Below are 126,491 nucleotides of genomic sequence, written 5' to 3' on the forward strand. Positions count from 1 at the left end.
CCTCTAAAAATAGCCTGCCACATTGCTATTGATTGTGCAGAAACTGGTAGGTATGGTTTACCATGTTTACTGTGTTTTACAACTAAACATTTGTGACAAGCATGTCTCTCTCCAGAGCAGAAATGAGTGATCCTCTCCTTAACCCACTGACCGTCATATGTGCGGGATCCTGCTTTGCCTTCTCTGGATTGTTTTATAAACTGTATTGCGAAAAAAGACAAGAAATACAGAAGCTGAAGGTAATGATTTCCCTATCACTGCTTGCAAAGTATTACAACAATTAAACACTGTTGTTATGTAGCCTAGATCTAAGGAGGTTGTAGATTCAAACCCAGAAGCGCTTATTAACAAAGTATCGTCATTGTGTCTTTGAATACACTTATCCTCAGTTTCCTTTAGGGAGGATATATGAAAGTTTACACCAAGTCACTTTGGAAGAAACCGAATGAGTCAGCTAAATTTGAATAGTTTTATAAAAGCTTGCACATCCAAACATTGGCTTGTTTCCTCCACTTTGCAGGAGATACCCAACTTTCAAGCAGACCATCACCTGCTCAGGATTCTGAATGCATCATCCAACAAGAGACTTAATTATGTTGCTGTAGAAGGTAGATAAAATAGTAAATAACATCTCATACTTTGAAATGTCTTCATTTATGCATCTTTATATTGCCTCCATTGCAGGATTGGTGCAGGCCATTGGAGAGCCCATTTCCAGCCAGTACGTTCCACGGTGTTATGGTGTCATCCAAAAGATTACCGTGAACGAGCACTGGAAATACTGGAACTCTGTTCTGAAGTCATGGTAAATGCTTCACTGCCAATAATTTTGCTTGTTTAAGCAATTGGGTATGATTAACTAAGGCTGAATGGATGTTATGAAGTGAATAAATAGCAGATATTGTCCCTGGCATTTAGTATCTTCATACTGTAACTGTTACTTAGTACATCTGAAACACAGTATTGCTTCATTATCTCTGTGTGTAAGATTGATAAAGCATAAAAAAAACATCTTCCGCACAGGGTCTCCAAAAAAGTGAACAAGAAGCAGACCACCAACACAGTGCCCTTCAGCTTGATCCAGCCTGGATCATACATCAGTGAGGTTTCTGTCCGTGTGGACTCGCCTCTGGAGGCGTCCGGTGATTACCTCGAGCAGGTGCACAAGCGCCTCAGGCATGCTAAAGAGGGGCTTGTAGATGTTGTTTTGCAAGAATTGAGTGGGGAGAAGCCTGTGGCCCAAGAAGAGCGAGAGGAGCTGCTGCGTGTGGGGGTGTCCCTCACAGGATTTGGGGAGCTTGTGCTGGAGCAGGATAAGATCATGAGATTACAACCACCCAAAGATGGCCGCAGCTATGTCCTGATCCCCAGTGATTATAAGAGCTTCATGCAGCGACATGAGAACAGCGCTAGCATGTGGAAAGGGCTGACGGCTCTGTTTGGAATAACAGGGTCTACACTCTTAGCGGCTTTTATCCATAGTAGTCTTAAGGATAAAAAAACTAATTGACTGTATTATGAAACAAAATCATGCACAGAATTATGAAACAAAATAATGCTACTGTCTTTGATTTTATTGTAGAGTTTTGCTAGTGAAAATATTTTTCAAGCCTAGTACACACCAAGTGATCCAAACTATCCTTATATCAGTGATTCTCTTTTTTTTTTTAATGAATCTAATATTTCAGATATCTTCTGTTTGACTATGTCACCAATATTAAAAGCCATTCACAACTCGGGTGATCATGTTGACTTTAATCAATATAATTCTGTTGTGGACAATGGGGTCCAATGAGTTTGTTCTTCAAAATAACTTATTTTGTGTCCCGTAGAAGAAAGAAATTCATAACAACGTGAGGGTAAATAACAGTATGTAAATTTTCATTTTTGGCTGCAAAACAATTCAGATACCATGACGTGTGTTTTTTAGGTTTGTAAAGTATATGGATGACCGTCCAAAGTGTCTGAGTCACACTCGTGATGTTCACGTTCATTCATCTCCCTCTGAAGACTCCTCAGCTTCTTCTAACCACTGAATGAACTTCAAGAGCTGTGGAGACACAAGACATAAGAACTCCAAGTTAACACAGTCCTCTTTCACACAGAGATTCCAGTCAATTCCCACAAAAGTTTTTCTGGTAACTCTTCTGGCATTGTGTTATTTTGATCATTCACACTGTGTTCACAACTTTCCCATGTTCCCAGCTTGCATTCACACATCATTGACATTCCTATAAAGAGAACAATGTGACATCTAATGAAGAACTTGTCAAGAAGCTACACAGCCCCAGCTCTGTTCACACATGGGATTAATCCCAGTAATATTACTAGGGCCTGATCCTGGGATTGTATTTTCCGGCATTCTGTCTCTGGCTTGTGTACATGCAGAGAGCCCTCTGGCAATTTGAAAGCAATTTTTTAGAAATCAAAGTACAGTGTAAATGTGCAGTAGCTATAGGTTTCATTTTATAGCAAATAAACTTTAAAGAATCCCACCCCTTGATTACGGCGGAGTTGTTGGCTCTTGTCTGTAGTGACACCCTGAGTGAACCAGCGCATGATGACATCCTCCTCCAAAATCTCCAGCTGGTACATACTCATCAGCACCTAAAGTGGACAGACATTACATACAATCAGCCAGCAACAGACATGGAAATTGTGGTTGACTACAGAAAAAGAGGCAGCTCACTTTGACCATAGCTGCCCAATGGGTGTCAAGTTCAAGGAAAACCTCCTCCATGGAAGTCAGACAGTCCATTTGGTCTTGAGCTCTCTTCACGTAGTTCTTGAAGACTGGCGCCCACTTCTTTAACAACTGTGAGGAAAAAATACAAGGACTGTTTTCAGTATCTTCGGCTATAGTCAAATAACTGAATATACAGGAGAAGCATCCGACTTAGAAATATACACATCCAGAGATTAAAGTTTTCCATTAATTAGATTGCAGAGAGGTCATGTATGAGATCAATGCAGATCTAGATTGGAAATTAAGGGGGGCTTGTTGGCAAAAATGCCACCAAAATCAACAAAAGTGCCCCCCAAAAAAACTAATTCTCACCTTGTCTGTGTATGAATGACAAGAATATGAAATACCTTTTTCCCCACACACAAACTTTTTAAATTTATTATATTATTCAACATTATTAAAACATCAAGGGCAATAATCAACAATAATTATTGAAACATGTCAGGTGTAGCCAAGCATATCAGGCATATAGCTTCACTGCCAAAAAGCATAAAAAAATGCCAAGTATTGCACTTTTTGTTCTTTGTTACGTTAAAGGGATAGTTCACCCAAAAATGAAAATTCTGTCATTAATTACTCAACCTCATGTCGTTCCAAACCTGTAAGACTTTCGTTGATCTTCCGAACACAAATGAAGATCTTTTTGATGAAATCTGAGAGCTTTCCGTCCCTCTATAGACAGCTACTGTACACAACTGACACTTTGACACTTCAAAAAGTTCATGAAGAGATCGTAAAACTAAATTGAGTGGTTTAGTCCAAATTTTCTGAATAGACTTGATCGCTTTATATGATGAACAGATTTAATTTAGGCTTTTATTCACATATAAACATTGATAAGCAAACATAAGCAGAAGCTCAACAGAACCTGATTGATGCGCGGGAACAAACCTCTTGCGGAAACTCAAATGTGTTGCATAACACACGAGAATGAACCTCATTGGTTCTCGCACGTCAAGCAAGCATGCTTGAGCTTCCGTTTACCACAACTGATGTGTGAGTTGATGAATGTTTATATGTGAACAAAAGCCTAAATTCAATTTGTTATATATATAAAGCGATCATGTCTCTTCAGAAAATTGGGTCTAAACCGCTCAATTCATATGGATTAGTTTTATGATCTTTTTATGAACTTTTTGAAGCGTCAAAACGTCAGTTGCGTTTATAAGTTTTCATCAAAAAGATTAATTTGTGTTCTGAAGATGAACGGAAGTCTTATGGCTTTGAAATGACATGAGGGTAAGTAATTAATGACAGAATTGTCATTTTTGGGTGAACTATCCCTTTAACTTAAAAATAGCTTTGAAATTATGCAATTGAAAAGCTGTTTTAAAACATCATCTTTCTTAAAATTTTATTGGTCACAAGTATTTAATGGGGCAGTAAGCGATTTCTGGTAAATGCTGTTGATATTTGAAATCACCAAAACAAACACACCCCTAGCCAAAACACATCTTGATAGCTCCGCCCCCAAACTCACGAACACGCTATGCAACACAGGCACCTCCCCTCTCATGAGTGAACATGCTCCTTAGTGCTGATTGGCTACAAGTGTGTTGTGGTACTCAGTCCAATCCACTTTCAACAGCGTTTCTCAGAAATCCCTTACTGCACCTTTAGAGTGATGATTAAGGAATGTGATGCAGTCTGAAAAAGTTTTCAGTAAGAAGAATTTTTTTTTTTTTAGCCCCTATACATATGAGACATACTCACAGGGAGCAGGTGTGATGAATACTGAGCTGTGGTTATCTGTGCCCCCTGCTGGTGGAAAGGAAACTCAAGCACAACTCTCATCAAGATCTGCATTACTTCCTTCAAAGTAATGTTGTAGGCATACCTGAGAAGTGACAATGACATTTACCTGCATTAGAATCAATATCTAAAATTATATCTAAATATCTAAAATGAGTATGACCGTTTCAAGTTTTCTAAAGCCCTACACTAGTTTAGTGTGAGGAACAGATTAAAAAAAGCCTCAAAAAAAAAAAAAAAACATGTTGAATGATGAACATGTCTCCATTTCCTTTAACTATAGAAAAATTAAGCCAAAATATCCCAGAAATAACCGTTTACATTGTAATCGGCAAGTTGCTTGGAGCCCGAGTCTGCGCAATAGTGATCCTGAGGTGGAGCCGCAGCATCAATGTCCCACCCACACTCCCACAGACTCAGCCGCAAGCACAGCTGTCAATAACGAAATGACACCCCGTTTGTTTTATAGCATAAAAATACCCTAACTAAAACCAAACTTATTGGAAAAATTATTACTTGAACATACGTCTGTGTGATAAGAAGGTCCTAAAATACAGAAATCATCTTTAGGAAAAATTTATTTAAAGCGTAATTGGATTATTTAGTTTTGCTCGCATCCCATCCGATTACATGGAAAGGGGAGGGTTTATGACCTATACTGCTGGCAGACACCAGGGGGCAATTGAAATACTTTGGCTTCACTTTTCAGAACATGTGCAGCACACTTGCGCCGCCCTAACTCTCAAATTTAATTCTCCATTTTTCAGAATCGAATATTGCACTGACATATAGCCAAAGCCATAGTCATTAAAATCCATACAATCTTCCATATGAGTTTTGGTCTGTTCCTCTCACAATGGCTTCAGAAAACCTGGAATCTTTTAGTTTACTTTTATATGACCTACTTTTATAATACTTTCATACTGTTTTTTCTTTTTCTTTTGTAACTTTATAGCTGAAGTCACTATTTTTGAACCTGCTGCAAAGCATCTCCTCTTGTGTGCCATGAAGAAAATAACAGCATATGAATTTGTAACATGAGGACAGTAATTTATCCAAAGTGTTTAAACAACTGGATCTTTGTAACTTTAACTTACTTGAGTGAGTTAATCTCAAGGACCAGATTGTCACAACCTATGTTCTCATCCAATCCTCTCTGTAACGTACCATGAACCTCGTTCTGAAACACTGAGGGCAAAAGAAAAATTGGTATAAAACCTTGAGTTCTAAGTGAACTTAGAAAGGTAAAATAGAGCTCTGGAAAATATGGATGTAACATATGGATTCAACAGTGTAGTATTTCATGTTTACAAATCTCACCTTTGACATCGTCCAGTTCAGGTGATGCAGTGTGGCTTCCTGGGTCATGTGATCCCTCACTGACCTCACTTTCACTGTCACTCTCTGGGTCAGGATTCAACACTAGGCCTGGAAACACGACATCACCATTAATGTCAGTTTAATTCCCTTTTTTAAATAAAAACATTACTTCACCCAAAATTTAAAGCAGTCATTATTCATCCTTATGTTGTTCCCGACTCTCACCCCAAATGCCATCAGCAAGCTCATCTTCCTCTGTGTCATCAAGACTGCTGCTTTTCCATCTGTATCCTTTACCCTCTGAACCCACCTCTGCTGGGTTAAACACTGACAAAACACAATGATAAAGTGACACTTTGCTCAAGCAATGAACATTTTAATAAATGTTTTTAAATTTTTAGTGGCAATAACATTCCTTGTCAACATAGAATGACATATTTTTTTCCCCAAGAATATAAGAACACTTTATTTTAATGTGTCTTTGTTACAGTGTAATTCTACAAGTAAGTAATTTTAACAAGTAATATTAACAAAATGCACTTACTACAAGTTTAAGGTTAGTTGCTTGTAATTATGCATAGTTTACTGTTATTACTATAATAAACACATATAACATACGACAAGGAAGTTACCAAATATAATCCCATCAGATTTTCAAAATCTACGGCCCCACAAATTACGATCATCCCAGTGACCTCCAGAGTTTAAAATCACTGTCAATGTGACAGCACAGTCACAGTCATTTGCATTTCATAGAACTTGTAAATAAAAATTGCACAAACCTTTCTGTTTGATTTTGTCTTTATTGTAGCCAACATCATTGTCATCACTCAAGAACTCATCATCATCTTCATCATCCTCTTCATCTGGATGGTGCATGGACAGAACTGTGCCTTCTTGAAGAGTAATATCTGGACCCACCACAACCTGCATATTAACATTTGGTTGGAAAACAAGGCAACTAGCTGATTGATTTGTACATACAAGATAGAGAATTTTCAGCCTCTGTAAGATGAACTAGGATCAAGTCAGGTGTAGAGACCAAATACGCATTTAAAAAATGTGGACACCTTTATGTTTAACTTTCATGTCTTCAATATTTATATTTAAAATATATGAGGTGTATATATTATATACTGTATATATATAATGCATCAAATGAGTGGTTTCTTACATTGTAGGCGAGCACACACTGATCATTTAAAACAACTCCGTGTTTCACCTCCACACAATCACAGATAACTGACTGCTTCACCTTCACATTGTTGGCTATGTGGACTCTATTCCATATGTAAGCTCTTTCCAGAGTCACATTGTCTCCTAAGTAGACAAAACAGCAGTTAGCAGGGTGTCAATCAAATAGATTTTAACATCATGACATGGCATTTTCAAAAATGCCAACATATAAACAATGATAACTGAACTGACTTTTGGCAAGCATGAATCGAAACTAATTCAGTTACTATAAAGACAGTACCGATGACACAGTTTGCTCCAATGACAGTATTTGATATGGTGCAGTTTGCTCCAATCACTGTATTTCGGCCAATAAGCACATTTTCCTCCATCTGGCTGCCGTGACCCAGACTGACCCCTGGCTCACGGTACACATTATGTCGAGAGTGTGTACAGCTCTGGCCTTCTTGGTCTGCAAAGTTGGCCTCAGGCGTGATCGGATAGATCCAGCGTCGGATCATGTCGGAAGAGACTGTGTCGTACATCAGGAGGTTAGACACACGAGCCCCATATCCATCTTTAGTGACATGCATGTGGATCTGGTTTCCCAGGATCTATGGAAAAAGAAACCCTTTATTAGATCATATACGAATTCATAAATAAGCAAGTCACTTGATTCTGTTTTTCATACCTCCTCATTGACTAGAATCCCACGGACAAAGTCATTTTTTGTCTGGTAGTCAAAGTTGTCTGTGAAAAGCTCAGCAACCTGCATTACACAATATTCATCAAGCAATATGTTTATAAGTTAATCAAAACAAACACAGCTATAATAAATAAGACACACTCACCTGTGGAGAACAGATGCTAATATGGCAATCCAAAAGATCAAACCTAATTTCAAATTCGTCACTTCCACTATGGAAAATATTCTGTGTGAAAAGAAGGAACAACTATAATCACTGCAATGATTTTTATTTGCTTTTATGATTTTTATTTGCTTTGTCAAGCTGACTGAGAATGTATTCATACATTATAGTATTATTTGTTGGACCGCCTGATTTTCATGACTGTTGAACATCACTGAGAATGAGTACTACAAGCTCAAAAGCAAAACAGGAGTAGTGCTACTATTTCTCGATGCTAACAGACTTGTAGCTAGTCATATAGGCTTTATGTAGCCCCACCCCTTTTTCAGCACTGCACTCGTTGTGTTATATCTTCCGGTTTGTATTTCCAAGGCATGAAGGTAAGACCTTACGGATTTATAAATGAACCGCTCGTTTTTAATTCTTCCCCGTCTACTGACATTTGTTTAAACATTACAATGCTCATGATAACTTTCGTTAACTCTACAATAAATAAATCCACCAGCTAATTACTCTTGGACAGCAATGCCATAGAAATATAGAGAGCTATCGCTAAAATGAAAGTTCAAACACAAAATTCTAAAGATGGCTGCACACTTGTTTCATTGCCACATAAGGTCTGTAACACCATGCCAACAACCATTAAGAACCCCTCAGCAACTATTTGACAACACCCTAGAAACCAACCAGAACACTCAAGCAAAAGAGTAACAATGCCTTGGCAAACACCCATAACACCCATCATGTTGGCGAGTTCTGCACACAATTTCTTCATAAAATGTAAAAATCTATTTTGATATGATTTTTGGGTGAAATACAAGCCGAAAATGTTCTTCAAAGACTTCAGGAGATTCACCCACAGCACTAAGTGAGAAATATCTCACCATAGGGAACTGAAGTCTCTTTAACGCCTGTGCTTTCTGGTAATGAAGAATGCGCTTGCTTTTACTGTCCATAGCTACTATGATGTCATCATCTTCACAGCGAGTCTTGTGGCCGGGCGAGGACTCTTTGAAGATCATGGTCATCACAGAGACATTCTTCTCCATTTTGCGCCGCTGTCTTTCAAGAAAGAAAAAAAAATTGGTTTAATGATATACAGTATAAATGCCAAACAATCCAGTTTACAGGCAGGGTTGACCATGTTTCCTGTAGAGAGATGACACTCACCTGTGTTCCTGTAAAGCCTGGGAAACATCAATGTTGGACACCACGTCCCCATATACCAGCAGAAAGTCAGAGCGGACTAGAGTTTTTGCGTCCACGTCCCTTAATACATCTCCGAGGGAACGGTATAGATCAGAGGTGATGATGTGGACCATATTGGGAGATGTGGGGCGGCACCATTTCGACTTTCTGTAAAATAAGACAGCAAATACTGAGTCATCAGGATCACAGTCACTCCCTGATATCAACATAAAATGTCACAGTGTCTCACTGTAAGTGTTCCTTTATTTTGCTGGACATCCAGCAACAGAAGACAAAGGTCTCTTGCACTCCAGTAGATGTCAGAAACTCTAGTGTGTAGTCAATCATGGAGACATTAGCCAGAGGCAGAAGGGCCTGATGGGAGAAAGCAAAAGTGAAACGATAGTCTATAAATGGTCTAGAAATCTGAATTAAACAGGCAACAAGTGATGCACTCTGATACAAAAGTCATCTGGTGATACCATGGTACTTTTATACATTCAACGTAACTGAATGATAACCATATTCACAGCAGGCAAAAATAATTCACTATTTATTTTACTCATCTTTTTTTAGATTGACAATCGCATTCTATAACCGAACTCACACCCGTAAATTTTCAAGACTCACCGCGCAATGTAAACGGAACCGGAATGGACAACCTAATTGTCTGTCACATCACACAGAGACGCTCTGTGCTGCACAAATGCGTGTCTACCATGTGTTGTGGGTTTTTGTATGTGGTTTCGGTAACTTACAGCGACAGAGATATGAGCTTTGTGTCATCTGAAGGTTTTAGATCCAGCCACTGATCTCCACCGAAGCTGCTCCGGTCAGTTTTGTGTCCTACTACACGCGACTCAAATGCTCTGCTCTCCACCCAGCTATAAAAGCTGCTGTCGGTTAATGAAGATTTAACAGGTGAACTTGTTGATTGATTGGACTCTTGTGTTTAAAATGATAGAAAAAAGTTTTGATAGAAAGAACTTTGCAGTTTTATGGACGTCGACATCTTTGATATTCCTTTGGTCGTTGTTATGGTTACTGTTAAGGGAATATGGGCTTGAATCCTATTGCATGTTCGTAAAGACATATTTTGAGACACTACTTTAAGTTGTTGTTTGAACGGGTCATTTCGAGACTCTCACCTGTAAGTAAATATGGCTGTCAATCCCAAAAACTGACAGTGTAAACGTAGCCATAGTCAACCACGGTTTATACCGTGATACACCTTGTTGGGTAGTATATGGAAGATCAACGCACATACATAGAGCTCATCAAATTTGGTAAAGAGGAGCTCAACAGTGCATAATTGATACGCGAGAGCAAACCTCATTGGTTCTTGCAGATGCTCAAACCTGCTTGCATGACACACGAGAACAAACCTAATTGGATATATATTTGATGAGCTCTATGTATGTGCGTTGATCTATATGAATAAAAGCGTAAATTAAATCCATCACATAGAGCGATTGTGCCTCTTCAAAAGACTTGGATTAAAAAGCTTGATTTATATGGTCTACATTTACAATTTATATACCTTTTGAAACTCTCAATGGATGAACAAAAATGATGACAGAATAGTAAAAAATACCTTTAATTTGAATTCTGAAGATGAATGAAAGTCTTGTAGTTTGGAATGACATAGGGGTAAGTAAGGGATGATATAATAGTTATATTTGGGTGAACTAACCCTTTAAATTCTCAAACAAAACAATTAGAAATATGTTTGATAACATCTAGTACTCTCTATAAAATCTTGACTTGACAAATTTTCTCAAAAAAAAAAGAAAAAAAAAGAGATAATCACATGATGATAATTAAATGTTTAAAATGTGCTATAACTCCCAAAGCAATCTATTTTAAATTGGTTCTTGCAGATTATTGGTTCTTTCATGGATTATTTTAAAGGCAAATATTTGGACGTCTATGGACGTTATGAACAATAACAAAGATGACTTGAAGGTGAAACCTAAGTTTTGTCTATATCACAGTTTGTTTATTTATTATACGTGATGAAAAATAAAAATGCAATTCTTTTTTTACAACCCCCCATCCTACTGTTCTAATGCAAAGATGCATCTTGTTAGTACAAGACAAGTTGTTCAATAAACAATTAAATCTGAAGTAAATATTGCATGCTTTATATCAGAGCCCCTTCTATTATCATAGTACATGTCCACAAACATTGTTATTAACATGGCAACATGCTTATTTACACAAGTTAACTAATATTTGTACAATATTTTTTTACAACATTATACGGATTAGGTAGGAGGACTGTGAGTATGGATCCAGAGCCACACATGTGCTCGCAGTGATGTTGACTTCACTCACCCGCGGCTGGTCTTTGGTAACGGGGAAGAACCTGCGGTTGAAGCTGTCGGCAATGAGAACAGCCTGCAGTGGCTGCTCCTCTTCATCCTTATCCGATACTGCCTTTCTAGGGCGACTCTGTTTCCCTGTTTTGCCTGCCATGTTTGCCAACTGGGTCTGCAATGGGTTAAGGAAACGCAATACAACGGCAATAAGCGTTGTATTTAGTGACCCGGAAGTTGTCTCTAGTAAGTCGGTATAATGTTTATAATATTAATTCTTCAGTTTTAACTCTTAACTGCGAAACGTCAGTTTAATATCATAGTTACAGTTTGTCAGTGTTATTATTCAGTTATAAATTATTGTCCAGGCTGCAGCTGAAGAATAACGTAAACGGCGTTGTCACATGAAAAAAGTTACTTTTCTCAGCGCTGGTAGAGAATGGACCAATCACAAGCTAGGATTTTTATTTAAGAAATACTTGCATTTATCAAGGATGCATTAAATTGATAAAAAAAAAAAAAAAAAAAAAAAGACAGTAAAGTATTTGAGAATAAATATGCAACAAATTGATTTACAAAGTTTTTACGCATATATAGACTACTATTTATGATTTTCAGTGCTAAAGCCGTTGGTGATGTTGAGGTTTCAGTACGGGACAAAAATTCTGTCTGCCATATCCTGTTGCCCTACTTTTTTTGCTGACAATTAAATTAGAAAATGAATCGTCATCCTGCACGTTACAATGTAAAAGTAAATATACATCGTTCTTAAAGGGGGCATCTTCCCCAATATTTGTATTTCTAATATATATTTAAGCGTATTATTATATTAGTGCAATTATTATTAGCCTATGTCAGTGATGTGTAGTCATGGAAATGAACCAAATTACAGCTATTTATTGAAGAATGCAGAGCAAATAAACAGGTGAGTACGTTGACACAAGAAATAGTAACACTATAATTGATAAATGCTCAGTTCACAGAGGATAGCTCTATTCACAGACAATGAAGTAACCAAATGAGAAGACAATTTTCCAGGGATCGAAGGAATCACAGGAAAAACAAGAAAATTTTTGAAGAAACAGGTAAGCAATCCAAAAACATTGAATAGGGTCTATAGTCCTAGTTCAAGGCCAGAAACCAACTGAGGGACTGTAGAGAATATGGGTGCTTCTCAAACAGAAGGCTGCATCCTAGTGATGTTGTGTCCTTCCTAGTCCAGTCCTTTGGAGGCTTGTCAGCTAGAGTCCTCCTCGGCATGACCACTATATGTTGTAAAGATTATTGTACAAATATTAGTTTCATGCCTCCTCCCCTCCATTTGAGAAGCACCCTATATGCAGTCGCTGACTGAGAAGGGAATAAGCACCAGGTGTGGGTGATTAGTAGTCTGTAAAGTGGCAGTGGGGGAGGGCCTGGTGTGGGTGTAACCACAGGGATGAAGGACTAGGATGGAGCAGGGGAACACCAAGGTGGAGTAGGAGACCAAGAGGGAGCCAGAGGGGCAGAAAACCTCTGGAGTGCCGGTGTTGTGCCAAATTTTTTATGCTTAGCTAACTAGGAGAAGACACTAGCCAATGTATGTACTTGCATTAGGTTATTACCTTCTAAGGACCTTGAGTCTGGACTCAAAATCAGGTCACCCTTGGTTCTGCTACACACAAGGCTATGAATCTGACATCTGTACATACTTTTTGGGCTAATATTACCCACATGCCCTCATGTTGAGCTCTGTTTTTTGACCACTGTCCAGCAATTTTAATACATGCTAGCACAAATTTTGAATTTAAAGTCAAGCTACATCGACCAAACAACTGAATTCCTTGTTACAGTAGCCCCTAGGGCCAAGTTTGATCAAATTTGGTGTGTCCTCAGATTCTAAGTGTTCCAAGTTGTCGAAGTTGTTAACACTGCATTTAGAAGATATACATTAGCACAAAAACATGACTAACTTTTAGCAAATGTAATCAACAGGAAATAATGGAAATTATACAACAATCAAACTCAAAAGTACAAGATACAAAAAGTGCAAACCCACTCAGGTGATAGTCTTAGGTGATAGATAAAGATATGTTTATTGACACATATCCATCAGTGCGGCCTCCAATGCAGTTTAACATGCAATACATCCACATCAAAACAGATCATTGTTCCAGTGCTTATTTTACTGAACACATATGTAAAAACCATGTTGTATTATTGAGGAGGTATTCATCATCTTGATTCATTTGAGTATGTACGCTGACAGAAACTGTTTTGAGGGGAAGCTGGGGATGTCAACGGTCTTTATTTATATTATATATATAAAAAAAAAAAAAAGCAGGACATGTTGCCTTCATCATGGTTGTTCATGCAGAACTTTTGAACTTTGGTTGACAACAATGAAGACACTGAATAGATGGTCCGCTCTGTTTCAAACCCTTTAGGTTCTGGTAAAAATCACACTGTAATAGATACATTTGTTTTCATTTGTTATGATAATAGTAAAGATTTGTTTGGAGAGGAACGCAAACAGATATGGCAGTAAAATTGTTATCCAAAAGGCACTAGGTGAGCCAAACACTACTGATGTTTAGTCTTCTACAAATAAATTACAATTCAAACAGTGCAGTTACATTTGTTAACTTAATGTTTTCCTTTTTGAAACATTTATCTATGAATCAAATGTAAGGCAACACATTACAAAAAAAAAAAGATAAACAAAAAGAATATTACAGAAACAATGTACCCAATGAACACACACACAGACACAAAAAAAATGTCAATGGTTTCTGTGACATTTTATGTCTCCTGATGCCATTATGATGGTATCATATGGCTTGGAGCCTCCAAAAACAATAATGATGATAATGACAATGATAATATGCATAGACTGTAATGATCTTCCATGCTCCATAAAAACCCTTCAAAATCTCCCCTTAAAAACTCTCAGTACCCAAAACAACCAAACCCAATTCATTTTCCATTTAGATTTTGAGGGATAGAATAAGGCAACCAGAGTCCATCAGAAGGCGGCATCAAAGTGGATCGAAGAGGAAATAGTTTGCAAATGTCAAAAGACCGTCCCAAAGACCCTTTTATGGTTAATTCCCAAAATTTCCCCCTTTACCATGGTGCCAAGCTATAGTCCCAATCCCAGAGGTTTCAGAGTTCAAACAGAAATAGGCATAGGCAGGAGAACAGCCTATAGTTTCCTTCCCAAGTTGTGAAAAGATGTCAAAGCTTTCCTCTGGACAGTAGGAGGCATGGTGTGGAATAAATGAAATCTAAGAAAATCCCGTGTTATGGGGAGAAGAGGGCTAAAAAAAGATGATGCCAAAAAATGTCCATGATGCCTTGCGGTAGGTAAATTCTGAATTTCAGCACCAATTACTGTCTGTTTTTTAATTCATTTGTGAAATGCAACTTTAAAAGGTTAATTACATGTTTGTTACAGATTTTTTTTTTTTTTTTTTATATATATACTTTTTTGTTGAGTTTTTTAGAGAGGAAAGTACAAAAATCCCAATTTAATCCAGAGGTTCAGATGGTTAGCTGAAAGAAAGAAGAAAAGAAAATATCCAGTGTTTGAAAGAAAGTATAAATTTAGGATCATTCTCACTGAAATTCCATGTTAAACAGAACTTTTCATAGTCATCATAACATGATTCACACACATCTCAATGTAAGTGTATCTAACAAAAATGTCACATTTAACTACAGAAAACAGAAAACAACAACAAAGCAGTAGTAACTTTTAAAAGTTATATTTTACATGAAGGAAATGAAGCCTGTAGGAAAACTAAGATATTTGTATGCATTATGACATTATTTTCATGACAATTAAGGACATCTAACCTTAAAATTACAGCAAAACATCTGGATGTTATTTTTTTTTTTTAAATCTCAATGCTAATTCTTATTGTCTATTTTAAATGAATTTCAATTCACATTTATTTGTATAGCGCTTTTCACAATACATATTGTTTCAAAGCAGCTTTACAGAAAATGCATGTCAACATTACAATTTAGAGTGATCTGTTATCAGAGGTGACTGCAAGGTAAGTAATTTCAGTAATGTAATCAAATCACACAGTTAGCTAAATTACAGTAATAAGAATAGCCAATTGTCATCATGATACAGTGGCCAGATATGTATTGCAATATAGGTCAGATTAGTATAACAGCTGGTTATTGAACAATGTATAACAGTGCAGGTAGTGGTGTAGGGTACCCACCACCGCCACCGCCACCACCAATAATCTGCAATAGTGTCAAAAATATCGTTATTTCGATACGTATCGATACTGAAATATCTGAAATAAATAGTGTTGATAGTTGTGTTGGCGTGACAGGGTCTGAATTTCGGCGCGGGATTGCGCATAATTCTACTCGTGCCCGCAGATTTCTCGCTTGCATCCGAAGTGCACACACATAATAAAACCGCCTCTGACATACAGCTCACGAGTGCCGAATGTGTAACTTTATGTCTTAAAGGGACAACAGCCTAATAAACATGCCGCTGTCTGTTGTTAATATTAGTCAAACAAAAGTCAAAGAGAAAATCACAATTATAACTTTAATTGTTTAATTTGGATTTAATTTTTACAATGAAGATGTTATTTTAAATTTGATCAGTTTCTTACCTGAATACTGCTGTTAGACCCGAAAAGAAAGCAGTTTATTTCATTTGTATCTTTATTCTATTGTATTTGTGCTGTTGTGCACAAATACATTGAGTGAGCAAATATTTACGTGACATAATTGTAATGGTAATTGATCAATGTTTATATATGAATAAAATCTTAAATTAAAATCTGTCATCATATAAAGTGATCTCTTCAGAAGAAATTATTGATTGCCTAGATTTTCAATGGATGGATGAACAGTATATGCAGTACTTTTTTTCCCAGTGGTATCGAAAACGGTATCAAATATCGATACTTTTTAAGGTATCGTATTGAATTTAGAAATTCCAGTATCATGACAAAACTATTCTTCTATGTTTGGCCTCTTTTATACCCAGAGATAGTGGTGTACTTATTCTAATAAATTTTTAATAAATCATCACAACTTTTCTAGTAAGTTTATAACTATACAAAATGAACACCCACTCTACATTTACTGAAACTGCTCCAAGATTTTTGTCTTGAGATTTTTTTCTATGCATTCGAAACTTTGCACTTTTCCACTCAGTTTAAACACTCTTCTTGTATTCAAATGAGGTGTGGTCCATGTACTGTCTAATCGATACAGAAGCAGTTATATTGATACTCGCTGTCAATAATGCGACAATACTAAAAAATCCTTAAAAAAGCTTCATTTTCTTCAAGCAAAATATAAGTACTTCCTTTGTCAGGTTTTGTCTGATCATAGAAATTTGAAGGCAGAAAAATGACATCTATTTCCCTCTCTCTAGACATAATGGGTGGAGTTATGTTTAGTGATAGGGTTATGAGTAGGGTTAGGGTATGGTTGGACCGTTTAGCTCAGGGGTGTCCAAACTCTGTCCTGGAGGGCCACTGTCCTGCAGAGTTTAGCTCCAGCTTGCATCAACACATCTGCCTGTAACTTTCTAGTATGCCTAGTAACACCTTGATTACCTGGTTCAGGTGTGTTTAATTGGGGTTGTGGTGCACTAAACGGTGCAGGACAATGGCCCTTCAGGAGCAGGACTTGACAGCTGGATGTCAAGCTCCACCCATTGGCTCTGCAGTGAGCAGCCTCTCGAAAAGTGGCTGGTGATATTATTTTACTCTCAATTAAAAATTATTCCAATGCAAATATAAACTCCATAATGCCACAATGATAAAAATGGCAGAATAGAGGGGGAAATTTGAAGTTTTAAAGCCAAAACCGTACAGAGCCACTGTCCAGATAAAGAAAACTCCCTTTTAGTTGGTTAATTATGTAAAGGAAAGAATTTGCCATTCTAGTAAACAAAAACCCACAGTAAACAGAAAAGAACAGGCCTCCAGAGAGCAACTGACAGTTAACCTCGACCTTAAAAACTGTGAATGAATGTACTAAACAAACACAGGAGTAGTTGACTACACCATTAGACATTTAAGGTGTGGAGGAGCTGTATGATGTTGTCAGCATGTACTGGATGTTGTGTCCGCATGGAGACTGGACTGCGCCCTGCTATAAGACAACAGCAAATAAACAGCCCGTCACGAGACTACCCTGCCTCTACAGCCTGGAACTTATGGCCTTCATTATCAATAATTATAGCTCTTTATATCTCAATCTCATAATAACATGTATTATTCACATTTCACCCCAAATTATATATATATATTATTTTCATGACAATCAAGCACTTCCCTCACCCCCATTTCTCAATACCATACTGTGCCTCAAGTCAAGTTTATTTATATAATGCTTTCTGAGTGAGTGGGTATGTATGTATGTAATAGGGGTGGGAGGAAAAAGAAAAAAAGTCTATGCATCGCGATTCTCTCTCCAACGATTCTGGAAAGTTTCTGAGAATTTCAAAATCGATTCTGAGCTTATTTTTAACCGCAGTTGCGAGATGACGTTGCGTGTGCTTTAGGGTCCACCAGCGTGGAGCAGAGTGTGCGTTTTCAATTCATTCATACAGAAGTTGAGCTTCTTCAGGCTCGCGAGTGAGATTGAAGCTCAACTTCCATAGGAATGAACTGAATATGCTCAATCCGCACCAGTGGACACGCACCATCAGAAACACCCGTATTCTGCTTGTTTGCATTTCCTCTCATACACACCACTCGGAACTTCTATAAATTAATCTTTCATACAGTTCGGAAAGGCTAGAGTGAATTACATGTGTGGACATTTGCATGGTTCATTGCACAGGATGTGTGCTGTGAGAGAAATGTGTGCTCTGAGAGAAATGTGCACTTTTCTTGATGTGACGCTTGCAGTTTGCGTTCTCTGCCTTTTTTCCTTACAAATGCGCATCATTTATGTTGTTTGAAATGCTGTGGGCTTATATTTTATAAATACGAAACTCACTGACAGAAGGCTGCTTTCAATTTCAAATGCCCACGTGTGCTTTGTGAAGAGCGCTCGAGCAAGTAGCTGTGTGGTTAAATGTACTTGCATCTCAAAATGCTTTTATGACACAAAATTAATGTAAACACAGTCAGTTAGGCTAGATGTCTTAAGGGATTAAACAGACTTTTTTCAGTAAAATCATTCTAATTAAAAAATATTTACGATTATTTTTTATTTTGCATTTTGAGGGTTTTGTGGTAATAATTAACATTTATGCAGTAATTAATTTTTCCCATAGAAAATAATAGAAAAAAAATTATTAATTTTTTTAAATTGTTTTTCAATTTATGCAGCATTTCAGGTTGAAATAGAGTCTAGGCCTTTAAAATCCAATTTTTTAAAAGGTTTGAATAGTTTTAAATCAACCCTTGTCCTATTTGATTCCCATAATAGAACTAATTAAGTGTCATCCCTATATGAAGTGTCTTTAATGATGAATTTAATTTAATAAATGTGATGGTTTTTACTCCTGGCGCCCGAACCCAAACTTTTAAGGCCAAATGCCGTCACAACATAACAGCTATTAATGCACAAATTAGATGTTACATAAATACTTGATATGTAGTTAAAAAAATAAGAGACAAACTCACGGAGTCACCTAATCCATAAAGTCCTGTCCCAATAAATATATAACTTTACATGGATTAAATAAAACAGCCATGAATGAGTGCATGTTGGAAATAAAAGCACTGAATTGAATTCTCTCTCTGCTGTCTATGCTCATCATTAGCCTTGTGAAGTTGCGTTCATAGTGCCGTTCACACACCGGGTTGATGCTCAGGAATGCTTCAGCATGGCCACAGTATGCAGCTTTTAACACAATCTGCTCATTTAAAACTCATTAAATTATATTAACATCTACTATATGACCTTTATTTTGATAATAAACATCTAAATAATTACAGCTCTGTGGAAATTAATTATTTTCTCTGCGAGAGAAGTTCTGTTTAAATGCACAGATAAAAACAGCCCTCTGTCAGCAGCTATTTCATAATCTAGACCGACAAAACCACTATTAATAATTCTGATAACATGCCAGATGAGATGGACTCAGTAATTGTGATGTATTCGCTGTTTTGTTTATTTTTCTGACAATGTTTGCATATTCCAGCAAATGCATGCGTAATTTATGCATATTCCAGCAAATATTCCAGTGTGTTCCATTCTCTTCACTGTTTTTTCTATTAAACCATATAAACCTTGTAAAACTGTAGTTTAAATGAATGCTTATATTTATGGGGAGTTGATAGACTTCCCCTGTCATTTATTTATGTTCTCCATTTGAAAACATTAGACTTTGTAAATTTATTTTGCCTGTTGTTAATATTAATGCTGTTATAAATAAGAAGGGATTGTTAAAAAAAACGGACTATTAAAGTAGTAATATTTTTTCATTCAGGTGGTTTAGGTTTTATGTTTCATGCTTTTTCATGCTATTTTCGTTACCCATTTGTTTACCTGACCAAAGATTTTATTTAAAAAAAAAAAAAAGACAGTGACTGCACTATATATGTTTATATTTTGCAGTTTTTTTAGACTTTTTCGGAGTGAAATTGCAGAAATTACAGTATTTAAAAAGTGTTAAAACAGATTGTTCAGTTCAGTGCTGTTATTATTGTCAAAACAGAAATAAACCATTAAATAAATATCGATTCTGCATATCGGTTATCGGCACATTAACATACAAATAATTAGTACTGAACTGGTTATAAAAAAAATCTATATTGGTCGATCTTTATAATAGACAGATATATTTTGACATATTAGTTGGTTTGTCCCGTTTGTTTACAATCTTTTAACAGATAACTGACCTTGTTTACATAATCCAAGCATTCTGAAAAACAATGTTTTTTAAACATTTACTTGGAGTCAGGCATATGACACGGGTGTTCTTCATTCAGCGAGTTTTGTGTATCTAATATAAAAATGGCATAAATTATAGCTCTGAAGGGCATTTAGAAGTGAAAATATGTAAAGTCAACAAAGAGAACAGGACATAGGAATGATCACTACAAAATGGAACACCAGAGTCTGTCAGTCCTGCAGAAAGACGGTACTGTTGCATCATACTGTTTTGTGTTTTTTTCTTTTTCTATGTTTTTTTTTTTTGCCATCACTACATTACAGTAATGAGAAATGGGGAAAATTGTGCTTAAATTGTCTTTATTGTCTAAAAGACAAACATTTTATTATTTCTTTTTTTGGTGTGAAATATGACCTGACATCAAATCTAGAGAGAATGCTTCCTGGTTAAAACACTATACTGCACTGAAAATCCTATTCTCTGCTCCAAATGCATAATGTGATTTAAGATTAGTGTGACACCGTATGGTTGTAGTTACCTTGGCTTGCCCGGCAAGTTTTTGGGGTTCTTGCGGAAGGACTGGTTTGCTACGGAGCGAGTGGACATTGTGCGTGGGGATGCCCTTGAGAAGGTAGAAGGAGGAGTCTTGGGAATCTTCTTGCCGAGATGACCAATCCATTTCTTCTGCTCATCTTGGGACAAGGCCAGAAGCAGCATGTCTCTAGCTGATGTCACATCATAATTAACTGAGGAACAAGAACAAAATGAGTGTTGCTGTGAGATGCTTTGTCATTAGCTATTTTCACACATACAGTCTTTGCTGTAGATTTTTTGTAACTTTCTGATTACAGGTCATGTGCAAACCGGACCCGTTACCTACATTTTTTAAAATCAGCATTTACCGGTAAAATTCACTGTCAATCAAACAATCAAACGTGGTGGAACAAAGAAGTGCAACAGGCAGAAGGGGCAAACAACTTCAACCGCCTCGCGAAGTTCAATCCAAGATATTGGCCACATCTTGAAAATCATGAAAAACATCACCGCTATCACACCCAATCAGTGTGGCTTCATCAAAGGATGTGGCACTATTGACCCCATTCATGCCACCTGGTTGCTGACGGAGAAGCACCAGGAGAAAAACAAGATGGTGCACATGGCATTCCTGGACCTGGATAAGGCATTTGATTGAGATCCACGCAACCTTATCTGGCGAGGACTGCAATTTCATGACGTTCCCTGAGGTGTATGTGAGTGTGGTCCAATTTCTTTACCGTAATGTCACAAGCATGGTTTGGGATGCCCAGTTCACCACCTTTCAACATCAACCGACAGTGGGTCAACCAAGGCTCAGCACTCTCGCCCCTTCTGTTCATCCTTTGAATAGACATGGTGACAACTGACCTGCAATTACCACACCCCTGGACACTCTTGTACGCAGACAATGCTTTTGCAGGAGATCTGCTCTGCGCTTTAACATTAAATGGCTTAGCGTAAATAGAATGCGGCTAAACGTTCAAAAGATTGAGTACCTGGAGTTCAGCCTCCAAACTGATGGCACCATCAACATCGATGGACTGGATTTGAAGAAGATCACTTAGTTTAAATACCTCGGATCCTTGGTCGCATAAGATGGCAACACCATCCTCAACGCCCGGGGAAGAATCGTTGAAGCATTGCTCAAGTGGAGACAGGTGAAAATCTATAAGACCGTAGTGCATTCAGTGGCCCTTTATGGGGCAGAGTGCTGGCCCACAACTAAGAAGCACGAGCAAGTCCTTCACACCAAGGATATGAATATGCTCCAGGGGAACACTTGACCTGACCCATCTCAAAGGCTTGGAATCACTTCAATCATGGAGAATATGAGGGAAACATGCCTCCGATTGTATGGCTATATTATGAGCAGTAACAAGAGCTCTGAGGCAAGAACAGCCCACTGTTTTAACCCAGGGGGCCACAGACCACATGAATAACCAAAGAAACGGTGGATGGACAGTGTTCTAGAATGTATCAAACCTTCTAAATGTAAATAATAATATTAATAGCAGTAATAACAGTAAACACAAAGAGGCATTTTCTGCTTCTGGCTCACCTTTGCAAGGGGCGATAACATCCTCCTTCTTGTCCAGATGGTCCTTGTGGCACTTGACGTGGCAACGGCGGCATTCCAGGGCTGGTGGAGGCTTGAACACATGCCACAGTGGTTTGGAGCAAGCCTCACAGTTAGAAGGGAAATGGTAGAGGGTGGGGATGAACTCATGGCCTTTGTGGGGCAAGCAGTTGGCCTTATCACCCTGAGGGACACTCTCCACATCCGCTTCCTTCCTACACTCACCTTCATTAGCATAAAGGATCTAAAGAACAAAAACATATTTTTCAATATGTAAATTTAAGTAAAGGTTTAAAGGGTAACGAAACATTTTTGAGACATTAACATACATGCATATTACACATATCGCAATTTTTTTTTTTTTTTATATAAAAGCAAAAATTGTTACTGCAGTTTTACATAGAATCATGGCAAATGCAACAATTTATGATTTGGACTTTGTACATGAAACATGAGGACAAAATTTTTTATTTCCGTGTAAACTGTAAACATCTCTGGTTACTTATGTAACCTCAGTTCCTTGAGATGAGGGTACAAGACATTGTGTCAGTAGCTGATACTATGGGGAAACACCTTTATCCAAAAATACTGAAGCTTTTTTGAAAAATGCCAGTGTAAAACACTGTCGCTGCCAGTGTTTTTTTTTTTTGGCATTTATTTTTGGCCATATGACAGAGATCTGATATTCTATTTGTCGTATTTCTGTTTTGCATAAAACTGAAGAATATTCGGTACATCCTATACTGTATTCTAAAATGATTTGATATTAACTTTTGCATGGATTTTATTGAAAAGAGCTTAGGCTCATGTAACCAGAAGTTTTAAGATATATGAATATGCTTTTAAGTTTTTCTTGCCTCATGGGTTTATAACTGTGAAACGTTGAGGTACCATCATAGTAGTTTTATGCGCGCGTGAACATCATGGCAACGTACAACACAAAGGACGCGGGAAACACTTAAAGGGTTAGTTCACCCAAAAATGAAATTTCTGTCATTAATTACTCACCCTCATGTTGCTCCAAACCCTTAAGACCTGCATTCATCTCCGGAACACAAATTAAGATATTTTTCATAAAATCCAATGGGAATACTTTTTGTGCAGCAAAAAACAACCACTGATTCGAAACAAAAGATTCGTAAAGCTTTGAAGCTTCATGAAGCAGTGTTTTGAAATCGCCCATCACTAGATATTGTTGAATAAAGTCGTTATTTGGTTTTTTGGTGCACAAAAAGTATTCTCGTCGCTTCGTAACATTAAGATTGAACCACTGTAGTCACATGAACTGTTTCAATTATGTCTTTAGTACCTTTATGGGCATTTGAAAGTGTTAATTATCTTGCTGTCGGATTTTTATAAAAAATATCTTAATTTGTGTTCCGAAGATGAACGAAGGGCTTACGGGTGTGGAACGACATGAGGGTGAGTAATTAATGACAGAATTTTCATTTTTGGGTGAACTAACACTTTAACGTAACGCGTAAATGCGCACAACTAGCGTAAATCAAGCAAGCTAGTATGCATAGGCCACGAAGTGTTGGCGAAATAACACATTAGCGGACCGGAGGGAATAATATGGAATTTTTTTCCAGAAAACTTCTTGCACAAAATAAATTCAAGCACTTTCAAGGACCTGTATCTATGTATGTTTATTTTCAAAAACTTTCCAGGGCCTTGAAATTTTTTTTTTCAGATTCACAAACTTTCAAGGATTTCAAGGACCCGTGGGAACCCTGGAAAGTACAGTGTGAAACGTCAGCTTATGAATACCTTGTAACAAACTTGGAATGATTTCAGCTTCCCTACAGTAGTTTCCCAAACATGATCAAGCACAGTTGTTGAACTATGTGTATTTATGCTAACAGCACTGATACTGTGACACGTCATTACAGGGAATTACATGACTATTTTTTTTAAATAGAATCGCTGTGAAAAAAATGAAAATAACTGACCTGGAATATTCTTGGAATTTCATCCGTTTCAGCTCGATAAACGTCACCTTGTGTGACAGGACGTACATGGAAAAGTTTGCTGTTTTGAAATAATACATTTTTAAAGTGGCAGAAAGGGAAATCATTCAATTTTACATAAAAGAATGAATCAAGTAACCAGTTAACATGGATAATTCGATCCATGGATAGTTATTCATCAGAATACTTACTCAATATCTAGTACCATAGAGGGGTTTGACTGCTCCTTGTCTTGCTCATCATTGTAAAAGAGAATTTTTTTACTGCTCACCACAACATACTGAGGGAAACAAAAACAAATATTGAAAAAGTGGAAAAAGAGTTGGTCATGTATGTCTAAATGCATGGACAATAATAGCTTAATACATAATTCTTCATGCAAGTCTTACCTGCTTTTTCCAGCCATATCTTTTTATATTAGCCCTATTAGGTATTGCGAGCCAGCCTTCAAGCCGTGATTCTGCAAACAAATAAAATCCATTATATCCAAGTCAGAATTTGAACAAGCAATAAAATAGACATGCAGTAAAACAACTGGAAACACAAACCAAGGTTGTGACACAATCTACAAAAACTAAATAGCTTTTACTAACATGCGTAAACCAGGTACACTTTAAAACAACTGCCTCAAATTACAGGGTTGTAGTTGTAAAATCCCATGCTGTTTTGTTAAGTGAAACTAGCAAGGAAAAAAGGGCAGAACTTTATTTTATCGATAAAGAATTAATTAAATGGTGAAAGTGAGATGCTGATGAGAATGTGAGAAAACAATGGCTAAATAGCTATTTGACTGATTACACAATAAATTTTGACTATAATAGCTCACAACATGGACCACAGCCTTAGTGATGTCAGTGGAAAAAGGAAGTTATTTCAGAGGAGCACCAAGTTATTTGACTTTCATTAACAATTATAAAGAATTGTATTTTTATTTGGAATAACGGGCATGATTGCTCAAAACAACACAACAGCAGCTACTAGCTATTTGGCTTGATTAACATGAACAAATAGGCCAATAGGTGATGTCAATTTATTACAGTACATTTAAATGTTTTTCTTTGTAATGACGTAGACTGAAATTTTGCATAATAAACCCAGGAATGTGTATCACGTTTATAGCAGTATTAGTAACTGGCTCAATACAGCAGTTTGTTACAAAGTATATTTTATCATCAAATTAAAGTGACAAGACAAGCCTGCAATTTTGCCCCTTTTCTGTAAATGTCAACCAAACTATGATGCAATTAAATTAAAATGTTACTGGTTTGAAAGCATATGTGGTTGTGAGAAAGACATGTAGGTCACACAAGAATTGTTAAAAAATAAATAAATAAATAAAAAATCAAGCATAAACTGTGTTACCACAACTGAGTGTGAATGTTAATGTCATTCATTCTGTATTGAGCATGCTGCTGGTGCAATAAATAAACCAACCGTACATACATACAGTCAACTTACAGAAACACGTGTGCTTCATAGGGCTGGGTATTGACACTGATTTCCCAATGTGATTAGATATTTATTCTTTTGGGAATATTTTATTTTAAATGTCAACATTTCTGACTTATGACAAATTTAAAAATGTCACAAAGTCACACTGGATAAATGTTAGGGTTGGATAAATTAAATAATTTGGATAAATTAAAGGGGTCATGACATGAGAAATCAAATTTGCCTTGATCTTTTGACATATAAGAGGTCTTTGTACCATAAAAACATCCTGCAAGTTTCAGAGCTTAAAACATCCTCATTATAAACAAAGCATTTATTTAATCAAGCTCCAAATAGGCTTGTTTTGATATTGCGGGATCTGTGACGTCACATCAGCAAATACATCTGCCTCTAGAACAAGACATTGACGAATAGTTATACATCATTACACCATAGGCCCTGCCCACTGGCAATCAGTTACTTAACCGCTGACACTTGCCTACACTGGATGTAAGCGTTGCATCAAAAGCAAATAGAACCCATTAAGCTGCATTTCCACTGCATGCGACAAATGACAGGAAGTCATTCATTTGCTATGGAGTAGGTTTGCATGGTATACTGGTACTACAGTAGTATCGTGATACTAAAGCTTCAAAATACTGGCGCCTTAACGGGAAGATTTCCGAGACAGCGGAGACAACGAGAGCTTCTTTCCCATGTTGCCGTGCACAATCATAATGAAAGTTAATTGAGACTACCACTCAGTGGCGAATTCCAACAGTCATGTCTGAATGCTGTGTGTGCAGTGGAAAGGCGGTATTGTAATAACTGGCGCAGTCTACACAGGATACAGTATGCAAATGCGCATTCAGTTTCTGACATACTCTACACACTTAAGTCTGTCAACAACAGGACAAATGGAAGAGTGAAAGAAAGTTTGAGTTTAAACAACTCATTTGCATCTCTGTACAGACCTCAGAAGGATCCCAGCTCCGAAAACAAGTGGATGGTTCATTTTAATGGCATCCCAGATCGCACTGAAGGATAATATGTTTGTTTGGAGCATTTTTGTTTTGTCAACAAGGCACAGTGTAATATGGAGTTTGCAAAGAAACTTTTGTTGACAGACGAAGCAGTCAACTCTACTGGATCTGACAGCAGCTGCATTATAAACCGCAAGTCAATGATTTCATAATGCTTTGTCTATAAATGGTGTTTTTATATGGATAATGTTTTCAAAACACTTATTCAAGTGAGTGGGATTTCAGACTTTCCTAGGTAATGAAATTAGCCAATTATAACAGTGGCCGTTTACTACAAGCCTTTAAAGAGTCACCCCTTAAAAACCGATAATTTCAGACGGGGGTCAGAATGAGGGTTGAAAATAATTGTTTTAAATATATCTGCATATATATTTGTGCAAAAAACTTTATTAACATTATAAGTGACCCCCGAAGGAACATTAAAATAATAAAGAAAAAAACATGTCATGACCATTTTAAGGGTTTTAAACCTTTACAGAGCCAGGGACAAGCCATGCTAAATTAATAAACTTTTGGGTCATTCCTTGTAGAAATCAACCAAATTTCAGAAACTTCCCCAGCTCAAATTTTTGATTTTGTTAATATTTTTTTCTGAAAAAAGACAAACATAAATAGTGATGAAAGCCAAAATATTAAATGTCATAAATGTGTATTTACTAAGCAATTTACTGTTTTGTAGAGGAGGTTTTGTAAGATCTCCATATCACTGAGATTGAACCATATAGGGCCTTTAAAATGAAGATACCAAAATAAAAGTTTGTTAACTTTGTTATATTAAGATGTCTTTAATACTTCTTGAGTTACAGGCATGCAAACTTGGGGCAAAAAACACAAGAAGTGCTTTTTCTCATTTTTGAACTGTCACTGTTGACATATAAGTAAACATTAAACAGATTTTAATAATAGACCTACCAAACTCTGTGTAAAAAAGTAAAATAATGATGCTGTCATCTTTCTAAAGTCATTTTTACCCCCTGTAATTTAGCTCCAAATCTCAGATGAAAATTGTCATTTTGACCCCCCACTACAAAACAGTGAATTACTCAGTAAATATACATTCATGACATTTAATATTTTGGTTTTCTTCATTTATTTTTCTTTCACCAGAAAAAAAAAAAAAAAAAAGGATAAAAATCAAACTTTTTAGCTGGGGACCTGTGTTTGAGTTGATATGGAATGACCCTTTTACTTTTACTATATGATCCTCTGTGCATAAACTGCAATTTGAAGGCAATGCCAAGTTCTTTATCACATGCACATATCAAAATTTTAACCCAGGGCAATAGAAATACAAAGAGTAAAGCTACACACACAAATATTAAAAGAGTGTGACTTGACTTAAAACACCTCTGAAAGGTGCTCAGAGTAGGGGTTAGTCTAAAAAGATTTGTATAAGTAAATATTTTTCACTAATTTCAGCAATTTATTAAAAATTAGTCTAATAAAAATAAGTCTAAACTCTATCATTATAATCACTCTGAGTAGCTTATTTCTGAGGTTTCACCAAAACACATTTGACATTCAGATGCATTCATTAAAATAAAAAAGTAATGAGAAGAAACAAAATGCCACCCAAGAGCACAATCCAGGCATAATGGGATCCCAATCTTAAAGTTTACTCACAGAAGAAAAAGAATAGAAGATACACAGATAAGGAGAGCAAGAAGAACTGACTATATATGAGGGAGAACAAAAGATGAGAGAGGACTTTAAACACAATGGCAGTCGATGACTATGTTCACCACCTGGCAACATGAAACATCCTATCAATCACAGCATTATCATTGTAAGTCATAAGAACAATTTGTGTGCTAAATCTAATTAACATTATAAATACAGTCCTGATAAATATACCCTAACAAAATGGCATTCATAAGCACAAATATTTAGGAGAGCCCTCGACTAAAGATTTTTCTGGTCGATTACTAGTCCTTCATTTTAAGCTATTAGTCGACTAATCACACGTTTATTAATAAACCATATAAATCATAATAAAGAGCCTTTAATGTCTACTTGGCCTAATCAGCGTTCAAGTGCACGCATAAAGCTTTCCACAGTGCACTGGCAGAAGTAATGATTATGAATGTGACTAACAAAATTTTGGCAAAGTATTCCTTCTCACAAAGTCTGAATTTTTTCCCCCACTTTTTTTCTGAAATGGAAAATTGATTTCCAGTGGAAATCAATTAAAATTTAAAATCATCTACAGTCTATTTTACTTTCATAATTTCATAAGAGTTACAACATATAACATTATACCAGTGGCTTTCATATTAATTTCGCATTATTGCATGCAAATTCTGTATAGCAATGGAACAATATGAATGCCTTTTGCCTATAGGTGTCAAACTTCTTTTAGAGAGAGTTTGATGTAGTTCTAGATGAGAAAATATGTTTGGGATTAAGGGTGTGTTCACACTTGTACAAAACAGCACTGGTAAGATCATTTAGTCTGCGACTTACTTTCAGTATTATTTTGCGGCAGTTTGCGCATCAGCTTGCTGAAGAGATCCTCAGCTGCCCATCTGTGGTGATGTGTGTTGTAGTAGCGCAGACAAATATGTCTATAACATGTCATATAGCCTATAACACGCTCTCAAGTGTCTATTTTTTAACATTTTGGAAAGGGGTAAAATTTACATATGTGGTTTCAATAACCAGATGCATTAACACTTTACACCAGATTCGTCTGGAATGTGTATCAGACCACCTCCTAAGTGGTTTGAGTGATCGGATTTAAATCCATCTCGAAAGCGTTTGAGAGGGCATTTACACCTGATCTTTTACGATCGGATAGCTATTCGATCAGAGAAAACGCGTGAATGGACGATTTTCTGCCACTGTTTTGACTCCTTTACAGTTTTTATAAGCTCTTCACAAGTTCTCCACTGGTAAAAATACCGTCATATGTATGCACATACAACGAGAGCATTTAGCCCAGCACACATCATTGTTTTGGATGTTCAGTTTAAAAATATACATCACAAAAGCAGTTTTGTTTTGTATCTTTAGATTCAGTCTTAAATATTCCAACTCCAAGTGAATTAGGACTAAATGTATCTGGGCCAAAAGAACTGAGAGAATGGAATTACAGTTGTGAACATACCCTTAGTCACACCAAACTTGATGTATTATGATAACAAAGGCAAGTTTGCTTACTGTTAGTTACCAATTCTTGTTTTGCATTTTGACGGTGTTGCATGCTGATTAGATAAATCAGCTAAAATACAAACGATGAGCAATGTGAAATATGGGTAAATTGTTTAAACAAAATTAAAGCTTCTTATTTTTTGCATTTCTTCTGCTCTGCATGTTTTTTTGTTTTAATAAAACAATTTTAAATCCATTCCCAGCACACATGTACTTTCTTTCAAATACAGATAGGGATGATAGCAAGACATATGTGACTCATGTTGACAAAATTTTGGTCGAATTTGAGGTTTTTACAAAAAATGAGTTCATTAAGCCCTCATCTAGTGATCCCAATGCTCCAAATAGCAATTAAACATCTAAAAGTATCTTTATTTGTATGTTTTCTGATGTGAGTACCTTTCCCTTGTCCATGAAAATACCATTTTTCTCTGTTCACTTCTCGACAACTGCCACTTCCCCTCTGCACAAGTTTGGATTCCAAAATTTGAATCAGCATTCCAACTTTGTGAATATTCATAGCGAAGTCTGAACCAATGAAATGTGATTTTCAAACTCATGCTGATGTAAACAAAACTTGCTCGCACTGACTGACACATCCGAATCGTGCGCACAAAGATGCCTCTCAGACAGCGCACGATCCCGATATACAAATTACAGTATTTCAAAATATCTGTCTTGGTGTATATTAGTTTATCTGATATGTAACATTATATTAGATCCGTGCGGTACAGTAGACCTTAATAAATAGGCTGTCTGTTTCGTTAATATTAATCAAACAATTGTGGTATCATGGAAAAAAAAGTTGAATATATATATTTCCTATAGATATTTGGTTTTGACTTTGTGTGCCAAATTTGGTGTTGTTATCAGGGATTTTAGGGGATGGTTGCTAGGTGATTTTGATTTGGAACCTTCAGAAAACTCAATTTTTCTCAAAAATCACTTCTATCGACTTCAAACAGATGTAGCTCATTCATTTTTTTGTCTATTTTCAATAAATCATACATCATTTTGAAAGTTTTTTTTTGTAGAGAATGTGAAAATAACAATAACTTATTTTTGAAAATTTGCTCATTGCGACTCATTTTGCCAGCACGAGTCACATGTAATCAAAGCTTCAGAATTAGCTGGCTAATGTGGGCCTTCCAATAACTACAAATGCTAACCAATAACGATTCAAACTAAACTGACTAGCAAACTAATTCATCAAAACTCTCTGTTCCTTAACATTTATATAACAGAAATATTCATACTTTTTGAATGTTCCCTTACCAGCAATGTTACTGTCCATCTCGTCCGTCTGCAGGCTGGTGACGCTGGAGTTGTCCACGCGGAGCTGCAAGTCGTTCAGTTTCTCTCTAAGTTGCTCAATGTCACTTTCCTTACTATCTAGTTGCATCTGCAGCTCATTGCGATACGTGGACTCCTCTGCCAATTGCTGCAAATACAAACATCACCATTAACTAGGCCAAAATAACAAACCATACTACTGCAACGTTTGGCTCATGAATATTGATGTCATGCTGATGTGGCTTCCTGGAGTGTCCAGTTATAAAACTTACATTTACAAAATACATTTTCATGAGGCAATCCTTCACCACAGCAGGACTAGAAATACTACTTGTTGAAATTGATTTTGAGAATCATCAGATTCCACTGATATTGTCATTGTGAAAACTAATAAACATTAACTTGCCGCTTGCATCTCGTTGAGCTCCTTCTGGTACTTGATGGCCATGTGGTTGAACTTCTCCTTCTCCTGGTTCAGCTCAAGCTGCAGTTTGCGATTCTCCTTCTCTTTCTTGCGCAGGTCAGTGGTGCTGCCTCTCTTCTTCTGGTCCAACTTCATGTCCTTACGGTTCATAATCTCAGCCAGCTTATTCACCGCCTGCAGTGACATGTTGAAGCGTCAAGATGGTAGAATGACCAAAAAGTAAAATGACCAAAGAACAAAAGATACATGTCATATCAACAAGTCTGGAAGGCAGCTGACAACAAAGCAGCTGTCTTCCAGACTTGTTGATATGACATGTATCTTTTGTTCTTTGGTCATTAACTAAAAAAGATCCTCATACTTGAATGATATGGAAAGCTCATGGGCACCACGCAAATAGTGCTACTCACAAGTTTTCCGTATCAGGACCTTATAAAAAAATCATCTGGTCCTTGGCAGGTCTTAAAATTTGGAAAATAAAACCTCAGATGAACAACAACACATCACATATTACACCGTGTCATTATTTACTTAACAAAAACTAGGCCAAAATGGAAAAGCCATGTGTGACAAACTAAGGACACCCTTACTGTTAACATAGAATTTAAGAGATTAAGTAGCAGTCAGGCACTGCTAATCAAATGTCTTTGATTAATTGATCATCAGCAAGTGTGAAGACCTCTATAAAAAAGTAGAAGTTTTGGCAGTTTGCTGGTCTGTAGGCTTCAGTTGTGTGTTAACACAATGCCAAGAAGGAAAGACATCAGCAATGATCTTAGAGAAGCAATTGTTGCTTCAATCAGTCTGGGCAGGGCTATACAGCCATTTCCAAACAATTTGAAGTCTATTTTTCTACAGATAATTCACAAGTGGAAGACATTCAAAATAGTTGCCAATCTTCCCAGGAGTGGACGTCCCAGCAAATTCACCTCAAGATCAGATTGTGTAATGCTCAGAGTAACTGTAGACAACCCAAGAACTACACCTCAGACTCTACAGGCCTCAGTTAACATGTACAATTAGAAAAAGACCAGACAAGTATGGCATGTTTGGAAGGGTTGCCAGGAGAAAGTTTCTTCTCTCTAAAAGAACATGGCAGCATGGCTTAGGTTTGCAAAGTTGCATCTGAACAAACCACAAGACTTCTGGAACAAAGTTCTTTGGACAGACAAGAGCAAAGTCGAGATGTTTGGCCATAATGCATAGCACCAAGTTTGGTGAAAACTAAAAACAGCATATCAGAACAAACACCTCATACCAAAAGTAAAGCATGCTGGTGGAGGGTTGATGATTCTGGGCTTATTTTGTAGCCACAGGCCCTTGGCATCTCACAGTCATTGAGTTGACCATGAACTCCTGTATACCAAAGTATTCTACAGTCAATGTGAGGCCATCCGTCCAACAGCTAAAGCTTGGCCAAAAAGTTGAATATATATATTTGGGTCATGCAACTGGATAATGATCTGAAGATTACCAGCAAATCTACACAAGAATGGCTGAAAAAAGAAAAGAATAAAGGTGTTGCAATGGCCCAGTCAAGTCCAGACCTCATCCTGACTGAAAAGCTGTGGCGAGAGCTGTGCATAGACAAATGCCCACAAATCTCGATAAACTGGAGCAACGGTGTTAAGAAAAGTGTGCCAAAATTCCTCCAGAATGATGTGAGAGACGGATAGTCATACAGTGACTATCATAGGGTGTCCTTAGTTTGTCACCCATGGCTTTTCCATCTTGGCTTTATTTTTGTTAAATATGTAATGTTTTATTGTTCATTTGAGGTTTTATTTTCCAAATTTTAACACCTGCCAAGGACCAGATGATTTTTTATTGTGTCCTGATACAGAAAACCATGAAATTCAATAGGGTGTCCTAACTTTTGCACATGACATAAAGCGTTAATCATTGAAGCCAATCACAGACATGTGTGATGAGCGTGTGAACACAATGGCCAATCAGAGGTGTTTATGAATCCGCTCAACAGCACTCAAAGCGTCACATTTTTAAAATTTCAGTACCGACATGGTACTGATTTTGGTACTTTTGACAACTCTAATATATATATGATAGGTAAAATTGCATTTATTAATTAGATAAAATTTAAAAAGATTGTAATTTCTAATAATGACTTTTCCACCATCTTAGATGATTTTCTTTCACTGAGCTTGTCACAGTCCAAAATACCAAAACATGGTATCTTAGAAGGCATAAAGTTGCAGTTTTTCAATAAACCTTTGCATCAGATACATTTTAAGATGCCTTAATTTCTCTGTTTATATTTTATTCTCAAAATACTCCTGTTTCTCTTATTTTGTTCACTTTCACACATTCAAATCTATGGCAATGATGACATTGGCCTTTTCACTTTTAGTAATATAAACATACATTATTTATACAGAGTTGCTGTATGGTGGTTATACCTGGGTCTTCAGAGTTCTTTCTATATTAAGGGCCTTCTCGTAATTCGCCTTTACTGAGTTTGCTACCTCCTCCTTCTCTGCTGCAAACTCTACAGGAAGACATTAGAAAAGTTATGAAAATGCATAAAGATAAACTGTAGTTAACCACTTGGAATTAAGATTACCTCCTTCTTGAGCTTGGAGCCTCTCATTCAATTCTGTCTTCTCCTTACTGAGGATCTCCACATCTTTGGTGAGGGTTTTATTGGATTCCTCAAGCTAAATGAAAACGTATTATACTCTAATTAAAAGCCACTGATATAACCACAAAGGTGACAATAATGACAGACTAAAACTGCAGGCCTGGTTTCACAAACAGGTCTTAGATTAAGCCAGAATTAGGCCTTAGTTCAATTAGGATATTCAAGTTGCTTTTATAAACATGCCTTAGAAAAAAACATTACTGGTGAGCATCTTGAGACATAATAATGGCACTGACATATTTTAAGATATGTCAGTGCAAGTTGAAAACAGTTTTCAGTTAAAACAGCTCAAACATGCATTTTGGTCTGGGACTAGGCTTAAGCCTTGTCTGTGAAACCAAGCGATAGATACTGAAAATGTGATGGAAGACAAATGGACTATATAAATGAAATCAGATTTACAGACAGATGCCTGTCCTTCACTAATAACAGTGCGTGTGTTGCACAGACCTGTGTGATGGTCGAGTCTTTCTCTGAGATCTCCTGTTTGTAACGTGACACTGCCTTCTTGTTCTCCTGAGAGAGTTCAAAATACTGCTCTTCCTGTAGCGCACGGGCCAATTGCTCCGACTCTGCTTTCGTCATGGTGAGGTCCAACTGAGCAGAGAGTGACTCCCTACAAAAAAGATTTATGGTAAAGCAGTTTACAAGAAAGTTCACTAGCAATTCTGAACAGTATTTCAAAGTCACAATATACTCTTCAAAGGCAGCACTTCTGCAAAAGCTACTAATTCATGAAGAGGATTTTTACTTCTCTGAGTACAGGTCCTGGACTTTTTTAAGAGCCTCTTGAGTTTGTCGATTCTTCTCCTCTATCTCCTCCTTTAGCTCCTTCACCTGAGTTTTATAGAGTGTCTGAAAACAAGAAAGAATGGCTTGAGAATATATAAACAATGCAGATTTCCTCTCATGATATGACTACACACAAGAACATAACTCCCTAACACGGTCATAACTCAGTCAGCTGAGCATTATACCATGGCATTGTCAATAATTATTTGTTGATTGATGTTTAAAAATGTTGGTTCATTTACATACAACTGCACAAATATTACAGTTCAAATATTATCACTTTGACAAAATTCCATCAATTCCTTCCTAAGTTTTGTCTAGGGCTGTTTAATCAAAGGTGTAACAAAACAGTTCTGAACAAAAGAGTGGTTTAAGGCCAAAAACCTGAAAAAAGTATTGAGAGAAAAGTAGTATATTAGACATGCTCATGTGGGAATTGCAGTAAAAGTGGAATAATTAACTCTGTACCACTTAATTACAGCAGGTGGACCTTTTTGTGTTAGGAGTTAGGTTTTTTTAATTAAGGAGATGAGATTGGAAGTGACATTATCATAGTCATTTAGTCTGGTTACTGACAATTTTTTTCTTTAAGAAAACTAAATTCTTTAAGGCACATCAAAAAATGTCATGTAACCTTGCATAAACAAGTCTCATGACTGAATAATTTGCTCAGAGAAGAAAATATCTGCGGATAGCACGTCAAATATCAATCTGGTCATTATGAAATGCTGAAGCCAAAGACTGTCATCAAAAGATTTGCTACAATTACCTCCCAGAACTGCCAGGCACGCTATCATTCTCAAACAGAAGGCATCTGCCTCTGACTGCTTGTGAATTGTGTGGTTTGTCTGCTTGCTCTAAGCTGCCATTAATTTATTACACTAAAAAAAGAAGCCACCGTAGGTTCTCCTGTATCTACAATTTCATTTCCGTTGATATACTGCAGCATTTCTTTCTCTTAAACATAGTAATGGAAATGCAGCTTTTTTGCAAACAGTTTTTCAAGATTCCAGTTTTCACATACATTAGATCTGCAACTTAGATGGAAATCTGGCTACTATGAACCATGCCTTGATCCTAATAAGTTTTATAGGACTTTAGAAGATACCTGGAACGTAGGTAAATACTGTAGCGAGCATGTTATGGATGATGATTATATCATATACAAAAGTAAAAGGCAAGCACCTAAAAGGCCTTATTATGCAAAGCACTTGATGCGTTTTCACCTTGTTAAGAAACAGGAAAAATGAAATTATGTTCAGCAGTCTGTCATACTCACTGAGAAATACTGCTCAGCCTCCAGCTGGTCCTGAAGTTCCCTCATCTGACCCTCATTTCCTCTGTACTGCCTGAGGAGATACACTTCAATCAATCACTTCAGCTTCACAAACAATATTTATTCAAACTCCACACCTCAAGCATGATGTATAAATGAACATTTCCAGAAAGTTAAAAAATTTGTGTAAAACCACACCCTAGGTCCATTGTAACAGCATAGCAAGTTGTTTCAAGCAAATGTCATTTGAAAGATGTCAATTATATTTTGATGAAAGATTACAAACAGTTGGAATAATGTCAAATGATGCATACCTCACAATAAGGTCAGGAATCTGTATGATATAAATCGGTTAATGATTTCACGCAGACTTTAAAGTATGGAAAATGACAAAGCTGTGCAATCTGTCGAAATGCCTGAGTGTTCGACAGAGTCTGACGGAGTCCGACAGAGGGGAAGGTTTAAGATTAACTGGCAGTGGATGTGGTCAGACGGAGGGCTATCCTTAATCCACCCATGTAAATACTGGCCAATACTAGCCCGTAGTTTTGGCCAAGTTTAAACATAATCTGCAACAATAGCCTTTTCTATGACAGAAAAGCCATCCCATTATTCAGTAATGTAATACAGTAGCTGTTGGGAGTAAGGCTCAGAGCCAAAGGAATGACATTATATGGACAGAACAGTGTTACAATTAGGGTCCAACAGAACCAACAGAAATGCTTGTACTAAAAGAATTCAAAAATAAATAAGTTAAAAGGTTGGTTCCCCCCAAAATGAAAATTCTGTCATCATATACGCACTTTCATGCCATTCAAACCCATAAGACTTTGGTTAATCTTCGAAACATAAATTAAGTTATTTTTAATGAAACTGAGATTTCAAGTCTAGGTAATCAAAACTCAGAAGACCCAAAAAGGTCATGAAGGCACAATAAAAAGAATCCATATGAATCGAGTGGTTTAATCCAAGTCTTGTGAAGAGATATGATCGCTTTATATAATGAACAGAATAATTTAGGCTTTTATTTATATAATGTGGAACCTGTTTAGAAACTAGCTAAATTTACTATTAATGGCTAACAGTTCAGACTCCAAAGAACATGAGTTGTGTGTCTTTTATTAAAAAAGGGAGACATGTACGTATATATTCATGACCCTTTGAGGGCAGGAGAGAGCAAAGGAGCATACTTGGTGAGCTGCGCCAACTGGAACTCAACGGAGCGTTTGTTCTCGAGGGCCGCGTTGATCTCCTGTTTGAGTTGCTTCTCTGATCCTTTCAGGCGTTCGGCCTCCATCGTCCAGCTTTTCAGCTCGTTTTGGGCCAGCACACGCTTCCCAGACTCCTGCTCCAACTGCACCCGCAGATCCTTCACCTGGTAGGGTGGAGAAAAGATGACAGATGCGGAATTCATAACACCTTTAACAGTTTATAGTCTTGTCAATCCAAGCTTTTTTAGTGGGTTCACATTCACCTCATCCTCCAGCCTCTCCTTCTGCTTCATCAGCTGCTCCATCTTCTGTACAGACTGTTTGAGGTCAAACTCCAGCATGGAGCACTGCTTCTCCACCTCTACCACCCTGCTCTCTGCTCGCATCCGCAGTGTGGTCTCTTCCGACACCTTCTGCTCCACCGCTGGACAGAGATGTTTTTGTTATTTGTAGAGAAAGAGTGAACACCGTGGACAAGATCAGTCCATCAATATATTGGTGAATATTTAGCATTTCTAAATCAGTCAACAACAACTTCTGTTTGGCTAATGTAGCGTGTTGGAGCCATTTATGTTGATTTTGTAATGCTGGCACAAATTATTGTTCTTAATTTTGATTGGATGCAATGTTAATGTAATCCGTTTCTTTCAATGGAGAGGTGTGACTCATTTGGACATGCTCTTTTTTGTTGTTGTTTGACTTTGGTTAAAAGATGGCCATCTGCAATGACAATGTGTGTTTGGGTTGCAGTAAATGACCTTCTTTAACCATATTATGCCCTTTGAACACCTTTGTAATATAATAAATCCAAGAGGAAAGATTTCTTGAGTCTGTGTGCATTGAAGAATCAATTAGCCAGCACCAGGAAGCGACTTAAAACGTATTTTGAGTATAAGTCGCAACAAAGGGGCAAAAAATTCATATAGTCTAATTACACCACAGGAAGTATTTTCTCTAAACTTAATTTGATACTATCATAATGTCTTTTAGGATTTTATTATGCTATTAAGAGAAAAAATTTACAGCTACTTTTTAAGGTGGAATTATTATTATTATGGAATAATATAAGGTGGTGTCTGGGCATGCAGCTAAACAAGACGCCGTTCAGTGTCTGGACACGTCTTGCACACATACATACCATGCATAGCAGCAGACTTGGACTCCTCGATAGACTCGTATTTGTCTGTGAGTTGAGCCTTTGTGATGCGGTGCTCGGTCAATTCCTGGTCTAGCCGCTGCTGCAGAGTCTTCAGCTTGTAGTTTAGGTCAATTTCCAGACTGTTCTTCTCCTGAAGACGCCGAAAATATAGGAACACCGGTTACACAAAACACAGTTACTTTACATAGCCTACAAAAAAACAAAATTAACACATAGGAAGCCTAGTAGGCAAATGTACCAGTGGGTCTAAAAAAATTTATGTGGGTGGATTTTTCTTTAAGTAAACACTTTCTGTTATCCTTGAGTGAGACTATGGTGTGAGACTATATTTTCAAAACAGTGTATATTATCTCAGTGCAATGCCTTGGATTTCCATTCTAAGAGTAACCGTAAACGAGTCTCATTCTACTGTATGTAAAATGGTCACACCTTTGAAACAGATGGACTTTTTAATGGTGAGACAGCAAACAGTGAGAAATTTTAAATCCTCAAGATGCTGCCTAGGTTTCCATTCTAAGTGCATTGCTGAAAATGACTAGTTCAGTCTCTGTAAGGCGCAGGCTGGTCCTTTACATACAATCTGCTAGCAATCACATTGTTTACTACATGGTACAAGCTGATAGGCCTCTGCTGTATTGCAGCCAATGAGCTTGCTTGTTCAACATTTAAATAGTCTGGTTCAGTGTTTGCTATAAGCCAATTTATTCAGTTCATGAAGCCCTCCACCTCCCCCAGCTTCACCTGTTTAGATCTGCTATGGGATTTAAAGTCTGCCTATTTATGTTGTAGCAGCAGCATCTCTTACATGCTCACATCAGAATGTCAGTGTATGTATTGGCAGTAGCAAGTCTCCATATTTGCTCTGCAGCAGCATGTGTAGCAGATCTAGTCCACCAAGACCAAATACATAAACACTGTCATAACACTGTAATTAACATGCTAAGACTTTCCATAGAGTTGTCATGACTGAAAGGCATTTATCCATTTTTACCAATTGATGCATGCATCAAAACTTATTTTTTGTGATAATATACAGCATAACATAGGTCAGTATTTCTTAAAGTGGGGTTTGTCTGAAGTAGCCAGGTGCTCTTTGGAAAACTCTTGTATTGTAAACAAAATTACCATGAGAAGTGATATATAGCCAAATCAGCTTAAACGTAAGAAAGTATTGCATTTTCATGCCCAAACTGTGTTACCAAAATAGTGCTGATTGACTTACAAACCATGTCATGAGAAAACACAAAATTAAAGTCTATTTTAGGACCATTAATTATTATATATATATATATATATATATATATATATATATTTTTTTTTTTTTACATTAAATTTATTTTCATACACTGTCAGAAAAATGTGAAAAAAGTACCTTTAGGGGTACAAGAGCTTGTCACTAAGGCATCTAACCTTACAAGGACAATTTTGTACCATATCTACCCTTAAACTTGTAATATATGGTAATGTAAATTGGGGTAAAATAGTCACAATGCAAAAATATCTTAATAGCCCCTAACAGACTGCAATTATTATGTAAAATATATATATTAAAATTGCATTTTAAAATATTATGTTTTTATTCATTTTATAATAATATAAAAATAACAAACCTTCTCAAGAACATTACATCTGTCCTGGACTTGTTTCCTCTCCAGCTCCACTTTAGACAGACTCTGCTTCAAGTTCTTGTTGTCCTCCTGTAGACCCGTGATACGAGCTTCAAAGAGACAAAGAACAGACTTAGATCTCGCTGGATAAACAGAATAGCTGCAAAGGTAATGTTTTGAAATTTAAATTTATTCTACACTATTTGCACACCAAAAAAAAAAGAAAAAAATCTTCTTAATAAAGTATGTACAGTTGGATTCAGAAAGAATTCAGACCAAAAAAAAAAAAAAAAACACTGACATATGACATTTGAAATTTAGCTCAGGTGTGTTGTGTTTGGCGCTGCCGCACTAGCATTGCTGAGACATATACAGTGACATAAGACCTCTGTGGTGTCTCTCTAGCCCGTGGAAAGGCAAACCGGTTCTTAAAGGTTTGCCAGTTGAACCAACTCTGAACTCTGGCAATAGCACTAGCTCTGAACTAGCACCTGGTTCATGCTGGTGGAAAAGGGGTATTTGAGATGTTTCTACACTTTGATTGGAATAAATCTGTGGAAAATTCAGTTGACTGATTTGGAAAGGCGCAGACCTGTCTACTGTACTAACAGCTGAAAATGCATTTCAGAGCAAAAGTCAAGCCATGAGGTCAAAGGAACTGCCTGCAGAGCTCAGAGACAGGATTGTGTCGAGCCACTGTAGGGAAGGCTACAAAAATAATTTGCTACATTGGGTGCCAAGTGGCCTTCATAATTCTTAAATGAAAGAAGTTTGTAACAAACAGGACTCTTTCAAGAGCTGGCGTCCTGGCCAAACTGAGCAATTGGGGAAGAAGGGCCTTGATAAGAGAGGCAACCAATAATCTGATGGTCACTCTGAACTCCAGAGATCATGTGTGGAGAAACTTGCAGAAGGACATCACTGCAACACTACACTGATCTGGGCTTTGCGGCAGAGTGGCCAGACAGAAGCCTCTCCTAAGTAAATGACACATGAAAACCTGCTTGAAATATGCAAAAAAGGGACTCTCAGACAGTGAGAAACAAGGTTCTCTGGCCTCATCACCTGCACTATATGTATGGTGGTATTGATCATGCTATGGGGGTGTTTTTCAGCACAGAGAGGAGGACTGGTCAGGGTAGGTGGAAAGCTAAATGCAACAAAATATAATGATATCATTAATTGAAACCTGAGCATTCATGACCTCAGACTGGGCCAGGACAATGACCCTAAGCACACAGCCAAGACAATGCAAGAGTGGTTTAGGGGCCCAGCCATATCCTAGATTTGAACTCAAACATCAGTGCCCAACCAACCTGACAGAGCTTGAGAGATTCTACAGAGAAGAACGGCAGAAAATCCCCAAATCCAGGAGGGCAAAGCGTTTTGCATTATTCCCAAAAAGACTGTAATTGCTGCCAAAGGCACTGAGTGTACTCTGAACACTATAAGAATGTGTGTGTATTATATATATATATATATATATATATATATAGTGGTAATATAATTTGCATGTGTGTCATCTGTGATCTATGTTGGTGGAGTCAAATCAGGGAAAGTTTAGTCCACTCTTACCTTGCAGTTCTCTGATCTCCTCTGAGCCTCGGCTGCAGGTTCGTCTTTCTGTGTCTAGCGTGGTCTGCAGCTGCAGCAGCTCTTTTTCCAGCTGTTGTTTGACACTTTCTGCGGCACGGCTCTTCTCCTGCAGCTCACGATTCACGCCCTCCAGCTGGCTCACTGACTTCGCCATCTCCGTGTGGCTCTTCCTCAAACGCACCACCGTGTCAGACTCAGCCCGCAGAAGGTCGTTGGCTTCCCCCAGCTGTGGATGACAAGGTTGCGTGAGATGTTGTTTCTTAATTGTCATGTGGTGTAAACACCTTTGAAATAACCACAGATCCACATTTGTTGGATGATTTTGTGAGGAAATGGCTTCTAAAACAATTACACAATTTCGATACAATAGCAAAAGCTACTGGAACACTTTCCCTTTAACTTTTTAACTATATGAAAATAAAAATACATAAATTAAATACATTTAATAAGTTAATTATTAATGCTAACAATACAAACATTGTTTTACAAAGAATCACATTACCATAAATACAAAAAAATTGTGTTTTTAGTATCTAACTGTAAAGGTTTGACACTACTAAATGTATTCAGTCAACACTGATTTATATTCTTTTTGTGTTGTGGCAACAGGATTATAAGTTTGCATTTAAACTACACAGATTTATTTAGACACTTTTTTGGTAATCACTGTCAATCATCGCAATTTAGGGAGCAGGGCTCAATGCTAAATAGTTTTCTACTGCCCTGGTGAGGCCAGTTATTCTGATTTTTACTTGCCCTACCAAAATGTTCACTGGCCCAACCACAAAAAAAAAAAGAAAAAAAAAAAAAAAAGAAGTTATTGTTTTGTCACTTTTGTAAAATGCTGCTTCCAAAATGTTCCAAACATCCTTTTTCTTTGGCCTTGAAATTAAAAGCGGTGCCTTGTTTAAATGTATTTCATTACTCTCTTTTCAGTTCCCATAACCAGGTAATTTTATTAATGCACCAGTATTCACAACATCTAATAAGATAAGAGAAACTTGAAGTAATGTAATTAGGTATGAGAGATATGCTCAAGAAATGAAATATGATCATATTTTAGGATAATGATATTACAATAAAATGATTTTTGCTGGAAAGGCTATGATACCAATATTTAACAATAAAAGGTACCAGTGAAATGTCAAATCTATATAGGCTATCAATTTCAATATCACAGCAGAAACTAGGGCTGCTCGATTATGGCAAAAGTCATAATCACGATTATTTTAGTCAATGTTGAAATCACGATTATTTAACACGATTATTGGTTTAACACGATTATAAAACACTGCATAGTCTTCAATATATACATTAAATATAGATTAATCCTTATTAAAGCTACAAAGGTTACTCATTTAAGAGCACTGAGTGATTTTATATTTGTCTTTTGTTGTTTGCAATAATATTGGGCTGTTGTCACTTTAAGAGCTGCAAGGATCCACTGTATAGGATATACTGTAATATACTACACATGGATTTCCTTTCTCAACTGTTTACATTCACTTAAGACATAACCGACTGTGTTTATGAGGACAGTTACCAAAACGTCATTTTGACATTTTTGTGTGTAGGTTATTTGACTGATTAGGCGTGAATCTGAAGCCTACAGTATACTTTGCTTATGCGCGTTCCGCTCAGTCTCGGAGTGTGCGCACAGAAAGCTGCCTGGGGAACAGTGACACTTTCATGGCTTAATTCGCTTTTAATAACACCGTTTAATATCACGTCCTACAGTTTTCCAACAGTAGACTTTTACAACACTCATTTATTCAGCTGATTTAGATGTTAAGTTTGGCTTAGGGAGGAACGAAAGTGCACCGTTGAATGTGGCAGAAGCACAATAATCGTTTTACCTCGACTATCTTGTTTTTATAATCGTTGGAAGCCAAAATCGAAAAATCAATTACAATGAGTCGCACAGCCCTAGCTGAAACGAATACTAACCCAATTGAAGTAAAAAGTTCCCAAGGTTACTGAAGACAAGTAAACAGTCAGTAATAAAATAAAAACAAAGCAAAAAAAAAAAAAAACCTTCACTGTATGAATTAATTATCATTAATCCTTATTAGAGCTAAAGAAGTTATTCAGTGAAGAGCAGTGAAGTGATTCTCTCTTTTTCTTTTGTTTTATTAACATTAACAAGATAGACACCATATAAATCACCACCTCATCTAACTATTAAAATACTAATAATTCGAGAAGTGTTCTTGATAAGCTTACTTGGTTCTGTAGCTGGGCGATCTTATCATTGTTTTGACTGATTTTCCTCAAGTCTTCCAGTTGCTCCTTCAAAGTAGACACTAGAGAAAAGGAAAAAAAAAAGATTTAATACAAGGAGGGGGGATGCTTCATCTTTCCTTATAACATGTTAACAGAGCAATGAAGTGTGCACTATAACAACCTACTGTACATGGCACTTGGATGAATTATATTCATGTTAGGCCCTTGGTCCTTTTCCATTAGCTAATTTTCCAGACCATCATAGATCAGACATATAGGTCTGGCTGCTCTTTGCTGGTTCTAGCTCTACTCAGAACATTTAATGAACTGCAGTGCCCAACTCAAAAGACTGTTTAAGATTTGGCAGTATGAATGTACATGCCATGAAAAAGTAGACATTTTTCAAATGATAGAGGCTCTGCCATGGGGGTACTCCAGAAAGCAGGGTTAATGTACCTTCACCTAAATGCTCAAGTCAACTCACATTTATTTCTATAGCACATTATATAATACAGATTGTTTCAAAACAGCTTCACAGTAATAAAAAGGAAAATAACGGTGTTAATGTTGCACTCTACTCTGATTATCTTGCCTCTTTTGGTTTTCATTTTAAAAATATTAAAACTAAACTTTGGAACCAAAGGATGAGGCTGTCTGTATACTCTTACCCAGGTAAGTCACATAACCTGCTTTCTGGAATAGCCCCATTATATATTGGAGGCAAAATTGGAACACTGGACACTGAATTCTCACCCTCATTCTCCAGATTTCTTCGTTTTTCAGCCTCCTGGTCAGCCTTTCTTTGATGTTCTGTTGCTCGGTGCTGGATCATGATCTTGTCTTTCTCCAGTAAAGACATGTTTGCCTCCACACTCTTCCTTAGGTTACACTGAAACATGTCAAGACAACAGAATGACTAAAAATCGAGAATTAACACTAAAAATAACCCAAGTTTTACCAGATATTTAACTTTAATTATCTATTTTAACCATTGCATACAAAATACACACCCTCTGTATTTATTTAGATACATGCTTTAGAGATTAAATCATTTCACTCACCTCCTCATCTAACTCTTTCATTATCTTGTCTAGCTTTGTATTGGATGCCCTGAGGGGGAAACGAATCAAAGAAAAGATTTCACAGGCCTGATTTTGAGAAAATTTTACTTTAGGTTTGGATATAGGGATGAGGAGATTAAATGGGGGAAAGGTAGATGGATTGTTGGAGATGGATGCATCTTCACATGGATGGCTGAGTGAAGAGTTTGATTTGAGATGGATGATGGTGATTTAGGGTGGTTAGATTGTTGTATTGTGGCTGGATGGATGAAATGTTTGGTTTGGTTTGATGTATGATTGATGGATGAGGCATTTGATTTTTTTGGATTGGGTGTTTGGTTTGGTTTGATGTATGATTGATGGATGAGGCGTTTGATTTGTTTGGAATGGGTGTTTGGTTCTGGATGCATGGATGAGGTGTTTGATTGGTTCTAGGTGGGTGGGTGGATGGATGGATGGATGAAGTGTTTGATTTGTTTGGACAGGGTGTTTGGTTCAAGATGGATGAATGAGGTATTTGATTGGTTCTGGTGGATGGATGGATGGATGGATGGATGGATGGATGGATGAATGAAGTGTTTGATTTGTTTGGATAGGGTGTTTGGTTCTGGATGCATGGATGAGGTGTTTGATTGGTTCTAGGTGGGTGGGTGGATGGATGGATGGATGGATGAAGTGTTTGATTTGTTTGGACAGGGTGTTTGGTTCTAGATGGATGAATGGATAAGGTGTTTTATTTGTTTTGGATAGGGTGTCTGGTTCTGGATGGCTGATGAGGTGTTTGGTTTGGATAAAGTGTTTGGTTCTATATGGAAGAATAAGGTGTCTGATTGGTTTGAATAGGGTGTTTGGTTCTGTATGGATGGATGAGGTGTTTAATTGGTCTTGGATAGATGGATGAGATGTTTGGTTGTGGATGGAAGAATAAGAAGTTTGGTTTGGATCTGAATGGATGAGGTGTTTGGTTATTTTTGAATGGTTGGCAGGTGGATGAGGTGTTTGATTGATTTGGATGGACAGGTGAATGGTTGGATAAGGTACTTGGGTGGATGGGTAAACAGACAGATAAACACCTGCACTTCTGCTCCATCTCATCTCTCAGCTGCATCTCACTGTGAAGTTGTTCTTCTAACTGATAAATTCTCTTCTGAAGATTCTCCAACTGAAAGATCAGAGAAACACAATCAGTCATCCTCACAGTTTAAGAGATAGACTCACTTTAATTTAAAGTCTCTGTTTAGAGGTTCTTACTTGACTCTTATCTTCCTTTGTTGAGCAGTGTTTGTCACTTGTCTTTATAGTTGATTCCCGAGGGAACCTGACAAAGAGTCAATAAGTCATATATTTTTTCTTACTTTTACCAATCTAACACAAGCACCTGGGGATCCAAGCACTTACTGCCTGTTCTGCATCTTAGTACTCACTGGTTATTGCTGTAATAGGTGAAACCCACAAATGGAAGCTGGTTGCCTACAAATGCTTTAGGAATGGGGAATGTCTCCTCCTCCCCTCGATCTTCCTCAATGTCATCAAAGTTGCTTGTGTCTACGTCACTGCTTAGCTCCGGCACCACTGGAGCAGCCGCTACATGCAACAAGAAAGAATTACATTTTAATAAGAACAAACAAAGAATGCTACACGTGTAAATAGTCAAGTCTGATGAAAGGCAGGTTCAGTTGTTCTTGGTATATTTGTGTCTATACTCAGCATTAGATGGACAACATGCCCAAAAATTACAGCAAAATTACATTTTTAATAAGGATTTAGAAAATATGAGTAACTCAAAAAAATATTTCACAATAGCTAGTGGTTGGGCAAAAAAATAAAACAGTGCTGAAAACTGGTGAATAAAAGTCTAAAGCTCCACGAAGACTCATGACACACTGAATCAAACTACATATAAAGAGGAATATTTTTTCCTTTAGATCCAAGCATTTTCATTTTCACGTCAACATGAAAAAAACTTTCCTTAATTCTTAATAATCCTTAATAAATTGTTTATTGAAGATTGAAGTGATTTGGGTAAATATAAAAGGATTATTTCAAAACATGTTCTATTTGTAACACTTCCTGCTGCCAGTTGGTGGCACTATGACTGTGACTTACTCAAAATAGTCACATCCATGAGACCAGCCATCATTACCAAACCTACAGCTCATGTTTGATGTAAATCACTCAATGCATGCAGAATATTTGAGACACTCCAACCCCCCAAAAAAGCCTTATTCATAATATGAAAGGCATGACATTACAAGCAACAAGTTAATTTTAGGCCATTGTTTTTGTAAATAGCATTAAATGCTGTTTACACTAAGTGCATTCTAGAATATTATAAAACAGTATGAAATAACATATTCAGTGTGTTATTATATTTATTAACTTTATTGCCATTATTAAACAACCATTAGGCATTTTATTTCCACTTTTTTTATTTAAAATAAACATTTCTCTGAGCTTATATACGACGGGAAAAAGGGAGAAGAATAAGTTTGGAAAAAGGCGGATTCAAACATGTGTCGGTCGCGTCAAAAGCTAATGCCACCTGCCTTACTCTCCACACCGCTGATCCTGATATCAGCAGGATTTCTTTTGTAATTTTGTCTGGCTCAGTTACACAATTGTGGGCAGAGATAGTGTAAATATCCTCCTTTCAACAAGGCGGGCTATTTGCACTTTGTGTAAATAGACACTGCAGAATCTTAATCTCAAGTGGCACACCAGACAACACGCAATTGATTCTACAGCACGTGTGTTTATATTTTCTAAAGGAAATGTGAGCGTTTGTCATGCCATTTTTATCCAGTTGCTAAAAGGTTCCCAGGGGGGTTTAGTGCATTGCTGTGTTGTGCTAGGTTGCTTTGGGTGGTTGCATTAAGATCCAAGTCAATGGAGCCCACCCCCAAACTTAAATGATTTTTGGTGTCTAGATCGCGTGTTCAACTCTGCTCCTGGAGGGCCACCGTCCTGCAGAGTGTAGATTCAACCAGTTCCAAAACACCTGCCTAGAAGTTTCTAGTAATCCTGAAGATCTTGATTAGCTGGTTCAGGTTTGTTTAATTAGGGTTAGAGCTAAACTCTGCTGGACAGTAGGCCTCAAAGAACTGAGTTTGACACCCCTGGTCTAGAAGGTTAATTTTGTTATTTTGTTGTATTGTGCACCAGAGTGCATTTGTAGCAGGACACTTTCACTGAATCATTCAGAGAAATTCTTCAAGAGTGAAGTCACCCAAAGAAACTGTCAGCATTTTTCCACCCTCATGTTGTTTTAACCTGCTCCATAGAATTATTGTTTTGGAACCCAGTGACTTTAATACCGTCGTATATAGATGGTTTCAAAGATAATAGACATGAATCAAAAAGGTCATAAAAGTTTAAATTTTGCTTTCATGGGCTCTTTAAAGGGTTAGTTAACCCAAAAACGAAAATTCTGTTATTAATTACTCACCCTCATGTCGTTCCACACCCGTAAGACCTTCGTTCATCTTCGGAACACAAATTAAGATATTTTTGATAAAATCCGATGGCTCAGTGAGGCTTGCATTGCCAGCAAGATAATTGATACTTTCAATGCCCAGAAAGCTACTAAAGACATATTTAAAACAGCTCATGTGACTACAGTGGTTCAACCTTGATGTTATGAAGCGACGAGAATACTTTTTGTGTGGCAAAAAAAAACTTTACGAAAATTTTTGTTTCGAATCAGTGGTTCGGAGCGTGTATCAAACTGCCAAAGTCACGTGATTTCAGTAAACGAGGCTTCGTTACGTGATAAATGTTAAGAAATTTCAATGGTTCACCACTGGGGGGCGTGACTTTGGAAGTTTGATACACACTCCAAACCACTGATTCGAATCAAAAGATTCGTAAAGCTTCGAAGCTTCATGAAGCAGTGTTTTGAAATCCCCCATCACTAGATATTGTTGAATAAAGTCGTTATTTTGTTTTTTTGGCACACAAAAAGTATTCTCGTCGCTTCATAACATTAAGGTTGAACCACTGTAGTCACATGAACTTTTTGCAATATATAATATTTTCTGTTCGCTAGAGGTCGCCAGAGGCCTATTCAAAACGAGCGTGGAATCTTGGGACATGTGGTCTTCACCTCAACAGCCGGTGGAAAAGAATTGGGATAGGATTCGGGAGGAAATCATGTTCATGGATGTGACTATTAACGTTACTGTAGTATGAAGCAGAGTAGGGCCGAGTGTTGTGGGAGCTGAACGAGGCCGCTGGAGTGATTGCGCAACACACGCCGCGAGCAGCAGAACTTTTATTATGCCACAGTCGCCGACGCCGCTTCTGCTTTTCTGGTCATGAGTATGAGGTAACACAGCTCTGTTTATCATATTAGCTACATTTGAGTGTGTTGAAAATGTTATAACGTTACTCTGTGCGTTCGCTCGGCGGCTGCTGTGAGACACTTGTTGCACACTGCAGTAAGCTAGATCGATTTTAGAATATCATATTAAATGCTGGATGGCTTATGTTGATAAATGACATGAAATTCATTTTAAAACGTATTGTATGATGGGGAAAATGCTGTATTACTGTTACTAAAAATAAAGCTGCATCTGATTATGCTATGTTAGCTATTTCACAAAATAGTGTTTTTCTCTGAGGCATGGTAAAGCATGGTACTCGCAAAAAATCAAGAAAATTAGATTTAAACAATAAGACTAAACGTGTTGAGCTATATAACAATAATTAGTTTTCTGTCTATAAATATATCAAAACCGTTGTTCCCTTGCCTATTAAAACGTAAATATTAAAGCGTCTTTGGTGTTTCCGTGGTTTCTACAAAATAAAACCGGAAACCGAGGGTAACGCGGGTATGACGCAATTGACAGGCGACTCCTCACACATCCCGGAGCCTTGGTTAAAATTGCAATTTTCTCACGATTTACAAATAGTTGCAAACATTTGGGATGTTGTAAGTACTCAAGTGAACAAAATATATAACACTGGCCTAGTGGTTTTTGGATATTTTACTGCAAAATTCTTACATATTGCACCTTTAAATGCATCTTTAGTAGCTTTCTGGGCATTGAAAGTGTTAATTGTCTTGCTGGCAATGCAGGCCTCACTGAGCTATCGGATTTTATCAAAAATATCTTAATTTGTGTTCCGAAGATGAACGAAGGTCTTACGGGTGTGGAATGACATGAGGGCGAGTAATTAATGACAGAATTTTCATTCTTGGGTGAACTAACCCTTTAATTTAAAACAAATGAAAAGATAACTAAGCTGGCAGATGTGAGGTTCAGAAACTCAACTCACTCTCTCTGATGTTCTCCCATGCCCACTGGTCATTCTTGAAAAAATTATGTCGCTTGATTTCATCGACTCCATTGCGTCCTAACCGCACCTCCCTAGTGAGAGATGACAACATAAGCACAATGTATTTTGAGTTAACATGCTTTTGTTCAATCCCTGATATGTAAATGATCAGTGCTGAAAACATGTACTGTATATTATTTGCAGTTTAAAAGTATTTTTTGTATGGAAACCTGTCCGTGAGGAATGCACAGATGAGGCTTTTTGCATCTTTTGAGATGTCACTGTCATCGGGGAAGGTCAGGGCATTCTTGTGATTCATGATCTTGCTGTAGGTGCCCACCAGAGAGTCAGCATAGAATGGCGTGTCACCTGAGGATACATTCAACAACACATACACTTATTCTTCTGAATGCTTCCTCTGTTCCTAGCTTTGTGATCTCTCCATCTGTTGGGAAGTCTCACATTCTTAGGAATGTGTCTTCGTCTTTTGAGTTTAGTTTCTAAGAATTTAAACTGGAGCCAAAATGAACTGTTACTCTTGTGCTTCTGCCAGGACATTCCCTCTGGATGTAGGGATCTATGCTCAGAAGTGTAGCTTTTAATAGACAACTTTTATGGTAATTTGCAACATGAGCACTCTAAACAAAGAATTTTTTAAGTTTGAAATGTGACGAGATAAAAAGTCTGCACCACAAAATAATACTAAGGGAGCACATCTTTCTAATGAGCTGTCCTTGCACAAACACTGTGTACTCTGATTCACCAACAGATGGCTTATTAGCTGGTTATTTAACTAAATTACGCAAGTTACCTGTTTATACAAAGCAAGAAAAGAACACTCCTTTTAAAATCACTTAAGCTGTCTGTTACTTCTGCTCTTTTGCGAAAACTCGAGTTATAATAACTGAAGCGGACTACACTACACAATGAATCTCTTATTTACATCGGGTTTGCAATTTGTTGATTATAATGAGAAAACTGGCACAGTTCAGTCACTGAGCTCAAACTTGAGAGAAACTCTCTTCTGAGCAGTATAGAGCGGATTCTGAATAACTTAAACACCTCTGATTGGCCATTATGTTTAGGTGTTCAAAACCACAATGTAAATATAAACCTTTAATGCTCTTCAGAGTGCAAACTCAAATATGCTCTGGAACTAACTACGAAAACTAAATTTAGTTAATGTGTGTTTTTATTTTAGTTTAGTTAGTTTCAAAAGGCAGATGGCTAATTTTTTATCTTATTTTATTATAGCTAACAGAAATGATTTTTTTTTAGTTTTAGTTTGTTAATGTTAACAATAATAAGACTTCTTACAAAAATGTTTAATTAATTTGTTCATTCATTTTATTTAAAATGTGAGGATGTTTTATTAATCTGTCCCTTTGTTTTTAGTTCCATTGTTTTAGTTATATTGTGGCTATGTTTTATTTATTTTTTTCTTATTTTTAGTTAAAGGCACATTATGGAACCTTCTAGCAGTTAAAAAACAAAACTGTATGCGTTCTGTGGAAGAATATTGTTTTGGTTGTGCTTTGGCTCTGCGGGACTGTGTGGATGAATATGACCCTTCACAATAGATAATGTTTTACAATGAACTCTGTTAGAGAGCTACATATGGCAGTTTATCTGTTTAATAAAATACCTTCCTCACCACTAAAATACAACATTTCAAACCCCTCAGATCTCGCCATCTCCGAAAAGCCAAGCCAACGTTGATTCTGGTTTTATTATGAGCTCTGTCGCGTTCTCTTTTTGCCAGAAGACTCTCCTCTGTTTGGCATTTGTTTAAAACAGGTGATTCCTGGTAGGTTGGAGATTTAGCTTGTTGTGACAACTAAAATATGCCACTCCCACACCAGACACACATCAAAGCAGCTAGAGCAACTCTTCTCTATTTACAGATATGACGAGACGTGTTTACACAAGTACTAAATTTGTGAATATGAATTCTTTTGTTTTTCTTAAGATTATCCGCTGACCGCAAGTTTGACAGATACTCGGGAAAATGAAACATTTTCCTGATAACCTAAGGGGAAAAGCTGCACAATGCATGCATACTTTTGTGCAAATGCAAAATCTTGTTGCACTGATGCTAAACTCACCAACAAGCATCTCGTACAGGAAGACCCCCACAGACCACCAGTCACACTCTCGGCCATAGTAGCCGTCTCCTCCCTGTGACTTCAGTACCTCTGGAGAAATATAGTCTGGAGTTCCTACTGCTGTGTCACATCGTACCATTCCATCCTAGGAGAAAGAAAAACAACAGAATTTACTACAGAAGAGAGTCTACAGCATAACTGAAAGAATACTAAATGTGAATGAAGTACTTTGTAGGAATGGTTCAAGTTGTCATTCACCAACTGACTTGTTCATTAGTGAGGTTGAATAGCTTTAGATAATTTTTAGATTATTGTTTTTTTTTTTATATATATATTATTTTAGTAGTGGTGCTTTAAAAGTTTAAGAGATTCTGCAGAATGCTGCGAACAACATTCACTGCTCTGTAAGACAGACAGCTGTCATAATGTACATTTTTTAAATGTATATTTACAGTTGTATTGATAACTATGATGGTAGGTTATTCTTAGGTAATAGCCAAGTAGAGAAGCTAGAAACAATTTTTTTTATTACATCATATGATGAATGACGGTTATTGTTACATTTTCTGTGCGTCAAATGTAGTCTAGTAAAAGTTATAAATGTGAATAGTTTTGTTTCCCCTTTAAGCAAAATTGTGTAATATCTTAATTTCCATTAAACATCGAGTAAGAACAGTATAGGGTTATAATTGATGTCATATTCCCAAATAAATGGGAAGAGATTCATAGACATTTCATTCACAATTAAATTGTGAAATTACATTGAAAAATATACAATATTTTATATACAGGTGCTGGTCATATAATTAGAATATCATCAAAATGTTGATTTATTTCACTAATTCCATTCAAAAAGTGAAACTTGTATATTATATTCATTCATTACACACAGACTGATATATTTCAAATGTTTATTTCTTTTAATTTTGATGATTATAACTGACAACTAAAGGAAAATCCCAAATTCAGTATCTCAGAAAATTAGAATATTACTTAAGACCAATACAAAGAATAGATTTTTAGAAATCTTGGCCAACTGAAAAGTATGAACATGAAAAGTATGAGCATGTACAGCACTCAATACTTAGTTGGGGCTCCTTTTGCCTGAATTACTGCAGCAATGCGGCGTGGCATGGAGTCGATCAGTCTGTGGCACTGCTCCGGTGTTATAAGAGCCCAGGTTGCTCTGATAGTGGCCTTCAGCTCTTCTGCATTGTTGGGTCTGGCATATCGCATCTTCCTCTTCACAATACCCCATAGATTTTCTATGGGGTTAAGGTCAGGCGAGTTTGCTGGCCAATTAAGAACAGGGATACCATGGTCCTTAAACCAGGTACTGGTAGCTTTGGCACTGTGTGCAGGTGCCAAGTCCTGTTGGAAAATGAAATCTGCATCTCCATAAAGTTGGTCAGCAGCAGGAAGCATGAAGTGCTCTAAAACTTCCTGGTATACGGCTGTGATGACCTTGGACCTCAGAAAACACAGTGGACCAACACCAGCAGATGACATGGCACCCCAAACCATCACTGACTGTGGAAACTTTACACTGGACCTCAAGCAACGTGGATTGTGTGCCTCTCCTCTCTTCCTCCAGACTCTGGGACCCTGATTTTCAAAGGAAATGCAAAATTTACTTTCATCAGAGAACATAACTTTGGACCACTCAGCAGCAGTCCAGTCCTTTTTGTCTTTAGCCCAGGCGAGACGCTTCTGACGCTGTCCGTTGTTCAAGAGTGGCTTGACACAAGGAATGCGACAGCTGAAACCCATGTCTTGCATACATCTGTGCGTAGTGGTTCTTGAAGCACTGACTCCAGCTGCAGTCCACTCTTTGTGAATCTCCCCCACATTTTTGAATGGGTTTTGTTTCACAATCCTCTCCAGGGTGCGGTTATCCCTATTGCTTGTACACTTTTTTCTACCACATCTTTTCCTTCCCTTCGCCTCTCTATTAATGTGCTTGGACACACAGCTCTGTGAACACCCAGCCTCTTTTGCAATGACCTTTTGTGTCTTGCCCTCCTTGTGCAAGGTGTCAATGGTCGTCTTTTGGACAACTGTCAAGTCAGCAGTCTTCCCCATGATTGTGTAGCCTACAGAACTAGACTGAGAGACCATTTAAAGGCATTTGCAGGTGTTTTGAGTTAATTAGCTGATTAGAGTGTGGCACCAGGTGTCTTCAATATTGAACCTTTTCACAATATTCTAATTTTCTGAGATACTGAATTTGGGATTTTCCTTAGTTGTCAGTTATAATCATCAAAATTAAAAGAAATAAACATTTGAAATATATCAGTCTGTGTGTAGTGAATGAATATAATATACAAGTTTCACTTTTTGAATGGAATTAGTGAAATACACTTTTTGATGATATTCTAATTATATGACCAGCACCTGTATATATTATATATATATATATATATATATATATATATATATATATATATATATATATATATTCACACTTTGAAATGCTTTTCCAGGCCTTTAATGCAGCCATTTTCAGCGGTTGCTTGTTTTGGGGAGTTTCTGCCTTTAGTCTCCCTCTTCTGTTGGTGAAATGCAGGATTTAAACCTGGAGACTGACTTAGCCAATCTAAGACTCAAAATTTGATAATCTTGACTGAGTTGGCAGAACTAGAGTTTTGGGTCATTGTCCTGTTGCCATGTGAAGCACTTTCCAGTGAGTCTGGTGGCATTTTCTTGTACACTGGTAGGCAAGATTATTTTGTACACTTCTGAATTCATTCTTCTGCTGCCATCATTGAATAAGTCATCAATAAAGATGAGCGAGCCTGTTCCAGAGGCAGACATGCATGCCCATGACATGATACTACCTCCACCATGCTTTCCAGATGAGGTTGTATGCCTTGGATCATTTGTAGTTTATTCCCCCCCCCCACACTTTTTGCTTTCCCACTTTGATACTGGTTAATCTTTGTCTCATTTGTCCATAAAACTCTGTTCTAAAACTCTACTGGCTCATCTCTGTGTTTTTTTGCAAATTCAAATTGGCTTTCCTATTTTTGGTGCTGATCAGATGTTTGATCTTGCTGTGTATCCTCTGTAATTCTGCTGTTGAAGTCTCCTGTGAACAGCAGATTGTGAGACCATCACCCCAGCTTTTTTATCTTTTTCATAGCCCTTGTCATTTGTCTAATGCTCACATTAGCCAGAGGGATGAAACTCTAAAAGTGCTGTATGTATATATATATATGTATGTATATATATATATATATATATATATATATATATATATATATATATACACACACACACACACACACATATACACATACAGGTCTCAATATCAACTAGTCATAATAGTCACATTGACTTTTATGAAAATGGTACCTTGTTCATTTTCATGCAGGTTCCAAAGTCTGCCAGCTTCAAATGGCCTGTCTTGTCTAGCAACATGTTGTCAGGCTTTACGTCCCTAAGATAAATGTTAAGCGAAAACACACACACACACACATTGGTTATTTTCAAAATTCCAAGCAAGGAAGCACACCTGAAAAAAATAATTAAAGAACTGTTTAATGCAGGGGTCTCCAAACTTTTTTTCATTTGAGAGCTACTTTTTAAAAATGAAAGTGAAGAGAGCTACTCATGTTATACAATACTATCCAAACTGTTTTACACCTGAAAGAATTTTTGTAGACTTATATATGTCACCCTTTAATTTCAGAGAAAAGAACAGAATCAGAGAATAGTTCTTTATGGAAAATAATACTTTGCATATTATACTGTAAAAACGCATAACTACTAGGGCTGTGCGATATTGAAAAAAAAATGCGATATGCGATACGATAGTGCTTTAAGTGTGTAAAATCAATTTAAATTATATTTAAAAATATTTTAAAAATGTAGTAATCAATATAGTATATGTTTCACATTCTTTCTGGGAAAAGAAATAATCACTGCAACTTCTGAAAGTGATCACAAATCTGACAATGTAATTTTAACACCAACGTTAAAAAAAAAAAAAAAAAAAAAAGTATGCCAATATTTAAAACTCTTTGCTCAATAATATATAGTTATATCAACCTAAATCTTAAAATCAAAAACATCCAGGTAAACAAAAACACCTAAAAACTAGGGGTAAATTAGTTATTTTTGTTATTTTATCTTTGTTATTAAAAAATAAGAACTACAAACAATAGGACAAATACAATAGGACAAATTCTTACTTGAAATAGCATTCAAGTAAGAAACGATACAGAAACTGAATGATCAAATGTAAATCTAAAACACTGCATAGTCTTCACATTAATTAAATATACATTGATTCATAATAAAGCTACAGAAGTTATTTAGTCAAGAGCAGTGAGTGAATTTCTCGTTATCTTTTGTTTTGCAGACAGCAGCAGGTTTACTGTATTAGCTGCTGTCCCTTTAAGACCTAATGTACGGCCACGGATGCTACTGAAACGCATCCGATTTCTTTCCCAACTGATAACATTAACTTAAGTCATAAGTTCATAACCAACTGTGTTTACATGAATACTCACCAAGACAGACATTTTGACATAACAGTGTGTATATTTGACCGTTCAAGTGCAATAAGGCGCAAAAGAGAACTGAAGGGATCGCGCGCTGTCAGAGAGGCGGCTTGTGCACACGCTTCGGTTGTGTGTGTCAGACAGCAGACGGCGCGAGACCACAAGCAGTTGTTTTCCGCAACTTACTGCAGTTAATAACTCTTTTAATGTCAAGCAAGTCACGTAAGTAACAGTCGCGTGCCCAGTCTACTCACTGTTATATGCGTTGACCTAAAACTTTGACTTTTCACATCGTTTTGTAGTAGCCTATTATATATATTGCCATATATCGCATGCTGTTGCGATATGTACATTTGCGATATTTTGATATTTTCGATATATCGTGCACCCCTAATAACTACAGTTGATTTCATAGTGCATCATAACTAGATATGAAACTAAATGAAAATTTAACTATATAGTGACCAAAATCATCACGGATATCAAGGTATTGTTAAAATGTGCTGTAAATGTACAAAAAGTACTGATACTATAGAGTGAAATCAATTTACCAAGTTTTATGTCGAAAACCAAAAAATAAAATTAGCATCAATATGCACTTTTTGTTTGCATAAATATTAAAATCATAACATTAAAAATGATGGCCAGATTTTAAAGGAGTGTCAGCATAAGGTTATCTACTAACATGTACTACAAGTTCAAATAAAGTTTTGACAAAAAAAGTTTTATAAAAAGATAAACCTCACATTTCAACCTTTAAATCATTTTAATGAAAAGGTTTAATCAAAATGATAAACTGTCATTTTATCTGCTTCATAAACAAAGCTAACTTATTACCTGAAGATTTTTAGAATGCACATTAGCTTATTTTCCATCTTTTAAAATTAACAAAAATTCAGTCTGATTTTTTAGGCATTACGCAGAGGGAAGATGAAAAATAAATGCCATCGAAACTTTTCTAAAGACAGTTGGGTTCCCCCTTGGAGATACATTAAAATAATTAATTGATTCATAAATTCTTTAAAATAATTTCTTCCGTCATGTTTTCGCCCAGAACGAAACCTACGCTGCATGCTGTGCCTCCGTGAGACTCCTGCTAACTTTGCTTAATCTTGCTTGATTGAAACTTTGACGTCCCGATTTTTTTCTATTGTTGGTTGTGTTTCTGTTATATTGTAATTACATTTGCATGTTCATAAATAAAAATAATAACCTCATGGCCAATATGTCAAACTTGATTTGTGTTGGAGGGGTGGGACACCTGTCTATATTAGCTCACTCTGAAAAGTACATCTTGGTGAGCTACCTCCAATCAAGCCACGAGCTACTGGTAGCTCGTGAGCGATGTGTTGGAGACCCCTGGTTTAATGTATGAGTGAGACCTGTGAATGAAGCCCATGGAGTGGATGCCGTCCAGTGCCAGCACAACCTCAGCAGTGTAGAAACGTGCCCACTTCTCAGGCACATCATAGTTGCTCATTAGGTTGACCAGGTCTCCACCTGGCATATACTCCATCACCATATAGAGGTAGCGATCGTCTTGGAATGCATAAAACAGCTGGGGAAAGAAAAAAAAAAAAAAAAAAAAAAAAAGAATATATATATATATATATATTATACACACACACACATATACAAAAAATTACAAAATTACATATATACATATATAAGCATCATTCTCAAGAAGACAACAAAATGTCATAAAAGCAAAAAACAACACATGATCAATGACAATAAAAACAATAGGCTTTATGCCAAAGGTCACATGAACAAACAGGAAAACGGGTCTCATCGCATCCGCTTATTGGAGAAAGTGTTAGCAGTAGTACGACCTGATGGCGATATCTATGGCCTTTTAAGGTAATCAGCTAACCTAGCTAGTTATTTTTATTGTTGCCATTTTATTCAATTTAAATGTCCACATTTTAGTAAGAAGAAAAATAGCATCAATATGCACTATTCTCTGATTCTCCATAAGCAATGGACCTCAGTTATAGTAGATACTTTGAAGGCATCTTGAGTAAAACAACATTATATTTAACAAAGTACATACAAAAGACCTGAACCAGAAGGGATGCACCCGTTTTACAGAATCTGGAAGTTTGTTGCGCATAACCTGTATAAAATGTATTCAGTTTTTAAATTTGTTTTTATAATAACTAGACAGCAACTACACATTCATCCACACTCAAGACAAATCACACAGCTGATTATGATTAATAATCATAATTAATCAATTGATTCATACCTGTACTACCCAATTACTGTTTGCAAAGGCCATAATATCCCTCTCTTCCCAGAAGAAAGCAGAGTCCGACCTTTTGATCATCTCAAACTTGCTGAGCAGCTTCATGGCGTACACTTTCCTCGTGGCTTTGTGCCTCACCTACAGAACAGAAAGACAAGGAACATGAACAGGGCTTGTTATTTACTTTAACTTCACTGAACTATGACACACAAAGGAAACAATATAGAATATATAACACATAACTTTGACTGTATTCACACTAATGAAAAGTAAAAAAATAAAGAAAGAAAGAAAAAACAACCAGCAGAGAGTTATTTTCTCCCTCAGCAAGAATGGTTTCATTGAAGAGATGGAGTTCTGGTTTGAGGTACAAGACACTAACATAGTGTTCACCAGACAAGGCATCAGTGAACTCCTGAAGTGGCCTCAACACCTTGTTCACTGCCTCCAGCAAATTCACGTCCTACCGGCTGGGCATCAAGTTCTTGTCAGCTTTCAACACCTGACTTATTTGAATATACAATATCGATTGAGCGTCACCCAGCTGTTGTGCTACCTGGCTAGCTCGCAGTACCCAGCATGCCACTGGCAGTGTACTTCTGTAAATGTACACCTTTTATAATAAGCTAAACACTACACCTGCTCAGTATTGATCATGTAAACATCCTTTATTGTAATGTACTCAATGTACCCCAAAATTCATGAAAATCACATACAAATCATATACTGTCATAATCGTATATTAAAAAAAACAAAAAAAAAAAAAAAAAAAAAAACAGTACAGTTACTACGCAAATGTAATGTAATACTAGGTAATGGTATAATACAGTTACAGCAGCATAAAAGGTAATGGCAGTGATAGCAGCATAAAAGACAACAATACGCAATACACTTACCAGTTGTACTTCTCCAAATGCCCCTCTTCCTATGACCTTTACCACTTCATAGTCCTCTGCTTTCATACGAAGCTCACGAATTTTGCTGATTGTGTCCTTATCTAGAAACAAAAACACATATGCACAATATCACCCATAGTGTGCTTGCTTTGGTAATAATAAAAGTAAATATAGCTGCAAGAAGCAATTTAGGGGCCAAGCACAAAAAAGGCATGGTGAGTCATGCTAGCATGGTTGAGAGCATCAGACCAACTGGAACAATGAGTAATTAAAGACATTTTTAAATGATTTTAGTCAAAACCACTGAAAAATCAAATACAGTAGGTAGTCAACCCGAATGCCTATTACCACCGCGTGTAACACCACCGTAAGCACGCAGCGTTAAATACAACCCAGTGACATGTGACGCTTGTTCGCGAAGTCACCACCAGGTGGCGCAAAGGGACAGTTTGCAACATTGGGTAAGGCTGCTGTGACATTTGTACTTTTAAATGAAGATAAAATAACTTAATACATTACTGGTAATAATAATAATAATAATAATAATAATAATAATAATAATAATAATATAAAATTTAATCTTGGCAAATTATTTATCATATAAGTGCTTAATTTGTGCTATTTGACTACTGTTACAGTGACACTTGAAACTACATTTAATAATTCTCATGTTTCAACTAAAGCGAATGATTAATAAAACATTGCGTCAACGCAGGGCTCCGGGTCTACATAAAGTCCTGGGACAGTTAAATTTATTAATTATATGCACTTCTGGCTGTGTCTTTAGACAAGCTTCTGCATATTGTTAAGAATCGATTAACAAAAGGCTTTATCTAACATAACAACTCTGCTTCCCTAGGGGACAGATAACATTTAGCCAGATTTGGACATGGCCAAGCAAGAGGGATTCTTTTCTTACTTGTACGAGTCACATTTGGCACAAGTATGCATGGATGGGGCGGAGGGGCATCAAACAGATTTAAAATACAGCAGAGAAACAATATGATTTGAATCATATTCATTCTCAGATGCATCGCAATTCATTAAAGTCTGAAAACGCTGAAACAAATAGGACAATTACACACTTGCATGCACTCAAAAAAAATTAACTTTCACTTTTGTTAGTTTCACTCAAACCACCCTTGTTCACATTACTTAAAAAACTCATGTAACTACATGAATGTAATTTAACTGCATTGTTTCTACTAAAAATGAGTATTGTCAGATTTACTTAGTAAGTGTTTGTTCAGTCAACTTAATATTGCTGAGTGAAATGCACAAATTAATGTTAACATAACTAACTGGGCAGCGGATCCGTAGTTCCCAGCATGCTTTGCAAGGGACTGCATTAGGAGAGTAAATTTAGGGATTAAAGTGTTATTTTAAATGTTTTTCAGTAAAGGGAAAGATGTTGTTAGTTTATGCTAGTGTTTAATGTTCAGTTATGTGAACATTACAGTTTCTGTAATGTTTTTGAATTTTGTGTTTACCATTATGCAGAAGAGTGTCACCTGTGTTTAGGCTGTGAGCACTCATATACACGTTTAGGATGTAATCCCTGCTCTCAATTCAATTGATTTTGTTCAATGAGTTATTTTTTGAGTGCATTTTGTAGAGAAAAGAGTTAATTTAATAAGGTAAGTCAAGTCAATAATGGGTTCACCTTACGTAATAAACATAACATTATTAAGTAAACTGCACCTATTAATATTATGTAACAGTGACATTCAAATGATTTGTATTTATTCAAAAGAAATTTTGTCAGCTTTACTTGAATTTCTTTTGTTCATACAACTAAATTGTTATTTGTACAAATTACTCAATATAGTTGCGTGGAACCACTTGATGCTTCTTTTTTAAGTAAATCCAACAATTCTTTTTTTTTTAGTGTGTGAGATCTCTGGAAAAACAAGTAGGAAAAATGAAATTATGCATGCTCTTTAAGAAATATCTTGGCATTAAAATAATTGTGATATTCACAATGTTGCGAAGTATGTCACAAGCTAAATCATGAGAATATGATTGTTGAATATGTTAATATTCAATATATTGCTCAGTTCTGGTTACAAAGCATTGCCAAAAGAATAACATCTAACAGTTTTTCATTTTAACAGGTAAGTCTATTTTTGGATGCATTTACACTGCAAGGCTTAATGCACAGATAACCATATCTGACCATTTCTGATTTGTTCTGTTTTCATTCACGTAAGACCCAACTCTTATTTAATATCTACATTTACACTAATTCCCACCTAAAACAGAATGATTCCATTGGTGATCGCTTTCACTATGAGCGCAACAGATAACCGCTGCCTTGATAAAGATAAAAGTACAGTTAGTAACAGTAATATAATTATATAGTATTATAAGTAAAAAAATATTATAAAATTATTACAATCAACCCATGGTGCATTCTTATGAAGCCATATGATGTCTTTATTTGAGGAATAGAGTGAATCTTAAAGGGATATTTCACCCAAAAATGAAATTTCTATCACTTACTCCCCCTCAAAGTTGTTCCAAACATGTATACATTTTTTTGTTCTGCTGCGCACACAAAAGGAAGATATTTGGAAGTATGTTTGTAACGAAGCAGATCTCGCCCCCCGTTGACTACCACAGTAGGAAATAAAAATACTATGGCAGTCAATGGAGGGCGAGATCTGCTTGGTGACCTCATGTGCGTTTGTATTTTACATACTTAACCTACATTAAAACATACAATATTGACAGCATCTAAAACGTAAATCATACATAAGTTAATTAAAATATTGAATAAATATACTTAATCAAATTTTATTGAATTTGTGATTAATGAGATTATTTTTTCAAAACACTTTTAACATAGTTGAATCATTTAATTATGACATTTCTGTTTTATATGACTTCTGGTGAGAGAAGTATTAGTTTAGATATAAGAGCTAAAAAATATTTATATAATGGTATATTTTGACAAAATGTTTTCTGCCTATTATGTTTTTATATTTTTGAAAAGTGGTTATTTTTAGGTTCAGGGAAAGTGTGAAGGTATCTTCAATGTGTTAAATTTAATTCACATTTATTTGTATAGCGCTTTTCACAATACATATCTTTTCAAAGCAGCTTTACAGAAAATGCATGTAAAAAATAACAATTTAAATGTAATGTAATTTATGTCATTTCAGAAATGTACATATACAAATCACAAAGTTAGCTAACAATCTATTAATTAAAACCATGTAATAATTAAGGCAGAAACAATGAGCTCATTGAAGTAATTAATACATGTTAACAAATGATTAGGATATATAGAAAAATTTGCATTGGTGCATATGCAATATATGGTTCAAAACAAAGTTTTTAATTAAAGGTAAAGAAATGTAAATGTATAATTTGAATTGATACACATTTATGCTTAATGTATTTGCAAACATTTCAGGAACACTTAATGCAATTAATGTTTAATGAAGGAAAGTTAAAAACACTTAATTTTATAAGACCTCATTTAAAGTGAGAACTATTTACTCCAAATAACCATTAATAATTCCTTTACTATTGGTTTAAAATACTGTGCATCATTTAGGTATGGTTAACAAGCTGTTAACAAAGGATAAAAACAATCTAACGCTTTAAATATGAACTAATTATACAAAAATAACTTGTTAATTACAGTGACAATGAACAAAGAACTCACTATTTGTATATAACTATGAATTAATTATAAACAAATAGTTTGCAAATGATTTATAAGTGCTTTGTTACAGTACGTTTATAAAATGTTAACAATTATTGTGATTGTACTTGTATCCACCTGTTATGTGTTTTATATTGTTTTACATTGAGAAATGTTTAGGTTTAGTGGTCAGATTATTAGATGCTCAGATTATTAAATGTCTAAATAAAATTATTGTGGCCGTTCAAATTGAAAGTCATACCCCAACAAATATGCCATAATGACAAAATTCTACACCAATTTCATGACAATAAATTTGATGCCAAATTTTTCTCATTAAACTCTATGGCATTCCTAGTTCATCGGCTTAACAACGCCTAGCTTACCTTTAGCATCCTAATAGTGCACACAAGGCGCTTGACCATACTTCTGTTTTTGATGTCTTGGGAGTGAAAATGGTTTGGTATCAATGATCTATAAAAGAGAACTGGTTTGCTCATGACGTGAGAATCCACTGCGCCTCCATATTGCAATTCCCACACATTTAGGCCCGGTTTCACAGACATGGCTTAGTCTAAGTCAGGATTATGTCTTAGTCCAATTAGGGCATTTAAAGTAGCTTTTATAAACGTTCACTAGAAAGAAAAAAACAATACTGTTGTGCATCTTGGATTCATTTTAATTGTGTCGTCAGTGTGCAGTAGACACACCTATTTTACTGATTTCATATATCACTTATCCTGCTTGAAAAGACCATAAACGTTACAAAGTAACAACTCATTTACATGCATATATAATAAAAACGAATCCTGTGCAACTGATACGCTAAAAATCTGGTGATTTTAGGTCAAGGTTTTGGCTGTTTCGCTTGAACATTTCCAGTGTCTTCACCGCCTGCTGGAAGAATTCTATGAGCAATCCAGTCATATACATACATACATACGTACGTATACATATATACATACATGCTGTGAATGTGAAAATTATATTTGCTACGGTCTCCCAGATAGAAGTTTACCCTTCTATAGTTTACTTGAAATGTAAAAAGGAACCATTGTAGTTGCTAAGTTGTTATGGGTGGTTGGCTACTGGCCCAAATCCAAGTCCAAGTCCAAGTCCCCCCCCATGTCTCTATGACATTCTAGATCCCAGATAAGTCTATGATAAATTTTGTCATTTCCCAGGTCTCTGTGAGAGTATTAGCGCAATACGTGATGCTGTTCATGTCTGTAGTACAAATTATATTGAAGTAACAAGCCCATGTTCACTACTTAGAGTAGTAAAAACTGTACTGTGTGGAGAAAAAAAAAAAAAAAAAAAAAAAAAAAAAAAGTAAAGCAGCAGTAAAGCAGCCTCAAACAGTTTTGATACATCATTCTGAACAAGCTCCAGGCAAAATACTTACATCTATTTAAGAAGTTATCGATGCTTTTGTTTTTCCTCAGGGCCGGAAAATCAAGGTCATAAACCAGAGCATCCAAACTGTCCTGAAATAAAACAAAAAACAAATATTACTTCAGTGGAATGTGAATTTTGTATCGTAATTATTCATCACTTTTAAAGACTAGACAACAAATGGTTTTTTTTGCAGTTTCTAAAAATTACATCATTGCAATGCACCATCCAGACTAAAATTTGCAGTGTTATTCGATAGTAGTTGATAAAAGTAACCATCTGCACAAACACAGATAGTTTAACTGGTTGTTTAAAAACACAACAGCACTTGCAAGTTCATTTTGTTATGTTGCAGCCTCAAATTATTTAAATAATTATTTTTCACATCCTTCTCCATACCTCATAATGACAATACAAAAAAACTGATGTGTGTTCAATTGTGAATGTAAATTTATGAAAAAAAAATATATAGATATTATACATATGTGCACATGCACAGAGAGCCACCTGTCAGACAGTGTAGGAGTACCAAATTGAGTTTTCTTTTCTGACTTATTGCATTTAAATGGTCAAATACGTTGACTATTTTAACCATGTCTTTACTACTTTTCTGAACCTTGAATGATGATAATTACATTGCTTTCTATGGAGGATAAAAAAAAAAAAAAACCTTGGATTTCATCAAAAATATCTTAATTTGTGTTCCGAAGCTGAACGAAGGTCTTACGGGTTTGGAATGGTTTGGAAGTCAATAGTTGCCGTCAACTGTCTGGTTACCAAGTAGGGTTGGGTACCGAACTCAGTACTTTTAAGGGCACAGACCAAATTACATCTGTACTACCAAGTACCGATTCACATTAAATCAATCGGTGCCAAATTTCGGTACCTGAGAACGCATCAGGGCGCGAGAGTAAAGTACGTTAGTGAAAGAGAGAGAGACCATGTGACGTCACCCCTGCAACTTGTTCACACACAACACAGGGCAATGGCTAAACGCCACATTATGAAGTGTGGTTACATTTCACAAAACTAGACGCAGACTAAGACAACACTATTTGCAATATGTCCATGAAAACTTGAAACATGCTTACTCCAGTCCATATAAGATCTATGATCCGCGTTGCGAGTGTGGTTAATTTCATCGCGGCGTTCCACGTAGAAACCACTCTCATGCGTGCTCCACATGTTATTACATATTAAATATTGTCACAGTCATATTTCCCATGTGTTGTTAGTCAAACTCCAGCTGTGACAGCATCATGGGGAAAATGAAACAACACTTTTGTGCTACTGTGCTGAGGAAACATACACTCACAGCACAAGTGTCCGAACGCAACACTGAACAGCAGAGGTGAAGAACAGTGCAAGAAACGGTATTTCGTGACATTTGTATTCTCCTCTGTAATGCGATCTCATGCATACTACAGCGCACACATAACAGTTTTTATTTTGTCTAGTGTGTAAAATTTCTAAATAAAATTTTTTTTTTTTACTGAAATAAATGTTTTTGAGTGAGTGAAGTACCAAAAAAAGGCACCACTGGGTACCGGAACCAAATTTCAGGTACCGATACTAGTACCGGTTAAAATGTGAACGGTACCCAACCATATTACCAACATTCTTTAAAATATCTTCTTTTGTGTTCAACAGAAGAAAGAATCTCATACAGGTTTGGAACAACATGAGGGTGAGTAAATGATGACAAAATTTTCATTTTTGGGTGAACTATCCCTTTAAGGTTAGGCTCAGTTGAGTCTGAGGGTTTAAGTTACCACACAGCATGTTGAACTAGTCACAGGTGACTTAGACATTGAGGATTACACTAGATTAAGATTAATACTGTTGATGTCACTTATGCCACTGCTAACCTGGTTAGATCAGTCTGCAGTTTCTTTACCTTGAATAGCTGATGGGCATTTATACTTTACACACACACACACACACACACACAAATAAATAAATAAAACCATTTTTTAAGATTTACAAATTTCAATTGTTTAGTAATATTATATCAAATTGAATTATTTTAAAAGGGTAAAAAAAATAGCTTAATAAAACATTTTATATAAATCTTAATGAAACAAGGGAATGGACCACTAGTTTGTGGTTTGTATTCATAAATTTAAACATTTTCATATTTTTATTTTTTTTACATTTATGAATGAATCACAAACTGAAATGGTCCATTCCTTTGTTCAATTAAGATTCATACAAAATGTTTTAAGCTCTAGTTTATTTTACTCATTTAAAATTCTTAATCCATATTATGAATATGTCAGGATTATTAAATCCAATTTCATGGAATTTTACTATACAACTCAAATTCGTCAATCTTAAAAAAATATATTTAGTGTGTACTTAAAGTATATACATTATCAGTAAAAAGTTAGAAAAAATGATGATATATTAATAATTAATTCTATAATATATATAAATTAAGTCTCTTATGCTCACTAAGGCTGTATTTGCTTGATAACTTTTAAAATGTAATTTATACCTGTGATGGCATTGCTGAATTTTCAGCAGCCATTATTTTATTTCACAAATTTACAAAAAAACAAAAAAAATGCTGTGTTCAGCTGTGATGCCATTCCTGATTTCAGCAGAAGAACAAGATGCAGAAGAAATGAGTTAAAGCGTTGGTTCACATGTCATCTTAAACCTGTAAGTCTTTCGCTCATCTTCGAAACACAAATGAAGATATTTTAAATGAAATCTGAGAAACTTCTGTCCCTCCATTGACAGCTACGCAACTACCACTTTGACACTTCAAAAAGTTCATAGAGAGATCGTAAAACAAATCCATATGAATCAAGTGGTTTTGTCCAAATCTGAAGAGACTCACTTTATATGATGAACAGATTGAATTTAGGCTTATATTCACATTTTATTTTATTATTATTGTAATATTTTATTGTAAAATAAATATATAATACTATTATATATTCAATAATAATGATAATAATAATAATAATATTAATATATTCATATTTTTATATTATATAATACCTTATAATTAAGGTAACACTATTGTACAGTGTCCTTGTTACATGTTATATGTACTTAATATGTACTTAACACCTTAAAATAAAGTGTAAACTTAATTAATATAATACTTTTATTTTACATTTACATTACATTTACAGCTGCTCACATGTAAGAACACAGTGCCACACTTCACACAGATTCAATTATTTATTTTTATTTTTTTTACAACAATTTATCACGCATACGTGCTTGCGCAACTTCAACTCAATAAGACTCATGAAGTGCAAAGGATCCAACGCTTGATCTTTGATTAAGGTTATTTTTCGTTAATACAATTATTTGTATTTTTTTAAATCATGCCAGACATAATCAGACATAAAAAATAATAATAATTAAAAAAAAAAAAAAAAAAAAAAAATCAAAATACAGGCATATTTCAAACCTTGAAAAAATAACAGTTAAAATCAAGCATTTTCTAAACATTTTACAAACTGTGGTAATAACAAACCTCTCCGTTCAGCAATGAATGTTTGCATAACATCCTGCCACAGAGAATTCTGGATGGCCACAGTCACATTCCTCAGCAGGACTGTACACGTCAGAGAGCTATTTTAAGAATGCGGCCAAACAAGCTCCCAACAAAGTAGAGGAAAAAGCAGCCAAGACCACAGTCAGAAAGTGAAGAGGGCCTTAAGGGCTCCAGACTAAGATTTGAGAGGCGTGGCACTGGTGCCACCAAGTCCTACAGTGTGGTGGCACCAGCACCTCATTTGGTAGCACCGCACATGCAGTATTATTAATATTACATTTTTGTCTCTCAGAAATGCACATTTAAAAGTATCTTGAGTTGGGATGCAGATGTAAATGTATTTGTATTTATAAAAAATAATAAAAAAAAAGTAACAGTTTTTATAGGGTAAAATTAAATATTCTAGCTGACAATTTAAGAATACTACATATTAAAATTAACCATTGGTCTTCCATAGTATTATACATTTGTAGATCATGATAACCACAGGTAAAATCATGCACGGAACCTCACTACCATGGTAAAAAGTAACTACGTGGTTTCTAAGGTATTTGAAAAACAGTTGCCTAAATACATTTAAAAGAAACAAAATGCACAAAAACTTCTATAGCTAAATATTTAATAACATTTAATGTAATTCTATATGAATATGCAATGTGTCCGCCACAATACCATGGTTACAGTAAATGTTGCTACTGTAAATCCATGGCCGATGTTGTTGATTTTTTTTGGTTAAAAAGCCACTGACTTGTTCACTGTGGCACAATGTTTCTCCTGTTTTTCCACATCAGTGTTGTTGAAAATGTCAGCACCGTTTCATTTTAGGGCTGCACGATATATCATTTTAGCATCGAAATTGCAACGTACACATCCGCGATAGTCACATCGCAGGATGTGCGATGTCAAGTATAGGGATTGTTCATTTTTAGGGATTATTTGAATGTTTTAGGTCCTGTCAGTTTAAAAATTCAAGCGATTTTAAACCATTTGCGATGTGACTATTGCGGATGCGCACATTGTGATTTCGATGCTAAAATGATATATCGTGCAGCCCTAGCTCTAATCCACCCTCATATAGTTTTTTTTTTGTCTCGTTAAACCCAAAGATGTTCATCAGTGATTGTATATCAAGACCAGGGACACATTTATGTGCATTTTGTTTTGTCATTTCACTAGAACGAATACAGAGTCTCCGCACAGCGTTAGACTGAAGCTGTCATTTTTTCCTAATACTGTGCAGCCCTAGTACAATGTCGAATTTGTCGTCAAATTTGAACCACTGAATTCATGGAAGCGAATTTGTAAAGCAAAAAATAAAAAATAAAAAATGGACCAAATATTGCCTGCCGGATATTATATGTTGTATTTTTAAACAGGCCAAATATTTTGGAAGTGAAATCTGAAAGGTGAATATAGATTATTGAATTTTTAATAATGAAAATGTGTGAAATGTTTTCAATTGAAATATTCACAGCTTAAATATACAACCATGTAGAATTTCTATGCCTAAATAAATGCAAGCTCTAAAAATACAACGCATTAAAATGCAAGCATGGTTAATGCAATGCATATTTTTTTTCCAATTAGTGGAGTTCGACAAGCAGTTTTGTTTCAAAAACATTTGTCATTATTTTACTTCCATACAGAACTCAATAAGTTCATGGCAAAAATATGTATTAATATTAACAATTTGTTTTAAGTAAAAATTAACTTTTTTCAAAAATTACCAATTCTGTCAATTTACTCACACTCATGTAGGGCTGTCAAAATGGCGGAAAAACTAAATTCGAATTTTATACTTAAATATTACTAATATTCAAAATACATTAAAATTTAAAAGGCATAATTTCAGTTGGAGGAAAAAAAAGCTTTTGCCTTGTCTCCTGAGGCCACGAGAGGGTGCAATAAGCAAAGAATTAATGGACTGCATTAAATTGTTTATTTAATGCAATAAAATAACACTACGGTCTGTAAAAAAAAAAAAAAAAAAAAAAGTGCATAAAGTTTAAAGTAACATTTATAAATCAACTATAATTTCGTAAATTGCATAAACAATTATGAAAAAAAGCATCATGTATTTATGCATAGTTTTATACAAAGAGTGGAAGCGCCGATCACACAGTAGTTTTTTTGCATTTAAAAACAAGACGACCCACAAAGACTTGAGTAGGGCTTAATCGATTTTTCGATTAATTGTTTTTTTAAAATGTGGTCGATTCGATATTAATCCTTTACATAATATCTGATTGACGTTAATCCTATTACCAGTCTTCTCCACTAAACGATTCGTTTGAAGCAGTTCAATGAATCAGTCTCTCTAAACCCCTCCTTTCCATGAGCCAACACTGCTCTGATTGGTCAGATGGCCCAATCCTTTGTGATTGGTCTACTGCGTGCACCGCATACCCATTACCTTAACTGAATGACAGCTATCAATTCGCAAGACAAATGTATGGACAGAAAAGATAGCATCGATTTTACCGTATCAATTCGAGCCCGAGTCCGACGATGAAACCTCTGAAGTAGTCGATCAACCAGAAACTGATTCGCAATCACGACTGGTAAGTGTCACCTTAGTTATTTATAAGACGTGATAGCAGCGTCACTGTTATACTTTATGTAGGTGCACCTGTGGGAACTGTATCAGAATGCCAAGCGAAGCTGAAAACCTCTAACATTAGATAAACATTTAGGCCAGATGAGTACAGACTTTTTCGTCGTAAATATTAACAAAGAAAAATACCTATATCATTGTTTGACATTACAATGGGCGTTTACTGTTTACAGAGAGAATACTTCAACTAGTTAGCACGGACTAGCATCTTAACTTCCTATTACAATACAGATAGAGCTCCACTCTACTGTAATAATAAAAACACAGAGGAAAAAAACAGTTTGTTTTGTATGCTGTAAACTCCCACGTTAGCTGAGCACAAATGTGAATAGCTGATAAAGCATTAGACTTTGTAAACAAAACTCGTGCTCCATCCTTGATCATTACTCCAAGTAATAAGACCGACAAGCTGCATTAGGGCTGCACGATTATGACAAAAATCATAATTGTCGATTATTCCCTTGAAATTGTGATTATTAATTACGATTATCACAATTTACATTTAATGATGTATTGAATAGCTTTATACCATTTTTTGAAGCAACTGCATGCCCATATTTTTGTATAAAAATAAAAAAAAACAATCTGAAAACAATTTTTTATTGTTTTTCTATAGCATTAAACCTCAGATGTCAACTATACAGGTGCTGGTCATATAATTAGAATATCATCAAAAAGTTGATTTATTTCACTAATTCCATTCAAAAAGTGAAACTTGTATATTATATTCATTCATTACACACAGACTGATATATTTCAAATGTTTCTTTTAATTTTGATGATTATAACTGACAACTAAGGAAAATCCTAAATTCAGTATCTAAGAAAATTAGAATATTACTTAAGACCAAGTCAAGTCAAGTCAAGTCAAGTCAGCTTTATTTATATAGCGCTTTTTACAATGTAGATTGTGTCAAAGCAGCTTTACATTGATAACTGGTACATTGTTTGGCTGCACAGCAGCTCTTAAAGAATAGTGTCAATGCAGGCAGATCAAAGCACTGTTGAATATCAAATGTCAAGTCAAATGTCAAGTGTCCCCAACTAAGCAAGCCAGAGGCGACAGCGGCAAGGAACCCAAACTCCATCAGGTGACATCAGGTGGCAGACAAGTGGCAAATTGGTGTTAAAATGGAGAAAAAAACCTTGGGAGAAACCAGGCTTAGTCGGGGTGCCAGTTCTCCTCTGGCCAACAGTGCTTTGTTACAATTCAGGTTGCTATCATAAGTCCAATAGGAATGCAACATTAAAAGTATTTATTTCAGTTCCATCCAATTGAGGATCGTATTGAGGATCACGCCAGTATGGACGGTTGTTGAGGAACTGTGTCGTAAGACACCAATACAAAGAAAGGAATTTTAGAAATCTTGGCCAACTGAAAAGTATGAACATGAAAAGTATGAGCATGTACAGCACTCAATACTTAGTTGGGGCTCCTTTTGCCTGAATTACTGCAGCAATGCGGCGTGGCATGGAGTCGATCAGTCTGTCAGCTCTTCTGCATTGTTGGGTCTGGCATATCGCATCTTCCTCTTCACAATACCCCATAGATTTTCTATGGGGTTAAGGCCAGGCGAGTTTGCTGGCCAATTAAGAACAGGGATACCATGGTCCTTAAACCAGGTACTGGTAGCTTTGGCACTGTGTGCAGGTGCCAAGTCCTGTTGGAAAATGAAATCTGCATCTCCATAAAGTTGGTCAGCAGCAGGAAGCATGAAGTGCTCTAAAACTTCCTGGTATATGGCTGCGTTGACCTTGGACCTCAGAAAACACAGTGGACCAACACCAGCAGATGATATGGCACCTCAAACCATCACTGACTGTGGAAACTTTACACTGGACCTCAAGCAACGTGGATTGTGTGCCTTTTGTGTCTTGCCCTCCTTGTGCAAGGTGTCAATGGTCGTCTTTTGGACAACTGTCAAGTCAGCAGTCTTCCCCATGATTGTGTAGCCTACAGAACTAGACTGAGAGACCATTTAAAGGCCTTTGCAGGTGTTTTGAGTTAATTAGCTGATTAGAGTGTGGCACCAGGTGTCTTCAATATTGAACCTTTTCACAATATTCTAATTTTCTGAGATACTGAATTTGTTATTTTCCTTAGTTGTCAGTTATAATCATCAAAATTAAAAGAAATAAACATTTGAAATATATCAGTCTGTGTGTAATGAATGAATATAATATACAAGTTTCACTTTTTGAATGGAATTAGTGAAATAAATCAATTTTTTGATGATATTCCAATTATATGACCAGCACCTGTATATTGGTTTGGTTTCTTCTTTAAATAATAATTAAAAAAAGTCAACATATGCATGGTATAATAATAGGGGCTTTTGCCACCAGTGTGGTTCCCCGGAAACTGATGTTCCCCTAGGGCCTGAAGTGACGTAAACTGCACTTGTTGTTGTTTCTTTTATTTTGACGGCGCTGAGAACAATTCAGACAGATCCTGAGCACATAGTGCTCGCATTCTCCGTCTTCAATAGTTTACGATCTGTTAAACAGTCCTGTTTATTACGTTATTAGGTAGAACCGTTACACAAAGAAAGTAGACAGTATATGAAAAAGTATTAGCTTTTGCCGTGTCAGCTTGCCAATGTCGCTAGCTTAGCAGAAATACATAATCATGTTTCGCTTGGTCTGCTCAAAGTCACCCTGGATTTTCTGAGAGGTCCATCTATCACTGTTTTCCATGTTTGTAGAGTTAGTTCATGGAGTAAATATAGAGGCTGTGTACACAGCTTTTAAAAAATGGCGGGTGCTGGTGTTTCGACATATCAGCGTACACGTCAATGGTAGCTCCTTTTATGCTGGGTTAGACCTTTTACACTCTGAAGTAGTCGTGCTTCGCCTCTCACAACGTGACATGCTCATAATACACCTCTTAAACATGCAGAATAATGTAAGTGGATATTTTTCCTTGTAACCGCGCCTTTGAACGATTACAAAATCGTGGCATCTATAATCGTAATCGCGATTAGAAATTCGATTAATTGTGTAGCCCTAAGCTGCATTAATCAACACATTTTTAGACAATATTGGACCCACAAATGACGGGAACACAACAAAAGATTGTACTGCTGTGGTATTGTTGAAAAAAAGAATTTTCCCTGGTGTCTGCGCGCGCAATAAGTGGGCGGGCAATATGCTAATGTTTCGTTGTGACATCACAACGAAACGGCTTGGGATTCGTTTTACAAACGACTCATTTAATTGACTGCGTCGACTCTTACTTCTGAGAGACAATAACTTTATATACGGTGCACTTTCAGATTTAAAACTTTGCAGGATGTTTTCATTCACTTAGAGCTAAGTTATACACTACATGAAAGGTAATTTTCAAAAATCCATAATAGGGGCACTTTAAGATTTTATTGGTCATGTCACAGTACTGATTGCCTACACCAAACACTGATCCCTAAACCAACCTGTCATTGTAACCAATGAAAGTACTTGCAGGATGTGATTTCTGGTGAAGTGGTTTGGGGGAGGAAACTGCACTTCATCATTAACAACATTAGCAACACACACCAAATCGGGTTTCGGGGTGACACGGGGATTAGTCACCATAGATATATATGGATGCAGAATCCCTGGCAACATTCAAAAGACAGCTGAAAACACATCTGTCTGAAACTTTGTATTGTGTGCACTTATTGTGTTTATTTGCCTCTTTACAATGAAACACTTGCTGTATTCCTCACTTCTAAGTCACTTTGGATAAATGCAAACGTAAATATGTGGGGAGTCACGAGTCACGAGGCTTCTGACGTCACACTTGGATGTGGGCGGAGATGGATGTCCACCGCAGCGAGACCTACTTGGATGTTACAGCAGAGACCGTGTCAATAATTCAATGCTAAACATGGCGGATGCAGGTGCACCTTTCAGTGTGAAAGCCTTTCCGGACAGTTGAAGGAACTGTCGGCGTCCCGATCGGGTCAGCTCTGTATGGTCACGAAAGTGTATAATTTGCACGCTTTTTCAAGCCATGCCAATTTTAGCATTCAAGTGAAAGAGAACTTGCACACGCTTTGTGAGATGTTTGTTGGTGCAGTGCACACACCCAAAGCGCTCACAGCTATGTGTCTCAGACAGAGCACAAATAATAAAATTAATTCCCTTTCACCTCTCCTTGTGCCTAAACGAACAAATTCACACAAATTTTTCTCAAAATGCGGGTATCCGGGTAAACAGTCGGTTATGGTTACGGTTATGGTAAGCAGTAGAGACAGAACGCATGTGTATCATTATTGGATCCGTGCATTAATCTTAAAGTGACAGCAACCTAATATCCCTGCAGCTGTCTGTGTTTTTAATGTTAATCAAACTACAAAAGACAAAAAGAAAATCACTCCCTGCTCTAGACTGAATTACTTTTTTGTAACTTTAATAAAGGACTAAGCTTTAATTTGTACAGTGAAGATTATATGCAGTGTTATTTTACATTTGATTACTTTATTCAATTTCTGTATCCAAAAACTACTGTTAGAACTACCTAAAAAACATTAAAAGCACTGATTATTTCATTTGTATCTTTGTTCTACTGTATTTATTTATTTGTGCTATTGCTTGTGGTTTAATCATTTGTTCTTTTTTTTTTTTATTAATGACTGTTTAGTTGTCTTTAATCTTTGAAATTTATATTAGTAGTTTTAGCTGTGGTTCAATTTCACTGGTATCTAAAATATTGAGTGTCATAAAAAAAACCTGTGCACATTTTCTTCTGTAGAATACAAAAAGATATTTTGAAGAATGTTGATAACCAAATAGTTTTGGTTGCCAATTTGATTTCCATTGTATTCAACATACCTTCTTTCTTTTTCCACAGAAAAAAAGAAAAGAAAAAAGAAAGTCATACAGGTTTGGAATAACATAATGGTGAGCAAATTATGACAATTTTCATTTTGAGGTGGACTAACCCTTTAAACATCATTCCCATTCAAACATCAAAAAAATAGTGCTTGACAATAAACAGCAACTGAATGCTCCTAGCTCCATAGCTCAAATAAATACAGAGACTAAGAAATTTTCTGATTTCTGATGTTAACTGCCATTCTGTCGCTTAACGGCTGATATTTGCCTACATTGTATGTGGGCGTCGCATTAAAAGCAAATAGCACGCATTATAATCACGCTTTCTACACTGGATACAGTATGATGTGCATTCAGTTTCTAACGCGCTTGAGTGTAAAACACAGGTACAACGATTGGTCAGTGCAGCGAATTTGGAAAATACCATACCAAACACATTGCTTCACAAAGGACATTTATATCTCATTGTTTTCAGCCTGATAAATACATAATCTCTGTAAAGTAACAGGTCATCCAGATCCAACACAAGAGTAGTAATAATCAAAAATTATCTTTTGAGCATGTTACCTAATACATTTAATAAACCAATGAGCGCTGCATAAAGCGCAACTTTGAGTGGTATACCTCTCCCCAAAAACTTTTCACATCCAGAATGGAACTAACACAAGCAGAGAGAGAGAGAGAGAGAGAGAGAGAGAGAGAGAGAGAGAGAGAGAGAGAGAGAGAGAGAGAGAGAGAGAGAGTGAGAGAGAGATTGTGCGTGTGAATTGCCGTCTATCCAGCGTTTCTCTATTAAAGGATTAGTTCACTTTCATATAAAATTTTCCTGATAATTTACTCACCCCCATGTCATCCAAGATGTTCATGTCTTTTTTTCTTCAGTCAAAAAGAAATGAAGGTTTTTGATGAAAACATTCCAGGATTATTCTCCTTATAGTGGACTTCAATGGCCTCCAAACAGTTGAAGGTCAAAATTACAGTTTCAGTGCTGCTTCAAAGGGCTTTAAACGATACCAGACGAGGAATAAGGGTCTTATCTAGTGAAACAATTGGTCATTTTCGAAAAAAATGTAAATGTATATGCTTTATATAAACAAATGATCGCCTTCCAAGTGCTTCCGCCAAAACCGTACTTTCGTATTCTTCAAAAAGCTTACGCTGTATGTCCTACACCTTCCCTATTCAACTTACGGAAAAAATTTAACTGGCGCTGCGTTCGTTCCGTAAGTTGAATAGGGAAGGCGTAGGACCTTCGTTGACCGATCGTTTCGCTAGATAAGACCCTTATTCCTCGTCTGGTATCGTTTAAAGCCCTCTGAAGCTGCACTGAAACTGTAATTTTGACCTTCAACCGTTGAAGTCCACTATAAGGAGAATAATCCTGGAATGTTTTCCTCAAAAACCTTAATTTCTTTTCGACTGAAGAAAGAAAGACATGAACATCTTGGATGACATGGGGTGAACTAATCCTTTAATAGTGAAGATGGCTGCGTCCGAAAACTGGAAAATGCTGCCTTTGGAGGACACATTTCAAGGCAGGAAGGCATCAAGGCACGTCCGAATCCAATGTTAGCTTCACTTCCTGTTTCCTGAGATACCTTCATCTGATCGATTTTTCAAGGCAGCATAGATGTATCCTTTGCTGCCTTTGATATCCCACAATTCTGTGCTTTCCATTCTGTGACAGTTGAGCTAGAAAAATAAAGATGACGTCCGAAAGTTGCGTTTGCTGGCCAGTTTATGAGTAAATGTACATTTTTGACCAACATTTTCCACTTTTGATGTAATTTCTAGCTAGAAATTACTACTGTAGTAATTAAATATTTGTTTAGTTCTCACCAAAGCTCGCACCATATTGCGGTAGATCATTAAACTGTTATGCTGCCTCAGAAGTTTCATGAGGTGCCTTCATGCACAAACGCTGCCTTACAAGTCATTCCTTGATAAGGCAGTGAGGCAGCAAGTCAGCTACCTAGGTTTTCGGACGCAGCCGCTGTGTGTTGAATTATTTAAAAAAACAGTGATGCTTCCACCTCGTTGCTGAGAAATATAATGCAGCATTTCAGTAATGAAGCTAAAAAAAAAAAAAAAAAAAAAAATTCTGACATAGTAATCATGTATACATTTTTTTTTTAAACTTTTGGGGAAAAAATCTGTGAAAGTACTTTCCATCCATCCAAACATTAACGTACACAGGCTTAACCACATACTGTCTTTCCAGTGAAATGCCAATGTCCTGAGGGTAATGCCTCTCATTTCCTATTGCCACCCCACACCCAAGAGAAACCAAATTTACTTCTCAAAAGGTCCTGTCGGTAAAAAACAGAAGTAGGATCGCTATCAATGCACTCTCTGTTCCATCAATGACTAAAATATGAAGCTTAAAAGGGACAATTCACCCTAAAATGAAAATTAAGTCATCATTTACTCACCCTGGTGTTGTTCTAATGCCATATGCCTTTTTTTTTCTTTATGGGACGACAAAAGGAGAAAATTTAATAAATGTCCCGTTCAGGCTTGTCCATATAATGCCAGTAAATAGCGACCAGCATCTTTAAAAATAGCAACCAGCTTTTTAAGAATGATGCAAAAGTATCACATAATGGTCCTATGTGACATGTGTCATATATTCCAAGTGTTCGGGGGGGGCGGGGGGTATACAATAAGGTCTGGTGAAAAACAAATGGAAATTTAATGTATTTAATGAAAATCCTGACCTTGGCCGTAGGTCCTCTGTGCACAGCGCGTTCGTGAGACTCTATTAGCACTGCAGTTCACTCTGCCTCACCCAGAAAAGGCAAACAAATTGTGAGAAATGAAGATTATAAATACATGAAATGAAATACAATCCATGTACAATTTTAAATATGTGGTAAATATCTCTGTTGTTTTGGTTTATTTTTCACCAAACCCTATCATATACCCCTAGAACACTTGGAATATATAACACGTGTCACACATTATTTGATACTTTTGCATCTTTTTTTAAAGCTTGATGCTGGTCGCTATTCACTGCCAAGGTATGGATGAGCGCATGATATGGATTTTTTTATTTGTCCTTTTGTGGTCTAAAAAAAGAAGGACATACTCCGTTAGAAAAACACCAGGGTGAGTAAATGATTTTCTGCACAAGAGTGCCCTCCGGCTTTGAGTATGAATGAAACGTACAATACATGACAGTGTTCACTCAACCGTCTTGTGAACACGCTTCGCAGAGCTAGACCAAGGCTGGCATTTGTAGTTAAAAGTAGGGTAAACGTACCTATTAAGCTCACCGGAATCTACATTGAGACATTTTTAGTGCACAGGATATTGGTTTCAGTATAAAAACTTATGTTAAAATAAAATATTAAATCTCTCACACAATAATATTTAATTTTATTTTAAATGACAAAAGCATTTCAATTAAGATGTACATCATTAAATGCAAAAAGTCTGGCTGTGCTTAATGGGTACATTTTTGTACCCTTTAAGCACACCCCTGTTGCTATTAAGTTCAAAACATGTTTTATTAAAAATTCTTGCTATTTTAAACAACTTTTTATTAAAGAATTGAAAAATGTTTTATTTGAAAGTATAGAGTCAATCACAAAAAAACAAAACAGAACACTAAAATCAAGCAACAAGGCATTCAATTTGATCAGTTATATATTCATAGTGAAGTGTCATTCAGCCATATTGCAACATCTAGACTAGTCCTTGTTCATCTAAGTAACACATTCAAAAATCAAATAATAGAAGCTTAAGCTTTGACGTCTTTCGCTGTTCAAACAAATAGGGCTGGGCAACAAACTCAAGCTCCTCTTCTCTTGTATCGAAATCCTCAGACATTGCTCTTTAAAAATTCTTGTTTTAGACTTCTAATTTGTGACCGATGTTTTGTTTTGCTCTATCCTCTGCGTTTCCGCATTCGTCATTACATCATGTGTCAGGTCAGAGTTCACTATTTTGCCGTAAATTGATGTGTACGGCCGTCTGTCGGAAGCTATTTATTTTAGTTTTTAAAGTTTTAAATATGGATATTTTTAATCATTTTATAAAGATTAACTTAAAGTGAAAACCATCACTTAATATTGTTTATTAACCATTAGTTAATATTTAAAGTCTGTTTATGAAGTATTTGCATAGACGTTCAATGTGGATGAGCTTAAATGGAGCACACTGAGCTTAATTGGAGCAGCAACAATTTTTAATTAATAAATATTACATGAAATTTAAAGGACAAGATTTTGCAAAATAAATAATCTAGATCATGTATTAAGTTATACATATTTCAATATGAACAAATATTATGGACAATATCTATGAAATTATACTTTTTCTTATTGATGTCACACTGAAGCTGTGTGATTTTCATAGTAGTGCACCCTTTAAGCTCACCTAAAAATAATTTCTTTAAAAATTGCAGCATTGTAAAACCACAGACCATCAATAAACTGTAAATTTATAATATTATGGATTTAGCAGTACAAGCCAGTAATGTCTGTAAAGTAATATATTAGTGTAGCAAACAATCTTATACAACTAGTAAGCTAACAATCATCTGTAGCATCTGCGCTATGTTGCTAAAACTATCTTTTGGATCTAACTGTAATTATTTCCCATATCCAGGTTCCAGGTTATAATATGCAAAAGTCTAAACAATAATCTCCTTAATTTTGCAGTAAGTAGTTATACTCAAAATAAAGGCTTAACCACCTTAAAAATGCACATTTAAGGGGCTACTCTTCCGGTGAAAGTTTTCAGACAGCTTTCAAAATGGCCACCAGACAGTGTGTGAATACATGGATACCCATATCTCAGTGTGCAATGGTCTGATTTTCTTGAAATTACAGGAGGTGTGTAGTAACAAACACATCAATTGGTTAAGACATCAAGTTGGATAATACATTATTTTTTCTTTTTATAGTCTGAGCTCAAAGATGGTAGCGTGCTTAATGGGTACTTGAGCTTAATAGGTACGTTTACCCTATATGACATTGTTTTGCTAGAAAAAAACACTTATTCATTGGCTGGGGTCATGTGGAGCCCTTCAAACCTGCCTAAATATGGATTTCGGACCATCAAAATGTTCTACATTGAGCACAACTTGCTGAGGAATGAAAGTTATATATCTTGAATGGCCTTGGGTGAGTAAATAATCAGGAAATTTTTATTTCCTTTAATGAATCAGAAATTAGACTGACTGGATCTGAAGCCGTAGTGGTGCTCTGCACTCCAGTTTTTCCAAAAGTCCATCATCTTCATAATTTTTTTAAACTGTGAGAGCTAAAGAGAGCTGAAATAGGTGTTTTCATGACTGTTAAGGTAGAAGATATGCCAAACACTATTGTGATGGTCTGCCAGAGGAGATTCTGCATGTCCAAGAAGATGAGGAACACAGGAACACTGAAGGAGGGAACTGAGCCATATCTAAAGATCAACAACTGCACAGAGCAATGCAAAGCCAACCACCCACAATAGTGTATGCTTAACGGTGTCACTACAGCACAGTATTACAGTAATGCATGGAAACAAGAAATTCCAACAGAATGTGGTACACATTCAAATTCCGTTGTGAAGTGGTGTTTGGGACACAGACACTGGCATGTGTTAAGTGAGTTAAGTGCTGCATTAAGAGACATTCACACAGGGTATGGAATGAAACAGAAACGGGCAGTTTCATATTGACAAGCACCACTCAATTTCTTCAGAAAATATAAAATCCTAGTTTTAAAGCGGAAATTATGATAAAATGTTTATGAAACAATCCTTTTCTTCAGAATAGAAAGAAACCATTTTGCTTCACCTACCTGCCATCAAAATCACGCCTAAACCACTTCAACAGTCTGAAATACATTCCATGCATTAGCTGTGCTTCGCTGCACACGTTCTAGTGACAACATCACAGCTGAGACTTTGGCCGTTTCTCAACATGCGCCCTTATGCGATTTAGCATCTTTGTATATTCATTAAATATCATCATCATCCACCAAAGTTCAACTTCAATCCTCAAGAAAATAAGCACAAAGGACACATAAAATTACCTGAATGTGTTTTTGATAAAGGATGCACTGAATGCAGAAACAAACCAATAGAAATCCCAGAAGTCATTGTGGGCAGAAGCCTGTAAGTTTTAAACTTTTGTTCTTACTTAAGAGGTTTCCGCAGCAAGCTCGTAAATGTGTGACTGCTGATGAGAACAAACATTTGTTGTTTTGTTTGACATAATTTCAATAAAGTGATGAAGACATGGAAATACTTTTTATTGGTATAATATTTAACATTGAAAAAGCATGGGCATAAAAATATAAAAATAATAAGTGGTGTTAATAGGTTATGGCATTTGCAATATTTTATTTGAGATTAACCATTTTTTATTGATTCTCAGACACTTTTCAGTATACAACAATATATCTGTACAGAATCAACATTTTCGCCCCAATATCAACAAAAGTGAGTACACCCTAAGTGATAACAGTTTTATGTCGTTTAACCATGCAAAGCCACATGTCCTATTCATGTTCATGTTTTTGTCTGCTTGACAGGACCATACAAATTTGGTGCTTTGAGTACAGTTCTCTCATACTGACCACTGGATGATCAACATGGCATCTCAATGCAAAGAACTGTCTGAGGATTTGAGAATTAGAATTGTTGCTCTCCACGAAGATGGCCTAGGCTATAAGAAGATCGGTAACACTTTGAAACTGAGTTACAGCACAGTGGCCAGGGTCATAGAGAGAGGTTTTCCAAGATGGGTTCCACTCGGAACAGGCCAAAGAAGTTGAATCAAAGAAGTTGAGACCTTGTGCTGTGCGTCAGGTGCAGAAGCTGGATTCAAAAAAATAGATGCATGAGTGCTGCCAGCATTGCTTTAAAGGTTGCAGAAATGGAAGGTCAGCTTGTCAGTGCTCAGACCATACACCGCACACTGCAGCAAGTCGGTTTGCATGGCTGTCGGCCCAGAAGGAAGCCTCTTCTGAAGCTGGCTCACAAGAAAGCCCGCAAACAGTTTGCTGAAGACAACCTGTCCAAGAGCATGAATTACTGGAACCATCTCCTGTGGTCTGATGAGACTGAGATAAACTTGTTTGGCTCAGATGGTGTCCAGCATGTGTGGCGACACCCTGGTGAGGAGTACCAAGAAAATTGTGTCTTGGCTACAGTCAAGCATGGTGGTGGTAGCATCATGGTCTGGGGCTGCATGAGTGCTGCTGGTACTGGGGAGCTTGGCTTCATTGAGGGGAACATGGATTCCAACATGTACTGTGACATTCTGAAGCAGAACATGATGCCCTCCCTTCAGAAACTGGGCTGAACGTCATGAAAATGACCCCAAACACACCGCCAAGATGACAACTGCCTTGCTGAGGAAGCTGAAGGTGATGGAGTGGCCAAGTATGTCTCCACACCTGAACCTTATCTGAGCACCTGTGGGGCATCCTCAAGCGGAAGGTGGAGAAGCGCCATGTGTTTAACATCCAGCAGCTCCGTGATGTCATTATGGAGGAGTGGAAGAGGATCCCAGCAACAACCTGTGCAGCTCTGGTGAATTCCATGCCCAGGAGGATTAAGGTAGTGCTAAATAACAATGGTGCTCACACAAAATATTGACACTTTGGTAACAGTTTTGACATGTTCACTTAGGGTGTACTCACTTTTGTTGCCAGTTATTTAGACAATAATGGCTGTATGTTGAGTTATTTTTAGAAGACAGTAAATCTGTACTGCTATACAAGCTGCACATTGTCTACTCTAAAGTATATAAAATTTTCACTTCTATAGTATTGTCCCTTAAGAACATATAATAAAATGGTTGCTGAAATATGAGGGGTGTACTCACTTTTGTGATATACTGTAATTATTATTGCCCCTTTTCCAAATAAGATAAATATCTGGACCATTTCTTATAAATAATTTTAATTTGTCCATCTGTTTATAAGACCTATTTTCAAATGCAGCCACTCTACCTAGTTTTGCTACCCATTCCTGAAAGGAAGGGCTCTCCTCTGACTTGCAGCTCTTAACAATTTTTGTCTGCTGATCATTAAACTGGTTTGTACCCAGTATCTTACGTGTTTGTCTCTAATTTCATTGTCAGTCCACCCACCTAATATAAACAATTGAGGACATAGTGAAACATGTGTATCCAAAACAGTGCAAATGTGTCCAGAAATCCTAAATTTTTGTACAAAACCAGAAGGCCATGAGTTAAGTCTAAATCCTTATATCTTACATCTCCAGCAATAAGGTCTTTTAACCCAAGCCTAAACAGTCTGGAAGGAGTCCAATCTTGAACTTGAATTGTATAAGACGTATTCTTGCATCTCTAGATGCAGTTTTGACATTCTTTAAAACTCTATGCAATTCCTCGTCATCGAATGTTAATGTCAGATCTCTTTCCCATATTTTCTTAAGAGCTAATAAAGCTCCATCACCAAGATTTTAAATCAACCAGGAGTAGTATGCTGATGCTTCATGACCCTTCCCATATGCCGAAATTACCTTACAATGAACGTCTGCTGTCTTAGGAGGCTGTGTACTAGAACCAAAAGTAGTACAAAGTAAATGTTGTAACTGGATATAACCCTATCACCCTATAACCTGAATGTAATATTTTATTTATTGTGCACTAAGTGGTGCAGTCTGGAATGTGCTGGGATGGACAGTTTAGGAACAGTTTAGGATCACAGCACATCTTAATTCTCACAAAGATGTGTTATGTGTAGAGCTGCACGATTAATCGTAAAATGATCGCGATCTTGATACAAGCACCCACACGATCCTACTTTATTAATGACAACGATTCTCCCGCATCTATTAAACCTTTGACAAAATCATACCGGAACGTTCAAATCTGTGTTCATGCTGCCAGAGCCAGAGAGAGCCGTTTTGAATCACACATTAGTTATTTCTGTGTTACAAATATTCACATTATCACAGAAGTACCGAGATATAAGTTTTAAGTTAGTATTTAAACACCGATGTCTATGATAGCGATCAAAATAGAGCAAACTACCTTCTGAAACGAACTTGCCACGTCAAAATAATGGTTGTATCAATTACATCTAATTCCATTAGGTGGCGACAACTGACTGTTAAAAAATGTATTGTCATTGAATCGTTCATTCAAAAGATTTGTTCATTGCTGAATGAAACATGCTGAAAATGAAACAAGTATTTATTAATGAGTCATTGAATTCATTCAAAACCATTTTTTAAATAATTCATTCAAACATTTTCCAGCAATTAGAGTCAGCAATTTATATTTTGTCAGAACCTTTAGTAAATTACATGTTATTTTGTTTGGTTGTATATTCAGAATCGTGGGAGAATCGTGATCTCTATATGAAACTAAAAAATCGTGATTCTCATTTTATCCAGAATCGTGCAGCTCTAGTTCTGTGTCCTTCCAAGTTCATTCTTTCAAGATAGGTTGGCAAGACCGGTCTTCACGAGAACGCAAGTCTGTTCTGAAACAGCCTTACTCACTACTCAATCACCTAACACTTAAGCAAGCACCAACAAAACCACAGAAGGGAGTTTCTCTAGTAATTACGTGACATAAAGCATGAGAAAGCCCGGAAGTCTTTAAACAGTTAACACAACCTCAGGGCGAAAAAACAAATCTGCTAGTGAGAGGTGTAAAAGAAGTGCCATGCTTTGTCAGTATGACACATTTCAATCTACAAAACTGTTTTAGATTAGTTTTACAACCTGATTATCAACTAGACAATACAGTACAAAGTGGTGTTTTTATATTAATAATTAAATAAAACTCAAAGAAACAACCATATAAGGCTGGAACAAAGTCTTTTTTCCAGAAGTGACACGTGACATATGGGACAACTAAACCACAAATTCAGATCTGTTGTGTGGTATAGGCCTTGTCTAAAGAGTATAAGGAGGAAGACTTGTTGAGCTACAGAAGATTATCTAGTTGACCCCATACTCAGCAGCCTTCTTAACACAGTTTTACATGCCAGAAACACTGATACAGATGCAGTAAGTAACATCTTGCCTTGTGGTGACTTGGTAAATAAATGAATGTCCCTGTTACTAAACTCTCAATGAAGCATCTTACTCTCTCTCTAATTGGCAACGATTAATGCTACATGCATGTACCAAACAATAAAGGCCCCGATACACTCACAGTGAAGTTCTTTTTCATTCTTCACTTAGGGGTAAAAAGAGGTTTGAAATACGTGACCGGTTAGCGAACATCCCAATGCCTCCCACACTACTGAGAGTGATGTTTAGATCAATATGAAAATATGTGCTGTGTGCTTTCCCTTTAATAACAAAATAACAACAATGACTGCGGTCAGAAAATAGCAGTGAAGCATCTGGTAAAGCTGCTTACCAGATGCTTCACTGCTATTTTCTGAAAGCTGTTTCAAACTCCCGAAACAAACTTCATTTTGGCCTGATTTTGTTCAAAGTGTCAGACTAGTTCCTTCTTCGATTTCAAGTATATTGGGGCCTTAAAGGAACACTCCACTTTTTTTGAAAATAGGCTCATTTTCCAGCTCCCCTAGAGTTAAACAGTTGAGTTTTACCGTTTTCGAATCCATTCAGCCGATCTCCGGGTCTGGCGGTACCACTTTTAGCATAGTTCATTGAATCTGATTAGACCGTTAGCATCTCGTTAAAAAATGACCAAAGAGTTTCAATATTTTTCCTATTTAAAACTTGACTCTTCTGTAGTTACATCGTGTACTAAGACCGAAGGAAAATTAAAAGTTGCAATTTTCTAGGCCGATATGACTAGGAACTATACTGTCATTCTGGCATAATGATCAAGGAACTTTGCTGCCGTACCATGGCTGCAGCAGGCGCAATGATATTACGCAGCGTCTGTGACCCCCTGCTTGCACAGGGAGCGTGCCTTGCAACCATGGAGACATTTGTGAGAGACACTGCGTAATATCATTGCTCCTGCTGCACCCATGGTACGGCAGCAAAGTTCCTTGATCATTACGCCGGAATGACAGTATAGTTCCTAGTCATATCGGCCTAGAAAATTGCAACTTTTAATTTTCCTTCGGTCTTAGTACACAATTTAACTACAGAAGAGTCAAGTTTTAAATAGGAAAAATACTGAAACTCTTTGGTCATTTTTTAACGAGATGCTAACGGTCTAATCAGATTCAATGAACTATGCTAAGCTATGCTAAAAGTGGTACCGCCAGACCCGGAGATTGGCTGAATGGATTCGAAAACGGTAAAACTCAACTGTTTAACTCTAGGGGAGTTGGAAAATGAGCCTATTTTCAAAAAAAAGTGGAGTGTTCCTTTAAGTCAGCTAACTCAGCTAATTGTTCGATAGGTGAAAATATATCCATGCTAAATTTAAACTTAGCCTCTAACTCACACACTGGCGAGTGAAATCTAACAATTTATTAGCCAATGGCTAATGTTAGGCATCATTTAGTCGCCCAGAGTGAAAATTTAGTCACATATGCGAGTGATTACATGCATTGTAGAGGGTTGCTTTTCTGTTACCTGGCTATCACTTTCTCTGTAGCTGGTAAAGGGCACTATTTGATTTATACGATTTTATTAGTATGTTCTAGTTTTAGTATGTTCCTGGAGGTTAACTTATAATGTTAATAAACGTTTTTTGCACATTCCCAAAAATTATTCTCAACCCTTAATCTGGTCAGTTTGAAATTATTCGTTTTAAAGGACATCAGTAAATGGCCACTGATGCGAAAAACTATCAATGCCCCCACCTTTGGTTACAAGGGTTTCGAAAACATTATCCATATAAAACAATCATTTACAAAGGAAGCATTATGAAATTATTTCTTGCGCTTATAGCTGCTGCCAGATCCAATACATACGAGGCTATTTCATTCAACAAAAGTTTCTTTGCAAACTCTCCATTTACAATGTGTCTTGTTTACACAACAATCTCCAGTCAAATGCTCAGAACAAACATATAATCCTTCGTTACAATCCAAGACAACATTAAAAATAAAGCCTTAAACTCCTTCTGAAAACTGTACAGAGACGCAAACAAGTGGTTTAAACAGACGCGTCAAAGCAAATGTTCTTTTACTCTTCCATTTGTTCTGTTGTCAGAAGTAGCTCATGCGAAAGGCACATGTCAAAAATGGAACAGGCACCTGTATACTGTATCCAGTGTAGGGGTGGCCCCTAATAGTTGACTAATCGTTAATCGACTAGAAGAGGCTTAGTCGACCAAAATTTTATTAGTCGGATAGTTGCAGAAAAAAAAATTGTGGCGAAGTCATGTAGTCATGTAGGGACATAGCATTAACGGGCAGGAAATCCAAATGTTTGCCTATCATCCATCAACCTCAAATATTGCTTATCATTTGAAACATGTAAGTAGTAGCAACTTTACATGGCTGCTCACTCTAACGTTAACCTAGTTATATGTGCACTATTATTAGGCACATATCCAAGTTTTTGTGCGGAGTGTGGAAGATAATGTATTAGCGTGCTTACTGCATGACATGGCGCCAGCGCGTTCACTGGCATTTTTTCTGAAAATACGGAAACAACTTAAAATACTTCATTTTTGGTAATTTTTACATAATTTTTACCTCATTCGAAACCGTAAGAGCTCGTTCACACAGAGACGTGGGAAGTGTAATGGGGGAAAAACGCAAGGTCTTGAGACACGTTTTTTAAAAGTTGAACTGATTTTAACTTGAGTGCCGTTGTTTTTAGAACGCCATGTCATGTGCGAAAGACACAAGGGTGCAATGTGTATAACTATACTTTGATGTCTTGCTCTAGAGGCAGGCAGTCATATGTGTGCAAATGTGTAATATTTTCCCATTTAATAGATTTTTAAGTTCTACACCACCTTTTTCAATTAGTTCGATATTTCCTTCAGATCAAGTGCAATAACAATGACTGAGGTATTTACAGGAAGGACTTTTTTTAGTTCAATTCAGGCATCAATTGATATATTATTAGTTTGTTACACATAGCCTTGTTTTCATTTGTCATCATATTAAACTCTGACAAGGTTCATTATTCCTCCTTCAATTTCTGTTACTGTAATGAAAAAAGGTTCTTGTTTAATTCACAGTCCCTGTTCTGGTCCATGTCAATTGTGAAAGGGTCTCAGTAGTTTCTTTACACACATGGTTTGTTTTTTTTGGATGTTTTTATATGTCCTGGTTTTCAATTTCACATGACACTACAAAGCTATCAGGTAAAGTCCTTGCTCTTTCATTTCATCTGACTGAAGCAATACCTTGCAAGGACCAGAAGATGAACAAAAAGCAAATGAGACCCGAGAACATAGGCTGTGACTCTAAACACTACAGATGGAATATGCATCTCACACTGCTCTTGAGACATGATGAGATGTGCGTACTGGCGCGTATCAAAAAGTGCTAGAAACAATGATTCAGTTTTTTTTTTTGCAAACTGTCAAAAGATTTTCAACTGCTCTAAATACATTCAATGGTCCATCTAGTTAGTGTGACATACTATTATGGAAGGGAAAAAAATTGCTCCAACAAAAGTTTCATTTTTCCAAATGACTTAAACTTTGCTTGTCTGGGATCAAGCCCTTCTATTCATAAATCAGCAACTTTTTTTCCAAACTGCAAATCTGTGCCTCGGACCACAAGAATATACATGGACCATAAAGCATTGCACTGTAACACACATACACTTGGAGCCACCCTGTGGTCCAAGACAAGAGGTTTTTTGATTAGCTAGGAATTTTATTAAGAGGTGGGTAGGGTGGCCGCAGGGTGCTGGAAGGAGGGGGTGAGCAAAAGACTCCATTTATCAATGGCAACTTCTTAAGGGCAAAAACAATATTCTTGTGTTCAGAGGCCCGGAAGCTTGTCTTCAAAGATCATTACAATTCATCCTCAACCTATATAAAGCGAACATATCTCTTCACAAAACCTAGATTAAACCGCTCTATTCATATGGATTTGTTTTACAACACCTTTATAACTTTTGTGGATCTTTTAAGTTTTGGTTACCTGGACTTTCAATGGAGGGAGAGAAACCTCCCAGGTTTCATAAAAAAAAAAAAATCCTCCTAATTTCTGCTTTAAAGATTAAACAAAGTCTAGGTATGGAACAAGACCAGGATAAATTATTACAGAATCTTTATTTTTGCATGAAATATCCGTTTAATGTTAATGATAACGATAACATTAAAAATGAACATATATCAGCCAATACCAATATGGTGGCCGATATATCGTGCATCCCTAGTTACAATAAATATTTCCTTACAAAAATATACATGCCTATTTTATTATCTCTTTCTGTATTTTAGATTAAAGGACCAGTAAAATTGGATCTCCTGTTTGGAAGACCAGAAGATTCCTGAAGGTTACCCATTACTCAGGTCTTCCTGCATCTGTCAATGAATTGTGTGATGTATTGAAGACATGCTTTCACTTCACAGAGGATTTAAGACTTATCCTGATTTTAATGAATTCATTGATTTTAGTTCAACGAGATGAGATCTAATACAAAAGCTCTTTGAGAGTGAAAGCTCATAGAAACTGACTCTTGTTCCATTCCTTTTTGCAATATTTAAAACTGATCAGCTGATAGAGTAGATAGATTTGAGTAGACCAGTTTGTTTTTTCAAGTTTGGGTCTAAAGAATTGTGATGGTGATTGTGATAATTCCAATAGAAACAGTTTGATTACATCCAGCAAAAATCAGCACGATCGCAAACGTAACGCTGATTTTATGCAACCGTTCCAGAAACAAGAAGTTATTACTGAGTAGCAATAATTTAAGACACAATTCATTGCTTTTGCTCTACCAAAAAAAAAAAAAAAAAGTTCCCAACAAAGTCACAGCAAAACCACCGCATGTCTCCAAGTTTTGTTCCTGAATTAATCCACTTTTTTTGAACAAACTGTTTGAATTAATGGCTCAATGACCCATTCATAAAGACAGTCACAATCATACTTGCTTAGTTGCTAAATGAATCAGCCACATCAGTTAAATTAATGAACCAATGACTGACTCATTAAGACAGTGAATTGCTGCCACCTAAAGGGGGTGTTAGTTTCATATTTAAAAAGTACAATTTCATTTTTTAAATTATAATTTTTTTTATATTTAAAATGTAGTTTAATACATTAACATAACATTAAGTAATTCTTGTGTAAATGCATACATTTGGCATTAAAGATATGTCAATAAATGTATTCTACTCTTTATCTATAGCTGTTTTGTTGTTGTTGTTGTTGTTCAAATTGTTATTTATATCAACTAAAAGAGCACTTCCTGTATTATAATGGCTATTTAATATTACCTCTAAACTTTGAATAGGCTAGATATGTTCTATATTCATCTGTCTAAAAAACCCCAAAGCATAGTCTGGTTATTTTGCATTTTGTGCAACCAGTTATGTTTTAGTTGATGTCATTTGTAGAGTAGGTTGGACCTTAACAATGACTTAAGCACATCACATTTTTAAAAGGAACTCTAGTGTCACAAAATCAAAATTAGGTCAGTGTGTGGTGAGAAATGTTGTTGAAAATGTAATTTCTGACACATTCCTCCAGGAATGTAAAGTCAGAGGAAAATATAACATATGCTGGAAATACTGATGCAGGTCGCTCATGGCAGAGGTGGCCAGGGAAAAGAATCAACCCCAGTGTACCACAAGAAACTGTCATGAGTTTCCCAAGCACAAAGTGCCAGTTGCCCTGAGCTACATGCAGTTCTAGACTCTCTGAACATTGTAGCTTCATTAGACATGTCATATCTCGAACTAACCCTGGAATAGGAAGTATTAAAGGCTGATACAGGAACAGGTGAGGCGACACACAATGAAAAGACGGGTAAGAACTGGCCAGAGGTGAAAGCTTCAGATGAATAAAACAAAAGTACCTCTACCCTTTCTGTTTGCTCTTTGTGAGAGAAAACACAAGGCTTAAACCTATACAAATGTGTATAACTGAAAGGTATTTGTATTTATCGATCACTTGTGCCATATAATTCACAACCAATTTAACAGCACCATTTTATTATCCATCAATTCCAATCTATAGACACCGCATTACCATATATTCACTGCTAGGTTCTTCATTCTAAACTTTCCCAGTAAGGTTCCAAGAACCCAACCTAATCAATATTTTATGTATAATTTTCTGCATAACATAAACGTAACATGTTTTGGTATAATTATATAATGTATTGTGGTTGGAATACTATACTAAACACTATTCATAATTTTATTTAGTTTTTTATATATATATATATATATAGATATATATAGATATATATATATATATAGATATATATATATATATATATATATATATATATATATATATATATATGGACCCTATGTAGACTAGAAGACTATTTTATGGAATCTAATGGGAACAGTGATTTCCCTAGAACATGTGCATCCACTACCCCACAATGCCGAACCTGTATTTAATGCGTAATGGGGGAGGAATAACTTTAAACAAACTTAGAATCATTAAATGGGTTATTCAAGTCCACCCTCATTATGTGTGGTGTTTATTTACTGGGAGTTTGAGAAACTTAAAGGGCTTCAGAAGCCCTAGATAGCTGTAATAATTACTATTATAATATTTACCCTATAGGACAAATAGATAATATAAACCTACTGAGCAAAACAAGCTAAACAGACTCAGTGGCATAGGCTACATTCTGCCTGAGATCATTTAATTTTCTTTCCAAGACTCTCCTGTAGAAGAATTCACTGCCCTGCGTTCTTTTCTTTAGTGAGCCTGTCTGTCTGAAGAATCAATTATTAAATTATTATTATTAAATCAAGATAAGTTGCACCAGTTTAGTGCACGTACAGATCTTAGTTAAAGTTGGCCAGGATATATAAGGATATTCATTTTAGCACAAATCATTCATTTGATTTCTCAAATATGGATTTCTCAGAATGCTTTCATTTCATTTGTACATAAACAATAGGTGTGGGAGCAAATATTGATGTATCGCGATTCTCTCTCTAATGATTCTGATTCATAGTTTTTAACCACAGATGCGCAATGACATATTCCAACACCCGTATTCGTCTTGCTTCCAATTTCTCTCTCACACACACACACACACACCACTAGAACCTTCCACAAAATAATCTTTCATAAAGTTTGGACATTTTCGGCCTCATTGCACATGATATGCACTGTAAGAAACACGCCCTTTTCTTGACGTTACACTTGCAGTGTGCGGTCTCGCCAGCTGGTATTTTCCTTACAAATGCTCTAAGTGGACTTATCTATTAAAAGTATTAAACTCACTGACAGAAGGCTGCTTTCAATTTCAAATGCTGACGCGCACTTTGTTAAGAGTGCTCGTGCCGCGGCTATGTGCGACTCCGTGTAAGTGGTTAAATGCACTTGCATCTCAAAATGCTTTTATGACGCGCAATTAATGTAAACACACTCAGTTATGTCTTAAGGGATTAGACAGGACAAAAACATCTTATATTTCAAAAGAGATATGTGTATTAGTGTGAACGTAGCTTATTAGATCTCCTGCTGTCTATGATGTCACCAGTAATAATCCAACAACAGTAAAGCTGAGAAAGAGAAAAATCACTCACAGCTCTTGAATGGGAAATGTTCAGATACTCAAATACTGAAAGCACTCTTTGTTTATTGCTTGTAATATGTTTCTTTGTTCCTCTTTATTATAGGCTACTACTTGCTTTTATGTTTTGAAGCTGTATTAGTTTATATATTTAACATTTTTAACTTACAATTATTTTAATTTGTTTTTTTAATTTTTTTATTTTTTTAAAAAGTACTTATAATTATATGTAATTAAACAAAAAGAGATTAAGATTTTTAAGTCGGTAAACAAATTATTTAATAAGAAAAAAAAGTAAATCAAGAATCGTTTTGGAATTGGATTGTGACTCCCAGAATCTGAATCTTATCGGATCGTGAGGAGCCTAAAGATTCCTACCCCTTATAAACAAATGAATAGAAATTGTTTTATTAATATCCTGATCACATGGTCTGACAACTTCACAGATTTGCAATATTTGCACAGGATTAGATGGTATTACAGATGCAAGTTATTCCACAGTCAACTGACCCTTTGCTGGGAGTTTGATTGACAAGCGATCTAACCAATCATAACGCTGAATCCGCCATTTTGTCCGATAAGGCAGTCAGGAGGTAGAAGATTAACCTCGGTGGACTTGAACTTGAAAAATGGTACTGACGTCTTTCCGCATTTGAAACAACATTCCTTTTCATGTTCATCATGTTTATTTGATGCTATAAATTAACTAGTAGGAAGAGATGATCGGTTCACGAGCCGCTTGAGCTGAGGCGCTACAGCAATCTGTCACGACACATTAAAGAGCCACAAAACGGTTTTTAATGTTCGATTTTCTTAAAAAATTAAACAGTTTGAAAGCTGGGACTTTGTTTAATATCATAAGTAACCTGCTCTGTCTTGTCTGTCGACGTGTTGTCAGTGTCCTCTTTGCTCCGCAATGTATTTTTCACTCTGTGTGGTGTGACAGCGCCATGGCTTGTCGGACAAAGCAACATTAACTAAGGGGGGAGGGTCTTTGCGAAGGGTCAATTCCAAACAGTGACTGAATGCAACCATCATAGACATTTGAATTACTGATAGACGCCTTTTTATTCTTGGCACTTTATTTTTTATGCTGGGAATTTTATTTTTGTTAATTAAGTATTTCATGAGAAAATATTTGAATAAAATGCTGAAAGATTAATGGCTGAAGTTAAGGTTATTAATTATTGGTAAGTTAACTAAAGGATTAATCAAAGAATTAGAAAATAATCAATAGATCAGTCGTAAAAAATAATTGATAGACTGATCGTCCCACTCACACAGTTAACAGTAAACAGCGCTGTGAGATCCAGTTCTTCTTTACAAACCACAAATCAAATGCCTCGTGATTTAAACTAATGCCAGATGAAACAGCGCTGACATTCTCAACAACACTGACATGGAAAACAGGTGAAACATTGAGCCTATACGATAGAGAAGGCTTTTAGATTGACAAGTCACTACATTTTAGGGCTGTGCAATTAATCGCAATTGATTTTTCAATTTCGATTTTGGCTTCCAACCATCATGAAAACAAGATAATCGACATAAAATGATTATTGTGCCACTGCCGCATTCCGCCCAGGGCATCATCCTTTCCTTCACAGCAATGCGCTTTGGTTCCTCCCTAAAAGCCCAAACTTAACATCCAAATCAGCCAAATAAGTGAGTGTTGTAAAACGCAGTCTACTGTTGCTAAACTGCATGATTTGCCTGATATTAAACAGTGTTTTTAGAAGTGCATTAAGCCGGGAAAGAGATACTGTTTCTTAGGTTGCTTTCTGTGCACGCCCTGAGACGGGGCGGGACACGCATAAGCAAAGTAGCCTATACTGTGGCCTAGGGCTGGACGATTATGACCTAAAATCAAAACCTCGATTAACATTTTACCTCGATTATGATTAATGAACGATTATTTTGTTTGGGTTTTTTTTTTTTTTTTGCCCTCATAGTTCACTTACAAGTTTTGTACTGTAAATTTGCTTGACCAGTAAAGGTGGGATATTTTTTCCTTTTGAAAAAGTGATCTGACATAATGGCTCACTTTCAGCAGTTATTTTATCTATGGTACGTAACATTTCTTACAGATTTCTGCTCGTTGTAAATCAGATAAAGATAAATTAGCACAGGACCAGTACGTAATGAGAGCGATTGCGTGTGTGAATTAGTCATACCGTCTCTCTATTAATTGTGAAGCTGTGGGTTGTAGATGGTTGCTTCAAAAGTAGGAAAATATATGCTATAACTTTTGAGTTTAAGCTACTTTAGTGATAAATCATAGGACAGCGCTGACAAGTAGTTTCTGCTCCTCAGTGCACGTGATCTTCAAGTTTTGTGCAGCTAACGTTACTGTTTGTATGAGCGTTCGTGCCACAATGCAGCTGCACGAGCACGGTAGCTCAATATAATAAATACACATCCGATTGTCTAAATCGCTTGAATGTCTAAACTGGCAAACCTTAAAACACATACAACTGACAAAGTCGCAAGGCTCACCGCTCGCGCGCTGTCTCTATGTGTTGACTCTGCATTCACCTGCGTGTTGACTGGACAGGGCGGAGTCACGTGGCTACACACGCGGTAGTATGTTTTTAAGTGGGAAGTATTAACAGGATTAAAAAACCGAAATAACCGACATGGGAAAATTACGTCAGTTACAGGTTCTGAATAGGTCCAGCCCTACTGTGGCCTTTGGATTCACGCCTAAACAGTCAAATAGCCTACACACAAAAAAAGTAAAAATGCCATTTTGGTGAGTATCCTCATAAGCAGAGTCGGTTATGTCTTAAATGAATGTTAACAGTTGAGAAAGAAAACGCATATGTGTAACAGTATAGATCCGTGCAGCTCTTAAAGTGACGGCTGCCTAATAAATCTGCTGCAGTCATTAATGTTAATTGAAGAGATGGAGTTTGAGACACGCCACTCATGTAAATAATAACAGTTCACGTGGAGCAGCATTTACTGTGAACGAAGCCGCTCTGAGACGCACGTAGATAACCTACACGCATGTAAATAATTACAGCGCATATATATTAAACCTGCAGCACATACATTTATTTAATATACATCATTTTAAACAATATTATTCAACATCCTGCAAACCATGTGTAATATAAAGCCTATGAAAACAAGTATCGTGAATGTACAGTCAAATCAAAATTTATTCAGACACCTTGAACATTTCATTCATTAATACAGTTTATTCACTATAGTTTAAAAAAAATGGTAATAAAACATGACAAGATCTCAGAGTTAACCTGTCTGAAAAAAATAATCTTAATTATGTCAGATAACACTTATGCAAAACATGGTCAGGTCAAAGTGTCTGAATAATTTTTGGTTCCAAATTTATCAGTTTTCACTGGTATGAACAATTTTTGGGTATAATATGTCACAGTTTACTTTATTTTGCTATCCTCACTTACATAAATGAACTATAGTGTCCTACACCCACTAGTAAAAAATATATCAAAAATATCAAAAATGTCTGAATAATTTTCGGTTTGACTGTATCTATATGTAGGCTGTGCTGTACATTATAAGCAAAAAGGGGTTAAACCTAAACAACTGACTGCTTACCAATTTGAAGCAGAAATTAAAACAACTAAATTAAAAATGATAATAAACAAAAACAAAAGTACAAAATGTTAATTTGTATGAGGTATGAAGAACACACATTCACTCGTCTGAACATAGTATTTATATTAAATTAATGGGCTACACCAACAATAGTGCATTTATTGTTACTCGTAAATATGATTACTTGTGTTACATGAATATTATTAAACCAACACTTAATTTCTAACAAAAACAATTTTTTAGAAAAATGTGTATTTTGGTCAGAATTATTGTGCTCATATTCTACTGAGCACCCTCTGACGTGCATGTGCCCACCAGCGCTAGTTCATTGAAGTCTGTGAAGTTTAACAAGATGCTTGTTTGTCAGAATATGCAAAATGGAAATACTCATGGGACTACCTAACATTGACACGTGTTTATTAATAAGCACATAACTTACATTTTATGGTTATATATCCTTATCTGTAAAAGGCATTAAACAGCACACGCATCTGTCAAAGCGCGAGAGGGCAAGACGCGGTAAACGCTTTTGTCTGAAGCGCTTATTAATATAAAAGCATTCTCATGTTTCATAAAACTTGGATCATGATTCATGTACCTTTCTCACTCTGTGTCCTCCTCTATTTTCCATACACGTTTTGTTCATAGAAATGGGTTATTCACTACAGTAAAGCAACGTGGCTGGCTGATGGTTTCCCGGGCACAGCGCGCAGAAGTGACCAATCGATAATCAAATTCGTTGTTGATTATTTTCATTATCCATAATTATTTTATCGATTACTTGTTGCAGCCCTAGTTTAAAGTTTGTCGATCGTCGGTCTTCAGTGAAGCTGAACTCTCCAGAGGTGTAAAGAGTACCTAAAAACCATACTTAAGTAATACCTTACAGCGAAAATAACTTTTTGATTTGAATGATTTTAACAGTACTATTTTCCTAATAATGATTGTAGGGGTGTTGAAATTAATCGTTTCTACGATGCATCATGATGCAGACGTGGACGATTCTGCATCGATGCAGTAATAGACCATAATCTATTATAGCCTACTGACGTTTCTCTGACGTCATCCGTCAAATAGCAGAGGGAGGCGAAACAAAAACGAGAAATGAAAAACACCTCAATATTGCAATAAATCAAGGTAACAAGTAAACCAATACCCTTCAAAAAGATCTCTTCAATATAACAGATAAATAAATTAATATTAAGTAAAATTAAATAGTCCGATGAGCGCGTCAACACAATGGCCAAACAGAGGTGTTTACAAATACACTCAACAGCGCTCAAAGCCTCAGATTTTTAAAATTTCAGTACTGATTTGGTACCGAAGTCGGTACTTTTGACAACTCTACTTCAGACTACAGAGCATGAACACAACAAGCATGGGACCGTTTGAAAGCAGCTGCCTATCAGTGGGTACCGAACTGAGTCAAAATAGTCTTGGCAATTGGACCCACAGTCTGCCCGTGCATATTGATTCCCGACCCGCACCACAAATGACAATGTAAATATCAGGGGTGTAACGATACATTATTATATCGCGATATAAAAATGTGATGATATGTATTGTTAATGTAAACAATATGACTCACGGTTAGGGCTGGGTATCGAATTTGATACTTGTTAGGTACCAACAGAATTGCCTTGATACTATCGAGTATCGAAAAGTGTCTTGTCATTCGGTACCAAATTTCGATACCTCCAAACGGAGCAGGGGAGAGGGGGCAGAGAAATGCTGTCGCTGTCTCATTGAGCAATGTAATAACGTTGCGCTACATTGTTATTTATATCTAAATATATAAAACTATGCGCGCGAGAGAGACCCTGTGTGCAAGAGAGCGAGTGGATCAACGGTTTCACTTTCAGTTTATCTCCGAAAAGGACGGGTGAGAGTACCAGCTGTTTATGCGAGCAGCCGGTTCACTACAGTCACTCCAGATGCTGTGAACAGCAAAACAAAAGTGCTGGAACACTGCCTGCACAAACAGCGGGACGCGCAATGTTTTTTAGACTAGTTATGCACAGGTACAACACACAGCAGCGTTACATCAGCGTTCGTTCCACAAGTCTATGGAAACACGCGACTGGTTCCTGACGGCTGTAGTTCGCCTGCACAAGCACAGGATCTGGCTCCAGAACGCGAACAATTATGGTGGAAAAGGGGTATCAGCGTCCTCCTGATACTGCCACTGTGTGCAAGCATCAACCATACCCTCAGAGCAGACATTTTCAAATGGTTGTCTCCTGAAAAAGCATATATATATATATATATATATATATATATAAAATGTTTATATATATATATATATATATAAAATGTTTATGATCCGCGGGTCGGGCCAAGTAATAAAAAATAAGATTCCAATTAATTGCAGGTGGATGAGTGATAAATCATTAATGTGTTGATTTTAATAAAGACACAGAACTCTTATTTCACGGCAAGACGCAACGAACGCATGTCACTGTTTTACTTTCGTTTTCAACTGAACTTATTTCTCTTTAGAGAAAACCAATCAAGTAAAGCATGTGCCTAGAGCACTTTCTAGTGGTCATTATATAAAACACAAAGGAAAACCCTACATGATATTGTTTTATAACTTAACAGCTTTAACTAAAAATATACACAAGCTTAACTAACAGAAATTATATAATTATATATTATATATAATTATATATCCAACAATGATGTAAGGAAACAGTGGCAAAATATAAGTTTGAAGGGAGTAAAGCCTATGTTTAAAGGCTGTTAAGGAAATGTAATTTAGCCAAATAAGAACTTTAATTTTAAATAAATGTTAATTTATAAGCAGACTTTTTTTTATTCCTTTGTGCAGTGGCTCAGGAGTTGAGTCTTTGAGTCTGTAAAAAAAGAGTCAAACTTAAAATATAAAACCAAAGATTTTTTGAGGTAATGTAATCTTGTTAAAACAGATTTTATAAAATTGGTATCGAAAAAGTTATCGTTCAGGAATCGGTATCGAAGTCAAGGTATCGGCATCGAAAAAATTTTAACGATACCCAGCCCTACTCACAATATAGAGTTATAAAGTTCACTGTATTTATAAAGTATAATTATAATAAAAATATAATAAATGGCTTTATATAATGAACAGATTTACAATGCACACTGTAGAAAACACAGACATTCAAATGTACGTGTGTGCGTGACACATGAAAACAACATGAGAGTGAGTAAATGAAGAGAGAATTGTAATTTTTGGATGAACTAATAAAGTTTGGGAATAGTCATTTTGACATGCTTTGCGACTGAAGCACATATGCGCTGGAGCAGCTCTCTTCATAGTGAAAGCACAAACATCATTTAAAGCGGCACTCCTTGAAGTGAAAACTATGTTAGAAAAATGATACACACAAATGATACACACAAAATTATGTCAAAATGACTGACTTCCTCCGTCGGAAAAAAAGTTAGACAACAAATACAATCAGTCACAGGCAATTCACACTCCAGTCCAGAAGGGGCACTCGCAGTATTGCAATGCTGTATGATAAGCACCACAACAGGAAATAAAGCAGAAGAAGAACAACAGACGATCTAGATATGCGTGTAATCTCTCAACCAGTGTCTCAACATCAGCAAAACAGCTTGAGAACAATATTTCATGTAGCATATTATAATATAAAGTGGAAAGTCACATAATTTTGGCAATTTTTGGATGAATAAATCAAAAGTAGGGAAAACATTGCTATTGAAATCTGAAATATAAAAGTATTAATAACCTCAGGCAAGTAATTTAACACAGCACATTAGTTCACTAGAGAAATGAACTCTAGAGAGGAGCATTTCACTAAATATATGCACTATATTAGCTTATATATGCATTATATTGAATATATTTATTAAATTCATTAATATATATTAGTAAATTTATTCATTATATTTACTTTACCTGTTAATGTCTTACATATTTAATGTTTAAATAAATTTGTCATGAAAATAAGTTATGACAGTAACTGTGTAAATGATTATATTTCAAAAATTAATTGGAGTAATAATTTTATAATTAAATTTAGAAGTTAATGCAGAACCTGCCTTGTGCAATTTACATGTTTTTTTTTTTTTATAAAAAAAGAAGCAATTTTACATTTAGTTTTTCTCCCCCTGCTGTACCGAACCCGTACCGAACAGTGACTTCAATACTGATGTCTTGATAATGCCAAATGTCTAATTTTACCAGTAAAATAGTATAATTCGCGATGCATCATAGAAACGATTAATTTCAACACCCCATAGTAAATATTATTTCACCTGTTACATGTGCAGAAGGACTCTGGTTGCAGGTATTGCGCATAATTTTATTAATTCGTGCAGGTTTTGCATTCACACCAACAGCGAGTGCACCACTGATCTATATGTAAATAAGTGGCGCGCACATAAAGCTGCCTCTCAAACAGCTCACGAGTCCCAAATTGAGTATTTTTTTTTTTACTTTAAACGGTTGAATACACACTAGGGTTAGGCTTGAATGAAGCATGTTTGGCTTTAGATAAAACTAAACTAGAGGATTTAGGGCTGAAATATCATTATCACAAATGATCCTGAGTGCTTGTGGTATGATCTGCACTGCTGTTTTGACGCACTGCTCACTTCAACTAGAAACCGTAAAATGGTGCTACCATTCTGTTTTGTGGTCCGGATGGAAACATGCTGGGGTCCGGATGCGGACCATGGTCTGTGTATATATCAGTGGTTTGTGTAAAACATCTAGTAGCCTTTAATTTTTTTGCTGTTTTTTGCACAATAAAATCTTTATGGTTTAAACTGTGTTCATTGAACTGTTTTGAATGTAATTTGTATTGTGATCGGGAACAACTTCATTATGTTATTATTACCTAATCAGAAAATAAAATTAAATATTTGAAGTAACTGCGTGGAAATTGAAAGCACGCATTGCACTGGGCGATAGTGTGATTCATTAAGATGGGTTTTTTTTGCAGGCGGGTTGCTGGGGACTGGGGGCGAAAATCACGATGCTGGCTCAACATTGTGATGTCTGTCAGCCATCGGCGATGGACGATGGCATTGTCTATAGGCCCAAACCTAATACACACAAAATTGTCAAAATGCCCATCCTGTCAAGTATTCAGGTAAACAGTCTGTTTTGGAAACATAAAATGTTAAGAGAGAAAATGCATGTCGTGTAACAGAAATACTGGAGCGCATCACAAAAATGAACAGAAACGTAGCATATAGGCTACTTGCCTCACAGCACATGAGAAATATAGCTTGAAATGTCTACTTTTAAACAAACCAATTCAAATCGAAAAAAAAACACTCTCGAAGATGGCGAGGCAGCATCGTCAACTTCATCTTTGCAGCCGACACTGACTCAGAAAACACTAGTTTATTAATAAATAATTAAAATGTCTCCTTGCAAATTTTTTTCTGACACATTCATAATCATTACATTTGCCGGTGCTTTGAGGCACGCTTTATGCGTGCGCTTGGTTTAGTACTCTCCTCAGTATATATTTAAGTAATTAAATTAATATAAATGTGCAATTAGTCAACTAATGGCTTAAATGAATGACTAATAGTCCACTAGAAAAATCTTTAGTCAGGGGCAGCCCTACAAAAAAAAAAAAAAAAAATACAAATATCGATATTTTTCAAGGCACCGTATCAAAGTTAGAAATTCCAGTATCATGACAACACTACCTTACAGTGCTCTTTGTAGCTGAATTCTTCATTTATCACAATGTTTCAGATTAAATGGAAGCCATGTGGTTTACATGTTAAATAGCACTACAACATGTCATTGTCTACAACTTGAGGTATATCAAAAACCCATCAAATTACCTCTATTTCAAAACAATAATTATATTATAATTAATATTATAATAATTATATAATAATAATAACTTTTAACCAATGACTTCAGGTTAACAAACTGTTAAGATTGGTTAATTGGTTAATCAGTTAAGCATCTACATCCCTAGTGACTATATTTACAGTACACCACAGCTTCAATTGCCTTATTGCTTTTATAAAATGGTTACATTAAGAACACAAATTAAGACGTTATTTCATTAAAGCAATTTTATAAAATAGAACTCTTACGCTAGAAGATATAGTCCCTGACATAAAACGTTTCTATGAAACAAAAAACTAAATAGCCTTCCTGTAGCTCCAACAACTGCACTGACAGCAGCATGAACTGATAAAATAGTAACACTTTACAATAGGGTCTCATTTGTTAACTAACATAAACTAATAATGAGCAATACATTTGTTACAGTATTTATTAATCTTTGTTAATGTTAGTTAATAAAAATCCAGCTGTTCATTGTTTGTTCATTCAAGTTCACAGCACATTAACTAATGTTAACAAATACAACATTTGATTTTAATAATGTACTAGTAAATGTCGAAATTAACATTAACTAAGATTAATAAATTCTTAGTTAACTAATGAAACCTTATTGTAAAGTGTTACCGATAAAATGCATACCTGAAAAGCATCTGCCAAATTCACAAATGTAAATAATAAATATATGATGTGGTAATAGCTCTTTCTTGTCACAGCTGTTACTTTATTGGAGTTTTTACTAGGGCTGGGACACTATATTGACTAATAAAAAACCAGGACCGAAGCTATGTTTTATAAACATAAACACATGTAATTTATCAACCGAAAAGGGTTATGAATGTCTGCAGCCATATATAAATATGCATTTATATCCACACATATAATTTAAAGCTGTCTGATTAAATGCATTACTGTGAAATCCTGTGACCTGTATTTACTACAGTGAAAATAGTGATGCTCAAACGTAAGAAATCACTGAAATAATTCATAAACTCGATTTACAAATTGCACATTTCATGTCAATGCAAACTGCAAGTAAATGCACAGTACAAAATGCATATCAAATTTAAGTTCATCGAAAAATCTGAGCATGGAATATGAGTCATGAGGCCTGATGGTTACCAAAAGGTTGTAGTTCAACCCTGCAAAGGCATGAACTATCACTTTCCCTCCTTTAACAGGAAACTTAACCTGGTTGTTCCGGGGCTAGTGGTCCTGTAATGATTGTGTTTGTACTACATATTGAAACGGGTAACTTTGGTAAAGTAATTATGTAATATAGTAATTATAGTAATTCATGACAAATTTTAGCATCAACTTAGTTATCATTCCAAGCAAGTTCTTAGAAACCAGTAGGAATTTAGACAAATTATTAAAGTTTAAATTCAGCATCACTCACAAAATATGACTCAAGTGATTACTGGCTGGCATGTTTTGAATGACCAATACATAAAGCATGATTCCGCTGTTTTGCATATTTACAGCGTATTATTGTACTGTATTGTATGCATGTCATGATTTATATTCGATTGTGCTGGGCTTTGTAGCAATTAACCAAACAAATTCATTGTAAAAGCAATAACATAGTTCCAATAAATCAAATAAACTTACCAGCAGACAATCTGTGTTGACCTCTGATTTGGGATCCTTCAGCATAGCATCGATCTTCTCGAAGCGAGCTGTCAAACTTTCTCCAGCAGACATGTTCATAACTGATCCGATGGATTTGATTCAGACGTATGGAAGAGATGTGAGTTTACTAGCTAAGGTTAGCAAATGAACTCGCCAACTTCCTCTGCCCTCACAAAGCAATAAGCACTAGTTTGATCAAAGCAACGTTTTGTGTCTTACTGTCTTATTATCACTCTCGTTGAAACGTATACAACACCGAGAGATGACGAAAAGCCACATTTTCAAAAACAAAACAACAACAAAACAAGGTGTCGGATTAGTCCATGACAACTTGGCAAACACAAAAGCAGCAGCAACAGATTATACTGCGCTAAGCTAATTTAGCTTCAGGAGATATGTGGAGAACAAGCTCTTTTAAAACATACAAACAGATCATATCCACGCAAAAAGAAGTGATAAAATAAATGTTGCAGAGTTAGCATGCGGCCACATGAAATTAAGTTTCTCCAGGCCTCTGTCCATAAATGCCTGCCAGGCCAAACGAGTCTGACAGCTGCAAAGTGAGAAGTAGCGAAAAAAAAAACTTCGCCTTACAAATTTCGATCAGTTAAAACAAGATCCTGGTTAAAACGATCCTTTACAATTCTTCTGTAATAAATATCCCCTAGTCCGCACGCCGGCTTTTACTTTTCCAACAAGTATGTAATCCACTATGCTGTAACTGTAAGGATAAATCAAGCTTTAATCGATGTTATTATTCAAAAAAAAAAAAAAAAAAAAAAAAAAACTGGGTGCCCGATTTTCTCCCACTGCCTGACCAACATGTCCGCCTTCCTGTTGAAACACCCCGGAGAGTCAACTTCGAAACCTCTCTAACTGCGCATGTGCAGAAGCTCTCTCTCGCTCTCTCTCTCTCGCTCTCTCTCTCTCTCTCTCTCTCTCTGTCTGTCTACGCGAGTACAATGGCGGGTAGCAAACCTACGCGTTGTAGTAGTATCCGCTTGCAGAACGGCAGAGCCATCAGTTTAAGGACAGCAGCTTCAGGCCAGTCTCTACAATTGCTACAGTATTTAAAGACGATACTTTTAAATACGGTCACTTTTCAATTCGTACATGCATAATGTATCAGGATACTGCATTTTTTTAAAAACATGGTACAATGAGAATGTAAAATAAGAATATAAAACTCTTTATTAAAAAAAACTATAGCCTATTAATACATGTTTAAATTATATTAACCAAGATTAACAAATACATAAGCAGTGTGTTTTGACATTAATTTTAACTAGTGTAGTTAAAGTAACCCAGTGGTGTAGTTTAGGTTTTTGTAGTGAGTATACTGTGATTTTTCCCTCCCAGCCTCATACTCACCCAACCCAGAGCAACACCCCATAAGCACCACCACACTCACTAATGCATAGAGTATCTGATCTAGGCTACATGTAATTGAGAGCATTCTGAAACAATGCTTATGTGTGTGTTATCAACATGTCAGTTTATTATAAGCAACACAAGACTTTAACAGCTAATGACATTTACAGCTGAAGAGACTCTGTGTCAATCACCATCTAACTCAGCCAGTTAAGATGTAGGCTACATTTAGCCTTAGATGTTATATGAATATGGTCCCTGGATCATTTATCAGCTGGCAGTTTTCAATGCACATTTAAGAGTGCAAGTTGCAACTAATATTACAAAATGCTGGGTTAAAAACAACCCAAGTTGGGTTGAAAATGGACAGATCTAGTAGTTGGGTTAAATGTTTGCCAAACGTGCTGGGTAGTTTTATTTAACCCAACTATTGTGTAAAAATTGCTGTATTGCTTGCTTAAAATTAACCCAAAATATGTTGGAAATTAACATTTATTAATATTAAATATAATAATAAAACAATAAACATTTATTAAATTGCTTATTAATAAATGTTTACCTTTTGATTATTATTGTTGCCTCTATTGTGTCTGTTTTTAATTTCCAATCTATTTTGAGTTCATTTTAAGCCAGCCATAGTCATTTTTAAACAATAGTTGAGTTAAATAAAACTGGCCAGCAGGTTGGGCAAACATTTTACCCAACAGTTGGTACTACATTAATACAGAAGATTAAAATGAACTAATTTGCATACAAACTTAAACTACACTTAAGGACATTTTTGTAATAATACAGTTATAATAGGCGTACTAACTTTAAAATTATTCTACTCCAATTCGTTTTTTGAAATATAAACATTTAAATGGTGGCTGTCAACTTGACAGATTTATTCATATAGCTACTGAAGAACATTAAAAATTATAATTAATATGTAATATGGTGCATATATTTAGCTAAATGTTCCTCTCTAGATTTCATTTTTCTAGCTGACTAATGAGTTTATGGTCACTGTTTGTTCTGAGGTAAATGTGACGTTACGTGACACTGTTTACAAGCTGTTACAACTTCTTTCCGCGGTTGAAACACTGATTACGCGAATACACGAGACATGATACGGATTTCGTTAAGTTGTACTGTATCTTTTAACATACCTTCAGAAGTTCATTCATGTTTATTTCGCGCTGTAGCTGGTATTAAAGCGGAGGAGAGGATCAGTTCACGTGCGCTTTCACGCTGCCGCATCTCTTGAACTGATGAGGCGCTACAGCGGTCACGACACATTAAAGAGGTATTTATGTTTTATTTCGTAGTAAAATGGTCAGAATTTGAAATATGAGACTTTGTTTCATGCCAAAAGCAACAAACCACAAATCTTATTGTGATTTATTGGATGGTTACGTATCCTTGCGCTTTTTTAAGTGGGTATATGGAAATCCTTGATCTTTAGTGGGTATACGGCGTATAGGCTACCTGCGTATCACGTAGACTACACCACTGATGTAACCTATTAAAAAGTGTTTCTCATTTGACTGTAAGACCTTTTGCGCCAGAGAAACAAGTGCAAAAGGTAAAATTTGGATGAAATCTGAGAGCTTTCTGTCCCTCCATAGACAGCAGATAGATAATAGATAGATAAATACAGATAGATAAATACAGTATACAACTGAAACTTTGATGCTACAAAAAGTTCACAAAGAGATTGTAAAACCAATCCATATGAATTGAGTGGTTTAGTCTAAATATTCTGAAGAACCAATGAGGTTCATTCTCGTGTTATACAGCACGTTTGAGCTTCCACAAGAGGTTTGTTCTCGCGCATCAATCAGGTTTGGTTGAGCTTCTGTTTATGTTTGCTGATCAATGTTTATATCTAAATAAAAACCTAAATTAAATCTGTTCATCATACAGTATAAAGCAATCAAGACTCTTCAGAAAATTTTGACTAAACCACTCAATTCATATGGATTAGTTTTACAATCTCTTTATGAACTTTTTGAAGCGTCAAACTTTCAGTTGCATAGGCTGTCAATGGAGGGATAGAAAGCTATCAGATTTCATCAAAAAGGTATTCATTTGCATTCCAAAGATGAACAAAAGGCTTACGGGTTTGGAACAACATGAGGGTGAGTAATTAATGACAGCATTTTCATTTTTGGGTGAACTAACCCTTTTAGCGGTAGCTCTGTATATTTCTATGGCATCTCTGTCGAAGAGTAATTAGCTGGTGAAGTGTATTTACTTATTGTAGAGTTAACGAACATTATCATGAGCATTGTAATGTTTGAAGCAACGTCATAACAAATGTCAGTAGGCCAGGAAGATTTAAAAATGAGCGGTTCATTCATAAATCCGTAAGATCTTATCTTCAAGCTGTGGAAATACAAACCAGAAAACACAAAAGGGGCGGGGCTACATAAACACCTTATGTAGCCCCGCCCCTTTTGTGTTTTCTGGTTTTCTGGACATAGAATATGGAAGCAGATCAGTCTCATTAATAATTCATACAAAAAAACAGGATACACACATGCATAGCCAATTTCACATGCATGAAACCAAATTCACGTGCACAAAAAACAATTCACATGCGTGTAAAAATATATATACTCATAAAAAGCAATTCACATGCGCAAAATACAATTATATATTCATAAAATACATTTCACAAATGCAAAACAAAATTCGTAGATATACAACTGTGCACAAAAAAAATCCGAATGTTTAAAATTTATGAGTTTATCCTTGAATGTGAATGTGCAAATCATCATTCGCGTGTGAATCACCTTGGATTTGTGTGCGTGTTTTTTTAAGCCTTCCCTGGCAGCGCTCTCCTCCCACCCGGATCAGTCGTAGTCTTTAGGAGCTAAACATGTAGAGGAATAAACACCTCTGAGCTATGGCCATTACTATAAACTATATCTCAGTTCATTTTCCATGAAACTACATAGCATTCAAGTAACAAGTTTATCTTGAAGAATAAAAGAGCTTAGGTTTTTTCAATGAAAATTTCTTTAAAGGGATAGTTCACCCCAAAATGAAAATTCTCTTATCATTTACTCACCCTCAAGTTGTTCCAAACCTGTATGAGTTTCTTTCTTCTATTGAACACACACACACACACACACACACACACACACACACACACAAAAGATATTTTAAAGAATGTTGGTAACCAGACAGTTGACGGTACCCATTGATTTCCATAGTAGGAAAAAAATATATGAATGTCAATGGCTACCATCCACTGTCTGGTTACCAACATTTTTTTAAATATCTTCTTTTGTGTTCAACAGAAGAAAGAAACTCATATAGGATTGGAACAACTTGAGGGTGAATAAATGACAGATTTTTCATTTCAGGCTGAACTATCCATTTAAAGCTGCAGATTCACCTTATGTAGACCTTAATCTCTTTAAATATCACAAAATAGCCATGTCAGTCACTTTCTCAATAAACTCAAGATGTTTTTTTGTGATTGTGTTTCAGTGGAAACAGGCTAAACTGAATGGGAATCAGTTACATTCCTTAAATAGTGATTCAGTAATATGAATGATTAAGCAGTAATCAGGGTGCAGGAGTTAAGGCACAGGATAGCATCAAGTCCCAGGTCAGGTGATTATGCTGTCTACAACAACTCAATGTATGATCAATGTCAGCATTATGAGGAGGGTGCTTCTCTTTTTTTTTTTTTTTTTAATTGTCTCTGCAAGCACTGATGGATGCAAGACATGGGCTACGTGTGAAATGTGACATTCTTGCTCACGTTCATGACTCTTGCACTTCAAGAAATCTGTTAAATGATGTCAGAACTTTATTCAGGAAATTCCTAATAATCATTACTAAAGCAAGATGCATTTTTTTTAAGAATGAAGAAAAATGGATGCTTTATTTAAGCTCTTTAATAACTTTTTGATGTATCTAATTATAGTCAGTAACAATACAAATCAAACACAAATAACAACCACACAAAACAAAGGAATAGAGAAATAATAAAGTAGATGCACCATTAGGCTTGTTCAAGATGCATCGGCACTGTGCAGACCGATTGACGTATGACATCAAAGTACCGCAAGAGAGATTTTAAAAGCATAAGGAGTCGTATGCTCTCCAATCGCTCTCGCGGTACTTTGATGTCATACACTGATCGGTCTGTGGAGCGCTGATGCATCTCGAACAAGCCTATTGTTTAAAACTGTGCTAGAGAAGTCATGTCAGGTGGTTCAACAAACAAGACTTCTGTATAAGATGCACCTGTGTTTTCTCTCTAATGAGGAAGCATCAATTAGACTACTGAGAAGTGCACATGCAAAACCAAAATGGGCGTTTACCAATCAGTGGCCAATTTCAAACCTTCAACCATTTTTCAACAGACTTGCGAAAAATCTTGAAGGCCCACCCCTAAACCAAGGCCCCAGTGAATTAGAGCAAATCAGGTAAAGTGGTTGAAAATGCCCATGATGGTTTGAAAACACCCCACTGATTGAGAAACACCCACTAGTGTTCTGCAGAGATACACACCTGCAGGATCTTGTGGTCATCAATTTCAAATCACTGTTAGTTCAATGTCACTGTCTCCACCCATGTGTTTCATCAAAATTTCAATGCTGATCCAACACACTTTAAACATTGAAATTTCAATCTCAACCAAAATGATGGTTTGGATCAAAACTCAACATTGTATCAATGTCATATCTGGGTATATAGTAGCTATTAGGATTGCAATGAATGGAAGAAGTAAGGCCTGAGAGATGTCATTTGTTCTGACTCTATTACAGCATTTAAAACAATAAGAGATCATTTGGATGATGAAAATATTTATGATAATGCTGAGAATACAAGGAACTGAAAAAATGTCAACTTTAGTTTGGTTCCTGCTCATGTTGGTGTGGAGAGCAATGAGACAGCAGATAGGATTGCAAAGAGATCATTGAAATTAAAGGATAACGAAATAATGGAACTTCCCTTTGGAAAAGGTGTTGCCAAATCATTAATTAGAATGAATATTTGTGATTTGTGCCAGAAGTGGGACACAGATTACAAAGGGAGATACTATTACAACATAGAGAAATCAGGCCCCGTCCACACGGAGATGCGTTTAGGTGTATACACAAAAATTTTGTATCGGATAGGCGTTTCGTCCAGACGAATCTGGCGTTTTCAGAACGTGAATCCGATATTTTTTGAAACCGGATCCCAGAGTGGATAAATCTGAAAATGCCACCCTTGCGTTTTCGTGTGTACAGCCAATCCGTATATTTTGTGTGAAACGTTGCATATCAGATAAATGTGATGTTTATAATGTTCCTGAAACTGTTGACCATGCGTGATAGGATGTATGAGCTGGAACAAGGATGGAGTTTGCAGGGGATTTGGGGGATGGGTGAAAAAAATAAGGGAATGAGGATGTGTAGACCAGCGCAAGGGTGTGTGTCTCCCCTCCAGCAACTTGTCACTCACATGAAATCACAGTAATAGCAAACAACAACCGTATAATCAATTCTGGATGGACAAAATCAAATCCTGCAATACAATTTTTCTTGTTTGAGAAGCCATTTTACTTGGATACAAGTCATGATAGGGAGGAAAAGACTTTCACAACTTCTGTTTCATGCTGACTTTGAAGATACAGGGTTAGAACACAAGATATAGTGTGTGTTTTTGTTATTATTGTAGTAAACGGAATTACATAAAGCCCTGATGTTGCACACCCCAGTAGTAGAAGTATGAACCTAAACATACGAACCCGCAGCACCAGCAGTTTCTGGACAGCAGCAGTGCCAGGCCAGCAGTCACTGTATGGAAGTAATGGCAGAGTTAGTGACAACAGAAAAGCATGACAAACAGCTTTGGTGAGTTCTCTGTAATATTTCATTATATGGGGAACTAATTTATATAATTAAAGGGACCCTGACATGGATTTTTTTAATGTTCTTTGAAGTTCTTTGAATGTTAATCACATTTTTTTACTTGAAAAAAAAAAAAAAAAAAAAAAACATATGCAGAATGATTTATGGGGGGAATCTCACTTAAGGCTTGACAGTAAACGGCCACTGTTATGATTGGCAAATGGCTGTTCTGTCTCGTGCTTCCCTTTAACATAACAGCCCCTGCTACTGCATGTGAGTAAGCATTTTGAAAACATTATCCATATAAAACCATCACTTTTACTCTTCCATTTGTCCTGTTGTCAGCAAACTCAAGCACGAGGAGTACGTCAGAAATTTAACGGGCATCTGCATACTGTATCCAGTGTAGACAGCATCAGTGATTAGAATGGTTCTATTTGCTTTTGTTGTCTGGTGTAGTCATTTGGCGAAGGAATGCCAGTGGGCTGGGCATATGGTGCAATGACGTATAACTCAGTAGTGAACCGTGACTCTCGAAACTTGGCCCTCTCACCCCCTTCCCTCGTCAGGGAAAAAGTAAACAAAGCCTAAAATCAGCCTAGCTTGTGTCCTCTTCTATTAAACTGCATGTTACTTTTGACAAGAAATACCACAAGCAAACATCAGAGTGAGCTTGAGAGTTATCACCAAAATTAAACAAAAACGAATAAAATGCAAATCATCATTACAAAAAAATGCATCATCACGCAATCGGTGTGTCACTTTAAGCGGAATATGGTGACAACTGGCAACAAAGTAAGTAGGCGGAAGTAAGTAGTAAGGGAGAGTTCCTTGATAAATTTGTAACAGCTGTTATCGATTGCAGTGAGGTGGGTGAGATGGGATAAAAGCTGACTGGAATCCATGGGAGGAAAGAAAAAGCTGAACTAGGGAACTCCTGTGAACATATCCCATGGGTAATTTTTCCAATCCTGAAAAGTACATTTTTGTTGTTTCCATTATTTCCTATAAATAAAACTCCCTGTTCCTTCTTTACTTTTAGACAACCAGACCTGTCACAATCATGTATTCAGTTAGCAAGAAACAACGATCATGTTAGGCAGCGATTACAGCTTGTGCTTGTAATGATAATAATATAAGGATAATATTTGACATTTTTCGATGATCCAAAGTTGGCATGATCTGGAATCTTCACAAGTGTTGGCATCGCTAGACCAAACTCTGGATCCCAATCTGTAGTTACTTCAGGATGCAAGGAGAGCGAAAGGAGAAAAATCAGCATGGCTGCTGTTCATAGCATTTCAGACAAAAGATGATCATGTGTATTTGGTACTATTTCATAAGATATAATTGTATTACAAGTTGAAGTGAATGCTTGGTTAGAGAGAGAGTATTTAATCTAGATTTAAATAGAGAGTGTGCCTGAGCTCCGAACATTTTGAGGAAGGCTATTCCAGAGTTTAGGAGCCAAATGTGAAACAGTTCTACCTCCTTTATTAGACTTTGTCATCCTTTGTACTATCAAAAGTGCAGAGTTTTGTAACCTTAAAGAGTGTGATGAATTGTAGGCTAGCGTGATATGAGATCTGTTCCCAATCCTGGTCCTGGAGTACCCCCAGCACTACACATTTTAGGGTGCTTTCACACTTGGTTCGACTGCCTGGTCCAAACCTGAGTTTGATTGCTCCCCCCTCCCCCACTGGACTGTGTTCAGATTATATTATTTGGGTCCGAACTGCGGTGCGTTTGCTTCATCAAAGCAGCAGCTGTTTACCCCGTTGCATGGTAACAACAGCGCAGGAGAAGGCTGCAAAATCATAGCGTTGCTCACCTCACTTTTATATTTTTGTTTTTGGACCACTGGTTTTGCTTCCAAAGCATCAATACGTAATGGCACTCGCATCTATCTGCCACGAATGTACTGCAAATGCTCTAGTCTAAAGACTGAAATGAGATGAGATATACAGCTCTCCACTTGAAGTACGCCAGTTTGGTTCGCGAGGGTGCAGCGTTCGCATCATGAACTGAACTCTGACGTCAACCGAACCCGGGTGCGCACCAAAAGAGCTAGTGTGAAGCACCCTTAGATATCTCCCTAATCAAACACACCTGATTCAATCATCTGCTCGGTAAAGACTTCAAGACCTCAAACGTGTGAGAGAGCTGCTTGTCTACATAGCTTTATTGGTCTTTTAACAGCCTATCACTGTCTTAATGCATTAAGTGTTTTCTTTATAATGGTATTTTATTTTCTAGGAAAATGCTTAACGTGTAATTAATTGCGTTCATAGTGTGGGCTCATCTGCTTGTGCACGATTTACTAATTAATTCACTCGATTTACTAAAACATGCGCACAATTTACTATTACGTTCCCTTGATTTATTAAAACGTGCACACGATTTACTATTTCGTTCCCTCGATTTATTAAAATTTGCGCACGATTTACTATTTCGTTCCCTCGATTTATTAAAACGTCCGCATGATTTAGTAAATTGAGTTAACGAATTAGTAAATCGTGCGCACGATTTAGCCTACTATTTTTTTACTGTATGTCATGTCCGGTGCTCCGTACATCTTTCTTATTATTTCTATGTCATTTTTTTGTGCTTGTTATGTGCATTTGTTTTATTACGGAGCCCGGCACGTCACCTATAGGAGAAAAAAAAAAAACAATCCGTGCCGACGGTTTTGCAATCCGTTCCCTCAGTTTATAAACCGTGCTCACGAATTCTTAAACTGTTCCCTCGGTTTAACAAATCGTGCCCACGAATTAATAAACCGTACCCACGAATTTCCAATCCGTCTGAGTACAGTTTTTACAAACCCGTGGGAATGGATTGTGAAAGCGTGCGCACGGATTATGAATTTGTGGGAACGGATTTAAAAACCGAGGGTAGTTATTAAAGTGTTTGAATAAATCATCCATTTTTCTAAATTCTTAAAAAGTGCACACATCTTGCTTTAGTAATATTTATTAGAAATTTTATGATTAAAGTTCCAACAACATTATTTGAAGTGCAAGTGACATGAACGTGAGCAAGAATACACATAGCCCACCTATTGAAACTATTACTCAATGCTTGCAGAGCACCTTGCCTTCTTTCCTTTAATAGGGATGAAGGCATATAAGGATTGACAATTTAAAAAAAATGAAAAGCACCTTTTCAATTATTACATGCTATCTGGGGCTTCTGCAGTCACAGAGTCTGTCCTCTGCACTTCTGTAACTGTTTGGTTCAGCTTGGCTACCAAATCAGGCCTCAGAAGACTACAGCGGATAGTCCGGACTGCTGGAAGAATCATCAGTATACCTTTCTCACTCTCCAAGAACTGTATGCATCCAAAGTGAGTAAAAGGGCTGGCAAAATCACTCTGGACCCCTCACACCCAGGCCACTTCCTCTTTGAACTGTTTCCGTCTGGTCGGTCGAACCGCTATAGATAAGGATGGAAGGCATGGTGCTTACATGTGGAGGTAAGGTTCAGAAGCTTTACACAGGACAGTCCCACTGCAGGTTTTATGCTACATTTGGCATCACAAGCAAGAGAAGGAGGAAAGCCATCTATAACAAGGCTGCAGAGAAAGCCTCCAGGTGGCTGTGGATCAAGAGAGTGGTTCTGTGGGAGAGTACTGCTAGGGCACAAGCTGAGGCTTCATCAGTCTCAGCTGGGTCGACTAACCTAATAGGGTGTCTGATTTTCTAGAGACCCGAAACACCCTATGACCTCAGGAAACATCACTGATGATGTGCCCTTGTAGCATCATAAGATGTTTCATTACATGAAAGAAAACATTTCTTTTCATGATCGTGTTTGTCATGATCACCAGTGAGAGTGCCCATCATTGCCACCAGAGGGCACTCCATCCTGGACAACACACATCATTTGGACTCAATTTCCCATCTACCCTCATAAACTGGACTGATCACCCTGCACCTGCTACCCTTTATACAATCACTCACTCACACATAAAAGACACTTGCACCCACACCTCCATGCAAAGTCTTGTTTAGCCCCGTCTGACATTTCTGAGCATTTCCCCTGGATTCTGTATTCTTGTGTTTGACCTTGGACTGTTACTTGTTTCTGATTCTCTGCTGCCTGCCTTGACCCTTGCCTGTTCCTGGATTGTGTATGTTTGCTGCCTGCCCTGATCTCTGCCTGCTTGGGAATCTGATTGTTTGCTGCCTACCCAGATCACTGCCTGTCACTGTTTCTGCCACTGGCTCATCCTTACTATTACGGTGTCTGTCAACTTAAATTCAATAAAAGCTGCAGATGGATCCTCACTCTATTGACCCAATCATTACAGAAGACTTCGCCACACAAGGATCCAGCGGCTTCTCCAAGGAACATTGGCCAGGTATGAACGCAGCGATTCTGCTGCTAGTGCTCAAGCAGGGCACACGATCACTCGAGGGTTACATTGGGGAATATTTGGCTTTGGCTAATGGCTCAGAATTACCAGACTGTATCTTAATAGACTTTTTCTGTGATGGCCTTAATCAGCCTTTAAAATCAAGAGTGATCCATGAGGGTCCTTGTTTGTCATTGGGTAGTTTTTTGGATTATGTTCTGTGGACTGTTGGTTCAGCGTTCACTGTGGATGTCGCGGAGGAACGCGATCCTGCACTCACTCATATGATAGCAACCACGCTAGAACACGCTCACAAAATGGTGGCCACAAATCAAATCACAGCTGATCTTTATAAGTCTAGTCAAGTCACCATTGATCTTCGTGAACCCAGTCAAGTCACCGTTGATCTTCGTGAACCCAGTCAAGTCACCGTTGATCTTCGTGAACCCAGTCAAGTCACCGTTGATCTTCGTGAACCCAGTCACGTCACAGTTGATCTTCGTGAACCCAGTCACGTCACAGTTGATCTTCGTGAGCCAAGTCACGTCACCGTTGATCTTCGTGAGCCAAGTCACGTCACCGTTGATCTTCGTGAGCCAAGTCACGTCACAGTTGATCTTCGTGAGCCAAGTCACGTCACAGTTGATCTTCGTGAGTCCAGTCAAGTCACAGTTGATCTTCGTGAGTCCAGTCAAGTCACAACTGATCTTCGTGAGTCCAGTCAAGTCACAACTGATCTTCGTGAGTCCAGTCAAGTCACAACTGATCTTCGTGAGTCCAGTCAAGTCACAACTGATCTTCGTGAGTCCAGTCAAGTCACAACTGATCTTCGTGAGTCCAGTCAAGTCACAACTGATCTTCGTGAGTCCAGTCAAGTCACAACTGATCTTCGTGAGTCCAGTCAAGTCACAACTGATCTTCGTGAGTCCAGTCCAGTCACAACTGATCTTCGTGAGTCCAGTCCAGTCACAACTGATCTTCGTGAGTCCAGTCCAGTCACAACTGATCTTCGTGAGTCCAGTCCAGTCACAACTGATCTTCGTGAGTCCAGTCCAGTCACAACTGATCTTCGTGAGTCCAGTCCAGTCAAGTCACAACTGATCTTCGTGAGTCCAGTCCAGTCAAGTCACAACTGATCTTCGTGAGTCCAGTCCAGTCAAGTCACAACTGATCTTCGTGAGTCCAGTCCAGTCAAGTCACAACTGATCTTCGTGAGTCCAGTCACATCTCCGCTGATCGGTCCAGAGCCACGTCACGTCTCAGCGGGTCTTTCAGAACCTCACCGCATTATGTCTGACACCCCAGAGTCACGTTTTGTTGCAGTTGTCGTACCACAACCCCCCTCTGTTCTGTCAGGGGAATCCATCATCAAGCATCAGAGGTTTGCATCCAGTGTGGAGGATCCACCGCTGGTGTCAGTACGAACAGCTGGTTTCCCCAAACCAATTAATTTTAGCCCTCCTGCTCCTGAACTGATTCCCCTGTCTGCAGCGCTCCCCATAATGGGGGTCGCCTTATGGTGTGCCTAGGCCGCGTACATCACCACCGAATCTCCAGAGGTGGTGGCTTATGCTGCAGAACTTCTGGGGGTAGTTACTCCCGCTGCAATTTCCCTAGAGATGGTGGCATATGCTGCAGAACCTCACGAAGCAGCGGTGCTTGCTTTAGCTACTTCTACGGTGGTGGCGTCCAGCGACACACTCTCATCCTGTCCTGAATCAGCCCCGGAGGCCATTTGCAAACTCTTGTCCTGTCTCGACCCAGCCGCAGAGGCTGTCTGTGAACTTTTGTCTTACCCAGAATCAGCCACAGAGGCCATTTATGATTCCTCCCTGTTTTCCGATTGTACCACTGTAGAACCTCCAGAGGTGGTGGCATCCGCAGCGGACCCTCTAAAGGTGTCAGTGGTACCCAGCTATGAATTTTCGCCCTGTCCGGTCACGGCTAAGGAGGCCGTCTATGAACTTTTGCCCTGTCCTGTCATGACTAAGGTGGCTGTCTATGAGATCTCCGCCAGAATGGCTGCCCCGCCTGAGCCCTCAGCCAAGATGGCTGCCATGCCTGAGCCCTCAGAGATCGCAGCGCTGGCCATTATGGCCACAGCCATTTGGTGTGTGTGTGGGCTGCACACACATTAGTTTCAATACATGAATCTGCCCCAGAGACAGCTCCAGCCCATGAGACTGCTTCAGAGACAGCTCCAGACCTTGAATCGTCCCTGAGTTTCCTGTCTGCCTCAACACAACCACAGAGGTCATACCTGAGCTCCATGTTTGCCTCGACGCAACCACAGAGGTCCTTCTTGAACCGCCTGTCTGCCTCAAGACAACCAGAGAGGACGTCCTGCTCAGAGCCTTGGAGGGCATTCCTGAGCTCCCTGCCTGTCCTGTTATGGCCCTAGTGGCCAAAACTAACCTCTCTGTGCTTCATGTTGCAGTTTCACCTGATCAGCCTCGGTGGTTTCCGGTGTTGCCAGATCTGCCGTGGTGGTCTTCTGCTCCGCCATGGTGGTCTTCAAGCCCTTCTACACTGTCATGGTGGTCATCTGCTCCACTGTGGGGGGGTCTTCAAGCCTGTCTGCACTGCTATGGTGGTCATCTGCTCCGCCATGGGGGTCTTCAAGCCTGTTTGCACTGCCGTGGTGGTCATCCGCTCTGCCGTGGGGGGCTTCAAGCCTGTCTGCACTGCCGTGGTGGTCATCTGCTTCGCCGTGGGGGTCTTCAAGCCTGTCTCCCTGGCCATCTGTCCAGCCTTCTCCGCCCGGGCTATCTGCTCTTCCTCAGTCTCCAGGCCTTCTTCCCTTCCATCCCATCCCACCCACTGTTCTGCCTCCACTCCACTTCCCTCCAGGATTTTCGGGGTTTTGGGGTTTAGGAGCATCTGGAAGCCGCTCCCTATGTTACGATCACCAGTGAGATTGTCCATCATTTCCACCAGAGGGCACTCCATCCTGGACAACGCACATCATTTGGACTCCATTTCCCATCTACCCTCATACCCTGGACTGATCACCCTGCACCTGCTACCCATTATACAATCACTTACTCACACATAAGACACTTGAACCCACGCCTCCATGTGAAGTCTTGTTTAGCCCCATCTGACATTTCTGAGCATTTCCCCTAGATTCTGTATTCTTGTGTTTGACCTTGGACTGTTGCTCGTTTATGATTCTCTGCTGCCTGCCTTGACCCTTGCCTGTTCCTGGATTGTGTATGTTTGCTTCCTGCCCTGATCTCTGCCTGCCTTGGAAATCTGATTGTTTGCTGCCTACCCAGATCACTGCCTGTCACTGTTTCTGCCACTGGCTCATCCTTACTATTATTGTCGGTCAACTTCAATAAAAGCTGCAGATGGATCCTCACTCCGTTGACCCAATCATTACAATGTTTCTATTTGTACAAATCACTACATTCATTTATTTCTGACTTTAGCAGACATAAACTGAAAGGCATTTGGGTGTGCATAGTAAAATACATTTGCAACATTTCAAGTTAATGGATAATTCTGCTTTTTTTTTTTTTTTTTTTTTTTTGAACTTTTTATTTTATCAAGTGCAGTCATACAGTATGTCACAAATGAACTTTTTGATGGTACAATAAAGTGTCAAGGGCAACTCCACAAATAGAATAGCAGTCCATAGATGTCTTCCATCCTAACAATAATATATGTGAGTTAAGATATTTATCTTTGCAATACCACATATACATTTTGTAAATAATGCAGTATTTTTTACAATGCAAATGACCATTGATAAGTAAATAAAATAATAATAGAAGTAAGAAAAATATAGTCTGCATAATAGTCATATCAAATGAAAATGTTGGGCAATGGAAGACCATTTATTTAGGAATACATCTGCTTTCAGTTGTAATAATGCTGTTGTATGCTCCATGTTATAAACGTCTTGGATTCTTTCCCTCCATTGTGCAACTGTTGGAAGGGTGTGGCTTCAGCCAGGAGGCTGTGATTACCTTATTCGCTATTAAAAATTAAAAGAAAGACTCTCAGCAAACATGTTTGGCTATTCTCTTCAAGGTCAGCTGGCAATACCCCTAGCACAAAGTATGATGGTTCAAGAGGTAGATCTATACGGAGACATTTTTTTTTATTATTTCTTTTTGTACATTTTGCCAGTATTCTGATATCTTTGGGCAGTCCCAAAATATATGCGTGTGGTCTCCCACCAAGCCACAACCCCTCCAACAACCGCCTGAAGTGTTGCTCCATTTTGATGTTATGAATGGAGTCCTAAAATATCTCATTTTAATTTTCCATCCGAATTCCTTCCAGTTAGGACTACTGGTTACCCTGTGTCCTTGACTGCATGAAGTCTCCCACTGCTTATCTGTAATTATTGTGTTCATTTCTAGTTCCCATTTTTCTTTAATATCTAAATTATTTTCTGTAAATTCTTCCTGCAATATTTTGTAAATATGTGAAATGAATTTTGACTTCACTATTCCTTCTGTTATTGATATGAAGAAGCGTTCTATTTTTGTTGGTAGAGAGCAGAGCTTTTCCCATTCTTGATGATTTTGGAGGTAATGTCTAATTTGTAAGTGCCTAAAGAAATCTTGATTTGGTAAATCATATTTCTCTTTGAGCTGTTCAAATGATTTCAAGACTACTCCGTCAATCAGCTGGTCCAAAACCACTAGAGCCCTTACTGTCCATTTCAGGAATCCCTTGTCCAACCTAGCTGGGGAGAACTCACAGTTATTTGCTATCCTTATAGCTCTGGAAATAGTCATGGGAAGTTGTAGTTTTTTCCTCACAATTGACCATATTTTTAAGGTGTTTTTAGTCCATACATTAGTAACCTTCTTTTTCCCCCATATGTCTTGGTTTAGGAATCTAATGGCACATTTGGGCATTCACTCTGCTCCATTCCAACCCATATAGTGTCAATGTCTTGGGACATCCACGCAACCATTGATCTCAATTGGGCTGCCCAATAGTATGTTTTAAGGCTAGTCAAGTCCAGGCCTCCATTTTCCTTTGGGCAAAGTAGTCTTTTAAATTTAAGTCTGGGTCGCTTTCCTTGCCAAATAAACTTGGATAGCCATTTATCTAATGTGGTAAAGGTGGAGGCAGGAACATAGATAGGTAGTGATTGGAAGAGAAAGAGCAACCTTGGTAAAATGTTTATTCTTATAGTTTCTATTCTTCCTATCAGGGAGAGTGGCAGAATTTCCCATCTTGTAAGGTCCGCTTTTATGTGGCCCATCAATTTCCCGTAGTTGGCTTTAAACAGTTTTGATAGGTCTGTCGTTATGATAATTCCCAAATATCTAAATCCTTGCGACCAGTGGAAATCAAGCCTTTCTGATAACTGGATTGGCCAATGTCCAACTAGCATCATTACCTCAGATTTTGATTGGTTGATTTGATAACCAGAGAGTTCTCCATATTTTTTTAAGGTGTCTAGCAGTGCAGGGACAGAAAGGACTGGATCCCTTATATAGGTCAGGATATCATCTGCATAAAGAGATATCTTGTGCTCCTTATTTCCCATGTCTTTTATGCCTTTTATTTCCTCATTCTGATATCCTTTCCTGATGTTTGTAATCTTGGTTCTTTGTATAAGTTTTGGTAGAATGATGCAAAAGCATCTGCTACCTCTTTGGGTTGAGATACTCTTACTCAGTGCAGGATGACAAACCTTGGACACAGTACGATTAGCTTGAGCTTTACGAAGTTGAAATGCTAGAAGGCGGCTAGCTTTATTCCCCATCCCGTAATATCTCTGTTTGGAAAATCTTAAAGCCCCTTCCGCTTTATATGACAGGAGTTTGAAAAGGAGGCTTTTCTTGTCTCCTTAAGTTCTGTATTAATGTTACTCGTTCTTGTGGATTTGTGTTGTCTCTAAAAGTTTTATTTTATTTTCCAGGTTTAGTTGTTCCTTGAGTGGCTGTCTCTTTATTTTTGATGATATCTGTATTATTTTTCCTCTTATAACTGCTTTTGCTCCCTCCCACAGAATTGAAGGATTAACTTCACCATTATCATTGATCTCAAAATATTCTTTTAGGGTTTTACTTAACTCTTCTACTATTTCAGACTTATTCAGCAGTGATACATTTAACCTCCAATATCTGAAAAAAGAGTGCATGCCTAGGTTTACTTTCAGCACAATAGGTGCATGATCACTCAGGGTTATAGGTTCAATGAAACAGTCTGTAACTATATGCATGTATTGTTGGGGGAGACAGAAAAAATCAATCCTTGAGTAACTATTGTGCACATTAGAGAAGAAACTGAAATCTTTCCATTTTGGGTTTTTAGCTCTCCATGGGTCTGTAAGACCCAGTTTGGACAGGTTTTCGTTTTGGAGCACTGAGATCCCATTTCAGTGGGTATCCTATCCAGCTTCCCATCCTGCACTGCATTAAAGTCCCCTCCTATTATTAATACCCCTTTTGAATTGCCTGCAATGATGTTAGCGATCTCTCTAAAGAACACTGGGTCATACTCGTTTGGGGCATATACATTCAATATGGATACCTCGGTTCCTCCAGCAATCCCAACCACCATGACATACTGACCTGATTTATCCTGTATCACCTTCTCTGCATTAAAGGCCAGGTTTCTGTTAATTAAAATAGCCACCCCTCTTTTTTTCCCATTTGAGGCACTATATACTAAATTCACCCATTCCCTTCTTAGTTTTATATGCTCACTCTCTGATAAGTGGGTTTCTTGTAATAATGCAATTGAACATTGCATTTTTTTTAACCGATTGAATATTTTCTTCCTTTTGATAGGATGGTTTAATCCATGGACATTATAGCTTACTACAATCAGTTTATCCATGTGGATAACAATACCCCATGATTTTGACCTTTAGAGTTAACATTAATTTTCCAAATGTAGACCCATACCCATGTTTACAAAGCATCTTATGTGACTGCTTAATTGTAAGAATAACATATAACTTCCACCACTGTGGAGAACAAGAACTCTTCAACAAACTTCCAAAAGCCCTACTGTTCTAACAAGCATAAACTCAGTCTCAACAAGGACAGAGAGTTATGACCAGTCTCTCTGGGGATGTGCACACAGTGCTATTGCAACTATAGCCTAAGCGTGATAAGTTGCCTGTAATATGGCCTATTGTAAACGCCAACAGAAAATAAATAAAAAAAAAAAAAAAAGAGAGAGAGAGAGAAAAAATAAAAACCGCTCGACTGAGGCCGAACCCATCTTATTAATTAACTTTAAATAATAAAACTAGCCAAACATGTGTTACAGGATAATAAGTTTTTTTTTTTCTTCTTCTTCTTCTTTTTTTTTTTTTCTATAAATCACTACTCACAGTTCAGTAATGTTTCATTTGTTCATCGATGGCCACCATGGAGAATGCTCTTCAAATCCGCGTTGGTCATTGAATTCGCTCTGTTTGTTGTTTCTTGTTCTTCAAGAGTTCCGCCAGTAGCGTCTCACGTTCGTTCAATTGAACATGGATACCCAACTCGCCGAGCGTTGCAGCCACATCTGCGAGGGTCGTGAAGGTCTTCGTTCCAGATTCCAGGTGAATTTTCAGCTTAATTGGCAGGAAATGGCGATTGAGCTTTGATGTTCTTCTCTTTAAGCAATTTCATCACGTCTCTTACTTGCTTGCGTTTCTTCTGGATTTCTGACGTGTAGTCCTGATCAAATAAAATCCTCTGTCCGTTATATGGCACTCCTCCGCGGTCAGGGCCGTGCACAGACCTTTTGAGGGGCATGTGCTGAAACTGAAAAAGCACGTTAATGTTGAAACAACATTAATATTTCAACTACACTTCAATTGTGCGTCAACAAATTCCTGACCATTTCATAAAGGTCATTCTTTTTTTAAAAATGGGGAGAAATAGGACAAAAACATTACAACCTTAAAAAAAAAAATTTGTTTTACATCAGACTACTGCCTCTTTTCCTTTGGGTTCTCTGAAATCTGAGAAAAGAAAGAATGATGTTACTTAAGAGCAAGTCAATTCAGTTGTCATACAGTCACATTCAAGAATGTTAATATACTAAACACAATATGATTCACTTTTTAAAACAAATTGCTCAACACAAAATAATCTAACTATAGAATCATTAAGCTCTGTTTATGTAATCTATTTTTCTAAAATCTATTAATGCTTCAATATCAAAAGAAAGCACTATGGCAGGGGAGTCCAATTTTTCCAGCCGAGTTTATCTCCAGCCCTTATTAAACACACCTGAAGCAGCTAATCAAGGTCATTAGGATCAATGAAAACTTCCAAGCAGGTGTGTAGAAGCTAAACATGTAGCAGGGTGTCCAACCCTGCTCCTGGAGGGCTACCGTCCTGCAAATTTCAGTTCCAACCCTGCTCCAACACACCTGTCTATAATTATCAAGCATCCCTGAACACCATAATTAGCTGGTTCAGGTGTTTGATTTGGGTTGGAGTTGAAATCTGCAGGGTGGTAGCCCTCCAGGACCAGGGTGGACACCCCTGATGTAGAGGAATAAACACCTCTGAGTTATGGCCATTACTATAAACCAGGGGTTCCCAAACATATTCATGGAGCCATGCAAAATGTGCAGTGTTGGGGAGGCTCCAGGAATATGTTTGGGAACCCCTGCTATAAACTATATCTCAGTTCATTTTCCATGAAACTACACAGCATTCAAGTAACAAGTTTATCTTGAAGAGCAAAAGAGCTTAGGATTTTTCAATGAAAATTTCTTTAACGGGGTAGATCACCCGAAATAAAAAATTCTGTCATTATTTACTCACCCTCAAGTTGTTCCAAACCTGTATGAGTTTCTTTCTTCTGAACACAAAAGAAGATATTTTAAAGATTGTTGGTAACCAGACAGTTGACGGTAACCATTGATTTCAATAGTAGGAGAAAAATACAATGGATGTCAGTAGCTACCATCCACTGTCTGGTTACCAACATTCTTTAAACTATCTTTTTTTGCGTGTGTGTTCAACAGAAGACAGAAACTCATACAGGTTTGGAACAACTTGAGGGTGAATAAAGGATGACAGAATTTTAATTTCGGGCAGAACTATCCCTTTAAAGCAGTCACTTTCTCAATAAACACAAGATGTTTTTTTGTGATTGTATTTCAGTGGAAACAGGATCAACTGAATGGAAATGAGTTACATTCTTCAAAAAATGAATAGTGATTCAGGAATATAAATGATTACCTGATTAAGCAGTAATCAGGAAGCAGGAGTTAAGGCACAGATAGCATCAAGTCCCAGGTCAGGTGATTATGCTGTCGACAACATCTCAATGTCAGCATTAACAGAAGGGTGCTCATATTTTTAATTGTCCATCTTCATCTGCCTTCACTCCTACTAAAGGAGCAATGTGCTCTGCAAGCACTGATAGATGCAAGACATGGGCTATGTGTGAAGTGTGACATTCTTGCTCATGTTCATGTCTCTTGCACTTTAAGAAATCTGTTAAATGATGTTAGAACTTTATTCAGGAAATTCCTAAAAAACATTACTAAAACGAGATGCATTTTTTTTAAAGAATGTAGAAAAATAGATGCTTTATTCAAACACTTTAAAAACTTTTTAATGTATCTAATTACAGTCAGCAACAAAACTCAAACGCAAATAAGCACGCAAACAAAGGAACAGAGAAACAATAAGTTATATACACCATTGTTTAAAACTGTGCTAGAGAAGTCATGTATGTCAGGTGCTTCAGCAAACAAGACTTCTGTATGCACCTGTGTTTTCTCTCTAATGAGGAAGCATCAATTAGACTACTGCGAAGTGCACATGCAAAACCAAAATGGGCATTTACCAATCAGTGACCAATTTCAAACTACAATGGATGTTTGTTTTTTTTTAACCATTTTTCAACAGACTTGCGAAAATCATGAAGGCCCACCCCTAAACCAAGCCCCCAGTGGATTAGAGCAAATTAGGTAAAGCGGTTGAAAAGCCCATCGTGGTTTGAAAATGCCCCACTGATTGAGAAACACCCACTAGTGTTCTGCAGAGATATACACCTGTAGGTTCTTGTGGTCATCAACTACAAATCACTGCTAGTTCAATGTCACTGTCTTCACCCATCCATGTGTGCTGTCAACTTTCATCAAAATTTCAATGCTGATCCAACAGACTTTAAACT

The 126,491-nt window shown here is 36.9% G+C and overlaps 3 protein-coding genes across 6 annotated transcripts in view; 1 reads left to right on the top strand and 2 right to left on the bottom strand.

Annotated features, from left to right (window-relative positions):
• The window catches only part of LOC127522616 (mitochondrial ubiquitin ligase activator of nfkb 1-A), a 2,091-nt gene extending 352 nt beyond the window's left edge, over positions 1 to 1,739 (top strand). The window contains exons 2-5 of one of the 2 annotated variants that reach the window (XM_051912766.1): positions 116 to 239; positions 521 to 608; positions 685 to 805; positions 1,024 to 1,739. In XM_051912766.1, the coding sequence (XP_051768726.1) occupies positions 123 to 239; positions 521 to 608; positions 685 to 805; positions 1,024 to 1,510 (813 nt within the window). In that variant the 5' untranslated portion in view covers positions 116 to 122 and the 3' untranslated portion in view covers positions 1,511 to 1,739. Of the gene's footprint in view, positions 240 to 520; positions 609 to 684; positions 806 to 1,023 lie in introns of both variants that reach the window. The other variant, XM_051912756.1, reaches the window with a different exon arrangement.
• Positions 1,736 to 11,614, bottom strand: eif2b5 (eukaryotic translation initiation factor 2B, subunit 5 epsilon). Its single transcript, XM_051912743.1, has 16 exons — positions 11,389 to 11,614; positions 9,302 to 9,426; positions 9,034 to 9,219; positions 8,748 to 8,925; positions 7,846 to 7,926; positions 7,686 to 7,763; positions 7,296 to 7,608; positions 6,993 to 7,138; positions 6,601 to 6,745; positions 6,044 to 6,145; positions 5,819 to 5,926; positions 5,596 to 5,686; positions 4,460 to 4,583; positions 2,690 to 2,815; positions 2,497 to 2,607; positions 1,736 to 2,050 (listed from the first exon to the last, which is right to left on the bottom strand). Exons 1-16 carry the CDS (start codon positions 11,527 to 11,529, stop codon positions 1,991 to 1,993), a joined length of 2,115 nt encoding a protein of 704 aa, XP_051768703.1. The 5' UTR covers positions 11,530 to 11,614; the 3' UTR covers positions 1,736 to 1,990.
• A 1,801-nt stretch (positions 11,615 to 13,415) lies between these two features.
• Positions 13,416 to 105,657, bottom strand: rock1 (Rho-associated, coiled-coil containing protein kinase 1). 3 transcript variants are annotated; one of them, XM_051912728.1, is made up of 33 exons: positions 104,784 to 105,655; positions 65,287 to 65,368; positions 60,230 to 60,330; positions 59,334 to 59,471; positions 58,468 to 58,643; positions 55,935 to 56,019; positions 52,581 to 52,725; positions 50,706 to 50,844; positions 50,476 to 50,567; positions 46,623 to 46,782; positions 46,450 to 46,516; positions 46,272 to 46,360; positions 45,199 to 45,247; positions 44,891 to 45,026; positions 44,138 to 44,217; positions 41,894 to 42,140; positions 40,322 to 40,428; positions 38,691 to 38,841; positions 37,816 to 37,976; positions 37,532 to 37,716; positions 36,345 to 36,414; positions 35,025 to 35,128; positions 34,724 to 34,889; positions 34,196 to 34,289; positions 34,032 to 34,120; positions 31,597 to 31,788; positions 31,173 to 31,338; positions 24,663 to 24,733; positions 24,465 to 24,553; positions 24,256 to 24,334; positions 22,286 to 22,547; positions 20,729 to 20,936; positions 13,416 to 14,903 (listed from the first exon to the last, which is right to left on the bottom strand). In XM_051912728.1, exons 1-33 carry the CDS (start codon positions 104,880 to 104,882, stop codon positions 14,900 to 14,902), a joined length of 4,083 nt encoding a protein of 1,360 aa, XP_051768688.1. In that variant the 5' UTR covers positions 104,883 to 105,655; the 3' UTR covers positions 13,416 to 14,899. The 3 variants fall into 3 exon arrangements, 2 of the variants coding, with proteins under 2 accessions (XP_051768688.1, XP_051768679.1); XM_051912719.1 differs by lacking the exon at positions 13,416 to 14,903 and adding an exon at positions 15,100 to 17,492; XR_007932636.1 differs by lacking the exons at positions 13,416 to 14,903; positions 20,729 to 20,936; positions 22,286 to 22,547 and adding an exon at positions 28,371 to 28,420 and having other exon boundaries at positions 104,784 to 105,657.
• Between the last annotated feature and the right edge of the window lie 20,834 nt (positions 105,658 to 126,491).

The sequence above is a fragment of the Ctenopharyngodon idella genome, chromosome 2, assembly GCF_019924925.1.
Source record: "Ctenopharyngodon idella isolate HZGC_01 chromosome 2, HZGC01, whole genome shotgun sequence".
In the NCBI taxonomy this organism is placed as follows: Eukaryota; Metazoa; Chordata; class Actinopteri; order Cypriniformes; family Xenocyprididae; genus Ctenopharyngodon; species Ctenopharyngodon idella.

Excerpts from the sequence above, each read along its gene's own strand:
- eif2b5 (XM_051912743.1), bottom strand. The coding sequence starts at position 11,529 with ATGGCAGGCAAAACAGGGAAACAGAGTCGCCCTAGAAAGGCAGTATCG. Across the intron at positions 9,427-11,388 it reads TTACCAAAGACCAGCCGCGG|GCCCTTCTGCCTCTGGCTAA; the intron begins GTGAGTGAAGTC and ends TTCTCCCATCAG. Across the intron at positions 9,220-9,301 it reads AAAATAAAGGAACACTTACA|AAAGTCGAAATGGTGCCGCC; the intron begins GTGAGACACTGT and ends CTTATTTTACAG.
- rock1 (XM_051912719.1), bottom strand. The coding sequence starts at position 104,882 with ATGAACATGTCTGCTGGAGAAAGTTTGACAGCTCGCTTCGAGAAGATC. Across the intron at positions 37,977-38,690 it reads CAAGTCTGCTGCTATGCATG|CGGTGGAGCAGAAGGTGTCG; the intron begins GTATGTATGTGT and ends ATCTCTGTCCAG. Across the intron at positions 34,890-35,024 it reads CAGGACCTGTACTCAGAGAA|GGAGTCACTCTCTGCTCAGT; the intron begins GTAAAAATCCTC and ends TCTTTTTTGTAG.